The following is a 144,179-nucleotide window of genomic DNA, read 5'->3' as shown; positions in this document are numbered from 1 at the left end:
AAATAGTATGGCATGAAGATAAAATGATTAAATTTGTAAGCAGCTTGGGGGTTTACAAGGGTGCGAAATCAGTCGAAACAACTGCTCCACCTGGCAGCTAAAAACGGCCCTTATCCAGTTAGGCACTGAGTAGAATTTCACTTGAATGACAGAAATCGGCATCTCATTCCATTCTGCTTCAAGTCCATGCCACACTTCATCAACCGTATTAGATGGAGAGGGTTGCTAGGCCAGTCCTCAGCAAACCACGAGCAGGTATTTTCAATGGGTGACAGATCTGGAGACCGTACAGGCCAGGGCAGCAATCAAATGTACTGCATACTGAGGAAGGTCAGAACACAATGTGCAACATGTGGTCTTGAATTATCCTGTTGGAAGATTGCATTTGGCAGGCCTCAAAGATAGAGCACAATCCCTGGATGTAAGATGTCACAAATGTACCGATCTGGCATTCAAATTACCATCGATCCGAACTAAAGATGTGTGTGCCATGTGCTCAGTGGCTGCCTATACCATCACATTAGGGTTCCTATGCTGATACTGAATGCAACCAGGCAATGTGCGGTCTCCTTGGAGCCTCTAGACACTTATACGAGCATCAGAATAATGCACACAGAAACGGGACTCGTCTGAAAAGACGACATTGTACCCCTCCTATATCCAGCTTTGTTGTTGGACACACCACAGTAGCCATCTTTCTCTGTGCTGCATTGTTAAGGAAAGCTAAAGTAATGGACACTGTGCTGATAGTCCATGCTGATGCAAACGTTGACACACCGTACGAGGAGATACTGGGCATGCTGCAAATATGCCCGTTTTCTGACTAATGGTCTGTGATGTGGTTGTAAATTTGGAGGACTGACCTCACAATATGCCTGTCCTTTCGGGTATTAATCATGGGACGGCAATGAGATCCTGCATGCCGTTCAGTATAATCCTCAGCATTCCATACATGCCATATTCGCTTAACAGTGGTTGGATGTCGACTAGTGGAACGGGCGATATCACAGAACGATAATCCACACACTCTATAGGCAACAATCCTGGCTCTAATGAATTCTGACCCTTGCTGGTAAGCATTTTTTCTTATTATTCAAGGCATACCATGATATTCTGAGCACATTCCAACCTTGCAAAGTGCTTTCCGAATGACAAATGCACTACAAAACATTTTGAAATTATTAATTCACCATGCCAAACTTTGCCTAGAAATACCATAATGACTGTTTCCAAGTTTTTGAATGCTTATTTTTTTCCTGTGATTCACATAAATTAGTATGCAACTGAATACCCACATCCAAAACTGAAACAATGTTTTTTGATACATTACTTGTGACAAAGTAATGTTCTAGTTTGCCTTTTTGTACCTTTTTAAAAGACAGACGTCAACAGAAGTTGCTCTATATTTTTAAATAATCGAAAACAATATTCTTTTTCAGAATATCGATTATTACTGCAAATATTAACAGTCCTCCATTTTTTAATTTTAGTTCCAGAAAATATTAAAATATTAAACTGTTCTTCTGTCAAAAATTTTCAAAAATACAAAACCAATCTTGTTTTATTAAAAAATAAATAAAAAATCCCTTCATGCCAAGCTCCAACTCCCTCAAAATTGAATCTCTAATGTTAAATCAAAATTCTCTTACATTATATCACAACCTCTGATATTTGAAAATATAAAGTACAATAATAAATACTTTTATGCTCCGGTAACGAAATTTCTTTTGCATAATTATATATTTTGCTTGCCGAAATTTGTCTTCCTAGTAAACATATCTTATGCCGTCCAAATAAAATACTTCAAGCGTTATGTCTGAAAAGGTTTGTGTTCTATATTCTTTACCAGCTGTATCTTTTAGCGGTTTATTATTAATTCAGAATTGGATATGCATACAAAATTTATTACGTCTTATACAGCAAACTACAAATTACACTTTCACAACAGTTCAGAATCCATGCAATCGGCTTGTCACGTGACCAAACAAGTGACGTTTTTTACGTAGCAAGTCGGTCAGCCAATAGTGATTCAGCATTGTCACAGCAGGGGGTACGGCGAGTACGTTTTAGGAACATACATCCCGGGCTAACAATGTTGACGATTTTCGATCTGGTAATGTGTCCGAGCATAGAATGAAGAAGTCGTAGGGAAAAGCAATTATAGAGTTTCCGAAGTAGACATCACATCGATCAGGAACGGTGTAGAAAGTGGAAAAAGGCGTCGATAAAATGTTTCAGGGCTACATCAGTGGCGACGCTCAAATTAGGCTAGCAAATGCAAGTAAGATGAGGAGCAGATTTTAAATAGGAGGAAGCAAAAATTAAGGAGTGCAAAAATACCTAGCAGTCTGAACCAAGGCAAAAGATGGTACCAAAAGTTAAACAGTTGAATATAAACATTTAAATAAAGAAAATTACATACCTTTTTTTTTTTTTTTTTAATATAAATGTATTATGGAATTAATTTTCGAGAGATCTACTAAGCATTAGCACAAAATAAGTGACATAACAAGTTAAGTTAATTTAAAGCGTTTACTTTCTCCATAACAGAGTAAGGGATGTTAGATTTGAAACCTAAGTCGTTTGAAGCCTGCATCGCAAGCAGTTTACTTTAAAAATTTGTATGACATTGTGCAAATTAGTTCCAAATGCTTTTTGAAATTCAGATAGAATTTCCATTAGTTCCAATAATTCCATAAGATTACTGCTGTTTCGCAAACTACTGGAGTTCATACCATTTCTACCGCTGGTGAGATTTGTGGGAAAATTTAAATCCCACTGAAATAGCAGCAGGTTCCGAAGAGGAATGGCATTTTGTTCTTCACTACCTAATTTTAAAGCCTGAGCATAACTCACACCATTACGGCGATTAGAAGAAGGCTCTTTAGGTCTAAGGTTAGGAAATTTTTCTCAACCCCTATACGAGGCTGAGTGACCATCTTTTCCGCAGTTGCGGCACTTAACGACGTTGTCCAGCGCATTTCACGCGTCGTGGAGAAACATGACAATTGTACCAGGATTGGGGCAATTTCTGGTTGTTAAAGCACTGCGGAACTTGCAGTTTCGAAACATATTTTTTCACCGTAATGGAAAATAGACATAGGTCAATCAGTTTATGCATTTGATCGATTACTTCATTTTTGAATAACTGTACTTGAAATAAGGGCATGGAGGCTCGAGTTTTATTTTTATCAGCTGCACTAATTTGTGAATGTTGAATCCTTGCTTAACTAACTCAGCTTTGATTTCGGAGACCTCCATACCAGAGGGCAGACCTCTCAGTAGCAGTTTAACAGGATTTTCGTGTCTAAAATTGACTACAAAATTATCGATTCCGTTTTCAAGAAAGTATTCACTCAGAGTCCTATGATCGTTATCATTGCAAGGTAGAAAGTTTAGAAATTCACCACTCAGACGGAATAAAAACTTGACATCAGGTAGTTTAGCTGCTAAGTCCTTAGCAAAATCCTTAAACTTAAGTTTGCCTTTGACCTAACTATTATGGGGGAATTACACCTACACCTTAAACAATAGTAGGGGGCCTGCTGTTGAAAACTACTAGCATTTACATTTATATTACTAATATTATTAGATGAAATATTTGCAGATACATTTGAGTCTGAATTAGCTACATGATTATTTTCAGGCTGAGAATTGCTATCATAGTCTGGAGTTACACTGTTATACCATTTCTACCGCTGACAATGTTTGCATGATTTAATACTGTTTGCATGATTTAATACTTCAAATTTATTAGATCAACAATGTTTGCATGATTTAATATTTCAAATTTATTAGAAGTAGTTGGACATAATTTAGTCTTAGTGTTAGGAGCTCTACAATTTTACTAGATTTCTTAAACATATTATCATTTTCAGAAAGTTTAGAGTCACTCACATTACTTTTTCTCTTAGATGTGTTGGCGGGTGCAACAGAATTATACTTAACACGTACGGTACCATCATTTCAGTTACCAGAGGTTATTTTGGAACGACATGCTAGGTATAAATTTAGCTTACCTTCTAATTCGGAGATTTGTCTCTTGTACAGCTTTATTCCATCAAGAAATTCCAGCATGAAATTATCTGGTTCAATACAGTCCCTTTTAGCTCACCTTTCGTGCAGAGTACTTTTCGCAATATCGCGTTCATGTTTTAGTTTAGCAATTTTAGCTTGTGCAACATCATAGTCAAAGTTCTCTAAATCACAAGTAAAATCCCAGTCTGAAATTACACATTCATAATTTGAACTAGATCCACTGGTATTAGCAGTCGGAGAACCCGTAATAAAGTTCATATCCAAATTCGCCCGACAGAGGTAGCGAGATCCACACAGTAACGAGGGGAAGTCATCCCCGTCCCCCACGTCTGAATCAGCATCCATCACACAGGCGGAAGCTCAGAAAACGTGTACTTCACACTAGGCCGAATAAGACGTGAATCCCTTTTTTTTAGTCATGTACTTTATCTACATATGATATTAATATACGAATATATACTGAGCCCATACCATTCTAGTTTTTAATTACAACACTATTTAAGTTTATGCTCAATAATTACAAAACATATTAAATATATCATTATAATCGGGATTTTTTTTTGGCTGTAATGTAGAAAAAAGTGCCCTTTGATTTAATTCTAAATACCGATATTTTTAACGTCTTTCTGGTAACCCAGAATTGACTCTGCTTCCCCAACGTTATGACAGCCATTTTATTGTTACGCGCCAATGTTTTTCTCAAGTTTAATATTATTGGAACTTCTTAGTTAGTTTGAATTATTGAAATTTGAATGGCTGTTAATTTATCTTAGGTTTTCGTAAGCTGGCTGGTTCTAATTAATTGTTGTCTTGTGACTTCCACGAAGAAGTATGTCTGGCAAGACAAATACTCTTTTTTATGATGAGCTGAAGTGTAAGAAAGGTTATAACTGATTGATGTATGAATGAATGTTTAATTAGTTCTCGCTATGAATGTCAAACTTGCACAAAAGATATGCGTTCTGATCGAGCTTAAGGATCAACTGAATGACTATGAGTTTTTTCTTGAGAAAGGTGCTCAATACTTATGCTCAGACCAACATCATCGAGGACAGGCGGAGCCACATTAAGCACGAGTTTCGTAAGCGAAATCTTTGTCAGTCGTCGCAGGATATTTTGTATTCCTATTTGCGGAGTTTATGTGGCGCCACTAATGACGGGAACAGCAGAAGGACGATCACTTCCTGGACTACACAATTTACAATGTTGCGTGGTATCTACTGATCTAGTTGTCCACTTCACATTGAATATTCTTACTCTAAACATAATCTCTACATATAATAAAACAAAGAGTCTGTGTGTGTGTGTCTTTCGTTCGCGCTGCGCGTAAGGTAATAGACCCACGGCTACGAAATTTGGTACATAGGTGCATCTAGACAAGAGCCAGTGCACCTCGAAGCGATTTTTCGAAATTCGAATTAGAAATTTTTTTATTTTATGTTTTGTGATGAAATCGCCTTATTTTGAGACATAATGGGCTACAGGAAAGCGAGATTTTACTCTGCACACTTCATTTTCACATCGCATGAAACGAACGCACTTAGCTATTTTACGAACTTAAAATAAATTTCGTGTTTCAATAAATCGATTAAATACGAATTTATTTAACAAAGGGAGCTTAACCAACACCGACTCTACTAGTTAGTCGGTGTTGGCTTAACACCTTTTCAACGGGATTTTTTCTAACAAAGTTTATGTTTAAAAATGTACATTTTATTTTTCTTTGATTTTTTGGACACGTTAAACTTTCATCCTTGCCACTGTTTTTACAAAAAGAATTTTGGAAAAATGATAATATTTTGCATTTTAAATTTTTTTTTTAATGAAGCTTCCGAGTACACTTCTCACATTTCACATCCTTAAAAATGTGATTTTGGCAACAATTTTCTTGTCTTATTGTTGTTGATAGATTTTTGATGAAATCGCATCATTTTGAATAGTTTCATTCTTTTAGAAATACGGGTTTGGCAACAATTTTTCATCGTATTTCTTATGTCACTGTTTTTAAGAGATTGGCATATTTCATTGTCTTTTTTTTATATATAATACATTTTTATTGATTTTTTTTTTGGTAAAGTCAAATTCAGAGTAAAATTCTGCGCGGAATTTTTTGTTTTTTGAGTTTTTTTCATGTTATCTTTTGCTTATTTCACTATTTGTAAGATATTGAAAAGTTTTGCATGATTTTTTTTTATTCAACGGAAAGTTGGTTAATTTTTTTATTAGGGTAATTAATATTTATATTAAGGGATATAGCTTATTTCATTGTAATTTTTTTCTCTTGAAAATATAAGATAAAATATCATTAATTATACTTTGCTTTTCAGAATTTTTGGTTTTTTGTATTCTTTTATGTTATTTATTACTCATTTCACTGTCTTTAAGATATTGAAAAGTTTTGAGTGATTTGTTTAGGAAACAAAGTGCCTAACCTCCTTTATACCATTTGAGTTCTTAAGATTTTGCAAAGGGAAGTTGGTTAAATTATTTGTTAGGATAATTAATATTTGTATTAAGGGATATTGTTTATTTCATTGTAATTTTGTTTTATGTAATAACTTTTTTTATGAAGTTGTTCTGCAGAGTAAAATTCTACGCAGTTTTTAAATTTAACATTTGGTGTTCCCTTCAGCCATTTTTCCGGTACATTTAAAAGCCAGATGAAAGGTGGCAGCGAAGCTGCTAGTAGAGAATAAAAATTAATCGGCTCTACTCTTATATGCGCCCTAATTTCACCAAATGTGGCGATATGTGTTGTGCGCTGGTTTTTGGCGCGATTGCGGTATGTATGGTAACCCAGTTGACGTTGAAAAATCTTTTCCTGGAATGGTTTAATTGCTCGTTGGTTCGTGTCGCGCGTGTTTTGAAATGGCCTATGTTGCAGTGATAGACGTGGTGGGAAGATTTCAGTCGCGTATTTTAGATTGTGTGAAAAGTAAATTTAGTATTAAAAGGTACGATGTTGGAGTTGTTAACGAGACTTTTGTTCACGGGTGTGTTTATAAGGATGGAAGTGTATTTTTCGAATTTTTGTGTGAATTTTAAAACGGAGTCCGAAATGCGGAGAACTCGGACGAAGAAGGGTATTTCTGATAGTTCTTGTGTGGATTTGCAGTTAAATGGTTGCTGGTAAAGTTTGTGGCTGTCAGCGGAGTTTAAGATTTGAATTGTGGTTTTGGTGTAGTAAGTTAACTTTGGAGGAAGTTTTTATTGTTATTTTCAAAAAATTTGAATCTCAGAAAGACGTGATGTAGCAAAATCGTGGCGCTTTTGTTCAGAGACATTGTGCGACTGGCGAAATTTTATTCAGGAATGTATTATGGTAAATGCATTTTATTTTACTGTTTTTATTTTGTAGAATGTTATGTTCATTGTTTTTTTACTATGAATTGTTTTGTTACCTGTTGTTTTTTATTTGTTTGTAATTTAGTTTAGTTTATTTGGTTGATTTGTGCGCAATACATAAATTGTGCAATTCGTAGATGTTTTTTTAAGTTTAAACAGGATGCTGTGCACATGATATTCTTTGAAGTCTATCGTTGTTACATCGATTTATTAAAGCGGGATGTGCGTAGTTCGTAGATTCCTTCGCTGCCTAGAATGTGCAATTCGTAGATATTTTTTGATGTTAAAACGTATCGCTGTGTACATGGATTCTTACAAATATTTTTGGTTAGAAACTACGTTTTTGCTATCTAAATTTTTTGTTTTTGTTTCTAATTTTTAGCTTAAATTGCGTGTTCAAAACGTGGTTTTTGCATTTGCGAAAACCGCGTTTTTGGAGACATTTTAGGCTTAAAGTTCGAAATGTAGACAACAAATTTAGATAGTAATATGGCACAGTGGAGTTTCTAGCCAAAGATGTTTGGCGAGAAATTTGGCCACCCCAGGGAGCATATAAGAGTAGTTCCAATTAATATTTATTTCAGAACCAGATATGTGTGTTACTCCTTGACAGCCGTTCGCTATTCTCCCTCTGTACTTCTGCAAATCACAAGCGCCTAGATATTGGGTTCTCATCTATCCCAGAGTTCCACACTCTCTTCGCTCGCAGTATGTCATTTCCGGTTTTGGGGAGGGATCTCAAATGATAGAATAGCTAGTGAACGGAAATCCTCGTATTGCAATTTTCGTAGTCGAGCGTTTACAAGCTAATTTGATCAAACATCTCTGATCACTTTAAAACAAAACGGTCCTTTTCAGGACCAAATGATGACTTTAATAAAGGGCCCTTTTCAGAGCCAAGTGTTCAATCTGATGAAAAAAAATCAAACTAATTCGGATATGATTACATCAAACAAGTTTCCATGCGGACGTGGGAAATTCTTTTTTTACAAATTTAATTTGAAGAGGCGTGTAATAAAATGCCATTCAACGGATGAACACATATTGCAGCCTCTAAATTTAAAAGTATGTGGAATATCCAAACTCAAAATATGTGACTCTAGTGTAATGGTGATCACATTACAGTATAAATGTCCTTTGTGTAAAGGAGATTTTGAAAATGAGTTGATAAATGAACACTTTTTACAAGTTCATGATGTAAAACTTGAAACATCAGAATTAAAATTTGAATCCTATGAAAGTTTTCTTGAATGGAAAGATTATTTAGAAAATAAAACAAAGTCGAAATTTATAATACATGTATCTGAAAACCAAATGCCACTGGTACAGTTACATATTTTACATGTCACCGTTCAGGGCGTTTTCATTCACAGAATTCTGGAAGGCGACACATAAAGCTACTGGGCAGTAAAAAAATTAATGCTTATTGTCCTGCGAAAATAAAATTGGTCAAATCAAAACGAGAGGAATACTATGCATATTTCCAGGGAACACATGTAGGCCATGAAAATGATATGGGGCATCTTTTTCTTTCAAGTAAAGATAGAACCTTTATTGCATTAAAAATAGCAGCTAAAGTACCATTTGATGCAATTTTGGATGAAATTCACAATTCCATATCTGGATCTGGCCTCGAACAATTGCATCTAATAACAAAAAAAGATCTGCAAAACATTGAACGAAGTTTTGATTTAGCTTCCAGTGCAGTAAAGCATAGTAATGGTGTTGGTGTACTTAATTATGGCAAAGCACACGAGGGCTATATGCCTGAGGGGAGGGATGCCTTTGTGGAGGACTTTCTAAGGGAAACTGGCTCGTATACACGTTACACATGGGGAAAACCACGAAAACGCCCATGCAGCCAGCCCGTTCGCGGGATTCAAATTTCGGACCGAACTACCAGTGTTCAGCGACTTTACTGCTCGGCCGCTGGTTGGCTAAAGCATAGTAATGACTATGTGAGGGTTGACATGTGGGTGAATGAAATGCTTAGTTCACAGAATTCATGCGTGTTATATTATAAGGCACAGAGTGTAGTATCCCCAACACATACATTCCTTAACGATGAAGATTTTATTCTCATCATAATGACAAATATGATGACAATAATCACAAAGTGAAATGCTAAAAAAATTTAGTTCAGACTGCATACAGTTAGCTACAAAAGTCTGTGTACAGACTAAATTTTAATTTAAAAAAAATACTTAAAGCATAGAAAAATGTATTTTAATCATTGCATTTTTTTCTTCTATTAGCTAAAATTGTAAGCTTAAATAAAAAGTAAATAATATCAGTGTAATACATTTTACATTTTTTCAAAAAAACTCAGAAATTCCATCCAATAAGTCTGCGTACACTTAAAAAAAAAAAAAAAAAAAAAAAAAAAAAAAAAAGCAAAATATAAGTTTTTTACATTACTTCAATACTTTGTAGGCTATCCTTTATTTTTCAAAACAGCTTGCAGACGTCTGGGCATTGACTGAACTAGTTTTTCAGTGTCATCCGACATAAATTTCGCCCATTCTTTCTGAAATTTACTAATTAGCTCATTTCGTGATGTAATATTGTGTTTTCGAATTCGTTTCTCCAATTTTACCCACAAATGTTCGATTGGATTGAGGTCTGGTGACTGTGGAGGAGTACGCAATTGTCTTGGAGTGTGATAGAGGAGATATTCCTTCACAATTTTAGCTGTATGTTTCGGGTCGTTGTCTTGTTGGAAAATAAAGGTATTAGAAAGGTTTAAATTTCGGGCACTGTCTCGTAGATTTTTCTTCAGAATATCCAGATAAACATACTTATCCATGACTTTATCAATAATGTGAAAATTTCCATCTCCTTTCGACGACATACACCCCCATACCATTACACCGCTAGCTCCATGTTTGACAGTTGGATTTAAATTTCTCAGATTTATTTCTGTTCCTGGTTTTCTCCATACAATAGGGTGGCCATTAACTTTAAATATTGTAAATTTACTTTTATCTGACCAAATTACATTGTTCCAGAAGTCCTGCAAAGAGTTTAAATATGTTTTGGCAAAAGCAATTCTTTTCTTTCTATTTGTCTCGGAAATGTATGGTTTAGACCTAGGTTTGTGTCTCTGATAATCGGCCTTTCGCAGCCCTTTTCGTACAGTTTCAGGAGAAATTTCCTTTTTGCTAGTTAAAAAAATGTCTTTTGCAATGCTTTTGCAGTAACTAAAATGGAGAAAATTTATAAATCTGCAATAAATACGAGCATACCACACTTTAAACCTCCAACTGTAAACATACCAGCTCATAAAAAAATTGCACAGCAAAGAACCTTTAAACAAACAAAAAGAAGAAAAATAATGAAAAATTTGATTCAGACATCAGTACAAAATTTTCCTCTCACAGTTATGATAAATAACAAGACAAATATTCAGGGGCAACATTCTTCTTAAAATTTTCGTTGTTTGAAAATTACATTATATTGAAAATTCATTTGATGACCTAAGTCTTAGTAATATTAACTTATATTAATTTTACTATTACTTTACATGTACAGGAAGGACTCTGGTATTTTTTTCTCTTTGTAAAACTCATATTCAGTAAATTTCCAGCTATATACATTTTAAACAATTTTAGAGATTTTAAATGTTCTCACTCTGCGGGTAACTGTTTACACGATATGAATGAATTAACTACACAAACATCAAGGAAATGAAAAAATTCTGTGCCACCATTTGACACTTTTTCTCTCAGTCTGATATAGACTTTTTTAAGTGGTCAAATTAATCAACATATCTCATATGATTATTATAGTTTGTGATATCTTAGAAATAACCATAAAGTAAACCTACAAAAAAAATCAGAAAATTAAACTGAAAGTATTAAAATCACAATGGAACAAATGTTCGGAAAACATTTTCAATATTCCTGTCCCCTAGTAGCAGTATTTCCTACATGCGTGGTGGGACAAATTTGTCCCACTTTTTCATTTCAACCATTTTTAATTAATATATATATGAATTCAAATAATACTTTTTATCTGCAAGATAAAAAATATTCATTCTAATACCAAAAGTTGTCCAAATGATTTAAATTGCATAGGAAATTAAAACAAAAAATACTTCAAAATTAGACCTGCAAAGAATTTTTTCCTACATGATGTCTATGAATTACTACTGCCACCATTTGTTATATATTTCGGAAACTGAAAGTATTATTGTATGTATTTTAAACAGAATTTTGCAGCTGTCATCTTGGAGATAAAAACTGATAAAAAAAAAGCCGTCCCGCCGCCCATCAAAGGGTTGAAGGCTTTATGGACCCCTTTTTTTTATCTTCTTATTTTAAAATTTTGATTCCAATGCTGTGTCCACGAAATCAAACAGTAGCACAAAAAAAAAAAAAAAAAAAAAAAAAAAAAAAAAAAAAAAAGGCAAGGATCATTAAAATAGACACAAAAGTACTCAAATAAACATCTCTCTCCAAAGTTGGCAACTAATTTATAATTTTTGATGGTGGTGGGGTGTGATAATTAGAAATTACCTAAAAAAGTAAAGGGATGAAATGCTCCTTTTCAGGAAGGTTATTGTTGACAAACTTAGTAGCATGAATGCCAGAGTGATGACTAGGCTCTGTCAAAATTTCTTCTGTTAGTTTCATTTGTTTCTTTGCTTTGCCTTATGTGCTATACTGCCAAGCTTAAGAAAGAGCTTTCAGTAATAGGGAAAATGAACAATTTTGCAAACGAATTTGGAATGGACACTTTTATTGATACATAAGCACCAGAAAAACCACTTAGTGCTCAAAAATTTTATTTTGTAGCATAGCACAAACATACAATTAAGAGTAAGTGTAATGCCAATGAAACAACAAAACATTTACTAGTGTTTACAGCTGCATGTCATGTCATAAGTAGTTCATAAATGATTTGAATTGAATGACATTTTAAAAGTTAAAAGTCCATCTGCAAAAAGATATTTTGAAAGTGATAAATTCCCTATAAATCTATTTTAAGGACATATTGACATACTGCTTACATTGGTGCAGTTTAGGATATCCAAAGTGTGATTTTGGACAGCAATTCATTTTCATGAATGAATGCTGTGGTAAAATTCATATGTAACATTGCAACTAAAACCTTACAGCCTAGAATATCGGATATATTCCTCCTGATAGCAGATGTAGAAAGAAACGAACAGTTTCAGTATATCTCAAGTTTCATCAATAGAATTTATTTCGTCTTAATAAAAGTAAACATGACTATGCCATTCTTTTCCTGAATGATGAGATGTATAAAAAAGGTGAGACATTTACAGGGTTGTTTCTCAAAATACTGTATCTAAAATGCACACCCTGCCGAAAAGTTTCATGAATTGTTCACAGACAATTGCAAACTTATTTCTAATGTAAAAAGGATGTTTTTAGAATTACCTGCTAGAGCGAAAGTCTTTAGAGAGATTGCAGTTGATATAGTGTTGCCTTTAAATCCAGTTTTGAAAAAGTGAGGAATATTTTAGAGTGAGCTTGCTATTTTGCCGAGCAGAGCGAGCAGTAGCGGAAGAGGTGGAGGTAGGGTGATTGCACAGAATGCCAAATATTGAAGTTTTTTTTTTTTTTTTTTTAGATTTCTTTGTAAAATGTTCTATATTTATTCAGTTATTTCTGGTTTCAGTGAAGGGTGATTGACAGATTTTTTACTTTCTGTATGCTTTCGTGAGCAGAAAATACAGTAAGGTTGGCCCTAATGACTAGCATTTTGTCAAAACCACAGATGCTGTCAATATTTTTTATGTTCTTCGATTAAAATGCTTACGCGTTATTTAAAAAGGCATCTCTAAATAAGTCTCACATTTATAGCTTCATATTTCTCTCAAATACAAACTTCCCTGGAGAAACAGAATCTAAATTTAGTGGCCTCTTTGTATGCATTTGATGTGTCTCAATATTTACGTTGAAAAAGGTCTAGGTTCAAGCATTGTGAAAACATGTTTGATATTGTTAAGAATCCTGTGAATCTCTATGTTTTAAATATGCACCTGTCCCATCAGCAGATGATTGTTTTCCTGCCTCAGGGGCATTTTAACAGATACAACTTGTCAGTGGAGAATCTGAAGAAAATGCCGGTGATATTGACACAAGTGAACAATGTGTTACATGGCAATATTCCTTTCTTACGTGTCAAGGTAAGGAATCCTTTTTTTTCCTGTTTGTTTAGGTAGTTCTTGACCATGGTATCTATTATTCATTAGCATATTTTCTCTGGAATTCATGGAAAATACTAATATTTTAATGATATGTAGGAATATGTTTTTATGTACTTTGTTTATCGATATTAAGAAAGTTTATCGTTATCAGTGCTAGTTATAGTACATGAAGTGGGTTAATGAATTTACAACTTAACGCAGTAAACATATTCATTTTCCCCAAACTATATTTTAAAGACATTTTCCTTTATATATTTACCTACCGCTTTCAGCATTTTAGTTTGACACAACTGCCTGTCCTTATTCATAACATACTTAACAATACCACAGATTTTAAATAGCATTTAAATTCCTTAGAACATCATTATAAATAAAATAGAAAAATTATACATTTTGTTATATGCAGTTTGAAGTCATTTGAATTTGGATTACACCACACCAGTTTGTTAATTTTGGTGACTATGGGAGTGCATAAAACTTCTCAGTCATCTCACAAAGCCAATAAAATGATAATAATCTTTATTTTACTGAAATCATTTGTAGGGTTTATATTTATTTTAACTAACATTTATTTTAAGTTTAAACTATCTTTCCTGTCAAGCCTTACTTTCCCCTGGAATTGCCAATGCCAGAGTATGTAAATTTTAGTAGAACGCGCAAGGATTCAAATTATTAGCGGAAGTATTCTGAGTTAAATAGAAAGGAAACGACTTCGAAGGTGTGCTGTTCTTACTTCACGAGCGCGGAGGTAGTTAGCCAGAAATTGAAGAACCACGCTTTTCGGCCTGTGTGCTTGTCCCGGCCACTTGTTAATCGTTCAACGTGATATTCAAAGTTTGCTGAATTAGCAGCGGTATTGTAAAACGCGGTGAGGTTAGTTACGTTTAGAGAGCCTCGTAGTTAGTCTCTTGTTATTATTTCTTTTCAGGTTCTTATTTTTTATTTTAACCGCCGGGTCGGCGTAGTTTGTGAGCGTCAAGAGCACGCATTTGTAATTTCTAAAGTTGAATAAAAAGGGACTTAAACCCTTCGCAGGACTCTGTCTAATTTCCAGTTTCAGCTGTCACCACTTGGTTGCGTGCAGGTTGGAGGCGCGCAACTGTACATTGGCGCCCGAACACTTGTCGAACTGAAATGGCCGAAAATCGGATGGAAGCCGCGGGACAACAACAAGAAATGGCAAGCCAATTGGAAGGATTTGGATACCTGGTCCAGACGTTGAAAGCGTCAATCAAGCCAAACGTCAATTTCGACGGAAAAAATTCGGTGGCGATATTTCTAGAAAACCTTGACAATCACTTTCAACTCTAACCTGTGCCTGAAAGACAAAAAGTTGCCATCGCCACATCTGCACTAAGAGGACAGGCCGCGCTATGGTGAAAGAATATAGGCAAATTTTTATTAGGGGAATTTGGAGGCCAGACATATACATTTGAAAATTTCAAAAAATCGTTAGTAAAGGCCTTCCCCATAGTGAAAGATCGAGCAAAGCTAGAAGCCGAACTATATAGTTTCTATCAAAGGGATATAGAAGAGTTGACGGACTTTATTCTGCGAAAAATTAAGCTGACGGATATGCTGTATGGGAAGAAACCCGACGCGGAGATTATTGAAATAATCTTACCAAGATTGTTACCTGCTGTTCAAGACTACTTCGAAATTAGAAAACCAAGCACATTGCAGGAGCTCTTCGAATTGGCGGGAAGTTTCAAAATCGCAGAATAGCGGAAAAAGCTAGAGGGGTATCGTATTCTCAAAGTACCCGAAGGCAATCTTCAAATGAGCAAACCAGAAATGCAAACCGCTCTTATGGGGGAAAGGTGTGGTGTATTTAATTATGGCAAAGCACACTAGGGCTATCTTCCTAAGGGGAGGGATGCCTTTCGTGGAGGACTTTCTAAGGGAAACTGGCTCGTATACACTTTATGGGGGAAAGAGCTATCAAGCTAACTCATCGAACCTCGAAGGTCAAGGCCCAAAAAGGAAATTTGAAAACAAACGTCCGCGTAACCAGAAGGCAGAAGTTGAAAGGAAAGCTTTAAACGAGTAGAGGGGCCTGTGAAAGCGAGGGTCCAGACCCCGGAAGTTTTAAAAAAACCCTCAAAAAGACATTTAAATACGTTCATCGTAAAAAACTCACATCTACCAATTATACAAGTCCTGGTTGGCGATGTACCAGTAGAAGCCCTCATCGATACAGGAGCAGAAGGTAATTTTATGACTGAGACATTCTTCAAAAAGAATTTTTATAGGTTACGATTATTTAAAAACAAAAACACAGAAATTATAGCGGCGCAAGGAAAAACCTGTCACTGCATCGGGAAAGTATCATTAAACATACAGGTAAAAGAGGAAAGCCTCAAGGTATTAATTTTTGTGCTAAAACATCTGCAAAATCCTCTTATTTTATGTATGGAGTTTTTAAGGGCCGCGAGGGCCAAATTGAATTTTCAGGACAGTTCTATTGTGCTGGAGATGGACCAGAGGGTGGTGGAACCTGTGGAACAACCGCAAGTTGACCTTAGCCATTTGAATGACCATGAAAGTCAAGCCATCCAGCAAGTGGTGAGTAATTTTTCTAACTTGTTTTCAGAAAAGCCTGGTAGCTGTCAAATAGTTACGCATCAGATACAGTTAACTGCGGAAAAACCTTGTAGGACTAAACCGTATCTTTATGATAAACAAAAAGACCTAATCATCGAAGAACATATTCAGGAAATGTTAAAGAACAAAATAATAACGCCCATAAATAGTGAGTACGCGAGTCCAGTCGTACTATGTAGGAAAAAGAACGAGTTTCCTCCTTCGAATAAAAGCGCTTGGAGGTTTGCTATCGATTACAGAAAACTGAATAGTATTACTAAATTCCCAGTTTAGCCTTTGCCGGTTATAGAGGAAATTATTAGAAACATTAAATCTACTAGATACATGACTACTTTGGACTTAACGTCTGGCTACTATCAAATAGCTATGAAACACGAAGACATACATAAAACCGCGTTCATAACAAAATCGGGCACTTATGCATTTTTACGCATGCCCTTTGGGTTGTGTGGGGCCCCATCAACATTTCAGAGAGCTATGGACATTGTTCTAAAGCCTGTCCTAAGAAAATCGACTTTAATCTATCTAGATGATATAATTATAACGAGTAGTACGTTGGAACAACATATTAAAGATCGAGAAGAAGTGATTAAATTATTAAAAGAGGCCGGTCTTACAATTAACGCCTCAAAATGTAATTTCGCAACTAAAGAACTTAAATATCTGGGTTATAAAATTTCGCAAAAGGGTACAGAAACTCAAGATTCAAAAATAAAAGCAATCAAGAATTTCCCACCGCCAAGAAACTTTCTTCTTTCCTTGGGTTATGTTCTTACTATCGGTCATTCATAAAAGATTTCGCTAATATTATTGAATCACTGTTAGTAATTAAAAGAAAGAAAACTAAATTCACGTGGACAGCGGAAGCAAATACAGCATTTGAAAGATTAAAAGAAGCGCTCGTCAATGCCCCTGTTTTGAAATTCCCGGAGGGGGACGAAAACCTGGAAATTGCAGCAGATGCGTCGGACTATGCGGTGGGTGCGGTTCTTATGCAAAATAGCCATCCTCTGGCATTTTTTAGTAAAACGTTGAATCACACACAAAGGAATTATACAGCTACAGAGAGAGAAACATTAGCCGTATTAATGGCTGTACACAAATTTCGAGTTTATTTCGGCAAAGCGCCAGTAACAGTCTTTTCGGATCATGCGGCTGTTGGTAGACTTTACTCGGGGAAAAGCCTAACGCCCAGGTTAATAAGATGGGCTTTAAAACTCCAAGAATATAATCTAATAATAAAATATAAACCGGGTAAGGAAAACAATGTAGCTGACGCACTTTCTCGTATAAAACTGGACGATGAAGGTAATGAACTTAAATGTGCTGTGTTGACTTCAAAAATTTTATATTCTAGAGATACAATTATCGCTGAACTGAAAGCTGATCCTGAATTTGGAAGTATCTATGCATATTTGAAAGACCCCGAAAGCTTTGAACATACAGATATCGATGCGATAAGAAATAGAGCAGAAAACTATGAAATAATAGATAATTTATTATTTTATACGAAAACAACAAACGGAAATCTCGAGTACAAACCAGTCATCCCAGCCTCGCTTCGATTAAGCATTTTGAAGGAATTACACGACGCGAAAACAGCGGGCCATTTAGGGGTCAGAAAGACTTTAAAAAGGGTACGCGAGACGGTATATTTCGCGCAATTATACAAAATAGTAACTGCGTATGTCAGGTCCTGCAATCAATGTCAGTTAATAAATTATATTAATTACAGCCCGGCCGGGTACTTAAATAGCATTCGCGCTACATTTCCGAATGAAATTTTAGGCATAGATCTGCTTGGTCCCTTCCCCTAGAGTGAGTTAAATAAAAATCGTTTTCTTTTAGTAATTGTAGATCATTTTTCAAAATGGACAGAATTTGTTCCACTTAAACGCGCGTCAGCCAAAACAGTCGCAGATGCATTCTTACACAGATACATTTTAAAATACGGTGCACCGATAAAAGTCATTAGCGATAACGGAAAACAATTCATTAGTCAAATATTTGAAAACATATGCACTGGACTTGGCATAAGTCATATCAAAATGGTTCCGTATAAACCACAGGCAAACATAGCAGAAAGAGTGAATAAAAACATTGTAAAAATAATTCGCAGTTACGTTAGCACACATCACAAGCGCTGGGATGGCTACATAAAGGAGTTAGCTTATGCTTTAAGAACGGCAAATCACGATACTACGGGAAAAACCCCAGCAGAATTATTTTTAGGCCGAAAGTTAACTACGCCTTTAGATAAATTATTCTTTGTGCAACAAAGAGAGCAAGAGTTTAAACAGAAAGATGTACAAAAACTTATTGACCAGGCGCTTAAAAGCTCGGATACGGCAAGAAATAAGCAAAAAATATATTACGATAGAAAACGCCGAGAAGCAGATTTTAAAGTTGGGGATAAAGTATTGAAGCGGGAATTTTCTTTATCAAGTGCCCCAGACAATTTTACTGCAAAGTTAGCTCCAAAATTTGACGGCCCCTATGTAATTCAGGAAATCAAAGGAGTCGTATTGTACCTTAAGAACGAGAGAGGGGAAATCTGTAAAGCAAGTCCCGACCAGGTGAAAGAATACTATAATCAAAATGATTTTGAAATCCTTAAAAGTTTCTTGCAGGACTCAAGCGTAAAAGAAGTAGAAGGTCCCGAAATAACGTCACCCGTTCCACCACCCAAGAAGCAGAGAACTGAAGAGAGACCTAGCCCTCCTACAACGACGGTACCGAAAAGAAAAAACGAAAACTTTCAGACTCCAGCATTTAAGAAAAACAAGAATGCAAAGCCACTGCGTAAAGAAACCTTGGTAAAGAGGAAAACACCACCTACAACGTATCGCAGTAGAAATTATACATCAAGGAGAATGCTCCCAGGGCCAGAGAGTCAGGTGCAAACAAGGCCGCCGTTCCGGAAACTAAAAAGACAGCAGGAGGAACGAAAAGACCAGCAACAACAGAAGAAATTCAAGAAGGACTCCAGACCGGAGGACGTCAAGACCAGCCGTCCAAGGGAAAAAAAGAAAAAGACAGCAACTCGACGATTACTCCGCCAAGAGGCCAGCATGCAGAGGACGCAAAAGAAAAACTACTGTGGACGACACTCGGAGGTCAGTAAGGAGAAGACTGACGTCCATGAAACCTATCACATGGGAACAGTTCTGCCAGAAAAGAATGACGGAGTTTCAATCATCGAAAAATCAAAGATAAGTTAAAATCTATAAATTTTTTTTTTCTTTTGTTCCGAAATGTTATGCGTAAGTACGAAGTTCTATGTTTTGACGAAAGTCAATATGTCTCGGTTGAGACTTAGTTTTGTTTTACTTTATTTAGCTAAGGCAAAAGTATTATTTTCTTTAAGTATAAAATCTAAGAACAAGCAGTTTCTGTTGTCGAAAGACTAATTCTGTTATGTTAAAGCCAAAATTTGGCCGAAGATAAAAATAACTTCGTATTTTTGTATTAATAAAAACTTTAGTTTCAGTGCCGCCAGCTTGGCGAAGAATGAGTAAAGTAAAAATTTATTTTCTCTTATTCATTTTATGGTAAATTGTAAAAATCATACGTCTTAGAATTTTGTAAATATACGTAAATACTTGAATGTTATGTAAAAGTAGAATTTAGTCTAGAAGCATAAAATTTTAGATGCTAAAAGTAAATGCTCAAAAGCAATGAATTCAAAATTTAAGTATTAAACTGTAGATAAAATCATGCTTTAGAGCGAAAGCCTGCATGTCTAAAGATAAATGAGTGGGAAGTTAGAATGAATGTGTTTTGTAGGGTTCTTCACCTACACTTAAATTTTAAGAAAGTTAAAGTAGCTCATCGAATTGTAGAATGTCGAGTAAGGTGTGTCTATTTGGTCGTTGAATTCTAACAAATCATGGTGGTTAGGGGAAGTGTTGTAATACTAAAACACGAATATTCCCGTTTGACACAACACATGGTGGAGAGCCAGGGTAAAGCTAAATTAATGTTTGAATACTTGAATGAATGTGAAGTAAGCAGTAACTAAGGAAAATAAATCGTTTAAAAACAAAAATGTATTCAGTGTCAAGAAAGTGTAAATTATAATGTATTTAGAAAGATACTGATACTTATTCCTTCCAGATGCTGGAAGGAAAAGAACAAGATTGATTGCTGAAGTCCAGGAAAAGTTGCTGTAAGAAGAGAGATTTAAATAAGTATCTACAGAAATTTAGTATACCTTTTGTTACATAAGATTTTTTTGTGTAAACGAGGCTCTTAAAAGTTAGTTCAGAATTGTAGAAACTTTACAACAGGTTGTTGTAGGACCTGCTTCCAAGTTTTCCAAATTCTGACAGCGGCAAATGTAGGGTTTATGTTTATTTTAACTAACATTTATTTTAACTTTAAACTATCTTTCCTGTCAAGCCTTACTTTCCCCTGGAACTGCCAATGCCAGAGTATGTAAATGTTAGTAGAACGCGCAAGGATTCAAATTATCAGCGGAAGTATTCTGAGTTAAATAAAAAGGAAACGAGTTCGAGGTGTGTTGTTCTTACTACACGAGCGCGGAGGTAGTTAGCCAGAAATTGAAGAACCACGCGTTTCGGCCTGTGTGCTTGCCTCGGAGAATTGTAATTTCTTAAGTTGAATAAAAAGGGATTTAAACCCTTTGCAAGACTCTGTCTAATTTCCAGTTTCAGCAGTCACCACTTTGTTGCGTGCAGGTTGGAGGCGCACAACTGTACAATGTTTTGCACAAATTTTGATATTTGACTGCCAAATTGCACACTTTCTTAGTGTTAATTTTCTTTAGTAGCCTTAACCTAAATTGATCGATTACTATTAGGATTTTTTGCACCTATAAAACTATTCTGATTGCAATTTTTTAAATTTTGCAAAAACATATTTGGTATTGACATCACAATCATTCAAAATACTAAAATTAAAATCATTATAAGGCATTAACAGAACAGATTACTTCATAGTAGATGCAGACAGATGTCACTCGAGCTAATTTTTTTTTTTTTTTTTTTACTTGCCAACAGCATAAAATTTACTGTTCATGGAAGTATACTCTTTTGCAAAAAAATCGAAGCACCATGAAGGAAGGGGTTGTTTTTGATGAAACTAAATATGTGTGTAGCTTATACATAGATAATAAATTAAAAATTCAAGGTCATAGTACCTGTTCACGTCTCACAATCACCCATTGAGTGTTCAAATTAGTAGTGGACCGAACCGCCCCTGGCGGCAATGCATGCTTGAATTCGTCGAGGCAAGGAGTGGTACAGGTTCCTAATGTCATCCTGCTACACATTCTGCCAGGCATTCATCAGTTGTCGCTCCAGCTGCGATATTCATCAGTTGCGATATTTTGTGATGCCCGAATATAAAGGCAGGCCCGCGCCGGCAATAGGTGCAAGGCCGAGTCAAAAAGGCGCCGGGCAATCGTTAATCCGGCAATCTCGCTGCCTGTCTCGCCGGGCAATCTCGCTGCCTGTCTGAACAGGAAAAAAAAATTCATGCCTTATTTGAACGCCCCTCCAAGGATCGACTCAGGTAAAATCTGGGAAGTTACTGATTAGGATCTGTACCTAGGCAGTCTCGGCCACGGGTGTTTAAAATCAGCCTCCACAGGACTAGAGTCATCACTGGCGATGACTGTTTCAGGCTTGGCTGGGACCGTATGGTACTGACTTGTCCGTTCCGTTGGTTGTAGCGGATCTGTGTACAAGTAGTTAGATATTCATGTTTGTCCGGGGTGAAACAACCCCGTCGATGGAGTGGGCGAATTCAGCGAGCCTTTAAACTGCTTGAGGTTTCCATTGGCCGCCTGGAGCCTCAAAACTCCATATTCATTCTTTCTTTGGTTTTCCACTGGAATCGTCCAAAGCCGATATCTGTATACCATGACGTTGTCTTAGTAGGCCGAGTTGGTGACCCGGTCTGTCTGAGTGTTTACATGACTTCGTTCTGCTGTCCGGGGTTGGAGCCCTTGTTGATGGCAGATGTTTTTACCATCTCTCCAGAACGGGGGTGTAGAATGTGAACGGGGGCGTGAATGCTGACTATTCCTGTCGACTCAGCTTAAGCCCATCTTGTCGGCTCGACCGATAGGTTAGCGTCTTCTTAGATCGCCTCTAGGGATTGGGGCGTTTAACTGTATTAAGGCAGCCATGAGCTTGCCAGGTCTGAGCGCCTAGCACACTATCTTATTTGACCGAAAGTTATAACCAGGGCTTATGTTCGTCTCTGGTGTTCTCTTCTGTCTTATTTTTAATTTATATTTATTATTATATTTGTCTTGCATTATTATATTTGTCTTGCATTATTACATTTGTCTTGCATTATATATCTGTCTTATTTTTAATTTATATTTATTACTACATTTGTCTAGTTGTATTATATTTGTCTGCCTTTTATGTTACACTTAGGTCTTTTTTTCGACCAGCTGCATTGAAGTTAAAGGCAATTCCAGGGGGAAAACCCTTTCTGATTATTACGTTCTTTTGGAAATTTCAATGGTAGCTGAGACGTTGATGGAACTGTCAGCTTGGGTATTTTTTGGGGTTTGGAAAAACTGAGTAATTTTAGAGTTCTGGTTTATTAAATATTCCTCTCACTCTCTTTTTCTTCATTACATTTTGATAGCTTTTTTACTGTTTTTCTTCCGACATCTAGAGAAAATTAAAAACTGAAAAAGTAGAAGTAAAAATAAAATAACTATTATAAGAACTATTGCGTAAAACACTTCTTCTTTAAAACACTCGGAAAGTCCCTGTTTAAAATACATTACCTTACTTCTGAAAAAATGAGTATACCATAAACCATTACTTTGAAAATATATAAACTATTAGATCAATACCAAATAATTCAAGGAGGTGTTGGTACTCTTTTGCTTATTAAAGTAAATAAATCAAATTTAATGTATGTATTTAAGAATTAATGAAATAATCAAACATTTTCCTTCGGTTTTACGCATAGCTAAAAATCGGAAAAGGGACAGTTTTTGATTTTAGAATACCTTGTATATTTTTACTTCACTTCAAGTTTCAAAGAAGTATATTTTAAATTCAGTGGTACTCCGTAAATATGTCAATCATTTCTTCTCGAAAGATAATAATTTTTAGTTTAATAAACAAATGGTTCATGAAAAAAAAAATTTTTCTTTTTTGAGTAATCATGTTCAAATTGTCTCTTTTTTGAATTAAAAGCTAACCTAAGTTTAACATAATATGTAACTGTACTTACCTTTTTGTATGTAGAATAACAATAACGGCAAGCAATCCCCCCCCCCAAAAAAAAAAATCACAAAAAAGATAAATGTTGCACAAAGGACTAAGAAATTTGTCGAACGCGTCTAAGGCGCCCCCTGTACCTTTACATACGCATCGGCATCACGTATTTTCATTCACATATATTTACAAGATCAGCTCACCTTATGCCAAAAAACTGCAAAAAGCAATAATTGATAAAAAAAATCAAAGCAATATAAATAGTACAAATCTTATGCGCGAACTGCAGTTTTTGCAAACGTTTGGAGGAAATGTAACATCGCCGGTTGAAACTCTAAACATAGCGGTGTGCAGAAAATAATTTTGGATATATCCCTAGATATCAACCCTAGAGCATTTTTCTTCCCTGCTGTAATCACAGTTTGAACCTTGTCGTAAACTATGTTGCGAACAACAATTTATTCAGTGCAAACTTATTAAATATGTATATCAATTTGTTTTTAATTTTAAGATAATAAATAGTGTTCAGCGATATATTTGGTGTCTAATGCGTTTAGTATATTATTTCGCTTCGTTTCAAGTGTTACTAACATGTTGTTGACTAATGCTCACTTATCTGACTTATAGTCAGCCCAAGCCCACGAAATTAATAGTGGCAAAGAACGCAAGATATGCCTGTCATTGGCAACAGCCTTGAGCATCTTACAGGTTACAGGTGAAAGTACGATTTAGCTCAGTTTCGCCCCCAATTTTGATGGAAAGCACCCTGGGGGACGGGTCCGGGCGTCTCCCATCCCTCTTTCCCTACCACCAACCTTTCGAGAGGACTTTCGCCTCGCATATTTAGAGTTTCCCTATGCCGCATAGACACTATACATTTGCAAACATCCATGTCTTCTCTGGGATTCGAAACCGCTTTCTTCGGCACGGCAATCAGCAACGCTAACCACTATACTGGTTGGATGGCTTTTTATAACATAAATGTATGTAAAATTCATTCTTCAATAAATGTTTTGAGTGTGGGTTTTTAACAAAGCACAGAATGTTTGCAAATTTAGACAAAAGATAAAATGAATTATTTTTTATTATTATGTTAATAATGCTTCATTTTAAATATTAATCATAAGCAATGTCCCTTTAATGTCGTCACTACATAAAGGCGCTCGCTAGACATTTGCACGACGGCGCCGATTAGGCTCGGCACGGGCCTGTCTGACGACCTACCATATCCCAAACATGCTCGATTGGTGAAAGGTCTGGTGACCTTGCTGGCCAAGGAAGAGTATCAACCGCACGGAGACAGTCCAGAGATATGCGAGCGGTATGTGACCTGGCATTATCTTGTTGCAAAATGGCCCCAGGATGACGTGCCATGAAGTTTAATGCAACCGCCCGCAGGATGATATCAACATATCGTTGAGCTGTTAAAGATGTACGGAGGATGACTAAAGATGACCCGCTGTCATAAGAAATAGCGCCCCTCACCATCACACCAGGGTTTATGGCTGTATGCGTTTGTAAAACAAAGGCTGATTGGGATCGCTGGCTCCATCCTCTCCAGACACGAACACGGTAGTTATCTGCTTCATGAATGAAGCGGGATTAATCGCTGAACACTATGCGATGCCAGTCTGATGGCAGCCATGATGATCGGCTGTGACACCACTCCAGACGACTCCGCTGATGCTGTGGGGGTCAAAGGGAAACGTGTTAAAGGCCTCTGTGAGTGTAACCCCACCTCAGACAAGCACCGTGAGATGGTGAACGGTACCACGGGAGGTATAGACGTGGCTGTAGTACTTTGAACAGTCGACAATGATACCGTTGGGGCGGTTCGCTCAGGGCCGGATAAAGGCCGATTGGGACCCGCATTTGAAAGGGCTCCGCGTTACCATCAAAATGAACCCCCCCCAAAAAATCGAAATTTAAAGCAAATTGCTTTTGACGATAATGGATAAATTATGAATTATTCAAATCATTAAAAATATATTTATTTTAAGTTCGCATTGCTGGATGAGATTTATTAATGTGTTTGTTATTATATAATATATACTTTATAATATAGAAAACCGATACCCGTAAAAGTTCATGTCAAATGTATTGAATTTAATCGGGACAGTCCTATATTAGAGAGATTTTGCACTACGTACGTGAACTAGTTTACGTACGTAAACTACTTTGCATGTACTTTACGCGCAACTAGTTGCGCAATCGTACCAGGCATTGGTGGATGTATAGCTAGTATCAAATGTCAATTGTTTCTTGCATTTGTAGTAGTTCTCTATTCTAATCGTTATAATTATGAGAGTCGTATTTTGTGACTACAGTTACTATTTGTTGAATAAGGTAAGTACTAATTATATAACATAATCTTTATTAACAAAAAATTATTTTTAAAATTAAAAATTTAAGTATATTATGTGATTAAAAATGGATACCTAACCTATAATTTTATCATTAGATGTCGAATCCACTGAAACGAGAAAGAGAACACATGAAAAATCAAAAAATCATTTGGTAGCTATGTTAAAATGTACAGAACTTCAAAAAAGACTGTCTGCTGAGCAAACAATAGATAATGTTCAAAAGAAGTTCCTGAACGAAGAAAAAATTCGTTTGTATAAGATATTTGAAAGGGCTCCGCAAAGAGGAGAGAGTGCCCCGCAAAAAAAAATCCAATTGGGCCTCGGACATATTCGATACGGGCCTGTCGAACAATCATCCTATCTTGCCTCACATTTCTGCTCTTTGGCCTTCCAGAGTCATCATTTCGTCGGCAATTTCCTTGTAACAACCACTGCTGCCAACATTTTTGTACAACAGTGCCTGTACGCTGCAGGTGACCACCCAGCGTCACGTAACCCTACAATGCGACAACATTCGAAGTCGTTTATTTGTCTGTAAGGTCTTCGATATCGTCGTAATGGCATCTTTAGTTGCTTCTTTACGGAATTACAATGGCAGCAACAAAAAAAGATAAATTTTCCACCTCTGTTAATGGCTTCATACTTTGCGAATTGCGCACTAGAAATGCGCGCTATGATCGCAATTCCTGTTTATTTTACAAACTACAATTTTGCATAAAATTTCACTAAAATTATTTACATATGTACAAATTTGTAACATTATATTAATTTCGATTTATTATTTACAGCACCTGAAAATAAAACTTCAATCAGTTATATCCATTGGATAAGTAATGCTACATAAGTTACAACATACTGTATAAGTTACAACATAAAGTAACGAGTTTGTCATTTTGTAAAAATTAACACATTCTTGAAACTTTGATTATTTGCATGCTCGATCAAGATGTTTTTGCATACCAAATTTCGTCATGATCGCAGAAGTCCTTCTTGGTGCTTCGATTTGTTTTTTGCAAAAGAGTGTATGAAGTTACAATATTCATTTGATACAACATACTCAAAAATGCTACCAGTAGCACAAAGAGTACCAATACAAAATCAATGGTAGTAAAAAAAACCTTAGTAAAACTTCAAATGTACCTTATTTTCTCTTTGCATAGTCCTTCCATAACCTGGCATGGTTAACCACAACCACATTTGGGATATGTCTATAATGTTGCCAATTTTAAAATGAAGTTAATTTTAATCAATAAAATATTTTTGTTTAGACCTCGTGATCTTTGAACAATTTGTCTTACAGCTGCTGCGTCCCCCTCCACCCCATTTGTATTCTTTCGGCTTTAGGCAAAATTTATGAGAAGCTCGCAATCCTCAAGATCAAGCACCATCTAACTTTGACTGGCCACATCTCAGAGGCACAATCTGGCTTTACGAAGAACCATTCCACTTTTGATGCTCTTGGCACTATCAAAGATGAAGTTCAAAAGGTCAAAGAAGATAACCAACAAGCGACCGTCCTCAGCCTTGACTTATAGTGCGTTTATAACTATCTGTGGTAGTGCACCATCATTGAAGCTCTACATGCAGCAAAAGCGTCTAATAATCTACTACAAGTAATTAAAAGCTATCTCAGTGACCGCATATTTATAATGCCGGCATAGTAAAGAAAAGGCAAAAATGAGGCTTTCCACAGGGGATCATGCGCTGAACCAGATTTCGGGAATGTCATGTTTAATTCCATACTGAATGCATATTGGCAGCCGCATGCAAAGAACAATAGTTTTTGCAGATGATGCTGACATTCAGCGCTCGAGGCCACAGCAGGGACTAATTGTAGAAAAACTGCAACAAGGTTTGACAACCTCTGCACTGAAAAAACAACTAAAAATATTGCTGGATAAATCTAAATATATAAGCTCAAACAAATTATCATAAGAAACCCGTGCATCAAGCTAATTAAAAATGACGATCAAATGGTCAAGGAGTTAAAATTCCTGTACCTCGTCTTGGATGAAAACTTCACTTCGATTCCTCGTTTCAAAGCCCAAAGGGTCAAGGCCACAAGCATAATGAATAGAATTAAAACTATGCAGGGCAAAGATTGGGGATTATGACCAAACACACTCAAGACTATCTATAAGAAATCAGCAGAAAAAATAGTTTTATATGGGGCAGCTATTTGGTCCCTACCCATGACTGCGAGGAAATTTACTTAATAGCAGCAAAAAACCTTTCATGATTGGTATAATGAAAACATATAGGACAACGGCCACACCAGTAGCAGCGGTTCTAGCTGGACTTCCTCCCTTGCCAACAGCGGCATTACAAGAGGCAACTCACTCAACTATAGTCTCATCAGACTTTGAGAACAAAAATTATCAACTCAAAGTTCATCCTGCTAGTTATGGACTGATCATTATTGCCTATACCTCTATGTCTCAGGAAATACTGGGAAGAGAAGCAAGGGGTGCAAACAACATCAGCATATTCACTAATAGCTTAAAAATCTGAATTTTTACTCAGTATCATCATGATAAAGTCTTAGAAAAATGGAAAGGATACCCTGGAATTAACATATCTGTATTCCAGGCAGATTCAGATAGTCAGTAAGCTAATCTTTGCACTTTGTGATCCATTTCATCCATCGTCGAACGGCTACTCAAAGAAAATGCGCATAACTGCAACATCCAGATTTTATGGATTAAAATGCACATGGGCCACAGGACAATGAGGATGCAGACACTTACGTAGAGGAAGCTGCAAAGAATATTAGTGCCGTAGGATGTCCAGATACGACTTCCTAAATCTTATCTGAAGCGAGTCTGCCAGATTAAAGCTCAGCACAACTGGCAAGAGAAATGAGTCTCTATATTAATTACTATATTGCAAGGTGGTAGAATCCATAACTTAGTCCACAAAGTTTCCCAAGATGACTCATCTCAACTCCTTTCCTTTCCCGCTTCGTCACAGGCCATGGACCATTTCTGCAATATTTCTAGAAAAGGGGAATAGCAACAAGTGATTGTTGTGTCTGTAATGAAGTAGGTACTCCTCACCATTATGTGACGTCTCGCCCTCTCACAGAGGCATAGTACATAAGAAAAATAGCATTATAAACAAACTTGAAGCACTGGGACTGGATTTACACAATTATAATGTATTAACTTCAATTAGCAGAGATTTAGATCATCAATGAACACTGGTTTCCAGTATTTTCTGCAAGGCGTCATCTTGAGTCAGTGTGCAAAGCAACATTAGGCTGGGAACATGCAAAACAAATGTAAATATGATATAATAATATCTAAATGTATAATGTTTTAATTATGTATATTTGTAATGGGTACATTAATGCATGGGTGTATTAATGTAAGTATATGCATATTACAGTACAAAGTCTGTAATCTGGACGTCCATTATCCGGAATAATCTATAATCCGGCCCTCAAAGCAACAAACGTTTTTTGGTAGAAGCAACTTAAACAACTTGCATTGAAAGAAATGTTTAATAAAGTAAACAAATAAATATTAAGCTTTTTGTAAATTTTGATACCCTTTAGATCATAATTGCTCTTTATTTCATAAATTACAGTTTCATATTTTTAATGTATAATTTCTGCATGCCATCTTACCAGATTTAAATTGATGATCTATAATCCGGAATCGCCGAAGTCTGGACTTTGTACTGTATAAATAGAATATTCTACAACATATTGGGAATAGTGTATTGCATATCACATTTTGTATAGTACCTCGTAAAATGTGTAAATAACCATAGCATTTAGAGCTATGCTTTGAGCTGCATGAAGCATAGTTACTATAAATGTAGTTTTACAACTTAAAAATACTCAAGAGCAATAGAGTGTAAATACGTGTATGGCATCAATAGTATATAATGTATCTACTGTATGTAGAGCAACATGATGAAAGGTACTGTTCAAAGCAACAATAAGTATTGCTCTGTATGGAATGTATTGTCCTTCACGCATACAATGCTGTGATTAAAAACAAAGTTGATTTCCATACAAGGCACCTACCCTTTGTATGTTATAATAACAGCAATAAGTAAACACTGTATGTTTTTGCATTCTGTAATTTTTTTCAATGTGTATTTTTAATAGTTTATATTAAAGTTCTTTGTATTATAAGTTATGTTGCATATAATCAAGAGTTATTAACAAGTACCTATCGTTTGTATAATCAAGAGTAATGTTGTTCATTGTAATATGCAGCTAATACTCGAAGTGTATTAAGTGTAGAAATGAATTTTGTAAAGTGTAGTGTTCAATGTAATATGTACAGTCAAAAGTCGTTAATCCGGACTCGTCGGGACTTTGGCGATTCCAGATTATCGATTTTTCCGAATTATAGATAATCAGTTTAAATCTGGTAAGATGGCATACAGAAATTATAAAATTAAAAATATGAAACCGTAATTTATGAAATAAAGAACAATTATGATCTAAAGGGTATCAAAATTTACAAAAAGAAAAAGCTTAATATTTATTTGTTTACTTTATTAAACATTTCTTCCAATGTAAGTTGTTCAAGTTGCTTCGTTTCATGTGATAATACTTTCCCTTTAATTCTATTAAACAAACATAATTTCTTGTTTAGTTACAAAGTTCCGCTGTTCAAGTCCTATAATTGCAGTGTTGAGAATACCGACTAATTTGTCAATCGGAATTTTTTCCTTTTCAATAACCTCTGCATCACTTTCTTCACTATCAGAAGCGAATTATAATGACGAGGAACTTGATTTAAATCATATCAAAGACGGAGTACTTCGAGATGAAATACTACATTTAGTAAGGAATTATAAGCCAAATAAAATAAAAACATCTGCCCTGAAGATAAGGATAGTGGTGACAGATCAACTTCCAATTCATTGCGCGCTGCGTCGTCCCCCCCCGCAGAGCAGCGTGAAATTGATAAACATATTTTGGAATGATTAGATAATCAAAGGATATGCCTTTATCCATTTTTTGCAGCAATTCCACTTTCTGTTTAACGGACTTCGAAACATACTTTCGCTTTGAAGATCCTTTACATATTAGTAAATATACATCGGAAATTCTATTTGACATAATCGAAAGTTCAAGCTTACTTTTATAAAATTGCTCTAACAGTCTGCAAAAAATAATAAGCCGGATCCAATTCGAAGATTAAGGAACAACGCAATCTGCAACATTAACTGAATTACATAATTGTAATTTAGCTTATACCGTCCGTTATACATTAAATGTGCATGCATAAATGTATTATGCGCATGCTCACATGCATATTCGCAGCCTAAACGCCTATGCGCAGAAAGTTTGTAGCTTTGAGGTCCGGATTATAGATCATTCCGGATTATGGGTGTCCAAATTAACGACTTTTGACTATATTACAAAAATTTGTATTGAGTGTTTTATATATAGCAATGTAACCAGGAGAATGTTTAAAGTTATTTTTGATATGTTTCCACAGTACAGCCAAATTTATGCAACAGTAAGCTTTTACCACACTGTTATTCAACCAAAAGTTGTTTTGGACGTACTGTACCCTCAGATACGTTACCTGCATTTTGTATGTTATAAGTACAACATAAAGTAATGAACATATATTTCTGCACTGTGTAATTATTGCTCATTATTTAAGCCTGTTGTATCAATTGTAACCAAGTTACCTACCATATAATATAGTTATGTCTTATATAACCAATTATATTTGGATTCTGTGTTAAATTGTCAACTTATATATAACCAAGTTATGTATCACATAATCAAGTTATGTCTTATATAATCAATTACATTATTTGTATTTTATGTTAAATTGTCAAGAGTAATGTTCAGCACAATATGTAGCATAGAATATATACTGTATTAAATGTAGCAATGAGTTTTGTAAATGTACCTTAAGTACAGTGCAATGATAAATGCAATGCATATTATGAAATGTATAGTGTAATGAGTACACGCAGTAATGTGTTAACATGTGATGTAGCCAGGAGAATGCTTAATTACAAAGTTATTTTTGGCATGTTTTCAGAGTATAGCAAAATTTTTGTAACAATGTGCTTTTAGAATAATAATAGTTCATCAAAGGTAGTATGAAATGCATTGCGTCTTCAGATCTGTTACCTATATTTTGTATATTCTACTTTATGTAATGCATGTAGAATAATCTGATATTTTGGCCTTGTACGACCATATAATGTCTTGATTTCAGACGGTATGTTTAGATAGTTGTGGGATCCAAACAATACTCAATAAGTCTACGCAAGCCATTCGTACCTGCCCTGGTGAAAGGCCATCTTTTGAAAACGACAACTATCTAGATGACCTAAGATTTGGGACAGACTTTTACCACGTTAAGAGTGAGAACAAATTAAAAATTTGTCAAGTTTTGCAAACATCCTTCACTACTTTTTTCTTTATTAATTATGTTATCCCACATCTTTATATTATGGTATAATGATACATTAAAATCATGGAGAAATTACAAGTAACAATGTAGATGGCGTGCTCTATAACTAACAAGATATACATGTAGAATTATTCAATAAATTTATAAATAAAAAATATGCAAATAAACATTAGAACTGTACATTTTTTTTTTATTTTTTAACAAAATATTTTACATTATCACAAAATATTTACCATACATATATATGATACAATTTACAATCTAATATAATTTATTTTCAAACAGATATAAAGTGCAATTAACACAGAGTTAATTGAGAAAGGTTTTTATGACAAATTTTCATTGTAACATCAAGTTTGAAACATCAAATTCAATGACAAGCACTATATTGGAGATAAATCATTTTACAAACATGAAACTGGAAGTATTTATTCATTCTCATAAATCCAAGCTGTTTTCTGTAATACATTCTTAGGAAAAAACTGCACCAAATCTGACATGGATTTTGTATGGTCAAGGAAGAACTTGATAACATTTACACTACCGGGTGTAAATTATTTTGCAAAATAAAATAAATCAGTATAATAAAAATGAATTTAAATCTCCAACTTAAGACTCATAAGAGATACATTATTTTGATGCATAAAATTAATAAGTGTTGAAACTTGTTTTCCAAGTGGAAAATAAGCATGACATATGCAAATGATAATTATTGTGGATACACATTTTGTAAAACGAAATGAAATACCTCACAGAATGACTAACTTCATGATATATTATGCATGATATTTTAGAAACAGCAACTATGGTAAAGTACATAAAGGCAAACCATTTTGGATATAATCTATCATTTAATAACTTCAAATAGAATATAAAAAATACATACGAGAATTTAAATTTGTTAAAGGAAACTAAACAAGGAGAAATATTTCTACACACTGATGATTCAAAATAACATTTAACACAAATTAACTTTGCAAACTGATAATTAATTCAGCCACAATAAAAAAATGAATGTTTTATTAGATGCTATTTCATTAAATAAATAGCAAAATGAATTGTATGATATATATATTAAATCTTCAATCATTTATAAATACAGACAGCTTCATTTTTAATATTTTTAATGCAACACTGTTAAAAGTATCCTGTAAAAGTGGACAAAGTATTTCCTAGAAGAAAATATAAATTATTCATTATTGTTTCTAAGCATAATTTAAAAAAATCATTGATAACATTCTACGCTGTAGAATCAGTCTGCTTAACAAACTGTCACAAGAAACTTCACACGCCAAAAATATAAGAGTCGGTATGACTCTTTGAATAATAATAATGCTAATTTATATTGTAAAATGAGAACGTAGAATACACGGACTAAAACTGTTTCAAGGTAATATTACAGAAAAATGAGATTACAGTTAATTTATTGAATCAAAAATGAAAAATCATTTCAAGAACATTCAAAATTTTTCAGCAAAAATAATATTTTAATTTGTCATTTCTCATTACAAAGGCTGTCACTCACTTCAGAGTATTCAATAATACTGTAATAAAAAAAACCCCACTATACATAAAATAATACAGTTTATCATCATGGCTGGAAAGCATTTGCACATTTAATTATAATAATTAAAAAACATTGGCAATTTTTGGGGGGATAAGCCTAATGTAGAGAAATATTTTTAGTTGAATAACAAATACAGTACAAAGTCCGAAATCTGGACATCCATTATCCTGAATGATCTAAAATCCGGATGTCAAAACCACCAACAAAATTTTTCTCATAGACTTTACACATGCACATTTGATTTCCCACTCCACACATAATAAAACATCTGGAGAGTCCCGATTCTTAATTTCACTTAGACATAATAAAATACCTTGTTACTGAAGAAACAATCATCTTAGCATAAATTTGTACGATCACTAATTTGACTCTGTTGCTGTGTATTTGCTTGGCACACATCCTCAAACCGAATCATTCTACATAGATATATCACTGATCTGATGCCAACCTGGCAAATCATTATTTATTATACTTTTCCTTTCATTACCGCATGTTTATCAAAACATGACAACTTGAGTAATGACTCATGTAGCGATGCCTAAACAATTTTTTTATGTTAGCATTTGAATAATAAAGGAATATGGTAACCTTTTATGTTGACAGTATGCTTGGCGATGATTACAGATTTCAGTTAAATGTGCTAAAAAATGTTGACGAGAAAAACTTTACCAAAAATTTCTTTCCATATGCTAAAAATAGATTTTGTTGATGATACTCATAGATCCAAAGATTACATTTAGGGCTATTTAAATTAAGAATAACTGATTTGCTATTCGCATAAACCCAGAATCAGTACCAGAGCTCGTATGGCCGTGCCGAGTCGCAGAATTTAGGACCCACAGAGACTGCATGAAGCGATAAGATATCTAGCGCCGGCCCTCAATAAAGCTTAAGTCTATGTGGGTATTTCTTTATTCAGAACTCAAGCCTTAAGCATGTGCAAGAAATAGACATAAGTATAATAAATAACTAAAATAATACAATTCAGGCTTAATTGTCTCAGTGTGCGATAGAAGCAAGATAAAATTTAACGGAACAACTTGTTAGTCACGAAGCTCATGATGCATAGCCAAATATGTATAGTGAAGAATAGCTAAATTTGATGATGACAGCCGCTAATTTTAAAAGTTTTCTAATATCGCATAAAAAGGTGAAATTTTCCAGTTAACGGATTTTGTAAAGAAATGTGGAGAAGCTGTACTAATTGAAGATGATATAAAAGAAATTTTTCATTGTGATGACAATGCTTATCAATCATCAATCAATTAATGAATGGAGAAATCTGTAGTATGGTTCTAGATCCAGAAAATGTCGCTATCGATAGTGACGAAGGTGACAGAGAAGTTACTGAAAACGAGCAAATTTCAATTGACAAGTTAGTTGGAATCTTCAAAACAGCAGTTACAGGACTTTAACAATGTAACTAAACAAAAGATTAACTCTGTCTACAGAACTAAAAAGAAAATATTAGCACAAAAAACGAAGTAACTTAAAACAACTTACATGGAAAGAAATGTTTAATAAAGTAAACAAATAAATATTAAGCTCTTTTTTTGTTTGTTTGTAAATTTTGATACCCTTTAGATCATAAACACCTCATTATTTCATAAATCATGATTTCCTATTTTTAATTTCATAATTTTTACATGCCATCTTACTAGATTTAAATTGATGATCTATTATCCGGAAAAATCCCAAATTCGGAATCGCCGAAGTCCTGACGAGTCCGGATTTTGGACTTTGTACTGTAATACAAAAATGTCTTCTAACATATTAGAGCAAGTAATAATAATAATTTACTTGAGATTTTTAAAAATGAATACAAATGAGAACTCAGAAATTAATTTAACACCTTTATATAAAGCATAATTGGACATAAAAAAACTTAGTGATTTAAATTTAAATCCCAAAACGTATTTTCATCTGGGAGAAATAAATAAAAAGGTGTATATTTGAGGTATATAAATAAAGTAACGAGACTGAAAACACAGCATTTCTGGCAACACTGTAAACTTCTTATTAGGAGGGTACGATGAGAGAACATTAGATGCACAACCAGTAAAAATAATGTAGCTTGAACTGCATAGAACTACACAGATATCATGCATAGCTGTCCACAGAACTTGTTTACATAAATTCTTTTTAGGAGGTGGGCATTCTGAAAAATGAATGAATCAATTTTGAGAAATTCCCCCAGGACATTCTGAAAATGAATCAGTTTTGAGCAACAATACCCTATTTTGCTCGAGATCTGAATACAGCTCAAAAGGAGGTTTTGCAAAGCTTTTGCAAGCCTGTAGAGACAATGCTTTATTGATGAACCAGGTTTTCAGATGGTTGAAGACATTTTCAGAAGGAACAAAATTGAATGAAGATAAAACTTGCAAGGAAAACATGCAACTGCAAGGAATGATGGAAAATTTGTCAGAATCCTGGATCTTGTACATTTTGATCATCCCTTGATAGTCAGAATAATTGAAAAATTGTTAGAGTTGAATCACACCACCATTCATCAAATTATGACAAATAAATTGGAGATGAAGAAAATTTGTCTAAAAACCTTTTACAGGAGGGGGGGGGAACATTAGGAGAGAGGAGTGCTTTGATTTTTTTTGGGCATGGATTGAAAATTATCATTTTCTGAAATATGGCATTACTGGTGATAACACTTGAGTGTTCGAGTACAGCCCAGAATTGAATATCTAAAATCATGAACAGCATGCTTAACCCATGCTGCTTTATAAACAGCTACATTAACAGCATGCTTTGACTATGAGTTTAAAAAAAATACCAAATTTTCTATCCAAGTGAGCAAAATACATCATAAATAAAGTAAATTTTGCATCCCCAGCTGTAGTTAATGATAATATACATGTGCCCCACAAGTAGTGATCAATTTTCTATAAGCACACCTATTATTCTGGAAGACTATTTATTATATGAAAAAAAAATTCATATCGTATGGTACAAGGTACATCACATATACAGGTTATATCGTATGATACATTCTTTGCATAATCCAATGTTATACACTGGGCAAGTCACATTTCTTCTTTTCTCTATGTTCATCTGTGTACAGCGAGCACAGTGGCATCTTGATTCAGAAGATTCTTAACAATCTTTGATTCAGCAGTAATTTTTAAACTTTTAGTGGGGCATATATGTCCCATTAGTAGTCAAAGGGTTAAAACTCACCATTATCGCAAACTGAAGATCAAAAACATGCTATTTTGCTTTTCTGATGGCCCAGGAGAAGAAAGAGTCTGTGCTTCCAGGTTAAATGGTGAACCAAGAAGTTCTTGAAAGACTTCAAAACAGGGACATGCATGCGAGAGAAAAAATAAAGCCTACCTGGGTGCTGCATCATCACATTCTGGTTAGTAAAAAAATCATCTCCAACAATACATAGCTTTCTAAAGTTAAAATTTTGAAGGAGACGTATGAGACTGCCAGTCTCAAAAAATCAGTCTCATTAATTTATTTACATATCTTGCATTTGCGCGCGCACGCACACACACAGGGTGCTCAGAAAGTATTTGGCAAAATTTTTAAGAATGGTAAAGTTAACCAAAATGGGCATTTGGAAATGGTGCGCTCAAGTACCAGTAGATGGCACATGTTATAACAATTCAAAGCAGAACCTGATTCTAGCATGATGGTACTCCCAAACATTTTAGCGCTGATGTCAAAAATTACCTGGATGTCTTGGCATGCAAATTGCTGGATAGGCCAGGATGGACTTATTTGTTGGCCACCACAATGACAATATTTGTCATATTTGGATTTCTTCTTGTGGGGGCATTTAAAAAATACAATATATGATACCACCATTGCCTCAGCAAAAATCTCGTTTGCAGACTGTTTGTTGCTGATGGAGATATTAGGGATAAGCCTGGTATCATTAAAAATGCATGAACTACATGCAGTAACAGTACAAAGCATGTGTTCATGTTTGTAATCACTCATTGGAACATATGCTGTAAAACAGTGCTCATTAAATAGCTTGTTAAATTTCCTCTAGCCTGTTTTTCTTCCAGATTTTTCATCATCATCATCACTTAACTGCATCATTTTCAGACACATTCTATTAAAAAAATGCTTATTTTGGTTCTCTCTACCTACCAGCTTTAAAATTTCCCCAGATATTTTCAAAACACCTTGTATATACGTATACATACACACATATATATTATACACACACACACACATACACACTACATCCACAAAAACCCTTACTCAGCCTTTATTTTTGCTACTGTAGGTCATACACATATACATCCAACTGCAAAACGGTTTTAAATAATGCAAATATTCATTTTTTTTGGCATTTTTAAATTTAAGGAAATCAGGTTTCTAAAAATTACGAAAGGTCTCCCATTTTATACTTCCTCTGGTCCCTATACTTAGATTTAGGAAAATTTTGTACTCTTTATGAAAAATACAATGCAAAAAGATGCTCCTGTATGATAAAAATTGAATGAGATATTTGGTATTAAGTTCAAGGATCATATTTGGGGGCATACACAAATTGAAGAGTGAAATGTTTGCAGGTGTACATAACTAAAAATAAAACACCTGTTAAGAAAAAGCCTTATGATATTAAGAGATGAGCATTTCTACGAAGGTTACAGTAGACTCCCGATTATCCGTGCCTGCCGCACAAAGTTTTTTTTTTTTTTTTTTTTTTTCACAAGCGTAAAGCAAAGAAAATAAAAATGTTCACAAAACTGAGCGAAACCTTAAATTTGCTAACATTATGCTTATTTATGGCAAAAATATCACAGGCCTTCTCGGAACCTTCCCCTCTGATGAGTAAGTGATTTCTTACTCATCCTTGCAGTGCCCGCTCCACCGCCCTCTCTCGTCTTAATTTTACTGACACGTCCACTTCCTCCCACTCCCCATTGTTAGTTTAAGCCTGATAGTGTTTGCGAACCAGTCGGAGTTAATTTCTTATCTTTTATTGTCTTCCGTTGTGCTTTTTGGTTTTGTGTTTTTAGGCCTGAAAGGAAATTTTATGCATCTTCTGGCTGGTTGACTCGTTTTAAGCAGCGACATGGAATTTGAGAAATTGAACTTCATGGGGAGAAACTTAGTGGTGACCAACAAGCAGCTGATGATTTCCACCATGAGTTTGAAGAATTTGTTTTAAAAGAAGAGCTATCCTTTGAACAAATTGACAATGCCGACAAATTGGGACTTTTGTGAAAATGTCTTCCCACTCGCACTTTAGCATTTGAAAGTGAAAGTAAAGCGGCGGGTCATAAAAGTAGCAAGGAAAGGATTACTATAATGTCTTGCAAGTAACACTACCGGTGGGCATAAACTTAGACTTGTCATTGGAAAGTTAAAAAAAAAAAAAAAAAAAAAAAAAAAAAAAAAAAAAAAAAAAAAAAACGAGATCTTTCAAAGGCACGAGGATAGAAAATTTGCCTGTTGATTACTTTAACCAAAAAAAAAAAAAAAAAGGATGCATGAACTGAAACATTTTTTAAGAGTGGTTCAAAAAATGGTTGTTGGTTCTTTGTTCTTCAAGTGCATAAACATCTTAAATCGAAATACCTGCCTGAAAAAGCTGTGCTATTGGTCAACAATGCACCTTCTCACCCAGCATCAAGCGTGCTAGTCTTCTGATGGACACATATTTGCAAAGTTTCTCCCCCAAACGTCACTGCGCTAATCCAACCCATGGACCAAGGAGTCATTGCAACAATGAAGAGAACATACCGAACCAAGCTGCTAATGACCAAAATTCAAGAAGGTTATGATCTGAAAGAGGTTTGTGAACACTACACAATATTGGACAGCATCTACGATATTGCATCTGCATGGGACTCAGTGAAACCGTCAACCCTCATGCCTAATGTTGAAGGCAACAACAACTTAACCCTTTTGAGTTGTGAAGAAGTCAATGAAGACGTAGACACGCCCACAGCAACTCTTGCCGATATGGTGAAAACAGTTCAGGGTGGATGCTGAAAACATTAATGAGTGGTTGGAGTGTGACGTCAACGAATGTGGCTTCAAACGCTTGACAAATGACAAAATTGTGAAGAAAGCAAGGGTAGAGACCAAGAATGAAGGACAGCAAAGTGAACGTGAAGAAGTGCCCACTGTGCAGATGCGGAAGACTCACAAAGCGGCTTTGCAACAAGTTGATGGACTGCTGTGCTATTTGGAAGAACAAGATGACGTGGAGTTGGCTGAGAAACTTATGCTACAAAAAATGCAATCTCGGATCAAGAGAAAATGCTTCCAAAGCAAGAAGCAAAACACAAATGACTGATTTCTTCAAAAAGGTGTAGTTTTACAGTTATGCTTTTGTAATTACATAATACATTACAGTATTAAAACAGTACATATGTATTAATTTTTCTGTGTATCCTTGATGCCTCTCATAAGTATACAAAGCACTTTTCTGTTTTCATTAACAAAATGCATTTTAGGTTAGTTTTGAGTGATATACTAAAATATTAAGCGTTAGCTAAACATTTCCTGCTGTTTATTTTACGTTTTATTGTACATAAAATGATTTTTCAAAGTTGGAATCACTGTTTTCTCTTTTGCTATACCCGTTTTTAGCTTTTATCGGATTATCCTCGATTTTTGCTATCCGTGGCGACCGCGCTACCCAATTCCGCAGATAATCGGGAGTATACTGTACTGTAAAATATATTGATCAATGTAATTTTTTTCAAAATTGATATAAGGTTCAGGGAATCGCATAGTTTGTGTTCTAGAAAAGACTGACAAACTTCTCTATTGGCATGCAGGCAACTTGAAACATTATTTGCATTAATTAAAAATGAAAACTGCTTGTTAATAATGTTTTCACAATTACCAGATAATAATTTTAAAGTAATAAAACTTCATGATAACATTAATAACATATTTTTAGACTTTAAACCTATAAATTACTTGTCTCTCAGCAAAATTGTAAAGTAAAGACACAAGTAAATTGCAAAACAATATCACTGAACAGCGTTTAAAGGGGAGAAAAATCAAACTCAAATTATTCAAATTTATTAACTGATTCCTCAATGAACTGAATATGATGTCAAAAACTGAAATTTCTGCAATAAAATATTTCGACCAAGTTTTGTCATATCAACCTTTTTGTACTTTATTTTTTATTATGCATTTAAAATCTCCTAAATATAAGGAAGAATGTAAAAAAGTTAAAATTTCATAATGTTTATAAAATTGTTTTCTTTATATTTAAAAATGTCAAAACATGAAAATTTGCATCATTTAAAATATTTTTGTAACTGGAAGTATATGTCTACTACCAACAGTTGTGAAACTGCAGGTCAGGTATGGAATTTGAGGACACACTGTGTGTATATACATACGTGAGCTTACAGAAAGGCAGTACCATATAAATTCCATAGAAAGAACTGTTAGAAAAGAATGGACATAAAAACAGCTGTTTATATATCCCATATAATAGCAAGAAGGAATAAATGAAGTATACAAATAGGGTTGGACATGAAAGCATGACTGTCAAAATATAAAAAAACTACTAACATTCTGTAAAAAGAAAAACATTTATACAAAAACTTTTTTTTTTCTATGTAAAGAAAGAGATTTAAAATTATTTTGGTCAACAAATAAAATGCCCTAACTTTTAATTCAAATTGTCATACGGATTACAGTAATTCCCACCAGAACATTTCCAATGGTGTTAAATTTTGAATTTGAGAGAATTAAAATATACAAATATTTCAACATTACATACACATAACAAACAGTGCTGCAATACTAAATCATGTCAAATTTGTAAAGATAAAATTTTAAATGAAATAGTGAACATTAGTAAACTTTGCATTTTAAAACATTCCACATCTGTTAGGATGGGAAAACAGTTCATCATAAGCTGCAACGCAGAGTAACAGCTTCTGCATGCCACTAACATGACACAAACAAAAGAAAAGGCCTCAGGCTACCCTGTTTTTACCATATATGTCCATAATCGAAGAATCATCACTCAGTTCCAAAAATTGAGTGTAAATATCTCGACTACATTCTCCTTTTGCATTAAATAAAAATTTGTAATAACTTCCATCAGCACATATTGCTAAAGTAAAAGGAAAGAACATATTTTTTTTCATATTAATGTTAATACTTATAGAAGAATAAAACAACATTTTAAATTCATTTAGTAAAGAATTATCAGAAATTCAACAATATATGTAGAGACAAACACTACTAAAATAAACTTCTTGGATCAGAAGTTTGTGTGCTATACGTGGTAGTTCATTATATTTGATCCAATAAGAAAAATAGATTATCTTACAAAGATGTGCAAAAATTGAATGGAAATATAAAGGGAAAAAAAAACTGAATGAAATTGCCACATCTATCAAAAGAAGAGAATAATAAATTTAATCAAAAATAATATGAAGGCTTAAATGCAATTATGAGTGCAGTTATTAAATTTGTTGTTCATTCTTTGCCAGTCTCTCCAAAGTGTCTGGCAAATTATTGGCCTTTGTCCAAAGCATTTATCCAGATACTGGCAGATTAAAATTTCTCTGAATGGCAAACTGTTTCAGCAATGCTTCTGCAACATACCTATGCTCCATTTTTTTTTTTTTCAACTTGTAAATACTGTATGCAAATTTTTGTATCGAAATCATCAATCGATATTTTTTCTTTGAGCAGATATTTTAGAATCATTTTTTTAATACAGTACCAATTAGTTTTAGAGAAACTGCATTTCTAGTAGATTTTAATTTGGCTGTATCCAAACTATATTTTTTGAATAACGTACACCTTATCTTCAGTGTAGAAGTTTTAACTTTATAGCTCGCAAAGTGGATAAATTTTTGAGACAAAAACAAAAAGATAATTTTGTTACCCATGTATCTTCCTTACGTCCATTGAAAACACAGTTATTTCTCCCAAGATTTTATTTATGTACACATGGCAGAAATATAAATGTTCATTAACATTTATAATGGATATTTCACAGCTTGCAAAAGAACTAAAGAATGCAAAATCCTTTTCTGGAAGAGAGAACTTTGAGGGCATTTATACAGAAACAAATTAACCAACAACAATCAAAACTTTTTAAGTCCCTAAAAGAAGAATCAACTGTAAGCTCATAAGAATTACTATTTCCTCTTTTCCAGAAGAGTCGAAATTTCACAACTTTCACCATAGCATCAGAGCATATCTAGCAGAGTTCAGCCAAAGAATCTGAATGGAAACAGAAAACCCATTCAATTTTTTGGTTCAATGGTCATGTACATCCTGTGATGTCCTAAGGTACATTTGTTATATCTTTGTTTTCCTACAGTTAGCTGTCCCTCACATCTCGCATAGCCTCTGTTTCAAACACGGAGAAAAGTGGGAGAGGTGAAGATAAAAGAAAAATAACATAGTGTTTTGCTTTACATATGAAAGGTTGATCTAAAATGCAGATGATTTTTAGAAAGGATCCAATATCCCAAATGCAGATAATTTTAAGAGATGGTAATTTTTTCCTTAAACTTACAACAATACTGGAAAAATATGAAAAATACAAAACATATTTCAATGCAAAATATCCATACATTTTGTTATATCTGACACTCTTGGAGGTCTATAATAGAGTAAAATAATATCTGGTTGTAAAGAAAGTTTTCCACCAAAAAAACATCCTTAATAAAGTTAGGGGAAAAAAAAAAAATGAAAGCAGTACCTTTAGTGCAAGCAGTAATCACCACCAAAATTTATGATTTTCTGCCAACGTTTTGGTAGTTTTTTAAAGCCTTCAGCCCAGAAACTTGGTCTGAGTTCAAAAACAGATCAGCCTTATTTCGGACATCCTGGGCATGATTGAAGATGGCACCAACAAGATGTAGCTGCAGATGTGATAAAAGGTAAGTGTCCGAAGGAATGATGTCAGGGCTATCTGGTGGGTGTGGGAAAAGATCCCATTCAAGTCCATACAGAGTCCAGCTGGTGAACGCAAACACATGTGGTATTGCATTATCTTGCTGGAACATAATATTTTTGTGCTGGAAATCAGTTCGGCATTTTTCCTTGATAACAGCATCAACACAGACTAGCATCTTGCTGTAGACCTTACTGTTGAGGGTTTTACATCTTTCCAGATACTTTTTGTGGATCCCACCAGATGAAAAACATGATATTTTTCTAATTCAAATCGAGGTTTGTGACACTACCGACGTGCTCACCAAGCACAAAATCACCCCCTTTTGGCCTGTGTTTTTGAAGTAAATCCACTTTTCACTACAAATGATGATTCGGTCAAGATTTTTGTCTTTGTCTTGATATTTGAGCAGATTAGTGAGGGCTTGAACATCTGTCCTTATCTGCTTGAGTCAGCTCATGCGCACCCAGTGATTGAACTTGTGCTTAAAGTTTATGTGATGCACAGCATGATTAATGCACATGACTCTAACGTTTAACTCCTTAGCAAACTCTCGATGGTTTCACATTGACCTCCTTCAACAAGTTCTTGTAGATGAGCCCATCAACATCAGTAGGCCAGAGCATTCTGCTACTTGAATGTCATAGTCTGAACTTTTGGTACCAAACCTTCCCACTGTCATATCATACAGCATTAGTACCTAAAGCTGCACACATGATTTGATGACATTCTGTAGCTGACTTTTTTTTACAGAACCGGAGGTAAATGACGGTTCTAATCTGGTAGCGCAATATTTCCATTTCAGACACCTTGTACTTAATGATAAAGATATTTTTTTACAAACTTCACAACACAGTATTTTAAAGCAAGTCTCTCTCTTTCAAATGCCAAAAATTGTTTAACAAAATATGATTAAACACGCCAATGTGAACTGTCTGTGCAGATGATATTTGCGGTGGCAGGAAACATTAGTTAAAACTCGATATTACATGTAGAGAAAACTGGATACGCCTGAAAGGTTCATTATAGCAGGGTTCTACTGTATATACATATAACTGGATAATATGTTTTCATTGATGATTTTAAGCAAAAATACATCAAACTAAACAATTGCATTTTAAAATATTGTTAATAATTTAGCAGGAAAAGAATGTGAATTTTGCCATGAATACTTAACTAAAATGAAAGCAATTAGGTGGACAACCACACATTAATTACAGACAGATTTATTTGTGAAATATTAATTAATTTGGTCCAATTAGTCATGGCAATAGCAATTTAAAGCTTATCAAATATGATTCTTTTATATTTACAAAATATGTGAAAAAGAATAAGTTTAATACCTATAACAGAGTTAGGCTCAGTTCCAAACGCACAAATACAGTGTGACCCTCCAGGCACTTGGAAACGTGAAAAACTCCAAACAGAGCTAAAATATTTGGGCAAAAATGATGCAGATGCTAAGCTGAAACAAATAAATAAATATATGCAAGGTATTAAAATATCAAAGAAAGTATTTAACAAATCACTAACTTAATTGGTAACAGTCCTTTAAATTCCTAATTTTAATTTAAATACACCCTCCTTTAAGGCATTACATGTTCAAATTCCAAAACAATACATTAGTAATTTTATATTTCCCAAACACTTTTAGTGTCAATATGAAAAAAATAAAACAACTGCTGGATAATAAGTCAACGCATAGAAGAGTATTTCGTAAGCACACACAACTACTACACTGAAAGTTTTTTTTTTTAGCACACATTTAAATAGTGTTTCTTTTATTCAGTTAAACAATTTGAAGCCACAAATAATTTGGCACATTAATCGTCTGTTCCAGAACATTTACACTTTTGATATTATTCTTAATAAGAAGCACACAGCACAGCAGGAGTCTAGATAGGTCAAAGAGGAGAAGCAAACTAGATAGCAGTCTAGATAGATAAACTAGAAGCTGTTTAGATAGGTCGAAGAGAAGAATAAAGTGCCCTCTGCTCAGAATGAAATCTTAATTTAGTGTGGGATAATTTCAGTTTCAATTCATATGGCTAAATAATTAATAAAGCTCTAAAATTATTGGCTGAAAATTTGTGCAAGTTGTTTCCATTAGAGTGTTACGTAAAATTCATATAATATAATATGGATTAATCTAGATATGATTCAGTCCCAGGGCTAGATTTACATGTAAGCTGCACAAGCTATAGCTTAGAGCCCACACTTTCTCAAGGCCACCCACAAAAATTGCACCATATCTCATAAAAAAAAAAAAAAAAAAAAAAGAAAAAGAATCCTAACACTTTTAAAGGGCCCCATATCTAAAATAGCCTAGTATCTTGTCAAATCTAAATCCGGTCCTGTTCAGTCCAGAAAAAGCAATTATAAACGATTGCTTTTAGACTAGAAAGGAAAAATACCCAATTAAAATGAAGAATTAAAAGGCTTTTGCTAATTTAGGTCATTTTGATTTATACTTTTTTCATCTTACACACACACACACACACACATATAAATATGTTTATATATACAGGGTGTCCCATAAGTCCGTAAATATTTTTAAAATTCTTAAAAATTGGAGGAATTAGTACAATTGAACGTGGTTTGCGAAAAAGTCCTCATGAAGGGAGGAATTTTTTTTAGCTAAAAAAAAAAAGTTATATTTCTTGTCGATAGAGGGAGCTATACGAGAGCAAATCACACATTTCAAGGAAAACTATATTTATTTGGATACAGGCAGATGTTTACAAGCACATCACTCTTATTCTGTGTGCCCGCCATCACCACAAATTACAGTTTGCAAGCGAGTTACAACACTGTTAACTGCGGCATGTAGCATATGAAAATGGATGCATAAGATTTTGTGATGAATGGCATCCTTTAATTAAGTCTATCAGTCTTTTAATCCAAAGAAGATGGGCTATTGTTATATACGCTGGACTTGACATAATTCCATAAGCCAAAAATCAAGTGGTATTAAGTCCGGCGAGCGAGGAGGGCCAATCATTTCGACAGTGATGGCTAATTAATCATTCTTTGGTTCTTCTTAGAAACGTCTTCACTTTGTGATGAGGTGTGCCATTTTGCATAAACGTCACTGTGTCAAGGACATTATGAAATCACGACACACAGTCAAATGTGGCAAATGCATGGGCTTCTCAGTAAAGGCATCAAGACTGATTAGACCTGAACTTTTCTTCCACCCCTTCTGGGTTTGAAGCCTTCATAAAACTTCAGTCGGCAAATCTTGGCTTAGGTAAAACAGCTTTACTAATAAGGCTTTATCAACTAATGACAGCATCATAATTAAAACTTTATGCAGGGTAAACAGACAGAAAAATCAGAAATAAGCTCTTAGTTGTAAAACCCACAATTTATATGACTCTGATTTACATATTTCTTGTTACTGCATCTATGTGGTGCATTCTATCAAGAAAAAATTTTAATAATATTTTTCGTTACCTAAAAAAAAATCTTAATGAGAGTAACTTTCTCACAAATCGTGTTCAATTTTACTAATTCCTTCAGTTTTTATGAATTTTTAAAATATTTACACTTATACCACGGGTGATTCTAAATTGTTTTGCAAATTTTATAGGGATGATAGTAACCATTCAGGCAAGCAATAATTACCATATAATTACCATACCATATAAGGTTGCATTTCATTCTGAGAGGCAGAAAAGAGGAATATTAGAATTCCAACCTGAACTTACAACAGTGCTGGGAAAGCGAATGAATTTGACCAAAAGCTGTGCAATCAGATTTAATGTTTATTAAAAAATTTGCAGAAAATGCTCAAAATGCCAACCACATTGTGTCGTTGCACGGTTGACATCGGGAAAGAAACAATTGGCGCACCCTCTCGAAGATTCCTGGTGTCAGTTAATTTTGTCCGTGGCAACACTGATTCTTGCCATGAGATCTTCAGCTGAGTCTATAGGCATCTTATACACTAAAGATTTCATGTGCCCTCTAGAAAAATTAGAGTGGGTTAAGGTCTGGTGAGCGAGGAGACCAAGCCACAGGCTCACCACATCCGATCCATCGTGCAGGATATACAGCATTCAAAAGGTTATAAACCGTGACGGAAAAATGTGCTGGAGGTCAATCATGCATAAATAAATCATGTCTCTCTGGATGGTGTGCGGAACAGCCTGCAATAAATTGGGAAGCACTTGTTCCAAAAACATATGGTATGTTACGCCAGTCAAACGGTCTGGCATGACGTAAGGGCCTACCAGGTAATCACCTAGTATACTTATCCAGATGTTTATGGAAATTTTCTGCTGGAATTTATGATGGGTAGTGCAGTCGGTATTGCTGTCGGACTAAACGTGTTAATTGTGCATACTGAAAATGTCTTCTCTGCTGAATGTTGCCTCATCAATAAATAATATTAACGCAGGAAATCGTGGATCATTATTCCTCATTCCAAGCATCCATTGAGCAAAGTCTCCCTGGCAGGGATAATCATCTGTATCCAAAGACTGCACGTGCTGATCGTGGTAGGGGTGCTAGTGTTCCTCGTGCAAAATACGCCACACCACTGGCTGAGAAATACCCATTTCGTATGCCACTGCTTGCGTACTTGTGGAAGGAGCTGCTTCAAATCTAGTAAAAACTCGCCCTTCCATTTCTTGCAATTGTGATTTCATGAACATCCTACATTGCTTGATGGCAAAAGAGACGAAAAAAGAAAAGGTTTTTCGTAGTCTTCTATTAACACCAGAAACGTTTGCATGACTTGGAACTGACGAGTTGGAAATCGCTGTTTGTACAATCTTCGTGCTTCACGTCCATTCCCTTTTGCTTCACCATATGTGAAGATCCACCAATTCCTCGTACGTGTACTCCGTCACAGCATTCATGAAAAGTTTCAGACGATATTATTATGGTAATACAGTAAAAGTCCAGAAATCCGCAAAGCTTGAGACCAGAGGTTGTGTGCATTTTAGGATTTTGCAGATTTCAGGACAGAAAAGATAAATCATAACTTTCAGACTAAAAGTGCAAAATAAATAAGGCGTATTAAATACATTTAATTAAATTATTATATACATTATTGCAATAACTTATTATATGCATTAAATTATTATTATTACATATATAAATTGATTATATTATTCACTGTATTATATATACACAGAATCGAGGTTTGCCGATTTCGCCTCATGCAAAGATTTCTGATTCCATGCTAGAATCACTGTTGCTGTAAAATTTCAACAGCTTTTCTTTATTTTTCCGTATATCATACACAAACGTGTCACAATTCCATACGATTCTGCTACAAACTGAGGAGTAGCACCTGTCTCCATTTTTTGCAGAATTTGCACTTTTTGCATTACCGTCAATGCAACATGTTTCATTTTTCAACGTTGCAAGCAGTAAAATAATGAGTGTGTTTCTTATCTATAATTGTATTAAAAAGGGCTGAAATTGAAAATATTCTTAATTTATCCACAAAATATCCAGATTAAAAAAAAGGCAGCACTAAATAATCTTGTGAAATAACAAAGCTCAGAAAATACAACAATGTGAATCATGAACTTGAAAGAAGAGTGTCTGCTTTTTTACCTCAATGCAGATTAGAAGGGAAAAAACTTTTATCATAATGTCAATAATTTAGTATTTCCATTATGACTTATTATTATTCGGTAGATATTTTTTCTTCGATATTCCATACTCAATGTTTCGGTTTCCAAAACCAATAAACAGAATGTTTATATTTTGAGAGGCAACACGGATTTCAGGAGTTGGCGGATTTTCGGTATTTGACTGTACTTGAAGCAATGATGTTGTGCCATTTTCAAGGACACCATTTGCTCTGCTTGGCTTTCTTTGGTACCAACCAAGAGCAAAATGCTGCTTCTTCACAGTGAAAATTTGCATACGGTTTATTCTTGATAGTCTTAGAAGATAGTCTCCTTGTTCTTCCTTGATGCATTTCTACTTTCCTCTTTTCTGCCTCTCGGAGTGGAATACGACCCTTTGTTCTATGGTAATTATTGATCATCTGGATGCGTACTATCACCTCTCTTGTAAAAACAATTTAGAATCACCCTGTATATAAAACATGTTAATAACACAAAAACATGTTTATACATATAAAAAACATGTTAATAACAAAAAATATGTTCACCTATAGATATAAATATTTTTTAGTCCAAAGGGATTTGAATCCCGAAGGACTATTAGTTTCGTTTTGGCATTTTGCGTCGGACTCATAAATGTCGGTTCACTTTTCAAACTGTTGCCACAAAATGTTAGAGTCCTGCATTATATTTGAAGAAATTAAATAATGAAAAATCTGCATAAATGTATGTATATTTCTCGTATTGTGATAAAACAATGGTACATAGAGTCATCAAATTTTGAATAACGTAATCCTCCAATGAATATGAGCATGCGGAAGACCAAATTTGAAATTTGAAATTTGTTTTATGATCGATTTCCTATTTTTTAAAATTTTGATGAATTTTTGATTAACAAACTCAAGGATTTCAAAGCGAGCAATGGCAACGTTGTGCAGAAAAAACATTTTTATCTCCAGCGCATGAGTCTCTGTATCGGAAATTCTAAAGATATGCTCGTTTTAAAACTATTTTGCGATATTGCTGTTGCACTGGATCTTATGGTTTAAGTGCGAGGAACATGATATTTAATAAAGAAAAGTAACACACAAAATGTTAAAAAACGCCCCTTTGGACGTAATTTAAAATCTGAAACATTTCAATTTTTTTTTGTATATATAAATTAAATATAGAAATTTAAGATATTGACTTGAAAACTATTGAACTAAATTACTGAAATAATACAATTACCTTGACTGTTTGTTCCTCTTACTATCTTCTACAGCAAAAATATGAACTGTTCCATGATCACTTGATACACAGATGAGAGAAGAATCAAAGTTGAAATTTATGCTAAAAAATTTAGGACTGAAATAAGAATTTTCAACACTACATTTGCTAGCATTTTTTCAAAATATTACCACTTGAAAACTGATGGGGAAACTATATGGTGTATACCACTTGGGGAAGGGAGAATTAGAAAAGAACTTGGATTGTCAAATGGTTTTAGAAACCTATATGAATAGACATGCTGTTGTAGTAAAGCATTTCAAAGTTAATTACAGTTATTATCTTCAATACTATATTTTTTTTTTATTTCAGTACTGTGCATTCACAATAAAAACATCCAAAGTACATTTTTCCCCCCTCAGTATTAAGGGAAGAAAGCCAACAGAGAAGAATTTTTACATTAAAAAAAAAAAAAAAAAAAAAAAAAAAAAAAAAAAATTCTGCTTATTAGCCTAAAAAGAAGAAATCAGCAATATTTTACCTAAACAATGCCACCTGAGATATGTGAAGACTGAACATAAATTAAAAGCTTCAGTTTATGTATGCAGTAATAGATATTAAAATGCACAAAAATCAGCCAATTTTTAAAGTGTTAATTAATAATGAATGTTTTTTAATTAAATATAAGGTTCGTTCAAGGTTGATCGGAACTCTTATTTCTTCAAAGGAAACAGATAGCACAAGAAGCACCAAACTATATCAGCTTTCCAAGTATTCTCCGTGTGTGTTGAGACACCATTGCCATCATTGCGGCAGCTCCCTGATTCCTTTGGTGTAGAAGACTTAGTTGTTGTCCTAGCCACTGGAGGACATCGTTCCGCAGCGCTTCATCTGCAGTGAATTTCTTCCTTTCCAGATTGTCTTTAAGGAGTGCAAAGAAATGATAATCACTGGGGAATAAATCTGGACTGTAGGGGGGTTGGGGCACAATTACCCAACACATTTCAGCCAGAGTTGTTGTCACATTGGCTGTGTGAGAGCGAGCATTGTCATGGAGAGAAGAATGACATTTCCAGACATCTCAGATCTTTTCTTGCGAATGGACTTTCATACAGCCCTATTCAACAATGTGGAGTAATACTGGGCAGTAGTTGTGCTACCTTTGTCCAGAAAATACACATGGAAAACACCCTTCATATTTCAGACGACACTTGCCATGACCTTTTGAGCGGTCAGCTGCATATTTCTTGGGCGGCAGGGAACCTTTATGCTGCCACTCCATGCTGCTTCTTTAGGTCTCTGAGGTTGAATTGTGCAACCATCTTTCATCACACGTGTTGATGGATTGCAATAATTCATCACCTTCGGCTCAAAATCGATTCAGAATCTGTTCACAGACCTTCATGCGTGACCACTTCTGATCACGTGTCAGCTGGCAGGGAACCCATCTTGCACAAGTTTTGCAGAAGCGCAAGTGGTTGTGAGTGATTATCTCAACACTCCCAACACTGATATTCACCTTGGCAGCAATATCCTGCCCTGTTACTTGGGAGTTCTCAAGAATCATTTGCTCAACACATGCAATATTCACTGGTGTGACTGCAGTCGTGCAAATGTGTCCATGCGCTTCATTTGTCATCAGTTCCCATCCTTTGTGCATCTATTCATACCATTTGTACACTCTTCTCTGTGGCAATGTTTGTTCAACATACTGTGTTTACAATCTTCTGAAAATCTCAGCTGGTTTAACTTTCTCCTTCACAAGAAATTTGATTACACACCACTGCTCCACAACCACGACACACTGCTTGCCACTATGTTCGCTGCAACAGTTGTGCATGTGCCAAATACGTCATGCCGGGCACTAGTTACTCGAGAAGAAATACATTACGTCACCCGCAAGTTTCATCATGATTCGGCGATTCATCGATTATTTACGTACCTAAATCCTGGTCAACCTTAAACGACCTATGTGTAAGTAAACATAAAATGAAAACTAATCAAAATATTATTTAAATTTATAATCACTTTATGACAACATTCAAACATTTCATATATTTTTTAGCAATTCTATAATTAAAAAATGTGGTTATGATTCATCTGCACCTAGAATTTGTTTTAATGCAATTCACGCATTTATTCACAAGCATAAATTCTTGGAAACATAATCAAATTCTTGGTACAAATCTTAAAAGAGGAAATAAGTATAACTAAATTTTCATGGGAAACTACTTAAACCTTTAAATCTTATGAAGAGTTAATTGAAGAGTTCCACTGACATTTTCTAACTTTACATTTAAAAAATTTAGAATACTTACATGTATAAATCAATTTAAATTCTATTTAACCAAAAATATTACCAACGTATTATAGCAAATGTAATTTTAAAAAGTCTAATTTCTTTTTAATGAAGCCTAAAAATATTACTGAAAATCCATATTAATGAAATACTTTCAATAAATATATCTTTTGCAGAATGTTCTCCTTTTCAAATATCATCTTAACACTTTAACAGCTACAAGATTAAACAATTCTTTCTTTCCAAATACATACAATATCTAACGGTCGTGGTGGGAACAGATGGCTTTTGATTTCTTACTTGGTTAACACGAACAAAATTTTGGTCCTAGCAGCAACGTACTTGACCTTATACAAAGTTTTATTAGTTAACATGAATTATGAATCGTTTTTAGCCCACTGAATCATTACATTTCTTTATTAATACAAATTTTTAAAGTTTTCTGTACTTTTCCCCCTGTTGTTTCTCTGCTAGAACTTTGTTCAAAAATAATCAACCCCATTTAATTGAAAAACTCACAAAATACAATGCATTCTTTAAAACATAACCAGCACAGGTTACATTACTTGAAAATCAGGATCATTGCGATAACAAATAGAATATTCTTGAAAAAAAGAAAAAAAAAAAAAAAAGAAAAGAAAAAAAACTGGTTTTAGTTTTGAGGAGTTTCTTAGTGCAAATGATGGTATTGCCATGTGTGCTCCAGTAGAATCTGGTGTCTTTAGTGTGTCCAATATGCATGATATGTCATTAGAAGAATGTAAGAAGGACAATATCATGCCACCCATCCACTAGGAAGCAATAGACTCCTTGGACACTTTAGAAGTTTTGCTGCAATGTTGGAATTGACTGCTAGCTTTACAGAAACCATGGGTACAATAGGCTGTGAAGTTACCAAACACTTTTGTTCCCTTCTCAAAAAGACTCTCCCCCTTTTTAGATATTTTCTTTGTTATGGCATTTGATATCTGCATGATACTGCTCTCATAATTAATTCTGAAGTATTTCAAATTTAATTTCAATTGTGTTAAGTTCTTGCATATTTATAAACATATCTTCACCAAAAATTTTGTAAGTTATAATTAACAAATTAAACAATAAAATCAATTCTTTCAGTTAAATCAACTTATGTATAAAATTTAAGCAATCTCAGCTTAAAGAATGAAAAATGTCTGTAATTTACTATATAAAATATAACTTATTTAGTAATTTATGAAAAAAGGTTTAACTGCAAAGAAATGATTAAAATGCATTAATTACAAAATTGAACTCAAACGATAAGAGCTCTCTTCCAAAAGAGTACACAACACTACGTATGAAAAGTACTTAAGAATTTTAATGCCACTATTGCACTATGTTTTATTATATCAAAATCTAACATCATATAACAACTTCACCATCCCCATAGTTACAGTGACTTAATATAACAATTAATAAGATTACAATGGGAATATGCTCCATAAAATAGGTTACCAGTATATATTTGCTTGGTTAGCTCCTCTTCTTAATTCATTCAACAAATTCCCAGAAGATGTATCAAAGATTCTTATCAGTGTACCCTTTAAGAAGAAATTAAGCATTTTAAAAAGTAATTAATTAAATTCAAATTACTTGCACAAATTTTAACTCTTAGAAGTAAAGAGAGGGAGGGAAAAAAACGTGATGAAATGAAAATTGCACATCCGAATGACTGATTGCAATCAATATCCAGATGTTTTTTATTAATTTTTTCGTAATGATGTAGTATGCAATCTACCGTTTTCAGTCTGTGATTTATTTCTTAGGTGATGCTACTGAAACACTATTTCTAACTGTGAAAATAAATATAAATAATTAAGAATACATAAATGAAAATAACTGCATTCATTAATTTAACAATCTATTAAATTTTCTATTCTATTTAAGTTAAATTCCTTTCATTTCATCAAAACAAAAGCAGCAATGACATTTAAGGCCATTTTTATGAGTTTGTAAGTCATATACATTATGCATGTCAAGCAGCATGGCTAAAAATATTTATCGCTTTTACTAATGAATATCCATTACGTTTCCATGAGATAATGCGAAAGCAGTAATATAGCTACAAATGTCAGATCATATACTACATCATTACCACTTTTTTTTTCCAACTAGAATACACTTATATGTGAGAAGAGGCTATAAAATAACAATAAACAGTTTTTGTTATAAATGTTGGGCTTGCTTAATATTCAAGGTTAAATTCATTTTCAGATTTTGAAACATTTAATATTTCCCTCACCTTAATCCTGAGGGTTTAATATATCTTCAGATTTTAAAGAAGGGGTTTATGCTTTGAGTATACAGTTTTAAGATTATGTGACAAATTAGCATATTCAGTAGATTTTGAAGAATAATTTTAAACAGAAAATAATGCAACTGTAGTAATCTCAAAACATTTGTGAATATATTGTGATTAAAACAAGAATGCACATATGGCATAAATGAACAATTTATGATAGAGAAACTAGTAAGGTACTAATAGTAACATGTAAGTACTTGTTTATGAAAAAATAATTTAGTTTTCAACATTTCGTAACATTGGTATTATTTAGTAATAAAAAAGATTAACAGAGTACATGGATATGGCATGCTTTGGCTTTGAGACATTCTGGCTGTGGTAGTTATTCTTTAAGAAAAATTTTTATGCATATCTTTTTAATGTTTATTTCAGAAATAAAAAACTTTTAAAATGTCTAGCATATGATTTCAGAGTGCGGCTGTTGTCTTTGGCAATGAATTTTCAAGAGCTAGAGTGTTAATCATTTAATAATTTAACAACAACAACAAAAAATTTTTTTACAGGTTATGGCATTTTTGGTACTAAAACCATCGACAAAGTCTTTCAAATTTTTGGCCAACTTAACATGTAAAAAATAATAGCCATTTTAAAAAATGGTGCCGCAATGAAAATTACATAAAACAGCAATGAATTAATGAAAACAAAAGCATAAGAAGTATATATTTTGAAACAGTAAACATTACATAAAATAAACATCCATACCCGAAATTTCAAAAAACAGTCCCAAATTAACTAAACTAAAAAGACAACAAACAGTAAATTTTTTCCTCTGTCTTCTGTCTGTGTGAACAGCAATCTGTTTCAAGTTTAAAAAAAAAAGAGAGAGAGAGAGAACTGGAGAATTCTTAGCACTGCAGAGCAAACTGGCATTGAAAAAAAAAAAAAAAAAATCACAGAACAGCAGAGCAAACTAGCACTGCTCTAAAAGCAATATGCTGTTTTAACTTGAGAAAACTTGTTTGACCTGTTTTAACTTAAGAAGAAGAAAGATCAAAGAACTGCCCTTATTCGGAGATTATAACAATTGCCTAAGAACAGTTCATGAACTACTTTTGAGCTGCAAGATTTCTATTATAATGTAACATCAATCATAAATAGCCATATGCATCATTCTATATGCATTTTACTATTAACAATTATAACAAAAATCAATCTGGACAACATTATATTTTTATAGCCAGTGGATACTGTTCACCTATCTAGCTTAAAATCTTTCTAAAACAGTCTTTTTGCTTTCCTTCAAGACATTTTCCACAAAAGAATTCCCCAAAATGTTTAATTAAAATTGTAATTTAGCCAAAATTCATTCAGAAACTCCCCAGAAAGTGTTTTTTACTGATAAGGGAAATACTAGAAATTAGTCTTTCTGATGTAATAATAAATTATAATGGCATGAACCCAAGTAAAAGAGGAAATAGCATAGAAAACATTAGATTCATTTTCCGAAATATTTTTAAGTAAAATTTAAAAGAATTGAATGAATCAAGTTTGGAATTTTTCATGAGGAAGCAAAAATATGAATATTATATTGAGAGATCACAAATTACAGAGACCCTGAAATTAATGTTTCACATTAAATACCATAATTTCCAGAAGAAATTCTGCAGATGAATCTTCCAGGTGAATCTTCCAGATGAATCTTCCAGGACCCATCCTCTCCCCACCCCTGCCTTTTCTGCAATTTTTTTCAAAGGCAGACACGACTCCACCTGCCTCGCAATAACGAACTCTGACGAATTTTCTCTTCAGCATGAATCGATTTTTCTTGGCATTCTGCCAGATACAGATCCCATCAGTTTGGGTATTTGTTGGATAGTTTTTAAGTAAGAAGTGAGTGGAAAATTTTTGAAAATGGCACCTAAACGGCACAGAAGCTATACTGCTGGTTTTAAGCTTAATGTAATTTCATGTGCTGAACAAATTGGAAATAGAGCAGCAGCTCGAGATTTTGAAGTGGACGAGAGATGTATTCGAGGTTGGAGAACTGAAAACGAACTTCTTAAAAATATGCCACAACAGAAACGAGCCAAAAGAAGTGGTACTGTAAAGTGGCCGAATCTAGAGGACGACCTTGCAAACTGGATGAAGGAGCAACGAGGAAAGGCAATGGCAATTTCGACTGTAAAAATTCGCTTACAAGCAAAATTTATAGCAAAACAAATGAACATAAATGATTTCAAAGGAGGGCTTTGCTGGTGTAGCAGATTTATGAAAAGAAAAATATTTCTGTGCATACTAGAACAACAGTCGGGCAACAATTACCAATGGACCGGGGGGATAAAAAGGAATCTTTTCTAAAATGTATGACAGATATTATTGACAAAAAAAAAAAAAAAAAAACTTCTTCGGTCACAGATAATAAATATGGTTGAAATGCCGTTAGCTTTCGACTCTCCTGCAAACAGAACTGTTCATGAAACTGGTGCAAAAACTGTATCTGTGCTTACAACAGGGCATGAAAGAACGTCATTTACATGTGTGTTAGCTTGTGCTGCAAACGGTGACAAGCTAAAGCCGATCATCATTTTTAAACGAAAAACTATTCCAAAGGGAGATTTTCCTAATGACGTAATTATTTGTGCAAACGAGAATGGCTGGATGTGCGAAACAATCATACATGAGTGGCTACAAAAAAGTTTGGCAGCGTCATAAGGGATCTTTTTTCAAACCAAAAGGGTTATTGATAATGGATTCCCTGCGTGCTCATTTACTTGATTCAGTGAAAACCAGATGTCAAAAATTGTCGATCGTAGCAATAATTCCTGGTGGTTTGACAAAAATCTTACAACCATTAGATTTGTCATGTAATAAATCCTTCAAAGCTGAAGTCCAAAAGTGGTGGGAGTGTTGGATGAGTGAAGGATTGCATACGTATACCAAAAGCGGTAAAATGCGTAGAGCATCTTATGAAGAAGATGCAAAGTGGGTAGGAAGTGCGTGGAAATCGGTAAAAACATCGTCAATAATAGCAGGGTTCAAAGAAGCTGAAATTATATCCTTAGATAAAGAGGTTGTAAACCAAGAGGATGAATGTTACGATCTGGAAGACTTGAACTTAGATCAGGATTTACAATTTTTTTTTTAATTCACAGAGTGAGGAATCGGATTTTGATGGCTTCATATGATGTATAGGTTGCTGTAATTCCTTTTGTAAGTAAAATTTAAAATTTCCTTTTGTCATCCAAATTTAATATTTCGTTGCTGCAACATTTTTTATAATATAGTCTGAGTATTACAAATATGGACTTCTTTAGTGGGTAAATATAAGTATACTTGAGAACGTAAATATATTTTCAACATTTCTTACCTTTTATTTTTGAGTTATGGTTTCATTTCATGCATTTTTCTTAACTGATATGTCATATATCAGGACACATGTTGAGATTTTGCATCTATACGGCCCACGACGATGTCGTGCGCAATTTAATCTATTGCGGCGTTTCTGTGTAATTTTAATTTTTTTCCCACCATTTTTCTTGAGTGTGGCATTTACGCTGATGCGGCCTTTCTTCCGGAAATTACAGTAGATGATATCTGAAGTGCACATCTCAACAAACAATAGTGCGTTTGCTGTCCCGGCAGCTGTGATGAGTTGCCCCAGCGATCCAAATGATTCTTCCTTCCCTCTCACAGATCTTGAGGCCTTAAGGAGCGAAATTGCTACTCTAAGTAAACACGTGGAGTGATTCTCCCATGAAAAACCGATAAATAAATTCCCCCAGAATCCACATAATAGACCACGTAGTTTTTCACATGATCATTCTCATGAGTGTGTTAACAATTGTTGTTAGGTTCATTTGCGATTTGGTAATAATGCACCAAAATGCCGAGCACTTTGTTCTTTTTCTCGGAATACTACAGACCAGGAAAACTTATAGTAGTGGCTGTCAATTGAAACTCATCGACAGTCATGCATTCATGTTGTTTACAATAACAGATTAAATTTAAAACTTTTGATCGATTTGGGCTCAGATGTCTCATGCGTCCCTCCCAAACTTCTAAATTTAAGAAAATTCATCCTGATTCACTACAATTATTTACCGTGAATAATTCCAGGAATTCTACATATGGAACAAAATTATTAAATGCGAATTTAGGACTTGAATGATACTTTTCTTGGAAGTTTTTAATTGCCGATATACCGGTGCCTATAATAGAAGTGAATTTTTTAAGGTATTTTGATCTTTCAATGGATTTAAAACAAGGCAGGCTCATTGATAATACATCGAAATTAACTCAAATTGGGTTCTCTTTCCAATTTTGAAAATTATTTTTCGATAAAGCTGATTACCATATCAGGTGATTTACCATATCACAGAATCTTGAAAGATTTTCTAGACTTATTGAAATTAAAATCTGATTTGGGCAGAAAATAGCATAGCATGTCCATTACATCAAAACAAATGGTCCACATATGCATAGTAAACTGCATAGGCTACTTAGTTATATGAAGCAGTAAAAAAGGAATTTCAATTTATGATGGACCAAGGTATGAAGACACACAAAATCGGCATGGTCATCATCATTTCTTGATGCCGTTTCTAAAAGCTTGGGCGATATACGGCCAGTAAAAGACTTCCGAAAGTTAAATGCATGTGCCGAACCCAACAGATATCCTGCATTTACAAGACCTTAATAATAAGTTTAGTAGAAAGAAAATTTTTTCACAAATTGATATCGTTCAGGCATATCATCGTATGCCGATCCATCCAGACCATATGCCGAAAACTGCAGTTTGCAATCCATTTGGTCTTTTTCAATTTCCGTTTTTAAATTTCAGACTGCGCGGAGCAGCTTAAACCTTTCAAAGGTTTATGAACGAAATTCTTGGGAACCTAAAATTTTTCTATGTCTACATTAGTGATATTTTGATATTTAGTGATATAGAAGATGATCATAAATCCCACTTGTTTTTGAAAAATTAACTTCATATGGATTGACAATTAACAATGCGAAATGTGTTTCTGGCGTTCCCGAAATATCTTTCTTTGGACATTTAATCGTTAAAAATGGAACCAAGCCTTTGCTGAACAAAGTTGAACTGATACTTAACTACCCACTTCCTAAAACAGTAAAAGATTTGCAGAGATTTTTAAGATTTTTAAAGATTTACTGTTGATTTTTACCCAACGTAGAACAGAATTGAATACATTTAACTTCCTATTTAAAAAGGGATAAGAAAAATCATAAAACAACACTGAATTTGTCTAAGGAAGCGCGGAACAAATTTGAAAATTGTTAATCATGAATGCGATTCTTTTAGCGTACCTGAAAAAAGATGCCCAGTTGGTTTCACAGATCAATGCGTCAGACTTTGCGATAAGTGAAACGCTATCACAATTAGTTGATGAAAATTTACAACCTCTCATATTTTCTCATGAAATCTTTTGCAAGCAGAAAGAGACTATAGCACTTGAGATCGGAAGCTACTGGCAGCTTATGCTGCTATTAGGCATTTTAAACATATGTTGGAAGCACGGAACTTTTCTTCAATCACCGATCACAAGCTGCTTACGTATACATTTTGACAGCATTTGGATAAATGTTCACCTCGTCAAGCTGGGCTATTAGACTTTATCTTTCCATTCACCATATAAAAGGATTGGAGAATATAGCTGCTGATGCACTTTTGAACATAGAAGCAAAAGAATGCCTAATCCTATTGACTATCAGGAAACTGCTAAAATGCAACAAATCAATCCAGAATTACAAACCTTACTTAAAGATTCTAAAGTTTTACAACTCAAAAAAAGTACCTTGCTTAATTGTATCTTACCGATATATTGCGATTTGTCAACAGGTGTGGCCCATCTGTATATCCCCACAGCAGTGCGAACGTTTTTGCAACATTGCACAATTTGTCTCACATTCCTGTGTCAACAAAGTTAACAAGTTCTCGGCTTGTTTGGTCTTCCATCCGTAAAGATTGTGCAAACTGGGTGTGACAGTGCATTCCGTGCCAGAAAGCAAAAGTATGCAGACATGCTAAAACCCTGTTAATTAAGTTTCTAGACCAATCACAGAGATTTTATCACGTCCATCTTGACCTCGCTGGTCTGCTACTTTCTTCCATAATAATTATTACTGTTTAACTGTGATAGATAGGTTTACTAAATAGCCCAAAGCCGTACCCATACCAGACATAACTGCATGCACAGTAGCACAGGCTTTCTACCACCACTGGATTACTTGATTTGGTTGTCCGGCTGCTATTACTATTGACCAAGGATTTTTATTCTTAATGGCAATTGATTATCTACATCTTTCGTGATATTTATCTTTTATCATATTTCAAACATTCCGTATTATAAAAAATATTTTAATAACTTGGTAAATGGAAAAAAAAAAAAAAACTCAAAATCTGTTACGAATGTTAGTTACAGTTACCAAATATTTCAAAACATTTCAGCAATTATCTCATGACATAACAGAAAACTTACTCTTAAATCCTTGAAAATGGATAACGTGTTTTTTTAGTTCATAGCAACAGAAAAATGCGTGGGATCATTTAAAATTTTTTAGACTCATCCTCTTACTCAGAATCAAATGACACTTTAGAACTCATTTTTTTAAAAATTGTTTCTTTTTTTCAAACAATCTCCATAGTTTGAAAGTGGATTATTTCGAGCGCTTTCACAATTGTTGGAATCAAGAGGATCAGGACATCTCCATACCATCTACAGACGCATGGACTTATTGAGGAGTTTCACCTTCCTTTGAAAGCTGCCTTAATCCATTAGCCGCTGGTGTTGTGTTGACGCAACAGTCAAAATAAATGCGTATGTAAATATAACTACCTAAGATATTTTATACCAGCAGATGATTTTGTGTAGGGAATATTATGAAGATTATTTCTGTAAAAAAATATTTGCCTTCAACAATCATTTTGTTTATAATAATTAATCTGATACTTTAAGAAAAATTTAAGCAAAATTTTCGACCGGGTATTTTTGCTGAAAATATTTAATGAAAGAATTTCCGTCTTTATGAGTGATCTATTTTTAGTCAAGGTCACCGTTTATCAGAACATTACATCAGTCAGATGTTTATATTTGTGTTGAGAAGGGAGGGGAAGCAGGTGTTGCGTTCACGCAATGTCAGCAGGAAACGGGTAGTCAATCTCCTTTTTCACTCATTCCTTTCGATGTTCTGGTTCATGTTCTAGTTGTTTAAAAATGCTTAGAATGAAGTTTCTTACATTAGAAGAAGCCCTTCAAAGGTTTTTTGATGAAGAAACAGATGATGATAATGTTAATAATGACCAGAATGAAACTGATGTTGTTGTTACGCCAGAAATTGCAGAGGCTAATATCGAAGAAGAAAGGAATGGCAATGTTTCAAATAATGATAATGATATTTTACCAAATGATACTGCTGGGGAAGTTGAAATTCACGTAAGAAGTAAGTTTTAGCCTTCTAAAAGTAGTTATAGTCATACTAAAAGGTTTAAATAGCAGAAGACTGAAATCTTGAAGTGGATATAAAAAAGGAACTGTTAGTTATGTCTCAGGAAGAACATGAAGAAAGAGATAGAAGAGAAATTATAAAAGAAAAAACACAAGGTAAAACTAATGCACAGATTTTCGATTTTCTTTTTGGTTTAGACATTTACTCTTTTCTCATTGAACAAATATATACACTTCGGGGAAAAAAAAAAAAAAAAAAAAAAAACCAGAATTTATTGCATTTGAAGCCTATATGAGAAGATTTATTGGAATATTATTGCTTACAGGATATCATTCCTTACCTCAAGAAAAAATGTATTGGTCTTTTGATAAGGACATTTCTGTTCCTGTTGTACGAGAATTGATATCACATTTGCAGTAAAGGAAAATGAAGCAGAATTTGCATTTGACAATAGTCAAATAGACAATACTGATAAATTAGATGAGGTGAGACCGTATCTAAACTTACTAAATATCACCACTATTTACTACTGGAAATATAGTCTCTTTTAGATTTCAGACGCGAGAATGCATTATTCCTTTTGCAAACTCTTATTGAGAGTGTAGAATTAGCCAGAAATAGATCAGCAGCAGGAAGACCTAGTAAATTCAGCATTCGAAAACCATTGCATGGAGATGGTAGACATTTTATCATAAAGTTCGTTGATAACAAAAGAATTTGTTGTAAAGAGTACCACAGCCAGACTGTTTATAGATGCAAAGTATGTAATGTAGCTTTACATCATGATTGTAATCAAGCTTTTCATGTTTGAATCTTTCAAATGAAATAATCTGTATTTGTAAAAGAAATACAATGTATATTTTAATATTAAATTAATTACAAGTAAAGTGATTTGTACATTTATAAAACGTTATACAGCTAAAAAGTAATCCTGCACTCCACTCAAAAGAAACATCACATGAGTATAATCCTACTCACTAAACATCCGTAGTCTTTTTCCGCTGACGTTGCGCGAACGCAACACTCACCTTTTTCCACAGGTAAGAGCATTTTTTTTTTCAATGTAAATTTATGTTATAAATGCTTAATTTAATATTTGTTATTATTTTCATGAGAAAAGAAACATTCCTTGTAGTTTTGACGGTTAATGGGTTAAAAGCATATGATACCTGTCACTGGGTGGCGACCCTTCCAATGCTCCTGGTGCGTTTTCAGTCAGCTCTCAAGGAGAACATAGGGGCAACCACTTCTGAACTTGTGTACAGAAAGACTATTCGTCTCCCAGGAGAATTTTTTTTATCTGACACCTACGGACACGTTCCCCAAACAATTCATGGAGGATTTAAAATCCCAATTTCCTTTGTCTGCTTGATCAAAACTTCCAGCCATCCAGCCATGGCCAGCGAAACTGTTTCATTAATCCTCGAATTAACGAATCCAAGCACGTGTTTGTTCAACACAACAGAGTTATAAAGTAACTCCAAGCGCTTCTTATGATGGACCATTTAAAGTGCTAGGAAGACAAGATAAAACATTTGATCTCGAAATAAAAGGGATTAAACAAATAATCTTCATAGATAGACTGAAACCCACTTTTATAACCATGGATTCTTTTCAAGTTGTTTCCCAGTGTGTAGAAAAACATTCAGAAATTTGTACCATCCATTCTCAATGCTTGATCCGACCCCCCGCACAGTATGTTACATTTCGCTGCCACTGTGGAGGCAGAATGCAGTGGCATCACCAAACAGGTGATACGAACTCAAAACTGTACAGAAAACTGCTAACTGGCAAAAGGCGGTCTAAACCTGTATGGCAACCTTACAGGCTGATGGAGAGGGATATCTTTTTCTTCTGCAGTCTGGGCTTCACCAGGACATGTGAATCCCAGTATCCATGTCTGTGTTGGACTGTTCTGTCCTTTTCAGGCCGTTATAGTGTCGCCAACTATGGCAACTATATTTTTTCTCATTAAATTTGAGCAGTAATTGCTAAATGTCTCTCTTAATTAAGATTGCTATTTGTCTATTTAATTCTATCAATCCTCTCTTAGGGATGTGGTACCCACATATACCTCAAAACCTCCACAACTAGGGAAAAGTAAAATAATAAAGTTGAATTTATATATTAAAAATATCATAGTTGAAGACTGCACAAATTTAGAAAAATTAAGCTGTCTCGAACTTTAATGGTGTGATTAAACATTGCTTAGCAAATGGCTAATGTCAGAATGTTAACTGGTACAGATGGGTAATAGAAAGTAAAGCTGCAAGCACTTCCTAAAGCTCTACCTAAAACTTCCAAAACCTTTGATTTAAATACTCTTATTTTCCCTCTGGAAAGCAGACAGTAAAGATCCAAATCATAAAAATTGTTCAATTAACATAAAATAACTTTTTGTTAAATCTTATTTATGCAATAACCTGTGAATATCAATAAAAACATATGTCATATACACTAATGTTTGTGAAAAATGCAACATCTTGAAGGAACTGTCAGAAATGAATGAAATTTATTCCACATATTACTGATAGCAGTACAAATAAACAGTAAATTTACAAGACAAGAAACAAAACAAACGTCAAAAGTCAGTACTTTGTGTGTTCGCCACACTCAGTGATAGGAGCTTGTAAATGTCATAGCATTAAATCATACAGGTTCCGAATGTAATCTTGGGGAATGGCATTTTATATGGCTACGTGTTGGCACCAAAGTTCAGTCTTAGTGTGTGCCCTACCAGCTGTATGAACGAGTTGCCAACCGATCAAATCGCAGACATGCTCAATGGGTGACATAATAAAAAAGGTTTGTGCAGTCTGAGAAACATGTGCACAGGCATTATCCTGCTGAAATTCAATGCCTGGAATGCATTGAAGAATGGGAAGAACCTCTAGTTCTACAACTTCCCATATGCAGTGATCATTGCTGAGGTTCCTCACAGTTTGCACTAGATGGGATCAATTATACCCAATACCTTCCCCCCACCATGACCCCAGGCATTTTTTGCAGCATGATGCTGGATAACATGCTGTGGGAACAGACATTCCCCTCTGTAACATCAGATGCATACTCTTCCATCTTTGTACTCCAGATTGTAGCGAGAAAACAAATTGTTGCCACCGGGCATGCCATGCACTCTGTTCTCGTGTCCATTGAAGTGAAAGACTTATGTGATTCAGTGACAGAGAATCCTACATAGAAGAACTTTTGCACACAGCTCATGCTGCAGCTGACGACGAGAACCATAGAGCTTGACGACACAATGCCAATAACCATGCTCCAAAACTGTGCAAACACATGACAGGACGTTGTATGATCCGTCAGAGGCATGCAGATGTGGTGTTTGTTGTTCCACATTGTTGTGCTATAGCATGCCCCACTGCCAGGATTTCACCCTGTTTTATTCTTCTCTGTCCAATTCTTCCAAAAATGCATTACACTGCATGCAGGCTGGAATCGCTCAATACAAAAGGCTTCCCTCTCGCATACCATTGATGCGGCTTCATATGAACTCTGATAGTTGTTGGTATGACACCCTCCACTGTTGACAAGGCATATTGACCACTCATTAAATATTCACTGCAGACAGAGGATAATTTCAATGCAACCTCTATATACATGGAACAAACAGCTGGTCACACTCCATACATGTGCAATCACTTTGTAATTCTAATTATTTGCATGTCCTACCTTACTTTACATTTTCCTTCACTGTAAGTTTTGTTCACTTTGAATAATTCCTTCATGGTGTTGCAATTTTCACAAACATTAGTGTTATAACTTTGACTCACATAGAAAAATAAACTGATAATGATTGGCTTACATGGGCAAGTAAAACCAAAAGTGAAATACAGAGTCTTAAAATACACAGAAACAGATGAGGTACAGAAACCATATAAAAAAGATGATGATAATTACGAAAATGAAATGAAAATTTGGGAGATCAGAGATGATTATAATGCAATAAATAGCACGAAATGTAATGACTCAAACTATGACAACTCCACAAGTGTTAAATATGGCACTGAAAGGAATGAAAAGAAAATATGGAGGGAAAAAATGATATGGTGACAAAAACAGGAGACATTGAAATCAAGTGCATAACAGAATTAGCTTAGATGAAAATAAGGCAAGATGAATCCGTAGATGATTAATTGAATATAAGTATAATTTTTAAAGTAAAACTATTTGAGTTTGGTACAGAAAAAAGTTATGTAAAAGTATTTAATCTTAATTAAATAAAATTACACATTTTTACACGGCATTACAATAAATCTGGACTATTTGCACATATATAAGCTAAAGCACACTCATATATTAATATTAATCAAGATTTATTGAATTTAAAACTATTAATTTTTTATATGTAATTACATACAAAGAAAGCAATGTCAAAATTAGGTGAAGTGTAATATTTTTTGATTATTACACTTCACCTAATTTGGTGGTGAATATTTTTTTATAATGGCATGTGGACCAGCCTGCTGTTTTCATGTGATGATCAGGCCCCTTTCAAACTCACTTTAATTGTGAGAAATGTCTTCTCATGTATCTATCTGGCATAGCTCACTAAAGTCCTCCTAGAATCAGAACGTGATCATCACATTTATGAACCTTCATCTATGCACCAGTTTATATAAGGCCCACTTCCTGATTGCAGCATTACTGCAGGGTGTGTGATAATGTACATTGGCACTAAACTTGGATCATTTGCATATCAAATCTTATTGCATTTATTTGCAAAGCTTCATGATTGCACCTTTCTACATTCTTGGTGCACTATTTTTAGTGTTCTTGAGTTTATGTTTGGTTCTGCCAACTGCAATAAAAAAAGAGAGGTGCACAGCTAGATGTTATAACTATTTTATACAAAATTTCAATATCCTACAGCTAATCATTTTTGAGTTATGCGAGGTATATACATAAGTACATACAGACATCATGAAAAAATCCCTTTTGAATTCATTTCAAATTCTTTTAAAATCAGTTTTGGAAAAAACTGTCCTTTATTCCATCCATACATAAAGACCTCCTGCAAAAAGAATCATCCAAATGGATTTGAAAATGGCTACGATGGATATTTCTGTTGAAATATGATACCCAAAATTTTTTTTAGGTTACAATTTTTACTTCCTTTTCTTCACACATGGAAGTAAAAACTTTCAGCTGTTCACAAATAGTAGACGGCTGTAGTTTTCTGTCTTTGTATTCTTGGAGTCATAAAGAACCATAACCATGCTTACTTGCTTTGTTTTTCACTCTTGTCTAAACATACTCAAGACAACACTTTTAAATAGTAAGTTTTTAGGTTTTCCGAACATTTCTTGTTCATGCCGAATGAATCATTTTTTATACCAAGTCAATAAATGATTTGGAAATTTTGGTGCATCTAGGAATGAATTTCCTGAATTCCCAAGTTACGCCTAAAAATCTTTGCACATGTTTAACAATTTTGGGGATAGGAAGCTTTCTAACTGCTAGAGTTTTAGCATGAGATGGACAAATAGTGTTCTTTTCTATAACATGTACCCAAAATTCCACCTTTCTTTTCAGGGACTGGCATTTATTCAATTTTAGCGCAAATGCATATTTGGATGCAGCTTGGAGAACAGATTTTAACTTTTCCATACCTTCCTTCAATGGAAGGAATGGTTATGTTATCATGTTCATGAGATCTCAGAAAACACTGTAGCAGAGTTTGTACACATTTCTGCAGATGGAAATTAAGTACTTTTAAGGGCCATTAATTGAAAAAATTAAGGACCCATCAACAAATGGGAACTGAATAAATTCAATTAAAGATATTAGCTATGCCTGAATTTCACTTTTGTGATATTGTCCTAAGAATAAAATAGATCCACAAGTAGAATGCATTATTATTAAACATCATTTAATAAACATAATTATAAAACAAATTTAAGAATAAAATATACTTTATAAAATTTATCAGGGAGCATTAAATATTTTACCCTTATAATAATACATCATATTTTAAAGAAGATTAGTGACATTTTATATACATTTTACAAAGCTGACTTTTTCTTTTATGTCTCATTCTGTCACGTACTTGCTCTGTTTAGAGGTTTGGTAAATAGCAGGTAGATTTTATGTCAATGGCATGTCATAGGTTAAAATGAGAAGTAAAATCATAATCAGCATGATTCATTACAGAAGACTGGCCACTGCCACCACTGCTGCTTGGCTAGAGAGAGGCTTGCTGATCAGAACAAACCTGAAAGCCTGATGTAGCCATAGTTAACAGGTTTTGAAAGTTAGATGTGCTCTGCCTGTCTGATGCAGTTAGTGTCATAACTTTGTGTAGAGTTCCTGGGGTTGCAACCCAGTTACTATATTTTAAGATTCCAATAAGCCACTCATGCATCAGAGGCGATAAGTTGTTTGTATTATTTTAAGTCGCACTGGATGCAAAAAATTAAATTTTACATTAATTTTTATATTTTTGTGCTGTATCTGGTGACCACAGAAAAGATTAATAAAAGGCAATAACTCACTTTAATATGCAGAAATAATTTTTAAGGGTGACCAGTTAGTTACAAATAATTAAATTAGCTAGTTCGCTAATTTAATCTTTATCCCTTTATCTCCTAACCTGTCAAACATCAGCAAAGATAATGCAAAGATGAGTAATTACAAATTACCAGAGCTACTAGGAACTAATGCACTGTGCAAGGTGGAGGCCAGAAACAAATTCTGCCTTACTAACCCAAAACCTTAGTTTAAAAACTATTTAAGTGATTTTCACTCTGGTGAGGAAACAGAAAGGGTAAATTATAGCAAAAGCTGAAATTATATACAATTGCTTAATTTACATAATAATAATTGTACATATTATCTTTGAAGAATAATTTTCTTTTTCTTTATGCATTTGGTTTCTTTCTTCAATATGTTTCCTCTTTATTTTAGAATTTTTGTATTTAATTAAAGATTTCTGTTATTTTAAAAAACTAAATGTATAGGAAAAGGTGCTAATTTTATTTCTTTAGAAACATGAATGTTCAGAATAAATATGAAATGACATATGGTAAGGGCCTGAGTTACAGAGCCGGTGTAGCAGAATTTTTAGAATTTAGTGACACATCGAGCAACAAAATCTAGAAATGGCAAAATTTTAGAATTTAGAAAGGCACTAGGCAGCAGAATTTAGGATCCACACAGATTGCATCAGGTGGAAAATGTGCAGCACCAGCCCTGTGTGTGATGCACAGAGCCGTAGCAAGAGTTTCCAGCGCCCGGGGACAACTGAAGATTTTACACCCCCTTCCTGTGTGCCAAGAATGAAAAACATTTCATTCTAAAATTTTGTAACATCAATTTGGCACTTCATGGATGCTGCACCCAGGGACAGATGTTCCCTCTTGCTCCAACCTAGCTATGCCACAGATGATGCATTGAGACATAATTGTCAGTATTTTAAATTGTCAGTTTCCAATTTCTTTATTAATAGAAAAATTCCTTTCTATAAATGCCTGTCCATGTGATAAGATTAAAAGCAGTTTTGATATCTTTCTATGCTTGTGTTTAGTGAAAAGTGGGAAAAAAGGAAAGATAAACATGTTAAGAAAAAGGACTTCTAGTATCAGAAGTAAAACATTCAAATACAGCCAAAAGTCATTAATTCGGACACCCATAATCCGGAATGATCTATAATCCGGACCTCAAAGCTAAAATCTTTCTGCGCACGCGCCACGTTGACACATGCACATAGGCATGACTGTACAAACTCTGTATAGACATACTTCTGAAAAAAACACTCAGAGTAATGCTTAACCTGAATTGGACTTTTTAACTCAAATTGTCTGTATAAAATAGCAGAGGAAGTAAACTTATGATTGTTCTCATTGACAATTACATGAAAAATATCATTTTTTAAATCTTTCAGCCTATTTCAAATCTATCTGCACATTTTGGCATTTGTAATTTGTCCAAAACATCTTCTATCAAAGGGAAATACATCTGAAAAGTTTTCTATTTAATTTTCTATAATTAACAAATAATTGATTGTATTATCTTTTCCCTGCAACAATACCACTGGATTGGCAAAGATAAGAGAGGCATAATAATTCTTTGCTCCAACCACTCTTGGATCTGTCTCTTAACTTTTTTTTTTAGGCAATGACAGACAACATGCTTTCTGGTAAATTGATGAATCACTAGTCAGAACTGTCTTCATGAAAACAAAAACTGTTCGTGGATTTTCTACTTTTTCAATCAAGCAAATAACCTTCTCAACTTTGTCCCCACTTGCTAGTCATGAATGTGACTCAACTCAATTTTATGTTCATTGCTTAGTTCAGATACCTGCATAAACAACATATTTGTCTCTTTTACAAAACTCAATAACATTTTATTAAAATTTAACTGGGCTTGATTAAGAATATCTATCAAAATCATCGCTTGATAGCTCAGTTGGGTAATTGGTACTACATTCCATGCCAGAGCAAACACAGATCTATTTATTTCCATTTTACGTATAAATGACTTCATATTAAAATTTCTAATGATCTGATTCTGGATAAAAACATTAGATTCTTTGGCAGCTAATGCCAATTGTTTGTTTTTCTGCATCTTAATGCCGGAGACAACGAGACCTGCCCCTTTGTCAAACAGTGCAACAACAGTCTAATAGTTTAAAGTCACTTGATTTGAACTCCTTTATCTACAACATTACATGTTCCTGCAGTATGAGCATCTATGGCCCTCATTTCACAGGCCTTTATTATGGGATTACTTCTTTTCCTCATCACTGAAGGAGAATGAAACTCGAAATGCATATTGTCTCCTACCCATAATATTTCAATAAATTTTATCTCACTTTTCAGTTTGTCAATTTTTGGATGTTCCATAGAAAACACCTCTATTGCTTGTTTCCCCATTTCTACTAAACTTACTGCTCCTGAAAATTTCAAAAAGGAAACCTTGACAGTTTTGATAGATCACATTCCATATTAGATGGTGCTATGGGAAAGTTTAAACCCTGGAGTTATTCTTCAGCACAAAATGAGCACAAGGTTTTATTTGCAAAAAAATATATGCTGGAAATAATATAGACAGAATTTTTCATTTTGAATAGTTGAATTCCGATTAAATTTGCATATCTGTTAGCAGACACTTTATAATTCAAGAAAGCAACTGCAGAAAATAACAATTGTTAGTTAACAAAAGAATTCTATTTACTAAGAAAATATATGACCACATATGCCTACTGGAAAGGAGAAACTGATGTTGGCTGGGAAATAATGAATCAGTCACCATATTTAGATGAAAGAACTCCTCCACTTATCACCTGTTAAAGGCCAGAGAATAACTTCATAAAATGCAAATAAATATTGTAAAAGATGTTCACAGAAAAATCCCAGCAGTAAGCCTGACTACCTAGTATTCAACTAACCGAAAAGCTCAAGTAACTGGAATATATTTGAATTTTCACTTTTTTAAAAATATTTTTAATGTAAAATTAAGCAAATAAGATATTCGTAACTCTGCTATAATATACAAATGGAATTACTATTCAAATCAAGCAATAACTATCACCAAATGATGCAGTTTAGAGCCAAAAATGGATTAGCACGATGTAACACTTATGTAAACCTAATTCATTTCTGATAAGTTGGTTTAATTTTTTTCTAAAAAACAATATAAATTAAATGATATTTATCTGTTTTTTACTCAAATTTTGAAAAGAAATTATTACTGAAGTCTGTGATTTGTCTAACAGCATGCAATAGAGTCACATTTAAAAAAAAATGAATAAAGTCTGGGATTTGTCTTCAACACAAACCAACATGCAATAGAATTACAGAAGCCTGACATCAAGAAAATGGATAAACATTGGCTGTGCAATATAAAAAAATTATGATAAGCAGTTTAAGGTTTAATATGTTATGTCTGTAACTTGTATATGCTGATTATCTAATTAAATAAAGAATGATCTGTTCCTTCAAACTTCTGCTTGACTGGCACAAATTTAGTCAGATCTCGGCAAATTTTATGGTCAGTTTCACCTGTCAGTAGTTTTCCTATAACATCCTAAAGCAATGGCTCCATCATGGCTGAAATTACCAAAATAATAATAATAGCAATAATTTTCTCTGAAGCAGTTAATACACAACAACAATGCATTAGAAAGTAGACACTAATCTGAAGTAGGCTGTAGAATAGTCCTTAAAATGGAGTAGCACCTCAACCCCTAGAGGTGCACAAACCCCCATTGTAGAATTTAGTTCATTTTGAAACACCTAAAAATCTACAGGAAAAACAGATCAAGGAAAAATCCACATTTTTATCATTCATTACAATGTCTGAAGCACCACACTGGAATATTTTTACATTTTCCTGCACCATTTAACATACGCATTCTTTTAAGTTTTGAAATGCCCAATCATGCCTTAATTTGTAAATAACACAATAATGTAAAAAAATCATTTTTTAAACAATATCAACATTTTTTCATGTTACTTCACATTTAGTCAACTTTTCAAATGAGTTGCAAGCTGTAGTTTTGGGTGGCATTTTATCACTAAAAGCCAAATTTATTTGATCAATATAGATATACATGACAAAACACAGCTTACATAGAGCTATACACAGAGAAAATTTAGTCACAATAATAAAAATTTTAAAGCCACCCATATTACACATTAGTAAATGGATGAGTTACTAGTGCCCAAGTCTAATTTCTTTATAAAAGCTAAAGTGTTAAAATTTATTGATATTGTCTTTTCCACTATTGACAACACTATTATCTTTTCTGCCCCCCTTCAAGGTAATTATGATGCACTAAAATATACAAGAGGTTTCTAGTAAAAATGCTTACCTTTTCAGATGCAGTAGCAATTTTTGTTCCAACTAAATTCAAAGCAATACAACTAAGTGCAGCTTCATGAGCAGCTATATCTAAAGGAGCTTTCTCTGTATTTGCTAAATCCACTATGTGAACATGACCACTTTTACAACCTGGAAATGCTAGTAGAGAATTGTTGCTGTTTGGGCATAAAACACATAAACCTGCAAATATTAAGAACATTTAAAAAACTGAAAATTTATCAGAAATGAAAATTATTCATCATGATACATTAATTACATTTATCACTGATTTAAAACTGCAATAAACAGTGATGTTAAATTTAAATTCTGAATTGAGGGAACAATGGCTGAATCTGCAAAATCTGACATGCAACACAAAAAGTATAGCGAAAATTATAAAAATCTACCTAAAATGAAAAAGGTTTGCTTTCTTTCTTTCTCTCTTTTATTTATTTATTTTTAAAAATTTTGGAGTGTTATGATTTAATAGATACTTTCGCTTACCTTTGGAGTTTGAGCATGTTTCAAATATGTGAAGTAACTGTGCATTCTGAGTAAATGTATATACTTTAATCATGGTTTCCAATACCACAACAATTCTATAATACAAAATCAACCAAAATTAATAATATATAAGTAAGATTTACCAATTATTGATATCATAAAGAGGAAATTTCAATATATTGAAATAATAAATTTTAGCAGGTACTTTACAAAAAATAAAATGCCATGGCTAACATTTAAGCACGTAAATTTCGCTTCCAAGGCTCATTTTTACTTCCTTGAATGAAATAAAGGAAGTATTGCGTTGTGAAAAATTTCAGGTATCATATTTCAATGGAAATATTCATTTTGACCATTCCCAAATCTATAGGATGGCTTTTTGCGTGATAGATGTACATACACACAGAATAAAGGACTTTTTCCCACTAAACATTTTGCAAAATGGATTTAAAATGACTTCAAAAAGGATTTTTTTCATGATGTCTGTATGAACCTATGCTGCATATCTTAAATACGATTAGCTGTAGAACACCGAAATTTTGTACAAGTGACTGCTATACCACCTAGGGTTGCATTTCTCTTTTTTTTATTTCAATCAACACAATCAAACATTTATACATACAGATATATCCACTCCTATACCTGGCTTAAAAGTTTTTATTCCGCCTTTATTTTTAGAGTGTTTATCATAGTCATATACACTTCCAATTACAGAAGCATTTTAAGTGATGAAAATATTCATGTTTTGGCAATGTCAGATTTTTTTTAAAAGAATTTAATTTTCATGAAACAAAATCTAACGTTTGATGCGATTTCCCAATTCCTGTACTTATATTTTGGAAAGTTTTATATTCGTTATGAAAAAATAAAATTATAAGAAGTTTGACTTCTGCATGACAAAACTTGACTAGGATATTTAATTTTAAAATCTGCAGTTTTTGATTTCATTTTCAAGTTGCCTTGAGGGATCGGTTGATTAAGTTAGAATAATTTGAGGAAATAAGTTTAAATAAAGTGCAGGAAAATGTGTGAGCATAATTTAATAGATTGTATAAGAAAGAAAGTCATGTTGCGTCAAAATCAAATTTTCCAGGTTACAATTTAAAGAGGTTCTACTTTTAAGGCATATAAAAACAATTTATGATAAGTAACAAATGACTTCAGTTCACACATGTAAATATAAACTGAACCATTTTAGCAAAGACAATGCACTTGATACTCATGGTTAAGCAAAACTACAAATGAAATTAATAATTCAGTTTCATTCAAGACTACTTCATATTATGAATTAAAAAAGCAGCATATATGGCATTAGTTTTGGGTTTTCTTGACACTAGTGATAGTAAAACAGCATCTGGCATTATTGCTTGTTACTTTTATGTTCAGTTTCTTCTACTACATTTTACTTTGTAAAGAACTATTCTCAAGCCTTAGCTAATGTTATTGAATATGATTATAATATAATAATATGCAGTCATTTTTAAAAATATAATCCACCAGAAGTAAGTCCTAAATAATTATTGTACAACTGCACTAAAGTTTTGAAATACGACACACCAATTAAAAAAAAAAAAGCATTCTGAATCATAATTATAAACATGCTCTTCTATCTTTCATTATATGACAACAACATGCTTACATTTCAATTTGATGCCAATCTCTTTTGTTTTAATAAATTGCATGTTTCATTATGAGATATACATAATGGAAACCCCAGAAGGTGATATACAGGGTGCTTCAGAATTCATCATGAATATTTGGTGGGGAGGTAGGGAATAGGAAAAGAAGGAGATTTCACATAGGAATGCATGGGTGCATATGCCATGTAGTAGGGCAAAATGATCCCAGTTCAATGATGGAAAGAACACATAAAAAGGAAATAGTAAGGAAAAAACATTTATTATCTTATATATAACATTTCTTTGCATCAGTTTTACAGACTTACAAGAGGTGCTCGAACTGCTGACCATGTGCTAGAATGCATGACTCACAATGGCATTGCATGGACAACCGGATCTTCTGGAACATGCCTGGCGTTTACATGCATATCTGGAAGTTCATTCCACGTGTACCGGTTCATGTTACTTCTGCAAAGTCACCTAGTCGAACGACGACTGGCTGCACACATCAAACAGCTGTGCTTATGTACGGAAGTTGTGTACACACAATGCCCTCTACACCACGATGCGTTCATCTGCGCCCATACTTTCCCTACACCACTATACGTTCATCTGCACCCATACTTTCCTATGTAAAATCTCCCTACCTCCCCACCAAATATTGATGATGAATTCTGAATCACCCTATATACACATTAATCTCATAACACTAACAAGTTACAACACGAAAGATGAAATTTAATGTTCAGTATTAAATGACTTAAATTCATAACTCTATTTTATAGCATTAAATTACAGTACTTGAAAGAAATATATTTAATTAAATTGCATTATTTGCATAACAAGTTTTTGATATGTCAGCTTCTTTCAATGCATTGATTTTCATATTAGTTGTTGCTTTGAATTACACAAATGTATTAAATGAGGACCAAAAATTGCTTTAAACATTTTTCTCCAGTAAAAATTTTTATAAATAAAGTTGCTTTTCTGAATTTTCATTTTCATTCACGTATTACTTCTTTATGTGCTTGTCTAGTTGTATGTGAATCTTAGAATAACTTCATTCCATTCGCACTTGCTTCAGAAATACTTCCAATAAAGATTATCCTTTCTTTTATTTCGAATTTAACATTTCCTCCAATTTTTTTAACTGAACTTTTTTGCAGTTTACAAATGACCATTTAAAATTAAATACTTTTCCACTGCAATTTATCTGAAATTCAATAATGTTTTAGCTGCAAAGTAATTTTCATGAAATTCCACAGACTTTTCCCTTACATTTCAAACAATGAAAATATATATATAAACTTAAAGCATCTAAATTAATTAGCAAATTGGAATAAAAGCAAGGCAATTCTTCTATAATATAATAATTGCAACCATGTATAAGAGGTTTAACACAAATCCAATTAAAGAGAGAATTCACAGTAGTACAATCTCGAAAAATCAAAATGCAAAAAAGAAAAATACACAAAATTATACAAATAAAAATTAAATCTTCTTTTATTGAAACTCCAATTCAGAACACATCACGGGATAATGAATTAAAACTTCATAAAAGTTGATAAATATTTTAAATTTTTATCTGTATAATTTTGCATATTTTCCCCGATTCATTTTCCCGATGAGTTCTGAATTGGAGTTTCAATAAAAGAAGATTAATTTTAAATTTTTATTTGTATAATTTTGTATATTTTTCCTTTTTGCATTTTTATTTTTCAAGATTGTTCTACTACGAGTTCTCTCTTTAATTGGATTAGTTTTGATATTGTGTTAAACCTCTTATACATGGTTGCAATTATTATATTATAGAGGAATTGCCTTGCTTTTATTCCAATTTACTAATTAATTTAAATGCTTTAAGTTTATTCTACTTCAATCCTGCAGTTACAGCGCAGGACGAGTTTAAAAAAAATTCCTATTCTAATTTTTTAATTTGAATTTTTAGCCTACTTATATATTTCTTGATATATATAATAAAACCATGTAAGTTAAAATGGTACTTATACATTAAAAAGTTACTAATAACTTTGACTAGAACTGAGGTAATATTGGTAATGATCTGGGTACTAAAGATTTTGGTTTTCCCTCTATTTTAATAATATAAATTTTTTAAAGATTATTAATCCAATATATGATAACTTTATCTATCATACTGAGTTCTTGGCAAAATATGAATTACTTTAATTCCTCGCACAAACAATAAAAATATTATATGGCAAATGCAATGTTTTTTCTTTGACCCAATAATTTATGGACATCATTCAGTGGAGAGGTGCATTCGTTTCCTCTCTGTCTAGGCCTACAAATGGCATGCAGCTAGCCATTCCTTTGCAATGCTAGGTCTGTGGACAGGGATCAGATACTGGAAAACAGTAGAGATATGGCTACTGCTGCTGGCTAGGGCTCATCTTTGTTTGGTTTCAAGCACACTCTCATGAAGTTCTTTCATGATGGAGGAAGGTATTACTCTTCTGCAGAACATGAATGTTAGCTTGCTTGTTCCTAGGCCCCTGTCATACCACAAAAGAGTTTTAACTGGTAAAAGAGTTTAAAATTTTAAAATTATATATTTTTTCTATGTATTATTATTATTAAATATAACTTATGATGATTTAAAACTGCATAATTTATAACTTTTTTATTATATATATTACCAACATGATTTTAAATTGATTTTTCTCTTGGTATTTACTACATGTGAATTTATGTAATATGTAAACATAATGTACATAATACAATTATGTAAATATATGTATCAGATAACAAAAAAAAAAAAAAAAAAAATGCCCTTCGTTTGTTTGAAAATTTCTAATTTAAATACAAAAATATTTTCTGATTTTTCACATTTTGAAAAGAATTTTATTCAAACAGGCGAGAGAGACATAATGCAAACTCAAACAGGCAAGAGAGGCATAATGCAAACACCTTAACTATAGCAGATTTTATGGAAAAAGACCAATACCCCTAGATAAGACAGCCTTCTTTTATGAGATCAGCAACAGTTAAATTTCTTTTGATATGCATTTATTGAGGGTTTTTTTTAAATATAAATTACAATTTAAAACTTCTAGTATTTTTTCCATGTTTTATCAGAATTTTTTAAAGAATGAACTTTTATAAGATTCATTTTACAATAGTTCTGCTTTTTATTGCCTAAGTAAATAAGTGAAAATAAATAATTAATAATTGAATTTAACTTTACAATCTTAGCAGCGATAGAAATAGATTTATACCATTAAAAGCCCATTAGCGTATTTTTGCTCATTTACTTTACTACACATATATGAAATATTAGCAAGAAAAAGACAAAGCAGTGTTGATGCATACATAAATCCATATTGGTGAGGAAGATTTTTGATTGTGTAGTATGTTAATATGTTGAGTTTGTAATATCTAAGAAACTTGGCAATGGAGGCAGTTTTAATTCCATTTTCAATTCCAGTTGACATATATGGCTACAATCACTCTGCGCTCTAGACATGCCTATTCACAAAACATTTACATTTTTGATACTTTTGCGTTAGGAAGAAAGCACACAGAAACTACATCCTAGCAGTATAGAAAGAGAATCTGAAGCAGGTAGTTATGCAATTTGGAAGCACATGAAAAGAAAAGCTTTGGTTTGAGTTAAAAGTTTCAGTTCCCAATTATCAAGTCATCAACACTGTGCAGGCCATGTGAAATGGATTAATCTAGAAATGACACAATCCAGAGAAGTTATTGCTATTTTTAAAACAGAGATGAAGAATTAAAGAGTTTACCATTAGTTTAAATTCTAATTTTGATTCACATATTTTTTATCTTAAATTTAACACCTTTCAAAGAGAAAAAGGCTTTTAGATGTAAAAAATATGATGGCTTTGCTCTACGTGAACAGGCAATCTCTAATTAACTTTCCACAATTTATGGATCTTTATCCTAGATCAGTACTTTCAAGAACATTCTGGCATGTTATGTAACCAGTAGTATAAATACCGAGAACATGCCATTTTTTAGTCAGACTGCTTCCTACAATCACTGCTACAAGACTCTGCGCTGCTCTGTCCATCTTTCTTCCCTTTGTTAGAATAATTATGAGATCAAAAGCCTAGATTTCATCTTATTTAGTTTAAAACACTATTTGATACATAATTTGGAGAATTTCATCTAAAAGAAAAATGATCCCCCATTTGAACAATAAAGATATGCAATTAAAAGCAAAATCCTTCTGTGTCATCATTCTGCTGTATTCCACTCAGCCCAAACAACGCCTGGACTCTGATGCCAAGCTTCGTCATTCCTGCGCCTATCCGCAGAATCATCATATATAAGGAAATGAGTAAGCAGAATAAAGTAAGCATTTAAAAACTTTTTTTTTTTTTAAATTAAAGTGTGCCCTCTTTCAATTTAAGCATTAAATTTTAATTTTCCAATTTAAGAAATAATATATTTCAACTCCCTTTTTGATATGAATATTTGTCATGAACTTTTTCAGTACATTTGCTACATATAAAATACTTTGTTATATACATCAGCATCGTCATTCAGTCGTAGAAGAAAGTTTTAGCAGAAACTTGCTTATATTTGATTACAAATGAATAAAATCTAAGAAAGGCATTAAATTGCCATCATTGCCTTCCTGCAAACACAGCCATAACTGAGAACACATTTCATGGCATTCTATTAAAATGTTCTATTAAGTTTAAACATTTAATGAACACTTTCTTTATTATTATTACCTTTCTTTTCAATGAGAACTACAAGAAATTTGGTTAGGCAAGAAGTTAAAGAAAAATGGTAAAAAAGAATGGATCATGGAAATGCAGCAAGGAAATAGAATATGTTCACATTCTTTTTCAGAAGTAAATTCAAGCTATATCAAGATATCGTAAGTTTCAACAATATTGCATCACTTCTTCAGAGAATAAGTACGATGTAGAAATATTCTCTTCAAATAAAATAAGATTCTTTTCTAGCAATAATACATTATTATTTATTACTTTAAAATATCATACTGGTACAGAAAGATTAAGTTAATTATTAAGACAAAAATATTAACATATATGGCTAATGTAGAAAGTTATTTAACTTTTTTTGCTCTATACACATTCTTCTATAGAACATGTTGTCTTTCATATGTTAATACAGGGGTTGTAAATTAAATACTAACAATTTAACCTTGAAACTCGCAGAAGGGCAGGCATGCACAAATAGGATATGGAAGCGGTGAGGTGGCGCTGTTGTTGATGTGCAGAGTGCAAAAAACAGTCGATCTGCTTAGAAGGGTAGTTGTTGTGTGGCGTTAAAGTGAGGAGCTTTGTTTCCATTGCTCTAAGGCATGTTTCCAAAAGGTGATCAACGGTCGTGGCTTAAAATTGAGGTTGACTGTGGCAAAAATGCAACAGAATGCTATCAAGGATTAGTGGAAGTCTGTGGCACAAATGCCTTACCGTATAGGACAGTAGCACGATGGATTCAAGCATTTCGTTCGGGTCGGAATGAGACTGCAGATTTGCAACGCACAGGTTGGCCCTCCATTCCTCAAGAGCCGATCAACATCCTGAGTTGTCTCCTTACTATAGACTGCCAATTTGCTTCCCGCTGGGTTCCCCATCGACTAACCGAAGTACAAAAATGGCACCAGTACGCACTGGCTGGCACCCAATTGGAGAGATACCACAATGAAGGAGAAGCACTTTTGCAGCGTATTGTCACCATTGATGAGACATGGGCATGAGCCTATGAGCCTGAATTAAAGCGTCAATCAAATGAATGGCGTCACCAAGGTTCGCCACGTCCACAGAAATTTTGACAGGAACCCAGTCGGGTGAAGGTTATGCTAATCATGGCATACGACTGGGACAGTGTGATTCTTACACATGCTGTACCTGAAGGACAAACTGTCAAAGCAGATTACTATTGCCGATTTCTACAGCAGCATCTGCATCTGGCTATGCGGCGCAAACGTCCCTGTTTATTGCACAGCAATCTACTAATCGTATTGCATGACATCGCTCGTTGCTATGTCACAAACAATGTCACTCTCCTTTTGTGATGGTGGCAGTTGGAAATCCTTGAACACCCTCCCTACTCACCTGACATGAGTCCTTGTGACTTCGAGCTGTTTCCAAAGTTGAAAGAACCCTTCCGAGGTCACCGATTTCATGACGTTTTATCTGTACTCCACACAGTAGGGCCCTCGATTGCTCACATCAACAATCAACACCTTGCAACTGGTCTACAATGGCTTCCTGACATTTGGCAAAAGGTTATAAGCTTTGCTGGTGATTACATAGAAAGAATGTAATGCAATTGCACTTGTAAGTTCATTAAAAATTGATTTATACCTATTTTACCATTACTTAATTTACAGCCCTCATATTTTGCATTTTTATTGTAAATTCTATTGCGTTTTTGGTTTCTTGATCCTATGTATTTTTATGATGGCAAAATTTTGTAAACACTGTTATATTCTACATTGTAAAAGTCAATTTAGCATTTTTGTGATGCCAATGCATTTTCTTTTTCTTTCTTTCTTTTTTTAAACACAGACAGATCTCCCAGGCAATTAATTAGGTATTACGATGTCTGGTAAAACTGCCGTCCAGATGGGATACTGGTTAGTGATGCTGACTATTGTACCAAAGGGCCTATGGCTCGAGTCTTGAGGAAGGCATGGATGTCTGTAAGTGAATGATGTTAGTGTAGCACTCAAAATACACAGATAACTGAATGTCCTCTTGAGAGACTGGTGAAAGCGAAAGAGGGGTGGTGTTCTTCAAAACTGGGACAGGAGCTAACAGTTAGCGAGGTTAATAATTATCTCAATCACCTATGGTATTAAAGAGGTGCTGGCCTAGCTTTTACTTGTACCTAGTATGCTACACTTTAGTGGGGCAGGTCATACTTTTTTCTAGCTAATTAGTTATTTCATTCTTTGCTCTGGCATTTTTAAAGAATATTTACAGCAATTCCATTATTGCACAATGAATTGGAAGTTGATCTGTCAGCACTATCCTTATCTTCAGGGCAGATGTTTTTATTTTATTTGGCTTATAATTCCTTACTAAATGTAGTATTTCATCTCGATGTACTCCGTCTTTGATATTATTTAAATCAAATTCCTCCTCATTATAATTCGCTTCCGATAGTGAAGAAAGTGACACAGAGGTTATTGAAAACGAAAAAATTTCGATTGACAAATTACTCAGTATTCTTGACACAGCAATTATAGGACTTGAACAGCAGAACTTTGTAACTGAAGAAGAAATTATGTCTGTTTATAGAATTAAAGAGAATGTATTATCACATAAAACAAAGCAACTTAAACAACTTACATTGAAAGAAATGTTTAATAAAGTAAGCAAATAAATATTAAGCCTTTTTTTTTTCTTTTTTTTTTTTCTAAATTTTGATATCCTTTAGATCATAATTGTTCTTTATTTCATAAATTACGGTTTCATATTTTTAATTTTATAATTTCTGCATGCCATCTTACCAGATTTAAACTGATGATCTATAATCCGGAAAAATCGATAATCCGGAATCGCCGAAGTCCTGACGAGTCCGGATTAACGACTTTTGACAGTATATATATTTAGCTAATAAAGGCTCTTTAAATACAAATCTCCATGATAGATCCAAAAACCCGGGCCGCTCAGAGGATTAAGAGTAGCATTCGATGAGAAAACACACTGAAATATTTTAAGATTGATATTCCATCAGGTTAAAGATACAGACTTAGCATTGGAAATGGATGTTTTTCAGTCACCTAAAATAGAAAGGACGGTACGCATTATTAGAAAGATAATTTAGAATCTTCTTATTATCTACATTCCTACTGAAAATTCATGAATAAATTTTAATGAAGCAAAGCAGTATGTTGCCAAATAGTTGTGTGATGACCCATAGTGTTTCCCAAAAGTACCTATGTAGCAAACCAGATAGGTATGTGCATAGCATGTCAGTTTTGGTCATTGTACAACATTGACATTGGATGCATGTTGAGTTTGTGCAAGTCTTTCATTTTGTTTATGCAAAAACAGATCGCTATGTATATGGAGAGAAAAAAACAAGTAAAAAAATTACAGATGAATTTCTCAAAAAGGTTTAAGTGTTTTATTACCAATGTTTATTGCTTTTCAAATTTTATTGATTGACCGCTCTTTTATGGAATTCTTAGTGTACTGCTATTTTGAAAAATGACTCTTGCCTTCAGTGAAAAATTAGTCGCTAATGAAATTCCTTAAATGCTCTTCAAAGTTAACAATGAATTCGCAACTTTTTGGTGGGGTGCAGGTAATCAGAAAACATTTAAACTTCTTTAACTGTGTGATACTAACCAGTCTACTTCATAAATCCAGTCATAATTATTTGAAAAGTTATTTAGGCATTTTTTAAACTATAACATGGATTGGCATATCTTGATTGAATGTATTAGGGATCCATTCCAACACGGCAGAATAAAGCATACATTTTCAATCAGCATTAGGAATATCTAAATAAAATTTCGAAAGTGATTCCAATATTTTCCTTAATGCCTATTCTTATTCACATAAAACATAAACATTTTTTTTTTCTTTATAAACACTTTTAAATACAATGACATACTATATTCAAGAGGAGTTTTAGATTGCAAGATCACTTGTGGAGAATTGTTTAGAAAAGTGTCACGTTCATAAAAACAACTCTTTCTTAAATAATGCTGACAAAGTAAAAATATCAGACATTCTGGACTATAGGCAAAGTTATGTTGTTCCGAGTTGAGGCAATGGTAAAATTGAAGTTACTGGAAATGATATTTTTAACAAAGCAGCAATTTCATGCACCAATTGCAATTTTTAAACTTTTTAACATTCCATTAATTGTAAAAATTATTAGTTTTGCAGTAAATCATATAGTAGACATTTTTTATTTTGTGATTTAAAAACAACAACAAGAAAATTTAAAATAAATTTTAAGTTTTGGTTAACATAAACATTACAGTTAACTATTTTGCCTTTAAATTTTATAATTCTTCAAAATAATAAAAAAATTCTCAGACAGATGTTTTCCTGGTCTGGAAATATCTCAATTAAATGGTGTGATGTTCCATGTCCCAAAATTAATAAAGAAATGTCCATTTATTTTTTATGAGGATTTCATCTTTTAGAAATGTTTCAAATAAATGCCTGCCTCAGTAACTGGCGGCTCAGTTAATGAGACTGGAATTGTGTATTTTCTTATTTGCAACATTTCTCTTAAATAAAATATACAAAAATATATTGCAGTACCTTACCTATCTCTTCTCAGCTTCACAGCTTTTACATCAGAAGTGAAATCAAGCTCAATTACATGCTTTTCTTGTGAATCATCCCAAACCATAACTAAAAAAAATAACACAAGAAACTGTTATGCAACATAATAAAGTGAACATTTTAATTCAGATTCATAATACTGTTATTTTGTATAAAGTAAAATCAATATGACATACCTCACAAAAAATTATTTAGCAAAATCAACATACTGTATTAAAACCCTACGTACATTCAATCAAGAAAAAAAAAAAAAAAAAAAAAAAAAAAAAAAAAAAAAAAAAAGAGGGGACGGTTCTATATCTCCCATTTTGCTCAGCCAGTTAATGATACTCAAATTGCGTTTTTATTGTCTCGAAAGCATGACTTGAGACATATATTGGATTTTTATATAGAACTGTTCTAATATACATATTCTGACAAAATTGGACTTTCTGATATGACACGCCAGTTTTTTTTTTTCCATATTTTGATTCTACGACTCTACTTATCCCTCTGGTTGCTTATTCCATGATTTCCACAGGCAACTCAAACGTAGCAAAATTTGCTCTTCCCATGATTTTTGCAAGCATGTGTTTTTCTTCCTTTGTTGAGAAGCGCATCCCACATCTTTTCACTGTTTAACCAGTCAAATAAATTTTATACAGTATTCAACATTTAATTTAGGTTTTGACCAACATATATTGTTAGTCATCCACTAAATTGTGGCATTTGCAGGTACTTGGTACTTACCGCTCTCATTTCACTATGTTTGCCACATTTTTCAAATCTGAAATGGCTGCTTAAAAAGCATTAAGTGATTGACAAAAGTATGACGGAAATGGAGTAAAAGAAAGATGCAAATGGAAAAAATTCACAAAGAAACTCGAATCTGGTGCAAAGACTGTGAAGTTGGACTTTGCCTTGAACCCTGAACTCTTTGATACTAAACTACATTTATAAGGCATTTTACCCCTCAGTGCATTATATTTTCTTAAGTTTTATACATTTCTCTTTTTCATATTATGTAATAAATACATATTAACCGTAATTCAATTTTTTTTTTTGGGGGGGATAACATTTGAAGTTGGTTTTTCTGACAACTTAGTTTTTCATGATAAAAATCTATGTAAAAAATCTTTTCTAGGGGGAAAAATTCAATTCTCCAATATATATAGATTTAAAATATGCAAAAAAAAAAAAAAAAAAAAAAACATAATAATTTCTGAAGTGAGCAGTCAGTGGATTAAGCCTAAAAGCCACATTTTGTTAAATTGTGTGGACTATTTAATCAGTAATTCAGAAATTTACCTGAGTGCACTTTTTTTACTTTCAGCCAAGAATGATCCACTTCACGAACTTCTCATTTCATGGCAATCTATTTCCCTTTGCCTTTCATTCTTTGTATGAGTGGGAACATAGAATCGTTTTTTATTTTTCTCGCATATATTTTTACTTCACATTATATTTTTTAATTACAATTGCTATTTTTTTAGATTTTTTAAAGAATTTTATTCTAATTAGAGCTGGGTGGCTGAATTACAATTCATATGGTTATTTTTAAAATTTCTGTTTATTCGTTTGTGTTGTGTACTTCAAGTATGTTTATTCATACAACTTTTTTTTCAATTTTACTTTATTTATTTGATTAGCATTTCTTTCGAAAGAATACTTTGCCATCCAATATTCGTCAAGATACCTTTGAAAACTGCATTCTGCATAAAAGAGAAAATACCATAAAGTGTAGTTAATACGTCTTTCAATAGACCACTCAGAAGAGATATATAAATGAAAGTTGAATCTACATTTTAATTAAGAATGATATGCATATAAACAATTTTCCACAGTTTTTATCACTGGGCCATTGTTTACACAATTTTATCATCTTACATTTAGTTTGTTAAAATTATTCATATTTCTGAATAAGTTCAAATTTTTCATTTTTTAAACTGCAAAAATCAAATAGCATAATATAAAAAGACTAATTTTTGTGCAAATAAATAAATAAAAATAATTAACTAAAAATAAAGAAAAATAAGTATTTTATTTTCTTAATACGTTAAATATTTCTTTTTAATTGCTTATTGCCTTAAGAAAGCCTTAATGATCCTCTTGAGGCATTCTGCAATCTTCCTCCTTTTTTTTATTCACTGTATACCATACTCAGTTTTGAAACAGTTTACTTTCTGATGACTAAAGGCGTCACCTGCTGTTTCATCAGTAACTGGTCAGAGTAAAATGGTGATTTCATCCACGATACTGAATGCCTTTAGAAGTTTAGACATTTCAAAAGCATAACATGAAAGAAAAGACTAGTTTCATCAAAATTGAAAACAATTTTAACTGATATTGATATACTTTTTTTTTATAAATTCATGAATCTTCAATAAATTCAGCTAAGACATCTTTGAATTCTTCATTTATGATATGCATTCAATGGCATAATTTAAATTTATATAGCTCTTCTGTGAAAAACAGGGAAAAAAAAAAAAAAAAAAAAAAAAAAAAAGAGAGAGAGAGAGGTCACCCTTTGCGACGTTATTTCTTTTGCCTTTTTCACTAATATAGGTCCACTCACTGGAATATGTGGCACAACGAATGGAGTAAAAACCTCAACAAAATATCATTTGAACCTCCAGCAATTTCTTCTCAAACACAAAATTTCGTTCAAGTGGTTTTCAGAAAACTGATGTATTGATGATTTCTATTTGCTTTCAATGTTAACATAAGAATGTTAAGTTTTTTTTTATAATTTATTTGCATAAAATTTGTGTTCTTATCACATTCTTTTAACATTTCAGTTTAAAGTCAGTTTTATTATTCAGGGAGCTTGCATTTCATTTTCTAGATATTTTAATTGCAAATTAAGATTAAAGTAAAACTCCAAGGACATTAGTTGATTAAAAATATGCATACCAGATCATAAAGGAATAAAGCATCTCCCAAACTTTTATTCAAAGTTTATTGTGTCTCACCTAGTTATTCAATATTGACATTGGATATGAATATTTTAAATCATATAATTTAACAATTAAGACCAGTAAATGACACATTAAAGAGGATATTTTTCAAATATTTGCAATAATATGAAGGAAAAACTAGCTATTTTAAACACCTTTTTGTAACAGGGTTAAGTTAAAATTTATATTTCATATATTTTTACTAAAAGACAAGATATGATTAAAACCATCAGACTCTTAAACTTAATTTATATTGTTAAGTACTTAGTTTGAAAATATGCACTATGATATAACTTTCGCTTTTATGGAAAAAAGGTAATAACAATCTAAACATAGTCCAATTTAATAAGGTCAAGTTTCAATAAACCAAAACTTTCTAGTTGTGACGATCATTCTAACTAACTGACGTTCAAGTAATCAAAGTTTTAGAGTATATTCACAGTATAGAAATTAAGTAATCAGAGTGTATTAAAAAATAGAAATACTGCAAAGTTTATATTGATGCAAATTTTTGTCTTAATACATATATGAAAGGTATTTAAACAGAAGGCTTGTAGAGGTCTGTTTTGGGCAGAGTTATAAATGTTGCATTCTTTTATCTCTTCCGTGACAGGAAAAACTTTTCTATGAAAGGACATTTGAGCTTTGCAAAGTGAAGATAATCACAAGAGACAAATCTAGAGAAACGTAGGATGACCACGTATATATACTTATTTTCAGGATAGAGCAATACTATGAAGAGGTTATTGACCCAGTGAAAAGATGTATTATCATGTAATACGGTTTCTGAATGGCAACATGGTTTTCAAACAGTTTCCTAATGAATAACATAAGGTTGACAACTGTCTGCTTAATTTTCAGCTATTTACATCAGCTACTCAATAAAACATTTAAAACTTTAGCATTGTTTTGATAATCCAGCTTATAAGATAATCCTTATGTCACTTAATCTAAATACTTCATAATAAATAATTCTTCATTCTAAATAATTTAATATTCTCATGATGAATAATGTAAGGAGATAACTGTCACATCTTTAGCTTAGATTCAGAAAACATCAATTAAATACAATACTAGAAAATGTTTCCCTCAATGGCAGTCACTTGCCTGTAATGGCATTGGCCACTCTTAAGGCCAGAAGTGGTGGCCATTTTATTGTGGAGGCACCTAATAGGCGGCCACCATTACCTCCTATAAAGGGACAAACAATTTTACATCCATACCTTCTCTGGGATTCAAACCCGGCCCTTTGGTATCACAGTCAGGCTCCCATAACCACTATACCATCTGGGTGGCATACTAGCAAATGTAACTGAACATTCATTCATATTACAGCTTCATAGTTTCAAAACTAAAGCATTAATAAAACTCTGTTGTTTGCGCTGAGAATATATTACTTTAAATATTTGCAAATCAAATAATAAATTGGAATCTGTAGGGTTGCTACTGGAACTGGAAACTAGAGTTAAAATCCTACAGACCTTACTACGCAGATAGTGAGTTATTGCTACATTTTGAACAATTCAAATACAGAAGATTTAAATAAACTTTCTATTTTACTCACAGTTCGAACACAGAGGCATAACTTGTGCTATAGACAAAATTTCTATAACTTGTGGATATTTCAAATTCACAGAACTGACAATTAAATTTGAACATCAATAATGCAGTCCAAGGCTACACATTAAATAGAATAAGCAGGTTCATATATTTTACTGCCATACATTTAAAGCATCAACTAACAAGAATGCTAAAGCAGGAATAAAATTTTTAAACAAAGCAGGCCAAAAATATTAACTGCAAGAGATGACCAGAAGCTCTCTTAATTACAGATTCAAGATGCTCAACTTTAATCACACAAACATAATTTGCATTCTGGTAAGGAATATGAAAAGAGAAATTATAGTAATGATTTAAATCATAATACCTGGTCAATTAGCATAAGGTACTTTACAAATCTAATAAAGTGGCTCTTAATTTAAGTATTCCCCACTGGTGGCCAAGCGGTTAAAGGCTGCTGATAGTTTGTCCTGGAAACCAATCTAGGTGAATGAGTTGGTTGCATGTTTTTTCATGTTTTCTCTATGTGGAATATGAATACCAACCACTTTTCCTTAGAAAATCCTCCATGAAGGCATTTATTCTCTTAGGCAGACAGCCAGGCAAAACTAAATGCATGGAGAGCCTTCTGTACAGACAGTACAGCCCCATACGGTATCCACCCCAAGCTGGCCACCGGAAAAAGGTTCATGCCAACCAACTTCCATCTTTTACCAGCAACAGGAAATTACGACGACAGTCCCACAGTGCACACTTTAAATGACATCCTGGATGCGATCTTCCCGCCAGATAATGAGGATGAGGACACAACAGAACATCACTCCTTGCAGAACACAGCTCTGGATACCCATCACCCAAATGATCAGCAATTCACCTCTCATGAGATTCAGCAAGTGCTGCGTCAGCTACATCGCCAAAAAGCACCGGGTCCGGACGGTGTCAACAATAAGATCATTAAGGTGGTGATTCACACCAATATTGAATTCTTCAGGACCTCTTCAATAGCCTGTATGACACAGGCACATTTCTAAGATGCTTTAAAGTAGGCCAAGCAGCTTTCTTTTTAAAGAAGAATAAAGACCCCACCAACCCGGACTTGTACAGGCCAATTTGCCTGTTGTGCGCGTTGGGAAAGGTGTATGAAAAGCTCTTAAAGAACAGGCTGGAGCATCACCTCCATTATACGGACTACCTAAGCCCCAACCAGTTTGGGTTCAGAACAGGAAAATCAGCAGTCATTGCGCTAGCAGAGGTGAAGAATACAATACTTGCAAACAAGGGAGGCGGCCACCACATGGCATTCATCAGTCTAGACCTGAAAAGTGCCTTCGACACGTTGTGGTGGCCCGCCATCCTAAACGCATTAGCGGAAGCCAGATGCCCCTTCAACCTTAACCCCCATATACATGAGATCCTGTATCAGACTGTAACAGAAAAAATGGTAACATATGGTGCGGCCGTGTGGGAGCAGCCGATGCAGGGCCGAAAGGTCCGGCACCTGCTCAGCATTCAACGACAGTTCGCTCTTAATATAACGAGGGCATTTCGCACAACGGCCACAAATGCGCTGAACGTTCTAGCAGGAGTGGTTCCCTTACACATCAGCACGGAACGGGAAGCAGTTCTACAGCAAATCAAACAGCTCAATGTGCCAGCATCTTTTGAGGATATGATGTACTGGCCAAGTGACTATGAAGTACCTGCAGTGATCCTAGACAAGCACCCAGCCGAACAATGCATAGGAATAAACGTCAGCATCAAAGAACAGTCTCTCGAGACCCATAGGCACAATACCTATGCTTACACCGACGGCTCAAAGATGGACGGACAGCCAGAAGATATACAAATGTTCAACACCCTCATCTTCACTGATGGTTCCAAACTGGACCACAATGTGGGATGCGCGTTTGTTACGTTTCAAGGTAGGAGCAAGTCATGCAATGGAAGGGCCATCTTCACGGGAACAACAGCGTCTTTCAATGGGAGGCAGTTGCTATCCAGAAAGCAGTACAATATATTTCCAGCAACAACATCAAAAAAGCTGTTATAGTATCCGATAGTATGTCAGCTCTGCGAGCCTTGCAAAATCCGGCACACTCCTCCTCAATAGTCCAGGAAATTCAAAGCCTCTTACGACAGTTTAAACATCTGGAAGCCTGCCTGACATGGACGAAAGCCCATGCAGGCAATATGCAGGAAATGAGGCAGCAGACCACCTTGCGAAAGACGCTGCCCTCAATAAGGAAGCCGAGGAGCTAGCATTACCGTGGCCACACTCTACCTTAAAAAGAATGCTCCATCTGCAAGCACTCTCAAAGTGGCAGGCTGAGTGGGACATTGCTGCGACCGGCAGACGTACTCATTATCATCTTTTGTATGTTAATCCAGCCAGGCTCTACTGGCACCTGGTCCGTTATGTTACAGGCCATGGACCCTTCCCGGAGTACTTTGCCAGGCACGGCACGACTGACACAGACCAGTGCAGCTGCGGTCACCTTGGTAATCCGGAGCATTTCGTCAGACCAACGGGATGCACATACGTATTCCCACTACAAACACACAAGCATTCTGTAAGCTCATGTTCAAACAGAAGCACCTCTGCTGACAGCTCATCAAAATTATGGACAAGATAGCCAGTCTCGGCACGGACCTCTACGCAACAGAATAAATGACCCTGGAGTGACCATTACAGCAGGAAGTATCCTCTTTTAATGGCAACAACTGGAATACTAATCGTTAGCACTTTACAGACTATAACTACATCTTTGTCTTTATCGTAACTTGTTATTTACACAAATGCAACAATTTTACTGCCAAGGTATACCACATTTGTTTGTAATCAATCATTCATTTTCAATAATGTACTCACGTATTTGAATTAGTGTTGTCTTAAGGGTTCTCTAGATCATGGTGGACGTGGTGCTATACTAATTAACCGTATGGTAGAGGCATAGTGCCCACGTCCCCTGTTCCTTATCCTTATCCTTAGGCAGACAGCCTCGATGTGCTTTGCTATATTTAAATAACCAACCAACCTAATTTATAGGCAATTTCTACACGTAGATTTCTAAACTAAGAAAACCAGATACTTGCCAAAGTCTAGTGTAGTTATCCAATACGGAAGAATATGACAGATATGATGTTGATGGTTGTTTTGCCAATGTCATTCACTTAATTTGTACATTGTGGTAGAGTGGATGGAATGAGCAGAAGTTCAGGTATTAAAATTTTGATTGATACAAAATTAGCAATATATCCACAGAGATGGAAAACTTCTTAATTTTTTGAAATTATTTTACGAGAAGAATCTTAATAAATTCTAATATAATAGAAAATGTAAGAGAAATAATAATTTGAAAATAAATATAACAATAATCATCCTTTATTATATTACTAATGATTAGAATTCAAGTCTTGATAAATTACAATTTGACTTTTAAAAAGTGTTATTCTGAAACCTACGCTTACATAAAAGCATATTTTGCTATGAGAAAAAAAGGGTCTTGGATGATAATTAGAGGCTCCTTCAAGCACAAGCAACAGTTTGTTTAAGAAATTTATTATATGCAGTGACAACCACAAAATACCTCTGGCCATAAAAAAATCTTCAAAATAATTTTTATTTTATTGCCTTTGCTACACAGAAAAAAGAAGATAAAAATCTAATATTCTAATAAATTTTGCCACTGTTAATCTTTCTGTAGTAGAAGACAGCATGTTTTAATTAAATTTTTGTTTGATGTGTAATACTTATAATGCTTGATGTTTGTAATGATTTTGTAATGTTTGATGTACTCAGAAGTCAGCAAAATAAATTTCATTGAATATAAAATGAAGTTAAGCAAAATAGCAAACAATAAAGGTAAAATTTTACTTTTCTGAAAGAAAACCAATGGTAAACTTTAATTAATTGATTAATTAACTGATTCTTTATAAATTTAAAAAAAATAGCTTTTCATGTATTATTAATAAAAATAAAAGGTATTACTAATAAAAATGAAAATAAAGAAATCCCTCATGAATGATCCTCAGTAAAATTTATTTGGAAATTTGAGGTTCAAAATAACTGTTGCAATTCATTGAAGATTGTAGGAAAGTGTGTAACCCAAGTTTGGTGTTATTATTGCTTACAACAAAAATACCAAATTCCAAAACATGCCAATATACAAATTTATGTATATATTGGGAACTTTTCAATAAAAAACTTTCATTTTTATTCTGATATGTTAAGAAAATATATCTACTTTAAGATGATGGCAAAAATTTTATAGCTTATAATTCAAAAATTTTTTCAAAAATTATTTTAAAAGTAATCATAAAAAATGTGCAAATTTTAATTGGATTGAACCTAAATTCCGATTTCTAAAAGAAGGAATCAAGTAAGTTTAATAAAAAAAAATAGATTAATAAATATATACCAAATTCAATTAGCAATGGGGAGGTAAAATTTTGAAAGCTGATTTTTTAAAAACAACTTGAACAATTTTTAAGAAACTTATTAGTTAGGAGACATATTAGTTCTGAGAAGAATCCTGCAGATTTGGTTGCTTGTGAAGTCAAGGTCTAACAAACTTTCATCTTTATACTTGTGTTGCTGTTGTGACTTATCTCATATACCTGATAATAACATCATAACAAGCCCAAGAAATTCATCATAGCAAGGACTGCAAGATTGCACCTGTCATTGGCAAGAGCCTTGAGCACCAAACAGGTGAACAACTTTGCTCTGTTCCGTCCCCAATTTTGATGGACAGCACCCCCAGAAGGATGGGTTCAAAGTTCTCCCATCCCTCTTCCCTTACCACCAACCTCTCGAGAGGACTTTTGACTTGTCGTATATTTACAAAGCCCCCAATGCTGAACAGATACTATACATTTACAAACATCCATGCTGATTGGTGTACCGAAGGACCCAGGTTTGAATCCCGGGCCCTTCGGTACAGCAGTCAGCATCGCTAACCACTATTCCAGTTGGGCGGCTTTATATTTGAGGTTCAATAGACCTGTTAATCTTGACATCAGTGTTACATTGCAATAGGTACAAACTTAAAGGTTAACATTATATGTGGATTCGACCATAGCACTGGCATGGATCAAATCTCTCCCCACATCAACTCCAGGCTTTTGTTGGAAATCACATGGCAAAAATTCAGGCATTATCAGAGAATTTCAAGTAGCGACATTTGTTCTTAGAAGAATCCTGCAGATTTGGTTCCTTATCAAGTAATTAGTAAACTTTTATCTTTATATTAGTCTAACAAATTTTCATCTTTACATTTGGGGTTGAATGGACCTGTTAGTCTTGCCATCAAAGTTATAGAATAGAACAATATCGACAATAAGGACTTTATGAGTGTGAACTGAAAGGGTCTCCTGAAATTTCCCTAAATATCACTTCTGAAATTAGTATTATCACTTCTAGTACTGATTTCACTAACCATTTTAAGTTATAATTTTGTTAAACTTATTCATATTTGTAGTTTCATTCACAGGTCTATTTCCAATTATTGCCAAAGGAAGAGATCATTTGAATAATATTTAAAGATTACTATAATATTTAAAGAAGGAATCTAAGCTCTTATATGCAGTAAAAGTCTAAAAGATAGCCATGTAAGTAATTTAAATCCCTTCCTTGACAAAGACAAAATAATTACAGTTGGTGGCAGATTAAGTAGTCATCTTTGTCCTATGACCAAAAGCATACAAACTTGCTGCCCAATAAACTTAAACTGCCCAGCAACTTATGGCACCAAAAGAAAGAATATCAGTAAGTCTCCTGTTTGTTGTGACTGGCATCAACTTATGCAGACCCTTTTATATAAAATACAAAAAATCAATGAAGTGCCTTAAATAAGGTATACATTGTTACTTTTGGGTGCTTAACTACATCTTGATTTTGCTACAGATCTAATATCACAAGCTGTAATTACAACATTTAAAAGGGTTTTTGCATGACACGGTCTTTGCTCAACTGTATAATCAGACAATGTTACCAAATTTATGGGACCCAACTCCTGCATGAAAAAGTTGCTGAACCTCATCAAAATTTCTCTCAGTCTATCATTACAATTAGCTTCTGAATTATTATTTGGAAATTTAATCTACTGCAGTCTCTCAACTTCAATAGTATTTTTGAGTTTAGAGTGAAGTCTCTTAAATCTCATCTCAAACAAACTACGAGAAATGCAAAATAAACCCTTGAGGAATTTTTGCCTGTCATAAATCAAACTGCAGGTATATTAAATAATAGATCTTTGTTATCTTTATCTTCAGATCCTCAGATTATCAGACTTCAAAATTTTGACCCTTGGTCATTTTTTTAATTGGACAACTCCTTTATAATCAGCCTGAACTTTGCATTTCAGATATTCCCAACAACAGACTTTCCCGCTGGAAGAAAATTGTTAAAATTAACCAAATAATATAGATTGATCAAGAGATTACCTAAATAATCTCTAGAAGAGAAGTAAATGGTCCCTTAAGGGGAATATAAAAATAGGTACTCTTTTATTACTTGTGGAGGATTAACTACCTCTATGCACTTAGACAGCAGGCTGTATCCATGATATATCCCTGGAAGTTATGGTAATATCTACCATATGTATTTTGTTCACGAACAACTGAAGAAGTGAAATTGTATTACAGTTTATTGTACTAATATTTACATATTTCTTCTAGTGTTAAATTCAATTTTTTGTTTGTTGACTGATATGTTGCATTTAATTGTTTAAAATTGATATGTACTTAACTTGTACTTAATGTCATGAATAATGTACAGCAGTTTTGAAATTAATATTTCAGCATCGGGCAGGATGTTGGTGCTAGACTGTTGCATGAGTGTGCATCTTTGTCCTTCACCAATGTTGCTTAGCAACAAAACCTGTAATGTAGTTGTACAACCTAGCTTTTTCTTGTTCTTTGCAGCTTTCTAATCTTTTTACTCGCTTCATTTTGAATGACTGCTAATTGAGCAGTTAAATTATAAATAAATAAAAGATTACATTTCTTAATTAATTTCGCTATTTTGTAGTTAAAGTGCAAAAACAAATGCGATGCATTTGACATAACAGAATAAAAATTATTTACATACAATTGTACTATAAGCAGTGGTGAGCTCTGGAAATTTTACGAAAGAGCATGCACTTCAATAAGCAAAAACAAAATATTAAATTCTAGCAAAATGTTTTAATTTCATAAAAACAGAAAATGTAATTAATAGTGTGTTAACACAAAACATTTCAAAGAAAAAAAATTATACACACAAAATATCAAACTTGATAATTTGCGCATAACATTTCTATCATCACTGCCAGGCTTTTAAAAACTCCAAATTTAGGGAACTGGTTCAAAAACTTATAAATTATTTTCAACAGCAATTCATTGTTTTCATTATAGAAATATAAATTCACAATATGATTTAACCATCAAAGAATTTAATACATTAAATTTCGCTTGATATAGTTTATTGTCAGCATGGATATTTTATATTTATAGCCCGAGATTTTTTCACAGATAATGAAAAGCAATTTTTTATAATTGTTGTTTTAGTGATTTAGATGGGAAGTAACTAACAGGACGACGAAGATTTCAAAATTATTTGCAATACCAAAAGTTTCACATATCTTTCAAAGTCTATCTAGTAAATTTTGACTGAATTGAATTATTTCTTTATAAGTAAACACTCATAACTTAATTTTAATTTGCCTGCATTTTGTACACACATCCCACATAGTACTGAATATAAACTATAAATGTTTTAATCAAACTGCATGTTATTATAAGATAAAAAATTACCTTTATTTGGTGGATACCTAGGTCGTTTGCCACCACCAACCAGAGCTAAATAATTACACCTAAATAGCATTTCAACATATCCAATTCCACCATCAGAAAAATCTAAATACAAAATATTTTAATCAGAAATTTTAATATTTTATAGCACAGAAAAATTTTATAGTTGTGTTTAAACAGTAACTACATAATCAATAATACAGTCAAATCCATGACTTTGTTACACAACAGAACCAAAATATCACACTTGATCAATAGTTAATTTCTGGATCTATAAAACTGTACTTATGAATGATTTTGAAAGGTTCAAATAAAGCTGGTTTCAAATTTGTTGGGTGAATTTCCAAGAAACTGAATATATCAAGCATGCTTTTTTTTAACAAACATATCTCAGGGCAAAATGCAGTCACTGTTCAGTACTTGGTTAGAGTAAATTTAAGGGTGCCTCTTGGATTATCGATAAGTTGTTGTTTCATTTATGGTAATCTAAGTAGTTAAATGCAATGGAAAAGCTATTATGACATAATTAGTTGTGTGATTGTGGTGAATTTGAATGATGGGAAAAAATTTGGAAAGCCTTGTTTGTGTGTTGTATTTTAGATAAGAAGTACATTGTTATTTTTTGGTTTACACAGTAAAATGGCTGAATATGGTAAGATTAATTTGAACTTTCCGTACAATTTGGAAAGAAAGGGAAAAAAGGATTAATTGACTGGTGTATAAGTGGTTTACTTAGGCATTATAAGAGTCCTGTTAGTAGGCAGGAAATGCGTATGGTTGAACTGTCAGAAGATACCGGTACTACAGAGGATAATTTTTACTCTTATTTTCGTGAATTTATGTGGTTTTTGGATGCTGTTAAGGAATTTTCTTTGACTGATGACATGGAAATTTGTAAATAAAGTGAGTGGATATTTCCTTTATGTAGTGTTAAGATGAATTTCCTTTTTTATATTACTTCATTGTTTGATTTAAAATTTAGTTTATTTTATTTTTGACATTGTAGTTTATTGAGTTTATACATTTTTTGTTGGCTGCTCCTTTGACTTTTTAAGTGAATACAGATCAATGTGTACAAAGTCAAGGGAGTGTGCAATTCCTAGTCTGTACAATTCTCTGATGTTTTTTTAAGTGAAAATAGTTCGATGTGTATACGAATATCGAGTTTGTGCAATTTTTTTACTTGTTTCTTTGGATTTGCGTAGTGGCAATTTTTGGTGCAAAAATCACCATTACACAAAGCCAAATAACAAGTCAAAGAATTGCACAAACTCGGTGTCCATGTACCGACAAAAATCGCTAATTATCACCAAGGGGCACCTGTAAGTATATTTTTACCCAGTATTTCTTAGAACTGAGTCTCAACATTAGAAATTGATAGGAATTTTAATTCACTTATGTGTTCCCTAAGAAAAAAGAATGGGAAAAAAATTTAAATATATTTTTAAACTAGATTACATTTTTTAAAATCTGCTTTCTAACACAATATCGGTTGCCCATCATCTCAAGACAAAGAAACAGTCACATAATTATGAATAAAATAAAAAATAGATATATAACTATACATCTTTTTAATAAGGAATTTTGGTAATCCATGAAAACTTCCATAAGGAATATTTGACTTCCAGTGGGGGAACGGTATTGAATTAAACAATTAATTTTTATACAGCAAATTTATAAAATTTCCTGTTTCTTTAAACATGTGAATGAGGTTTTACCTGAAAAAATCAATAGCTTACCACATAGTGAGGTTCTGGGATATAATACTCTTGACTCTACATTACAATTATAGTGTAAGATTGTTTATAGTCACAGAGACTTTACAGAACATGTTAGGTAAAAATTTCAATTTAAGTTTTTAAGTTGGCCTCTGTTGTTAAACATGCAGAGAAGAAACAATCAATATTTAAAAAATTTTTGTATTAATGCATAAAACACAAATACCAGACGCTGCACAGAAGACATTTAAAAAATAAAAGTACATCAAAATTAACATCAAAATATGCTTCCAGATACTTACATTGGATATTGATAAAACAAACTGTATATGAAATTCTTTACAATTTAACAGAGATTTCACAAAACTTTTACGAATCGTGGGAAAACACTTAAATGCGTATTCTTTCAGCACTGCAAGATTTATGCTACATACTTTGGAGATCAATTATTAACGATTAGTTTCCACTATTAAAAATAGCTTTTAAATATATAAAGTAAATTTTAAACAAGAAAAGAAAATACGTACCTCTTTTTTCTTTTTCTTTTAAAGGGTCACAATTATAGACACGAAAACCATTCTCCATCCCACAAGCAAAGCATCCTACATAAAAATTTATTGTAAAATTTTTATAGAATACAAAGATTTAATGCATAATCCGCTAACCCTTGTAAAATGCATTATCACATTGAATAAATATCATTCGACAGAAAAACAATACAGCAAAATTTATTGCAATAGTTATATATATTTGTTAGATTATACGCACCTTGATCTTGATTGAAGCCGGCAAAAAGCAAAGAATTGCCATATGGATTAGTAGGACCTAAATTCATTCTTTGACAGACTTCAAATGTAAATTGTTGTTTTTATTTCTTACTGTGACAAGCAACACGTCCACCATCACAGCCCCCTTTTAGTCTCGCTCTCATACCGCTTTGATAAAATGTAAACAAAACGCACTACGTTATTACGACATGATTTTTGCTGCATTCTTTGAGAAATTTCTCGAGTAAGAACTTTAAATAAACTTCACACTGCAAATCTAATTCTTTTTAGTTTATTTTATGTTCATAATATATAACTTCTAATGATGCACTGTATTTTAAACATATGAGCAGAAATGAACTTGAAATTTCTTAACGTGTTTCCTGTTTCCATTTAAACATAAATATGAAATTGTAGGTTATGCATAAATATTTAAAAGTATCATTTGAAAAAAAATGAACGATAAATAAACGCGCATTATACATATATCTAGTTGTTTAAGAACAACTCAACGAGTGTTCTAGCAACAGTTATCACCATGACAACGAAGGACGCCTTCAAGGAGGCTTTTGAACTCTGATATTAAAAGGATACGTGCTACTTTACGCGTAGTTCTGTTTACCTTCAGCTGAAGTGCAAAACACCGTGAATTTTTACATTTCTCCTCAAATTCATATTCGATAACCATAAACTAACGAAAAATCATTTGATGGGGAGTAGCTTTTTTGATTTATTAAACCTAATTTTTAATAACGGATTGAAAACATTCCTTGAACTGCCTAAGAAAAGGTTTGGTATTTTATTTACGAGTCCCTAAATATAAAAATTTTCAAATAAATATAAAATTTGCTGATGTTAATGGTTTCTTTGAATAATTCTAATTCATAATCACATTAGAATTACTTATATTAGAGTTTTAGAGATTTAAGCAACGAAAGAAAGGTAATAAACGTATCGAACACAAAATGTATATGATTTTCAAGGCTTAATTTCTGAAATTAAAAATGCCGATACCCTAAGCAAGGCTGGTCAGGGATGGTGAATAAAAATAAATAAATAAAAAATAACAAGAAGAAAATTGCAATCTGAAGATTTCATGTAGCAGTCTAATACCTCAAAGAGAAACCTATTATTAAAAATTTCAAAAAATTATAAAACATTAATAAAATGCAAAAGTATGTAAATATTAAAAACACAAGTTGCTCTACACCAATTACGCTCAGGAGCGTATGCCCAGGTGCACATAGAAGATAAATAACATTTCTCACAGTGGCATTTACCAAATTGCTTTCTAGAAGATTCCTCCTCTGTTAGTTTTTGAAGCAGGAGCAGTTGGAGCTGTCGGAATTCTGGAAATTTCCCTAGGCGCCGGTGGCCTAATTATTCCATCGGGTGTACTCCAACTGCGCGAATGAAAATCCCCCCCCTCGCCCTGGTATAGTTCAACTACGAGAATCAAAATTTCTCCCCACCCCCCGTTGCCTATAGGGTTACAATTTTACTTTTCGAAGCAGATTTTTTTTTATTTTATCTTTTCGATTTTATCGCATCATTTTGAATAGTTTCATTCTTTTAGAAGTGTGGTTTTGGCAACAGTTTTTCATTCAATTGTATACTGGACAGAGACTGCTGACTGCTGAAAATCAGGGTTGATCTTTACATTATGGTAACTTGGCGACTTTTTGGCGAAAATTTGGCAACCAACTCTCCTACAGCAACCCTCTATTTTTTTTTTTGCCGCCGCCATTTTGTCTTCACTAAGTAAAGACATGTTTCTTTTCTTTTTATCTACTGAACACTTCTTCCAACAATCTAGTAGCCGAATTACACTTATGCTAGAAATTTTATCAAACAAAACTGCTTAATCATGACAAATATTCACTGCAAAATTCGGAAAAAGTGCACAATACCATACTCCTTACGCGTTTTTCAAAATAACACATACACATAAACCATGTACACGGCGACTTATTTTTACTTAAAAAAAACATCCCAGAATTTCACAAAAATGGCATTGCGCACACTCTTCACTATATCCATGTACACTGCTTTTTTTCTCATAAATTAGAAAAATTTCACAAAAATACATGACAATTTTCTCAATCTTTAAACCCGGTAAAAAGAACATATATGAAATTACCTGATCGCGAAAAAGTATTTACCCTTTACAAATATGAACATTTCCACATATAAAATAAATAAAATATCCAAAAACTTTTACCTCTAAATCATCTATTACATTATACACGTCACCAACAAATTCATACCGCAAGCATTACAAATACTTAGTATCAAATATTTAAATTATTTCCATGCATGTTTATTTCAACTTAAACGTATACCAAATTCCTACAAACATAAAATTCACAAAATAACTATCATTTAATTAAAATATCACTAAACCATGTACACGTCGACTTATTTTTACTTAAAAAAACATCCCAGAATTGCACAAAAATGGCATTGCGCACACTCTTCACTATATCCATGTACACTGCTTTTTTTCTCATAAATTAGAAAAATTTCACAAAAATACATGACAATTTTCTCAATCTTTAAACCCGGTAAAAAGAACATATATGAAATTACCTGATCGCGAAAAAGTATTTACCCTTTACAAATATGAACATTTCCACATATAAAATAAATAAAATATCCAAAAACTTTTACCTCTAAATCATCTATTACATTATACACGTCACCAACAAATTCATACCGCAAGCATTACAAATACTTAGTATCAAATATTTAAATTATTTCCATGCATGTTTATTTCAACTTAAACGTATACCAAATTCCTACAAACATAAAATTCACAAAATAACTATCATTTCATTAAAATATAATTAAATTCAAAAACACTACTTAAAATACAAATGAGCACATACATTAAATTAATAAAAATTACCTTACAATCCTAATTACTTTAAACTAAATCATTGCTAATAACAATATTCCCAATAATATCAAATTCCTTTCCACCTTACATTTAGAACAATGCATAAAAATAATATCCTCAAGTAATTAACAATACTAACTTACCTAATCTTCTTCAGAATCTTGATTACGTGGCGGATACACTTTTATAATTCATTCAATAAAATTATTGAAAGATTGTTTCTGCGAATTTTTCCTCCATACTTCCTCCGCTAAATAAAAAGCAAACTTCTCTTTATCACAATGCCTAAATACCCATTTAGAATTCACTTTAGTTAGGGCCATGGGATCCAAAAATTAAACAACACTGTTTCACACAACACAGAATAAAGCTAAATACAAAATTTCCACATTTTTTCCCCGATTTCCCCCCTTTTCCGATTAAAGAACCGTAATTCGTCCATTAATATCACATGACATATCCCATGATCTCTCATTTCCCTCACGCAAAATAATGCGTAATCGGAACTGAGTACTGCTCACATTATTACCAAAGTCCCAGGTAGTAACCTTTATCGCCTCCAAAATGTCGCCAAACTACCAGTTACCATATTGTAAAGATCAACCAAAATCAGCACTGTTGCCACTTGAAAAAATCTGATGTGTACACCACATGACTTCCTTGTACCGAATATTGAATTATAAGCATTTTTTTCTGCATTTCATTTAAACTTATTGGATTGAATTAATCTACTTCGTCGATAGCGCATAAACCACAATAGAATAAATGCACTCTTTAAAATTCACTATATTTGTTTACCGTAGCGACACTCTGGCACTATGTTCACTTAACAGCTTTACATTTGGTTCATATTATAACTCAGAATGTACATAATTTATGTCATTTGAAGAATTATCTAATCGTTGCCACATGTTCTATTCAAATACTATAATAAATCTAAAATGGTGTACTTCAAATGCGCGATTGAAAATCCCCCCCGGTCCTGCTATAGCCCAACTGCGTGAATCAAAATTTCTTCCCTCCCCCCCCCCCGTTGCCTACAGGATTACAGTTTAACTTCTCGAAGCCAGTTGTAGCCAAGAGGAAAATAAAAATAAAGAAATAGATTACATATCACAATCACAAGAACAAGTAAAGAATATTTAACAAGCAGGCTAATTACTTGAATAACAGTAATAAATGTCAGAGCTAACAAAGAAAATAAAAGGTATTGGGAAACATACATATTAGCATTACAAACAGCTTTCATTAATTACAATATTACAGCAATGAATATTATAATAATATCATAAATTAAATAATTATAAAGCATACCAATTGTATTTTTTATAAATGACATCAGTAATAGTCATGGTGTCTGAACTAGACTGGAAAATTTAGTATAGCTCAGTGGCGTGCAAAAGATTTTTCCTTATCAAAGTGTGCTATAAATATTTTTTGTTAATTAAGGTAATAATGTAAATGTTTGCAGAAATTAATAGTTAAATTTTAAAAAAGCTTAGCATGAAATCTATTATAACAACATTAGTATGCATTTGAAACTCTGGCGTATAAATTGTAAGAAATTTTAATTATTATGATAATATACATATGAAACTTGAATACAGTGCAACAATATGTGAAAAAGGAATGGATTATAAGGGAACTGAAAATTCCAAGATATGATTATAAGGGAGTTCGTTTTTTTTTTTTTTTTTTTTTTTTTTTTTTTTTTTTTGTTGTTGTTAATTATGAAAATTCTGCAGACGCTCATAATTATCAATATATTAATTAAATGTGCATTAGAAATTAAATGTATGCCAAAGTACGTCAGGTAGAGTAACTGGTAAACAGAATAAATATTTAAACGTTTCTAGTATTAAATGATGGAATTTGTAAGAAAGTTAAATAAACTTAAAATAACCATAAATAGTTAAATAATTTCAATGACTGAAAATGGAAAGCTTAATACGCCAATATATTGCAATAATATTAGTGTGAATTTAGATCAACTTAAGAAAACCAATTTTAGATTTAATAAAGAGAATTGTTTAAATTAAATTAGAACTATTTACCTAAAATGGCAAATTTTATAGTCAAAATCATTCTGTTATCTAAGATAATTTGTTAATATTTATTTAGACAAGAAACTTATTTAAGGTCCTGTATTTGATGGGTTATTATATATCAGTTTTGTGTATGTCATTAATCTATCAATTTTATTATTAAAAATTGATATATATATATATATATATATCAGCGACTAAAATCTACAACTTGGAAAGTTTTTAGTTCTTACAGAGAATAAAAACGATCTGGCTGATAAATCTTTTAATCATCATAAAACTTTAAAATGAGTGTAAAAGAAATTCATTTTTAATTTAGCACACGCCAGACTTTAAATTAATATTTGAATAGTATGTTCAAATTTTACAATATTGATAAACGAAAATAGAGACTTGCAGTCTTAATAAAATGTCCCATTAATGGCGATAAATGACTTTTTGTAGCACCCAATCTTCTTGGTAAAGAAAGAGGGGACAGTAAACGTCGCGCAGTTCGTGGATTAGTTAAGAGGGGGGATCTCCGATTAAATTTCGCGCAGTTCGTATCCTACCATTCCATCTTGTCAACAGTTAAAAAAAAAAAAAAAAAAAAAAAAAAATCAAAACAGGTAGAACATTAATAATAATTCTAGGATTCAGGCAACAAAAAACAATAAATTCATTTGGAAAAAAAAGATTTATGAAACTTAAAAGTAAAATCAAATAAAATCTTAAAAGTAAATTAAAAAATCGATGAATAAACGAATGATAATCATAGTAAACTTATCGTCTTAACCCCACCGTTGCTAGCTTGTCGCAAATTCATAACTTATAGATAATTTTTATTATTATTATTATTTCATGCAATAAAAGAGAAGGGTTTTCATGTTCTGCCACGCCTGCGATTTTGTAACGATGCCGGCACCTTTACGCAAGTTGGTGACTATTCGCGATTATAGTGAAATGCTCTTCCTCTAGTGGAAAAGTGATTAAAACAAAAATATCCCTGACAGAACCAGCGTTTTTTGCTTACTGTTGCTGAACACGTCCTGCAAAACTATTGACACAGATTCTAACAACCTGTTCTCGTGTAACATAAAAGTGAAAAAGGAATGGATTATAAGGGAACTGAAAATCCCAAGATATGAGTATAAGGGAGTTCGATTTTTTTTTTTTTTTTTTTTTTTTTGTTGTTGTTGTTAATTATGAAAATTCTGCAGACGCTCATAATTATCAATATATTAATTAAATGTGCATTAGAAATTAAATGTATGCCAAAGTACGTCAGGTAGAGTAACTGGTAAACAGAATAAATATTTAAACGTTTCTAGTATTAAATGATGGAATTTGTAAGAAAGTTAAATAAACTTAAAATAACCATAAATAGTTAAATAATTTCAATGACTGAAAATGGAAAGCTTAATACGCCAATATATTGCAATAATATTAGTGTGAATTTAGATCCACTTAAGAAAACCAATTTTAGATTTAATAAAGAGAATTGTTTAAATTAAATTAGAACTATTTACCTAAAATGGCAAATTTTATAGTCAAAATCATTCTGTTATCTAAGATAATTTGTTAATATTTATTTAGACAAGAAACTTATTTAAGGTCCGGTATTTGATAGGTTATTATATATCAGTTTTGTGTATGTCATTAATCTATCAATTTTATTATTAAAAATTGATATATATATATATATATATATCAGCGACTAAAATCTACAACTTGGAAAGTTTTTAGTTCTTACAGAGAATAAAAACGATCTGGCTCATAAATCTTTTAATCATCATAAAACTTTAAAATGAGTGTAAAAGAAATTCATTTTTAATTTAGCACACGCCAGACTTTAAATTAATATTTGAATAGTATGTTCAAATTTTACAATATTGATAAACGAAAATAGAGACTTGCAGTCTTAATAAAATGTCCCATTAATGGCGATAAATGACTTTTTGTAGCACCCAATCTTTATCGCCTCCAAAATGTCGCCAAACTACCAGTTACCATATTGTAAAGATCAACCAAAATCAGCACTGTTGGCACTTGAAAAAATCTGATGTGTACACCACATGACTTCCTTGTACCGAATATTGAATTATAAGCATTTTTTTCTGCATTTCATTTAAACTTATTGGATTGAATTAATCTACTTCGTCGATAGCGCATAAACCACAATAGAATAAATGCACTCTTTAAAATTCACTATATTTGTTTACCGTAGCGACACTCTGGCACTATGTTCACTTAACAGCTTTACATTTGGTTCATATTATAACTCAGAATGTACATAATTTATGTCATTTGAAGAATTATCTAATCGTTGCCACATGTTCTATTCAAATACTATAATAAATCTAAAATGGTGTACTTCAAATGCGCGATTGAAAATCCCCCCCGGTCCTGCTATAGCCCAACTGCGTGAATCAAAATTTCTTCCCTCCCCCCCCCCCGTTGCCTACAGGATTACAGTTTAACTTCTCGAAGCCAGTTGTAGCCAAGAGGAAAATAAAAATAAAGAAATAGATTACATATCACAATCACAAGAACAAGTAAAGAATATTTAACAAGCAGGCTAATTACTTGAATAACAGTAATAAATGTCAGAGCTAACAAAGAAAATAAAAGGTATTGGGAAACATACATATTAGCATTACAAACAGCTTTCATTAATTACAATATTACAGCAATGAATATTATAATAATATCATAAATTAAATAATTATAAAGCATACCAATTGTATTTTTTATAAATGACATCAGTAATAGTCATGGTGTCTGAACTAGACTGGAAAATTTAGTATAGCTCAGTGGCGTGCAAAAGATTTTTCCTTATCAAAGTGTGCTATAAATATTTTTTGTTAATTAAGGTAATAATGTAAATGTTTGCAGAAATTAATAGTTAAATTTTAAAAAAGCTTAGCATGAAATCTATTATAACAACATTAGTATGCATTTGAAACTCTGGCGTATAAATTGTAAGAAATTTTAATTATTATGATAATATACATATGAAACTTGAATACAGTGCAACAATATGTGAAAAAGGAATGGATTATAAGGGAACTGAAAATCCCAAGATATGATTATAAGGGAGTTCGTTTTTTTTTTTTTTTTTTTTTTGTTGTTGTTAATTATGAAAATTCTGCAGACGCTCATAATTATCAATATATTAATTAAATGTGCATTAGAAATTAAATGTATGCCAAAGTACGTCAGGTAGAGTAACTGGTAAACAGAATAAATATTTAAACGTTTCTAGTATTAAATGATGGAATTTGTAAGAAAGTTAAATAAACTTAAAATAACCATAAATAGTTAAATAATTTCAATGACTGAAAATGGAAAGCTTAATACGCCAATATATTGCAATAATATTAGTGTGAATTTAGATCCACTTAAGAAAACCAATTTTAGATTTAATAAAGAGAATTGTTTAAATTAAATTAGAACTATTTACCTAAAATGGCAAATTTTATAGTCAAAATCATTCTGTTATCTAAGATAATTTGTTAATATTTATTTAGACAAGAAACTTATTTAAGGTCCGGTATTTGATAGGTTATTATATATCAGTTTTGTGTATGTCATTAATCTATCAATTTTATTATTAAAAATTGATATATATATATATATATATATCAGCGACTAAAATCTACAACTTGGAAAGTTTTTAGTTCTTACAGAGAATAAAAACGATCTGGCTCATAAATCTTTTAATCATCATAAAACTTTAAAATGAGTGTAAAAGAAATTCATTTTTAATTTAGCACACGCCAGACTTTAAATTAATATTTGAATAGTATGTTCAAATTTTACAATATTGATAAACGAAAATAGAGACTTGCAGTCTTAATAAAATGTCCCATTAATGGCGATAAATGACTTTTTGTAGCACCCAATCTTCTTGGTAAAGAAAGAGGGGACAGTAAACGTCGCGAATTTCGTGGATTAGTTAAGAGGGGGGATCTTCGATTAAATTTCGCGCAGTTCGTATCCTACCATTCCATCTTGTCAACAGTTAAAAAAAAAAAAAAAAAAAAAAAAAAAAAAAAAAAAAAAAAAAACAGGTAGAACATTAATAATAATTCTAGGATTCAGGCAACAAAAAACAATAAATTCATTTGGAAAAAAAAGATTTATGAAACTTAAAAGTAAAATCAAATAAAATCTTAAAAGTAAATTAAAAAATCGATGAATAAACGAATGATAATCATAGTAAACTTATCGTCTTAACCCCACCGTTGCTAGCTTGTCGCAAATTCATAACTTATAGATAATTTTTATTATTATTATTATTTCATGCAATAAAAGAGAAGGGTTTTCATGTTCTGCCACGCCTGCGATTTTGTAACGATGCCGGCACCTTTACGCAAGTTGGTGACTATTCGCGATTATAGTGAAATACTCTTCCTCTAGTGGAAAAGTGATTAAAACAAAAATATCCCTGACAGAACCAGCGTTTTTTGCTTACTGTTGCTGAACACGTCCTGCAAAACTATTGACACAGATTCTAACAACCTGTTCTCGTGTAACATAAAAGTGAAAAAGGAATGGATTATAAGGGAACTGAAAATCCCAAGATATGATTATAAGGGAGTTCTTTTTTTTTTTTTTTGTTGTTAATTATGAAAATTCAGCAGACGCTCATAATTATCAATATATTAATTAAATGTGCATTAGAAATTAAATGTATGCCAAAGTACGTCAGGTAGAGTAACTGGTAAACAGAATAAATATTTAAACGTTTCTAGTATTAAATGATGGAATTTGTAAGAAAGTTAAATAAACTTAAAATAACCATAAATAGTTAAATAATTCAATGACTGAAAATGGAAAGCTTAATACGCCAATATATTGCAATAATATTAGTGTGAATTTAGATCCACTTAAGAAAACCAATTTTAGATTTAATAAAGAGAATTGTTTAAATTAAATTAGAACTATTTACCTAAAATGGCAAATTTTATAGTCAAAATCATTCTGTTATCTAAGATAATTTGTTAATATTTATTTAGACAAGAAACTTATTTAAGGTCCGGTATTTGACAGGTTATTATATATCAGTTTTGTGTATGTCATTAATCTATCAATTTTATTATTAAAAATTGATATATATATATATATATATATATCAGCGACTAAAATCTACAACTTGGAAAGTTTTTAGTTCTTACAGAGAATAAAAACGATCTGGCTCATAAATCTTTTAATCATCATAAAACTTTAAAATGAGTGTAAAAGAAATTCATTTTTAATTTAGCACACGCCAGACTTTAAATTAATATTTGAATAGTATGTTCAAATTTTACAATATTGATAAACGAAAATAGAGACTTGCAGTCTTAATAAAATGTCCCATTAATGGCGATAAATGACTTTTTGTAGCACCCAATCTTCTTGGTAAAGAAAGAGGGGACAGTAAACGTCGCGAATTTCGTGGATTAGTTAAGAGGGGGGATCTTCGATTAAATTTCGCGCAGTTCGTATCCTACCATTCCATCTTGTCAACAGTTAAAAAAAAAAAAAAAAAAAAAAAAAAAAAAAAAAAAAAACAGGTAGAACATTAATAATAATTCTAGGATTCAGGCAACAAAAAACAATAAATTCATTTGGAAAAAAAAGATTTATGAAACTTAAAAGTAAAATCAAATAAAATCTTAAAAGTAAATTAAAAAATCGATGAATAAACGAATGATAATCATAGTAAACTTATCGTCTTAACCCCACCGTTGCTAGCTTGTCGCAAATTCATAACTTATAGATAATTTTTATTATTATTATTATTTCATGCAATAAAAGAGAAGGGTTTTCATGTTCTGCCACGCCTGCGATTTTGTAACGATGCCGGCACCTTTACGCAAGTTGGTGACTATTCGCGATTATAGTGAAATACTCTTCCTCTAGTGGAAAAGTGATTAAAACAAAAATATCCCTGACAGAACCAGCGTTTTTTGCTTACTGTTGCTGAACACGTCCTGCAAAACTATTGACACAGATTCTAACAACCTATTCTCGTGTAACATAAAAGTGAAAAAGGAATGGATTATAAGGGAACTGAAAATCCCAAGATATGATTATAAGGGAGTTCTTTTTTTTTTTTTTTTTTTTTTTTTGTTGTTAATTATGAAAATTCAGCAGACGCTCATAATTATCAATATATTAATTAAATGTGCATTAGAAATTAAATGTATGCCAAAGTACGTCAGGTAGAGTAACTGGTAAACAGAATAAATATTTAAACGTTTCTAGTATTAAATGATGGAATTTGTAAGAAAGTTAAATAAACTTAAAATAACCATAAATAGTTAAATAATTCAATGACTGAAAATGGAAAGCTTAATACGCCAATATATTGCAATAATATTAGTGTGAATTTAGATCCACTTAAGAAAACCAATTTTAGATTTAATAAAGAGAATTGTTTAAATTAAATTAGAACTATTTACCTAAAATGGCAAATTTTATAGTCAAAATCATTCTGTTATCTAAGATAATTTGTTAATATTTATTTAGACAAGAAACTTATTTAAGGTCCGGTATTTGATAGGTTATTATATATCAGTTTTGTGTATGTCATTAATCTATCAATTTTATTATTAAAAATTGATATATATATATATATATATATATCAGCGACTAAAATCTACAACTTGGAAAGATTTTAGTTCTTACAGAGAATAAAAACGATCTGGCTCATAAATCTTTTAATCATCATAAAACTTTAAAATGAGTGTAAAAGAAATTCATTTTTAATTTAGCACACGCCAGACTTTAAATTAATATTTGAATAGTATGTTCAAATTTTACAATATTGATAAACGAAAATAGAGACTTGCAGTCTTAATAAAATGTCCCATTAATGGCGATAAATGACTTTTTGTAGCACCCAATCTTCTTGGTAAAGAAAGAGGGGACAGTAAACGTCGCGAATTTCGTGGATTAGTTAAGAGGGGGGATCTTCGATTAAATTTCGCGCAGTTCGTATCCTACCATTCCATCTTGTCAACAGTTAAAAAAAAAAAAAAAAAAAAAAAAACAGGTAGAACATTAATAATAATTCTAGGATTCAGGCAACAAAAAACAATAAATTCATTTGGAAAAAAAAGATTTATGAAACTTAAAAGTAAAATCAAATAAAATCTTAAAAGTAAATTAAAAAATCGATGAATAAACGAATGATAATCATAGTAAACTTATCGTCTTAACCCCACCGTTGCTAGCTTGTCGCAAATTCATAACTTATAGATAATTTTTATTATTATTATTATTTCATGCAATAAAAGAGAAGGGTTTTCATGTTCTGCCACGCCTGCGATTTTGTAACGATGCCGGCACCTTTACGCAAGTTGGTGACTATTCGCGATTAAAGTGAAATACTCTTCCTCTAGTGGAAAAGTGATTAAAACAAAAATATCCCTGACAGAACCAGCGTTTTTTGCTTACTGTTGCTGAACACGTCCTGCAAAACTATTGACACAGATTCTAACAACCTATTCTCGTGTAACATAAAAGTGAAAAAGGAATGGATTATAAGGGAACTGAAAATCCCAAGATATGATTATAAGGGAGTTCTTTTTTTTTTTTTTTTTTTTTTTTTTTTGTTGTTAATTATGAAAATTCAGCAGACGCTCATAATTATCAATATATTAATTAAATGTGCATTAGAAATTAAATGTATGCCAAAGTACGTCAGGTAGAGTAACTGGTAAACAGAATAAATATTTAAACGTTTCTAGTATTAAATGATGGAATTTGTAAGAAAGTTAAATAAACTTAAAATAACCATAAATAGTTAAATAATTTCAATGACTGAAAATGGAAAGCTTAATACGCCAATATATTGCAATAATATTAGTGTGAATTTAGATCCACTTAAGAAAACCAATTTTAGATTTAATAAAGAGAATTGTTTAAATTAAATTAGAACTATTTACCTAAAATGGCAAATTTTATAGTCAAAATCATTCTGTTATCTAAGATAATTTGTTAATATTTATTTAGACAAGAAACTTATTTAAGGTCCGGTATTTGACAGGTTATTATATATCAGTTTTGTGTATGTCATTAATCTATCAATTTTATTATTAAAAATTGATATATATATATATATATATATATCAGCGACTAAAATCTACAACTTGGAAAGTTTTTAGTTCTTACAGAGAATAAAAACGATCTGGCTCATAAATCTTTTAATCATCATAAAACTTTAAAATGAGTGTAAAAGAAATTCATTTTTAATTTAGCACACGCCAGACTTTAATTTAATATTTGAATAGTATGTTCAAATTTTACAATATTGATAAACGAAAATAGAGACTTGCAGTCTTAATAAAATGTCCCATTAATGGCGATAAATGACTTTTTGTAGCACCCAATCTTTATCGCCTCCAAAATGTCGCCAAACTACCAGTTACCATATTGTAAAGATCAACCAAAATCAGCACTGTTGCCACTTGAAAAAATCTGATGTGTACACCACATGACTTCCTTGTACCGAATATTGAATTATAAGCATTTTTTTCTGCATTTCATTTAAACTTATTGGATTGAATTAATCTACTTCGTCGATAGCGCATAAACCACAATAGAATAAATGCACTCTTTAAAATTCACTATATTTGTTTACCGTAGCGACACTCTGGCACTATGTTCACTTAACAGCTTTACATTTGGTTCATATTATAACTCAGAATGCACATAATTTATGTCATTTGAAGAATTATCTAATCTTTGCCACATGTTCTATTCAAATACTATAATAAATCTAAAATGGTGTACTTCAAATGCGCGATTGAAAATCCCCCCCGGTCCTGCTATAGCCCAACTGCGTGAATCAAAATTTCTTCCCTCCCCCCCCGTTGCCTACAGGATTACAGTTTAACTTCTCGAAGCCAGTTGTAGCCAAGAGGAAAATAAAAATAAAGAAATAGATTACATATCACAATCACAAGAACAAGTAAAGAATATTTAACAAGCAGGCTAATTACTTGAATAACAGTAATAAATGTCAGAGCTAACAAAGAAAATAAAAGGTATTGGGAAACATACATATTAGCATTACAAACAGCTTTCATTAATTACAATATTACAGCAATGAATATTATAATAATATCATAAATTAAATAATTATAAAGCATACCAATTGTATTTTTTATAAATGACATCAGTAATAGTCATGGTGTCTGAACTAGACTGGAAAATTTAGTATAGCTCAGTGGCGTGCAAAAGATTTTTCCTTATCAAAGTGTGCTATAAATATTTTTTGTTAATTAAGGTAATAATGTAAATGTTTGCAGAAATTAATAGTTAAATTTTAAAAAAGCTTAGCATGAAATCTATTATAACAACATTAGTATGCATTTGAAACTCTGGCGTATAAATTGTAAGAAATTTTAATTATTATGATAATATACATATGAAACTTGAATACAGTGCAACAATATGTGAAAAAGGAATGGATTATAAGGGAACTGAAAATCCCAAGATATGATTATAAGGGAGTTCGTTTTTTTTTTTTTTTTTTTTTTTTTTTTGTTGTTGTTAATTATGAAAATTCTGCAGACGCTCATAATTATCAATATATTAATTAAATGTGCATTAGAAATTAAATGTATGCCAAAGTACGTCAGGTAGAGTAACTGGTAAACAGAATAAATATTTAAACGTTTCTAGTATTAAATGATGGAATTTGTAAGAAAGTTAAATAAACTTAAAATAACCATAAATAGTTAAATAATTTCAATGACTGAAAATGGAAAGCTTAATACGCCAATATATTGCAATAATATTAGTGTGAATTTAGATCCACTTAAGAAAACCAATTTTAGATTTAATAAAGAGAATTGTTTAAATTAAATTAGAACTATTTACCTAAAATGGCAAATTTTATAGTCAAAATCATTCTGTTATCTAAGATAATTTGTTAATATTTATTTAGACAAGAAACTTATTTAAGGTCCGGTATTTGATAGGTTATTATATATCAGTTTTGTGTATGTCATTAATCTATCAATTTTATTATTAAAAATTGATATATATATATATATATATATATCAGCGACTAAAATCTACAACTTGGAAAGTTTTTAGTTCTTACAGAGAATAAAAACGATCTGGCTCATAAATCTTTTAATCATCATAAAACTTTAAAATGAGTGTAAAAGAAATTCATTTTTAATTTAGCACACGCCAGACTTTAAATTAATATTTGAATAGTATGTTCAAATTTTACAATATTGATAAACGAAAATAGAGACTTGCAGTCTTAATAAAATGTCCCATTAATGGCGATAAATGACTTTTTGTAGCACCCAATCTTCTTGGTAAAGAAAGAGGGGACAGTAAACGTCGCGAATTTCGTGGATTAGTTAAGAGGGGGGATCTTCGATTAAATTTCGCGCAGTTCGTATCCTACCATTCCATCTTGTCAACAGTTAAAAAAAAAAAAAAAAAAAAAAAAAAAAAAAAAAAAAAAAAACAGGTAGAACATTAATAATAATTCTAGGATTCAGGCAACAAAAAACAATAAATTCATTTGGAAAAAAAAGATTTATGAAACTTAAAAGTAAAATCAAATAAAATCTTAAAAGTAAATTAAAAAATCGATGAATAAACGAATGATAATCATAGTAAACTTATCGTCTTAACCCCACCGTTGCTAGCTTGTCGCAAATTCATAACTTATAGATAATTTTTATTATTATTATTATTTCATGCAATAAAAGAGAAGGGTTTTCATGTTCTGCCACGCCTGCGATTTTGTAACGATGCCGGCACCTTTACGCAAGTTGGTGACTATTCGCGATTATAGTGAAATACTCTTCCTCTAGTGGAAAAGTGATTAAAACAAAAATATCCCTGACAGAACCAGCGTTTTTTGCTTACTGTTGCTGAACACGTCCTGCAAAACTATTGACACAGATTCTAACAACCTGTTCTCGTGTAACATAAAAGTGAAAAAGGAATGGATTATAAGGGAACTGAAAATCCCAAGATATGATTATAAGGGAGTTCTTTTTTTTTTTTTTTTTTTTTGTTGTTAATTATGAAAATTCAGCAGACGCTCATAATTATCAATATATTAATTAAATGTGCATTAGAAATTAAATGTATGCCAAAGTACGTCAGGTAGAGTAACTGGTAAACAGAATAAATATTTAAACGTTTCTAGTATTAAATGATGGAATTTGTAAGAAAGTTAAATAAACTTAAAATAACCATAAATAGTTAAATAATTTCAATGACTGAAAATGGAAAGCTTAATACGCCAATATATTGCAATAATATTAGTGTGAATTTAGATCCACTTAAGAAAACCAATTTTAGATTTAATAAAGAGAATTGTTTAAATTAAATTAGAACTATTTACCTAAAATGGCAAATTTTATAGTCAAAATCATTCTGTTATCTAAGATAATTTGTTAATATTTATTTAGACAAGAAACTTATTTAAGGTCCGGTATTTGATAGGTTATTATATATCAGTTTTGTGTATGTCATTAATCTATCAATTTTATTATTAAAAATTGATATATATATATATATATATATATCAGCGACTAAAATCTACAACTTGGAAAGTTTTTAGTTCTTACAGAGAATAAAAACGATCTGGCTCATAAATCTTTTAATCATCATAAAACTTTAAAATGAGTGTAAAAGAAATTCATTTTTAATTTAGCACACGCCAGACTTTAAATTAATATTTGAATAGTATGTTCAAATTTTACAATATTGATAAACGAAAATAGAGACTTGCAGTCTTAATAAAATGTCCCATTAATGGCGATAAATGACTTTTTGTAGCACCCAATCTTTATCGCCTCCAAAATGTCGCCAAACTACCAGTTACCATATTGTAAAGATCAACCAAAATCAGCACTGTTGCCACTTGAAAAAATCTGATGTGTACACCACATGACTTCCTTGTACCGAATATTGAATTATAAGCATTTTTTCTGCATTTCATTTAAACTTATTGGATTGAATTAATCTACTTCGTCGATAGCGCATAAACCACAATAGAATAAATGCACTCTTTAAAATTCACTATATTTGTTTACCGTAGCGACACTCTGGCACTATGTTCACTTAACAGCTTTACATTTGGTTCATATTATAACTCAGAATGCACATAATTTATGTCATTTGAAGAATTATCTAATCGTTGCCACATGTTCTATTCAAATACTATAATAAATCTAAAATGGTGTACTTCAAATGCGCGATTGAAAATCCCCCCCGGTCCTGCTATAGCCCAACTGCGTGAATCAAAATTTCTTCCCTCCCCCCCCCCGTTGCCTACAGGATTACAGTTTAACTTCTCGAAGCCAGTTGTAGCCAAGAGGAAAATAAAAATAAAGAAATAGATTACATATCACAATCACAAGAACAAGTAAAGAATATTTAACAAGCAGGCTAATTACTTGAATAACAGTAATAAATGTCAGAGCTAACAAAGAAAATAAAAGGTATTGGGAAACATACATATTAGCATTACAAACAGCTTTCATTAATTACAATATTACAGCAATGAATATTATAATAATATCATAAATTAAATAATTATAAAGCATACCAATTGTATTTTTTATAAATGACATCAGTAATAGTCATGGTGTCTGAACTAGACTGGAAAATTTAGTATAGCTCAGTGGCGTGCAAAAGATTTTTCCTTATCAAAGTGTGCTATAAATATTTTTTGTTAATTAAGGTAATAATGTAAATGTTTGCAGAAATTAATAGTTAAATTTTAAAAAAGCTTAGCATGAAATCTATTATAACAACATTAGTATGCATTTGAAACTCTGGCGTATAAATTGTAAGAAATTTAATTATTATGATAATATACATATGAAACTTGAATACAGTGCAACAATATGTGAAAAAGGAATGGATTATAAGGGAACTGAAAATTCCAAGATATGATTATAAGGGAGTTCGTTTTTTTTTTTTTTTTTTTTTTTTTTTTTTTGTTGTTGTTGTTAATTATGAAAATTCTGCAGACGCTCATAATTATCAATATATTAATTAAATGTGCATTAGAAATTAAATGTATGCCAAAGTACGTCAGGTAGAGTAACTGGTAAACAGAATAAATATTTAAACGTTTCTAGTATTAAATGATGGAATTTGTAAGAAAGTTAAATAAACTTAAAATAACCATAAATAGTTAAATAATTTCAATGACTGAAAATGGAAAGCTTAATACGCCAATATATTGCAATAATATTAGTGTGAATTTAGATCCACTTAAGAAAACCAATTTTAGATTTAATAAAGAGAATTGTTTAAATTAAATTAGAACTATTTACCTAAAATGGCAAATTTTATAGTCAAAATCATTCTGTTATCTAAGATAATTTGTTAATATTTATTTAGACAAGAAACTTATTTAAGGTCCGGTATTTGATAGGTTATTATATATCAGTTTTGTGTATGTCATTAATCTATCAATTTTATTATTAAAAATTGATATATATATATATATATATCAGCGACTAAAATCTACAACTTGGAAAGTTTTTAGTTCTTACAGAGAATAAAAACGATCTGGCTCATAAATCTTTTAATCATCATAAAACTTTAAAATGAGTGTAAAAGAAATTCATTTTTAATTTAGCACACGCCAGACTTTAAATTAATATTTGAATAGTATGTTCAAATTTTACAATATTGATAAACGAAAATAGAGACTTGCAGTCTTAATAAAATGTCCCATTAATGGCGATAAATGACTTTTTGTAGCACCCAATCTTCTTGGTAAAGAAAGAGGGGACAGTAAACGTCGCGAATTTCGTGGATTAGTTAAGAGGGGGGATCTTCGATTAAATTTCGCGGAGTTCGTATCCTACCATTCCATCTTGTCAACAGTTAAAAAAAAAAAAAAAAAAAAAAAAAAAAAAAAAACAGGTAGAACATTAATAATAATTCTAGGATTCAGGCAACAAAAAACAATAAATTCATTTGGAAAAAAAAGATTTATGAAACTTAAAAGTAAAATCAAATAAAATCTTAAAAGTAAATTAAAAAATCGATGAATAAACGAATGATAATCATAGTAAACTTATCGTCTTAACCCCACCGTTGCTAGCTTGTCGCAAATTCATAACTTATAGATAATTTTTATTATTATTATTATTTCATGCAATAAAAGAGAAGGGTTTTCATGTTCTGCCACGCCTGCGATTTTGTAACGATGCCGGCACCTTTACGCAAGTTGGTGACTATTCGCGATTATAGTGAAATACTCTTCCTCTAGTGGAAAAGTGATTAAAACAAAAATATCCCTGACAGAACCAGCGTTTTTTGCTTACTGTTGCTGAACACGTCCTGCAAAACTATTGACACAGATTCTAACAACCTATTCTCGTGTAACATAAAAGTGAAAAAGGAATGGATTATAAGGGAACTGAAAATCCCAAGATATGATTATAAGGGAGTTCTTTTTTTTTTTTTTTTTGTTGTTAATTATGAAAATTCAGCAGACGCTCATAATTATCAATATATTAATTAAATGTGCATTAGAAATTAAATGTATGCCAAAGTACGTCAGGTAGAGTAACTGGTAAACAGAATAAATATTTAAACGTTTCTAGTATTAAATGATGGAATTTGTAAGAAAGTTAAATAAACTTAAAATAACCATAAATAGTTAAATAATTTCAATGACTGAAAATGGAAAGCTTAATACGCCAATATATTGCAATAATATTAGTGTGAATTTAGATCCACTTAAGAAAACCAATTTTAGATTTAATAAAGAGAATTGTTTAAATTAAATTAGAACTATTTACCTAAAATGGCAAATTTTATAGTCAAAATCATTCTGTTATCTAAGATAATTTGTTAATATTTATTTAGACAAGAAACTTATTTAAGGTCCGGTATTTGATAGGTTATTATATATCAGTTTTGTGTATGTCATTAATCTATCAATTTTATTATTAAAAATTGATATATATATATATATATATATCAGCGACTAAAATCTACAACTTGGAAAGTTTTTAGTTCTTACAGAGAATAAAAACGATCTGGCTCATAAATCTTTTAATCATCATAAAACTTTAAAATGAGTGTAAAAGAAATTCATTTTTAATTTAGCACACGCCAGACTTTAAATTAATATTTGAATAGTATGTTCAAATTTTACAATATTGATAAACGAAAATAGAGACTTGCAGTCTTAATAAAATGTCCCATTAATGGCGATAAATGACTTTTTGTAGCACCCAATCTTTATCGCCTCCAAAATGTCGCCAAACTACCAGTTACCATATTGTAAAGATCAACCAAAATCAGCACTGTTGCCACTTGAAAAAATCTGATGTGTACACCACATGACTTCCTTGTACCGAATATTGAATTATAAGCATTTTTTCTGCATTTCATTTAAACTTATTGGATTGAATTAATCTACTTCGTCGATAGCGCATAAACCACAATAGAATAAATGCACTCTTTAAAATTCACTATATTTGTTTACCGTAGCGACACTCTGGCACTATGTTCACTTAACAGCTTTACATTTGGTTCATATTATAACTCAGAATGCACATAATTTATGTCATTTGAAGAATTATCTAATCGTTGCCACATGTTCTATTCAAATACTATAATAAATCTAAAATGGTGTACTTCAAATGCGCGATTGAAAATCCCCCCCGGTCCTGCTATAGCCCAACTGCGTGAATCAAAATTTCTTCCCTCCCCCCCCCCGTTGCCTACAGGATTACAGTTTAACTTCTCGAAGCCAGTTGTAGCCAAGAGGAAAATAAAAATAAAGAAATAGATTACATATCACAATCACAAGAACAAGTAAAGAATATTTAACAAGCAGGCTAATTACTTGAATAACAGTAATAAATGTCAGAGCTAACAAAGAAAATAAAAGGTATTGGGAAACATACATATTAGCATTACAAACAGCTTTCATTAATTACAATATTACAGCAATGAATATTATAATAATATCATAAATTAAATAATTATAAAGCATACCAATTGTATTTTTTATAAATGACATCAGTAATAGTCATGGTGTCTGAACTAGACTGGAAAATTTAGTATAGCTCAGTGGCGTGCAAAAGATTTTTCCTTATCAAAGTGTGCTATAAATATTTTTTGTTAATTAAGGTAATAATGTAAATGTTTGCAGAAATTAATAGTTAAATTTTAAAAAAGCTTAGCATGAAATCTATTATAACAACATTAGTATGCATTTGAAACTCTGGCGTATAAATTGTAAGAAATTTTAATTATTATGATAATATACATATGAAACTTGAATACAGTGCAACAATATGTGAAAAAGGAATGGATTATAAGGGAACTGAAAATTCCAAGATATGATTATAAGGAAGTTCGTTTTTTTTTTTTTTTTTTTTTGTTGTTGTTAATTATGAAAATTCTGCAGACGCTCATAATTATCAATATATTAATTAAATGTGCATTAGAAATTAAATGTATGCCAAAGTACGTCAGGTAGAGTAACTGGTAAACAGAATAAATATTTAAACGTTTCTAGTATTAAATGATGGAATTTGTAAGAAAGTTAAATAAACTTAAAATAACCATAAATAGTTAAATAATTTCAATGACTGAAAATGGAAAGCTTAATACGCCAATATATTGCAATAATATTAGTGTGAATTTAGATCCACTTAAGAAAACCAATTTTAGATTTAATAAAGAGAATTGTTTAAATTAAATTAGAACTATTTACCTAAAATGGCAAATTTTATAGTCAAAATCATTCTGTTATCTAAGATAATTTGTTAATATTTATTTAGACAAGAAACTTATTTAAGGTCCGGTATTTGATAGGTTATTATATATCAGTTTTGTGTATGTCATTAATCTATCAATTTTATTATTAAAAATTGATATATATATATATATATATATATATATATATATATCAGCGACTAAAATCTACAACTTGGAAAGTTTTTAGTTCTTACAGAGAATAAAAACGATCTGGCTCATAAATCTTTTAATCATCATAAAACTTTAAAATGAGTGTAAAAGAAATTCATTTTTAATTTAGCACACGCCAGACTTTAAATTAATATTTGAATAGTATGTTCAAATTTTACAATATTGATAAACGAAAATAGAGACTTGCAGTCTTAATAAAATGTCCCATTAATGGCGATAAATGACTTTTTGTAGCACCCAATCTTTATCGCCTCCAAAATGTCGCCAAACTACCAGTTACCATATTGTAAAGATCAACCAAAATCAGCACTGTTGCCACTTGAAAAAATCTGATGTGTACACCACATGACTTCCTTGTACCGAATATTGAATTATAAGCATTTTTTTCTGCATTTCATTTAAACTTATTGGATTGAATTAATCTACTTCGTCGATAGCGCATAAACCACAATAGAATAAATGCACTCTTTAAAATTCACTATATTTGTTTACCGTAGCGACACTCTGGCACTATGTTCACTTAACAGCTTTACATTTGGTTCATATTATAACTCAGAATGCACATAATTTATGTCATTTGAAGAATTATCTAATCGTTGCCACATGTTCTATTCAAATACTATAATAAATCTAAAATGGTGTACTTCAAATGCGCGATTGAAAATCCCCCCCGGTCCTGCTATAGCCCAACTGCGTGAATCAAAATTTCTTCCCTCCCCCCCGTTGCCTACAGGATTACAGTTTAACTTCTCGAAGCCAGTTGTAGCCAAGAGGAAAATAAAAATAAAGAAATAGATTACATATCACAATCACAAGAACAAGTAAAGAATATTTAACAAGCAGGCTAATTACTTGAATAACAGTAATAAATGTCAGAGCTAACAAAGAAAATAAAAGGTATTGGGAAACATACATATTAGCATTACAAACAGCTTTCATTAATTACAATATTACAGCAATGAATATTATAATAATATCATAAATTAAATAATTATAAAGCATACCAATTGTATTTTTTATAAATGACATCAGTAATAGTCATGGTGTCTGAACTAGACTGGAAAATTTAGTATAGCTCAGTGGCGTACAAAAGATTTTTCCTTATCAAAGTGTGCTATAAATATTTTTTGTTAATTAAGGTAATAATGTAAATGTTTGCAGAAATTAATAGTTAAATTTTAAAAAAGCTTAGCATGAAATCTATTATAACAACATTAGTATGCATTTGAAACTCTGGCGTATAAATTGTAAGAAATTTTAATTATTATGATAATATACATATGAAACTTGAATACAGTGCAACAATATGTGAAAAAGGAATGGATTATAAGGGAACTGAAAATTCCAAGATATGATTATAAGGGAGTTCGTTTTTTTTTTTTTTTTTTTGTTGTTGTTAATTATGAAAATTCTGCAGACGCTCATAATTATCAATATATTAATTAAATGTGCATTAGAAATTAAATGTATGCCAAAGTACGTCAGGTAGAGTAACTGGTAAACAGAATAAATATTTAAACGTTTCTAGTATTAAATGATGGAATTTGTAAGAAAGTTAAATAAACTTAAAATAACCATAAATAGTTAAATAATTTCAATGACTGAAAATGGAAAGCTTAATACGCCAATATATTGCAATAATATTAGTGTGAATTTAGATCCACTTAAGAAAACCAATTTTAGATTTAATAAAGAGAATTGTTTAAATTAAATTAGAACTATTTACCTAAAATGGCAAATTTTATAGTCAAAATCATTCTGTTATCTAAGATAATTTGTTAATATTTATTTAGACAAGAAACTTATTTAAGGTCCGGTATTTGATAGGTTATTATATATCAGTTTTGTGTATGTCATTAATCTATCAATTTTATTATTAAAAATTGATATATATATATATATATATATATATATATATCAGCGACTAAAATCTACAACTTGGAAAGTTTTTAGTTCTTACAGAGAATAAAAACGATCTGGCTCATAAATCTTTTAATCATCATAAAACTTTAAAATGAGTGTAAAAGAAATTCATTTTTAATTTAGCACACGCCAGACTTTAAATTAATATTTGAATAGTATGTTCAAATTTTACAATATTGATAAACGAAAATAGAGACTTGTAGTCTTAATAAAATGTCCCATTAATGGCGATAAATGACTTTTTGTAGCACCCAATCTTTATCGCCTCCAAAATGTCGCCAAACTACCAGTTACCATATTGTAAAGATCAACCAAAATCAGCACTGTTGCCACTTGAAAAAATCTGATGTGTACACCACATGACTTCCTTGTACCGAATATTGAATTATAAGCATTTTTTTCTGCATTTCATTTAAACTTATTGGATTGAATTAATCTACTTCGTCGATAGCGCATAAACCACAATAGAATAAATGCACTCTTTAAAATTCACTATATTTGTTTACCGTAGCGACACTCTGGCACTATGTTCACTTAACAGCTTTACATTTGGTTCATATTATAACTCAGAATGCACATAATTTATGTCATTTGAAGAATTATCTAATCGTTGCCACATGTTCTATTCAAATACTATAATAAATCTAAAATGGTGTACTTCAAATGCGCGATTGAAAATCCCCCCCGGTCCTGCTATAGCCCAACTGCGTGAATCAAAATTTCTTCCCTCCCCCCCGTTGCCTACAGGATTACAGTTTAACTTCTCGAAGCCAGTTGTAGCCAAGAGGAAAATAAAAATAAAGAAATAGATTACATATCACAATCACAAGAACAAGTAAAGAATATTTAACAAGCAGGCTAATTACTTGAATAACAGTAATAAATGTCAGAGCTAACAAAGAAAATAAAAGGTATTGGGAAACATACATATTAGCATTACAAACAGCTTTCATTAATTACAATATTACAGCAATGAATATTATAATAATATCATAAATTAAATAATTATAAAGCATACCAATTGTATTTTTTATAAATGACATCAGTAATAGTCATGGTGTCTGAACTAGACTGGAAAATTTAGTATAGCTCAGTGGCGTACAAAAGATTTTTCCTTATCAAAGTGTGCTATAAATATTTTTTGTTAATTAAGGTAATAATGTAAATGTTTGCAGAAATTAATAGTTAAATTTTAAAAAAGCTTAGCATGAAATCTATTATAACAACATTAGTATGCATTTGAAACTCTGGCGTATAAATTGTAAGAAATTTTAATTATTATGATAATATACATATGAAACTTGAATACAGTGCAACAATATGTGAAAAAGGAATGGATTATAAGGGAACTGAAAATCCCAAGATATGATTATAAGGGAGTTCGTTTTTTTTTTTTTTTTTTTTTTTTTTTTTTTTGTTAATTATGAAAATTCTGCAGACGCTCATAATTATCAATATATTAATTAAATGTGCATTAGAAATTAAATGTATGCCAAAGTACGTCAGGTAGAGTAACTGGTAAACAGAATAAATATTTAAACGTTTCTAGTATTAAATGATGGAATTTGTAAGAAAGTTAAATAAACTTAAAATAACCATAAATAGTTAAATAATTTCAATGACTGAAAATGGAAAGCTTAATACGCCAATATATTGCAATAATATTAGTGTGAATTTAGATCCACTTAAGAAAACCAATTTTAGATTTAATAAAGAGAATTGTTTAAATTAAATTAGAACAATTTACCTAAAATGGCAAATTTTATAGTCAAAATCATTCTGTTATCTAAGATAATTTGTTAATATTTATTTAGACAAGAAACTTATTTAAGGTCCGGTATTTGATAGGTTATTATATATCAGTTTTGTGTATGTCATTAATCTATCAATTTTATTATTAAAAATTGATATATATATATATATATATATATATATCAGCGACTAAAATCTACAACTTGGAAAGTTTTTAGTTCTTACAGAGAATAAAAACGATCTGGCTCATAAATCTTTTAATCATCATAAAACTTTAAAATGAGTGTAAAAGAAATTCATTTTTAATTTAGCACACGCCAGACTTTAAATTAATATTTGAATAGTATGTTCAAATTTTACAATATTGATAAACGAAAATAGAGACTTGCAGTCTTAATAAAATGTCCCATTAATGGCGATAAATGACTTTTTGTAGCACCCAATCTTCTTGGTAAAGAAAGAGGGGACAGTAAACGTCGCGCAGTTCGTGGATTAGTTAAGAGGGGGGATCTTCGATTAAATTTCGCGCAGTTCGTATCCTACCATTCCACCTTGTCAACAGTTAAAAAAAAAAAAAAAAAAAAAAAAAAAAAAAAAAAAAAAAAAACAGGTAGAACATTAATAATAATTCTAGGATTCAGGCAACAAAAAACAATAAATTCATTTGGAAAAAAAAGATTTATGAAACTTAAAAGTAAAATCAAATAAAATCTTAAAAGTAAATTAAAAAATCGATGAATAAACGAATGATAATCATAGTAAACTTATCGTCTTAACTCCACCGTTGCTAGCTTGTCGCAAATTCATAACTTATAGATAATTTTTTTTATTATTATTATTTCATGCAATAAAAGAGAAGGGTTTTTATGTTTTGCCACGCCTGCGATTTTGTAACGATGCCGGCACCTTTACGCAAGTTGGTGACTATTCGCGATTATAGTGAAATGCTCTTCCTCTAGTGGAAAAGTGATTAAAACAAAAATATCGCTGACAGAACCAGCGTTTTTTGCTTACTGTTGCTGAACACGTCCTGCAAAACTATTGACACAGATTCTAACAACCTGTTCTCGTGTAACATAAAAGTGAAAAAGGAATGGATTATAAGGGAACTGAAAATCCCAAGATATGAGTATAAGGGAGTTCGATTTTTTTTTTTTTTTTTTTTTTTGTTGTTGTTGTTAATTATGAAAATTCTGCAGACGCTCATAATTATCAATATATTAATTAAATGTGCATTAGAAATTGAATGTATGCCAAAGTACGTCAGGTAGAGTAACTGGTAAACAGAATAAATATTTAAACGTTTCTAGTATTAAATGATGGAATTTGTAAGAAAGTTAAATAAACTTAAAATAACCATAAATAGTTAAATAATTTCAATGACTGAAAATGGAAAGCTTAATACGCCAATATATTGCAATAATATTAGTGTGAATTTAGATCCACTTAAGAAAACCAATTTTAGATTTAATAAAGAGAATTGTTTAAATTAAATTAGAACTATTTACCTAAAATGGCAAATTTTATAGTCAAAATCATTCTGTTATCTAAGATAATTTGTTAATATTTATTTAGACAAGAAACTTATTTAAGTTCCGGTATTTGATAGGTTATTATATATCAGTTTTGTGTATGTCATTAATCTATCAATTTTATTATTAAAAATTGATATATATATATATATATATATATCAGCGACTAAAATCTACAACTTGGAAAGTTTTTAGTTCTTACAGAGAATAAAAACGATCTGGCTCATAAATCTTTTAATCATCATAAAACTTTAAAATGAGTGTAAAAGAAATTCATTTTTAATTTAGCACACGCCAGACTTTAAATTAATATTTGAATAGTGTGTTCAAATTTTACAATATTGATAAACGAAAATAGAGACTTGCAGCCTTAATAAAATGTCCCATTAATGGCGATAAATGACTTTTTGTAGCACCCAATCTTTATCGCCTCCAAAATGTCGCCAAACTACCAGTTACCATATTGTAAAGATCAACCAAAATCAGCACTGTTGCCACTTGAAAAAATCTGATGTGTACACCACATGACTTCCTTGTACCGAATATTGAATTATAAGCATTTTTTTCTGCATTTCATTTAAACTTATTGGATTGAATTAATCTACTTCGTCGATAGCGCATAAACCACAATAGAATAAATGCACTCTTTAAAATTCACTATATTTGTTTACCGTAGCGACACTCTGGCACTATGTTCACTTAACAGCTTTACATTTGGTTCATATTATAACTCAGAATGCACATAATTTATGTCATTTGAAGAATTATCTAATCGTTGCCACATGTTCTATTCAAATACTATAATAAATCTAAAATGGTGTACTTCAAATGCGCGATTGAAAATCCCCCCCGGTCCTGCTATAGCCCAACTGCGTGAATCAAAATTTCTTCCCTCCCCCCCCGTTGCCTACAGGATTACAGTTTAACTTCTCGAAGCCAGTTGTAGCCAAGAGGAAAATAAAAATAAAGAAATAGATTACGTATCACAATCACAAGAACAAGTAAAGAATATTTAACAAGCAGGCTAATTACTTGAATAACAGTAATAAATGTCAGAGCTAACAAAGAAAATAAAAGGTATTGGGAAACATACATATTAGCATTACAAACAGCTTTCATTAATTACAATATTACAGCAATGAATATTATAATAATATCATAAATTAAATAATTATAAAGCATACCAATTGTATTTTTTATAAATGACATCAGTAATAGTCATGGTGTCTGAACTAGACTGGAAAATTTAGTATAGCTCAGTGGCGTGCAAAAGATTTTTCCTTATCAAAGTGTGCTATAAATATTTTTTGTTAATTAAGGTAATAATGTAAATGTTTGCAGAAATTAATAGTTAAATTTTAAAAAAGCTTAGCATGAAATCTATTATAACAACATTAGTATGCATTTGAAACTCTGGCGTATAAATTGTAAGAAATTTTAATTATTATGATAATATACATATGAAACTTGAATACAGTGCAACAATATGTGAAAAAGGAATGGATTATAAGGGAACTGAAAATCCCAAGATATGAGTATAAGGGAGTTCGATTTTTTTTTTTTTTTTTTTTTTTTGTTGTTGTTGTTAATTATGAAAATTCTGCAGACGCTCATAATTATCAATATATTAATTAAATGTGCATTAGAAATTAAATGTATGCCAAAGTACGTCAGGTAGAGTAACTGGTAAACAGAATAAATATTTAAACGTTTCTAGTATTAAATGATGGAATTTGTAAGAAAGTTAAATAAACTTAAAATAACCAAAAATAGTTAAATAATTTCAATGACTGAAAATGGAAAGCTTAATACGCCAATATATTGCAATAATATTAGTGTGAATTTAGATCCACTTAAGAAAACCAATTTTAGATTTAATAAAGAGAATTGTTTAAATTAAATTAGAACAATTTACCTAAAATGGCAAATTTTATAGTCAAAATCATTCTGTTATCTAAGATAATTTGTTAATATTTATTTAGACAAGAAACTTATTTAAGGTCCGGTATTTGATAGGTTATTATATATCAGTTTTGTGTATGTCATTAATCTATCAATTTTATTATTAAAAATTGATATATATATATATATATATATATATATATCAGCGACTAAAATCTACAACTTGGAAAGTTTTTAGTTCTTACAGAGAATAAAAACGATCTGGCTCATAAATCTTTTAATCATCATAAAACTTTAAAATGAGTGTAAAAGAAATTCATTTTTAATTTAGCACACGCCAGACTTTAAATTAATATTTGAATAGTATGTTCAAATTTTACAATATTGATAAACGAAAATAGAGACTTGCAGTCTTAATAAAATGTCCCATTAATGGCGATAAATGACTTTTTGTAGCACCCAATCTTCTTGGTAAAGAAAGAGGGGACAGTAAACGTCGCGCAGTTCGTGGATTAGTTAAGAGGGGGGATCTTCGATTAAATTTCGCGCAGTTCGTATCCTACTATTCCACCTTGTCAACAGTTAAAAAAAAAAAAAAAATTAGGTAGAACATTAATAATAATTCTAGGATTCAGGCAACAAAAAACAATAAATTCATTTGGAAAAAAAAGATTTATGAAACTTAAAAGTAAAATCAAATAAAATCTTAAAAGTAAATTAAAAAATCGATGAATAAACGAATGATAATCATAGTAAACTTATCGTCTTAACTCCACCGTTGCTAGCTTGTCGCAAATTCATAACTTATAGATAATTTTTTTTATTATTATTATTTCATGCAATAAAAGAGAAGGGTTTTCATGTTCTGCCACGCCTGCGATTTTGTAACGATGCCGGCACCTTTACGCAAGTTGGTGACTATTCGCGATTATAGTGAAATGCTCTTCCTCTAGTGGAAAAGTGATTAAAACAAAAATATCGCTGACAGAACCAGCGTTTTTTGCTTACTGTTGCTGAACACGTCCTGCAAAACTATTGACACAGATTCTAACAACCTGTTCTCGTGTAACATAAAAGTGAAAAAGGAACGGATTATAAGGGAACTGAAAATCCCAAGATATGAGTATAAGGGAGTTCGATTTTTTTTTTTTTTGTTTTTTTGTTTTTTTTGTTGTTGTTGTTAATTATGAAAATTCTGCAGACGCTCATAATTATCAATATATTAATTAAATGTGCATTAGAAATTGAATGTATGCCAAAGTACGTCAGGTAGAGTAACTGGTAAACAGAATAAATATTTAAACGTTTCTAGTATTAAATGATGGAATTTGTAAGAAAGTTAAATAAACTTAAAATAACCATAAATAGTTAAATAATTTCAATGACTGAAAATGGAAAGCTTAATACGCCAATATATTGCAATAATATTAGTGTGAATTTAGATCCACTTAAGAAAACCAATTTTAGATTTAATAAAGAGAATTGTTTAAATTAAATTAGAACTATTTACCTAAAATGGCAAATTTTATAGTCAAAATCATTCTGTTATCTAAGATAATTTGTTAATATTTATTTAGACAAGAAACTTATTTAAGGTCCGGTATTTGATAGGTTATTATATATCAGTTTTGTGTATGTCATTAATCTATCAATTTTATTATTAAAAATTGATATATATATATATATATATATATATATATATATATATATATATCAGCGACTAAAATCTACAACTTGGAAAGTTTTTAGTTCTTACAGAGAATAAAAACGATCTGGCTCATAAATCTTTTAATCATCATAAAACTTTAAAATGAGTGTAAAAGAAATTCATTTTTAATTTAGCACACGCCAGACTTTAAATTAATATTTGAATAGTATGTTCAAATTTTACAATATTGATAAATGAAAATAGAGACTTGCAGTCTTAATAAAATGTCCCATTAATGGCGATAAATGACTTTTTGTAGCACCCAATCTTCTTGGTAAAGAAAGAGGGGACAGTAAACGTCGCGCAGTTCGTGGATTAGTTAAGAGGGGGGATCTTCGATTAAATTTCGCGCAGTTTGTATCCTACCATTCCACCTTGTCAACAGTTAAAAAAAAAAAAAAAAAAAAAAAAAAAAAACAGGTAGAACATTAATAATAATTCTAGGATTCAGGCAACAAAAAACAATAAATTCATTTGGAAAAAAAAGATTTATGAAACTTAAAAGTAAAATCAAATAAAATCTTAAAAGTAAATTAAAAAATCGATGAATAAACGAATGATAATCATAGTAAACTTATCGTCTTAACTCCCCCGGTACTAGCTTGTCGCAAATTCATAACTTATAGATAATTTTTTTTATTATTATTATTTCATGCAATAAAAGAGAAGGGTTTTCATGTTCTGCCACGCCTGCGATTTTGTAACGATGCCGGCACCTTTACGCAAGTTGGTGACTATTCGCGATTAGAGTGAAATGCTCTTCCTCTAGTGGAAAAGTGATTAAAACAAAAATATCGCTGACAGAACCAGCGTTTTTTGCTTACTGTTGCTGAACACGTCCTGCAAAACTATTGACACAGATTCTAATAACCTGTTCTCGTGTAACATAAAAGTGAAAAAGGAATGGATTATAAGGGAACTGAAAATCCCAAGATATTAGTATAAGGGAGTTCGATTTTTTTTTTTTTTTGTTTTTTTTGTTGTTGTTGTTAATTATGAAAATTCTGCAGACGCTCATAATTATCAATATATTAATTAAATGTGCATTAGAAATTGAATGTATGCCAAAGTACGTCAGGTAGAGTAACTGGTAAACAGAATAAATATTTAAACGTTTCTAGTATTAAATGATGGAATTTGTAAGAAAGTTAAATAAACTTAAAATAACCATAAATAGTTAAATAATTTCAATGACTGAAAATGGAAAGCTTAATACGCCAATATATTGCAATAATATTAGTGTGAATTTAGATCCACTTAAGAAAACCAATTTTAGATTTAATAAAGAGAATTGTTTAAATTAAATTAGAACTATTTACCTAAAATGGCAAATTTTATAGTCAAAATCATTCTGTTATCTAAGATAATTTGTTAATATTTATTTAGACAAGAAACTTATTTAAGGTCCGGTATTTGATAGGTTATTATATATCAGTTTTGTGTATGTCATTAATCTATCAATTTTATTATTAAAAATTGATATATATATATATATATCAGCGACTAAAATCTACAACTTGGAAAGTTTTTAGTTCTTACAGAGAATAAAAACGATCTGGCTCATAAATCTTTTAATCATCATAAAACTTTAAAATGAGTGTAAAAGAAATTCATTTTTAATTTAGCACACGCCAGACTTTAAATTAATATTTGAATAGTATGTTCAAATTTTACAATATTGATAAACGAAAATAGAGACTTGCAGTCTTAATAAAATGTCCCATTAATGGCGATAAATGACTTTTTGTAGCACCCAATCTTCTTGGTAAAGAAAGAGGGGACAGTAAACGTCGCGCAGTTCGTGGACTAGTTAAGAGGGGGGATCTTCGATTAAATTTCGCGCAGTTCGTATCCTACCATTCCACCTTGTCAACAGTTAAAAAAAAAAAAAAAAAAAAAAAAAAAAAAAAAAAAAAAAAAAAAAAAAAAAAAACAGGTAGAACATTAATAATAATTCTAGGATTCAGGCAACAAAAAACAATAAATTCATTTGGAAAACAAAGATTTATGAAACTTAAAAGTAAAATCAAATAAAATCTTAAAAGTAAATTAAAAAATCGATGAATAAACGAATGATAATCATAGTAAACTTATCGTCTTAACTCCACCGTTGCTAGCTTGTCGCAAATTCATAACTTATAGATAATTTTTTTTATTATTATTATTTCATGCAATAAAAGAGAAGGGTTTTCATGTTCTGCCACGCCTGCGATTTTGTAACGATGCCGGCACCTTTACGCAAGTTGGTGACTATTCGCGATTAGAGTGAAATGCTCTTCCTCTAGTGGAAAAGTGATTAAAACAAAAATATCGCTGACAGAACCAGCGTTTTTTGCTTACTGTTGCTGAACACGTCCTGCAAAACTATTGACACAGATTCTAACAACCTGTTCTCGTGTAACATAAAAGTGAAAAAGGAATGGATTATAAGGGAACTGAAAATCCCAAGATATGAGTATAAGGGAGTTCGATTTTTTTTTTTGTTTTTTTTGTTGTTGTTGTTAATTATGAAAATTCTGCAGACGCTCATAATTATCAATATATTAATTAAATGTGCATTAGAAATTGAATGTATGCCAAAGTACGTCAGGTAGAGTAACTGGTAAACAGAATAAATATTTAAACGTTTCTAGTATTAAATGATGGAATTTGTAAGAAAGTTAAATAAACTTAAAATAACCATAAATAGTTAAATAATTTCAATGACTGAAAATGGAAAGCTTAATACGCCAATATATTGCAATAATATTAGTGTGAATTTAGATCCACTTAAGAAAACCAATTTTAGATTTAATAAAGAGAATTGTTTAAATTAAATTAGAACTATTTACCTAAAATGGCAAATTTTATAGTCAAAATCATTCTGTTATCTAAGATAATTTGTTAATATTTATTTAGACAAAAAACTTATTTAAGGTCCGGTATTTGATAGGTTATTATATATCAGTTTTGTGTATGTCATTAATCTATCAATTTTATTATTAAAAATTGATATATATATATATATATCAGCGACTAAAATCTACAACTTGGAAAGTTTTTAGTTCTTACAGAGAATAAAAACGATCTGGCTCATAAATCTTTTAATCATCATAAAACTTTAAAATGAGTGTAAAAGAAATTCATTTTTAATTTAGCACACGCCAGACTTTAAATTAATATTTGAATAGTATGTTCAAATTTTACAATATTGATAAATGAAAATAGAGACTTGCAGTCTTAATAAAATGTCCCATTAATGGCGATAAATGACTTTTTGTAGCACCCAATCTTCTTGGTAAAGAAAGAGGGGACAGTAAACGTCGCGCAGTTCGTGGATTAGTTAAGAGGGGGGATCTTCGATTAAATTTCGCGCAGTTCGTATCCTACCATTCCACCTTGTCAACAGTTAAAAAAAAAAAAAAAAAAAAAAAAAAAAAAAAAAAAAAACAGGTAGAACATTAATAATAATTCTAGGATTCAGGCAACAAAAAACAATAAATTCATTTGGAAAAAAAAGATTTATGAAACTTAAAAGTAAAATCAAATAAAATCTTAAAAGTAAATTAAAAAATCGATGAATAAACGAATGATAATCATAGTAAACTTATCGTCTTAACTCCACCGTTGCTAGCTTGTCGCAAATTCATAACTTATAAATAATTTTTTTTATTATTATTATTTCATGCAATAAAAGAGAAGGGTTTTCATGTTCTGCCACGCCTGCGATTTTGTAACGATGCCGGCACCTTTACGCAAGTTGGTGACTATTCGCGATTAGAGTGAAATGCTCTTCCTCTAGTGGAAAAGTGATTAAAACAAAAATATCGCTGACAGAACCAGCGTTTTTTGCTTACTGTTGCTGAACACGTCCTGCAAAACTATTGACACAGATTCTAACAACCTGTTCTCGTGTAACATAAAAGTGAAAAAGGAATGGATTATAAGGGAACTGAAAATCCCAAGATATGAGTATAAGGGAGTTCGATTTTTTTTTTTTTGTTTTTTTTGTTGTTGTTGTTAATTATGAAAATTCTGCAGACGCTCATAATTATCAATATATTAATTAAATGTGCATTAGAAATTGAATGTATGCCAAAGTACGTCAGGTAGAGTAACTGGTAAACAGAATAAATATTTAAACGTTTCTAGTATTAAATGATGGAATTTGTAAGAAAGTTAAATAAACTTAAAATAACCATAAATAGTTAAATAATTTCAATGACTGAAAATGGAAAGCTTAATACGCCAATATATTGCAATAATATTAGTGTGAATTTAGATCCACTTAAGAAAACCAATTTTAGATTTAATAAAGAGAATTGTTTAAATTAAATTAGAACTATTTACCTAAAATGGCAAATTTTATAGTCAAAATCATTCTGTTATCTAAGATAATTTGTTAATATTTATTTAGACAAGAAACTTATTTAAGGTCCGGTATTTGATAGGTTATTATATATCAGTTTTGTGTATGTCATTAATCTATCAATTTTATTATTAAAAATTGATATATATATATATATATCAGCGACTAAAATCTACAACTTGGAAAGTTTTTAGTTCTTACAGAGAATAAAAACGATCTGGCTCATAAATCTTTTAATCATCATAAAACTTTAAAATGAGTGTAAAAGAAATTCATTTTTAATTTAGCACACGCCAGACTTTAAATTAATATTTGAATAGTATGTTCAAATTTTACAATATTGATAAACGAAAATAGAGACTTGCAGTCTTAATAAAATGTCCCATTAATGGCGATAAATGACTTTTTGTAGCACCCAATCTTCTTGGTAAAGAAAGAGGGGACAGTAAACGTCGCGCAGTTCGTGGATTAGTTAAGAGGGGGGATCTTCGATTAAATTTCGCGCAGTTCGTATCCTACCATTCCACCTTGTCAACAGTTAAAAAAAAAAAAAAAAAAAAAAAAAAAAAAACAGGTAGAACATTAATAATAATTCTAGGATTCAGGCAACAAAAAACAATAAATTTATTTGGAAAAAAAAGATTTATGAAACTTAAAAGTAAAATCAAATAAAATCTTAAAAGTAAATTAAAAAATCGATGAATAAACGAATGATAATCATAGTAAACTTATCGTCTTAACTCCACCGTTGCTAGCTTGTCGCAAATTCATAACTTATAGATAATTTTTTTTATTATTATTATTTCATGCAATAAAAGAGAAGGGTTTTCATGTTCTGCCACGCCTGCGATTTTGTAACGATGCCGGCACCTTTACGCAAGTTGGTGACTATTCGCGATTAGAGTGAAATGCTCTTCCTCTAGTGGAAAAGTGATTAAAACAAAAATATCGCTGACAGAACCAGCGTTTTTTGCTTACTGTTGCTGAACACGTCCTGCAAAACTATTGACACAGATTCTAACAACCTGTTCTCGTGTAACATAAAAGTGAAAAAGGAATGGATTATAAGGGAACTGAAAATCCCAAGATATGAGTATAAGGGAGTTCGATTTTTTTTTTTTGTTTGTTTTTTTTGTTGTTGTTGTTAATTATGAAAATTCTGCAGACGCTCATAATTATCAATATATTAATTAAATGTGCATTAGAAATTGAATGTATGCCAAAGTACGTCAGGTAGAGTAACTGGTAAACAGAATAAATATTTAAACGTTTCTAGTATTAAATGATGGAATTTGTAAGAAAGTTAAATAAACTTAAAATAACCATAAATAGTTAAATAATTTCAATGACTGAAAATGGAAAGCTTAATACGCCAATATATTGCAATAATATTAGTGTGAATTTAGATCCACTTAAGAAAACCAATTTTAGATTTAATAAAGAGAATTGTTTAAATTAAATTAGAACTATTTACCTAAAATGGCAAATTTTATAGTCAAAATCATTCTGTTATCTAAGATAATTTGTTAATATTTATTTAGACAAGAAACTTATTTAAGGTCCGGTATTTGATAGGTTATTATATATCAGTTTTGTGTATGTCATTAATCTATCAATTTTATTATTAAAAATTGATATATATATATATATATCAGCGACTAAAATCTACAACTTGGAAAGTTTTTAGTTCTTACAGAGAATAAAAACGATCTGGCTCATAAATCTTTTAATCATCATAAAACTTTAAAATGAGTGTAAAAGAAATTCATTTTTAATTTAGCACACGCCAGACTTTAAATTAATATTTGAATAGTATGTTCAAATTTTACAATATTGATAAACGAAAATAGAGACTTGCAGTCTTAATAAAATGTCCCATTAATGGCGATAAATGACTTTTTGTAGCACCCAATCTTCTTGGTAAAGAAAGAGGGGACAGTAAACGTCGCGCAGTTCGTGGATTAGTTAAGAGGGGGGATCTTCGATTAAATTTCGCGCAGTTCGTATCCTACCATTCCACCTTGTCAACAGTTAAAAAAAAAAAAAAAAAAAAAAAAAAAAAAAAAACAGGTAGAACATTAATAATAATTCTAGGATTCAGGCAACAAAAAACAATAAATTCATTTGGAAAAAAAAGATTTATGAAACTTAAAAGTAAAATCAAATAAAATCTTAAAAGTAAATTAAAAAATCGATGAATAAACGAATGATAATCATAGTAAACTTATCGTCTTAACTCCACCGTTGCTAGCTTGTCGCAAATTCATAACTTATAGATAATTTTTTTTATTATTATTATTTCATGCAATAAAAGAGAAGGGTTTTCATGTTCTGCCACGCCTGCGATTTTGTAACGATGCCGGCACCTTTACGCAAGTTGGTGACTATTCGCGATTATAGTGAAATGCTCTTCCTCTAGTGGAAAAGTGATTAAAACAAAAATATCGCTGACAGAACCAGCGTTTTTTGCTTACTGTTGCTGAACACGTCCTGCAAAACTATTGACACAGATTCTAACAACCTGTTCTCGTGTAACATAAAAGTGAAAAAGGAACGGATTATAAGGGAACTGAAAATCCCAAGATATGAGTATAAGGGAGTTCGATTTTTTTTTTTTTTTTTTTTTTGTTGTTGTTGTTAATTATGAAAATTCTGCAGACGCTCATAATTATCAATATATTAATTAAATGTGCATTAGAAATTGAATGTATGCCAAAGTACGTCAGGTAGAGTAACTGGTAAACAGAATAAATATTTAAACGTTTCTAGTATTAAATGATGGAATTTGTAAGAAAGTTAAATAAACTTAAAATAACCATAAATAGTTAAATAATTTCAATGACTGAAAATGGAAAGCTTAATACGCCAATATATTGCAATAATATTAGTGTGAATTTAGATCCACTTAAGAAAACCAATTTTAGATTTAATAAAGAGAATTGTTTAAATTAAATTAGAACTATTTACGTAAAATGGCAAATTTTATAGTCAAAATCATTCTGTTATCTAAGATAATTTGTTAATATTTATTTAGACAAGAAACTTATTTAAGGTCCGGTATTTGATAGGTTATTATATATCAGTTTTGTGTATGTCATTAATCTATCAATTTTATTATTAAAAATTGATATATATATATATATATATATATATATATATATCAGCGACTAAAATCTACAACTTGGAAAGTTTTTAGTTCTTACAGAGAATAAAAACGATCTGGCTCATAAATCTTTTAATCATCATAAAACTTTAAAATGAGTGTAAAAGAAATTCATTTTTAATTTAGCACACGCCAGACTTTAAATTAATATTTGAATAGTATGTTCAAATTTTACAATATTGATAAATGAAAATAGAGACTTGCAGTCTTAATAAAATGTCCCATTAATGGCGATAAATGACTTTTTGTAGCACCCAATCTTCTTGGTAAAGAAAGAGGGGAGAGTAAACGTCGCGCAGTTCGTGGATTAGTTAAGAGGGGGATCTTCGATTAAATTTCGCGCAGTTCGTATCCTACCATTCCACCTTGTCAACAGTTAAAAAAAAAAAAAAAAAAAAAAAAAAAAAAAAAAAAAAACAGGTAGAACATTAATAATAATTCTAGGATTCAGGCAACAAAAAACAATAAATTCATTTGGAAAAAAAAGATTTATGAAACTTAAAAGTAAAATCAAATAAAATCTTAAAAGTAAATTAAAAAATCGATGAATAAACGAATGATAATCATAGTAAACTTATCGTCTTAACTCCACCGTTGCTAGCTTGTCGCAAATTCATAACTTATAGATAATTTTTTTTATTATTATTATTTCATGCAATAAAAGAGAAGGGTTTTCATGTTCTGCCACGCCTGCGATTTTGTAACGATGCCGGCACCTTTACGCAAGTTGGTGACTATTCGCGATTAGAGTGAAATGCTCTTCCTCTAGTGGAAAAGTGATTAAAACAAAAATATCGCTGACAGAACCAGCGTTTTTTGCTTACTGTTGCTGAACACGTCCTGCAAAACTATTGACACAGATTCTAACAACCTGTTCTCGTGTAACATAAAAGTGAAAAAGGAATGGATTATAAGGGAACTGAAAATCCCAAGATATGAGTATAAGGAAGTTCGATTTTTTTTTTTTGTTTTTTTTGTTGTTGTTGTTAATTATGAAAATTCTGCAGACGCTCATAATTATCAATATATTAATTAAATGTGCATTAGAAATTGAATGTATGCCAAAGTACGTCAGGTAGAGTAACTGGTAAACAGAATAAATATTTAAACGTTTCTAGTATTAAATGATGGAATTTGTAAGAAAGTTAAATAAACTTAAAATAACCATAAATAGTTAAATAATTTCAATGACTGAAAATGGAAAGCTTAATACGCCAATATATTGCAATAATATTAGTGTGAATTTAGATCCACTTAAGAAAACCAATTTTAGATTTAATAAAGAGAATTGTTTAAATTAAATTAGAACTATTTACCTAAAATGGCAAATTTTATAGTCAAAATCATTCTGTTATCTAAGATAATTTGTTAATATTTATTTAGACAAGAAACTTATTTAAGGTCCGGTATTTGATAGGTTATTATATATCAGTTTTGTGTATGTCATTAATCTATCAATTTTATTATTAAAAATTGATATATATATATATATATCAGCGACTAAAATCTACAACTTGGAAAGTTTTTAGTTCTTACAGAGAATAAAAACGATCTGGCTCATAAATCTTTTAATCATCATAAAACTTTAAAATGAGTGTAAAAGAAATTCATTTTTAATTTAGCACACGCCAGACTTTAAATTAATATTTGAATAGTATGTTCAAATTTTACAATATTGATAAACGAAAATAGAGACTTGCAGTCTTAATAAAATGTCCCATTAATGGCGATAAATGACTTTTTGTAGCACCCAATCTTCTTGGTAAAGAAAGAGGGGACAGTAAACGTCGCGCAGTTCGTGGATTAGTTAAGAGGGGGGATCTTCGATTAAATTTCGCGCAGTTCGTATCCTACCATTCCACCTTGTCAACAGTTAAAAAAAAAAAAAAAAAAAAAAAAAAAAACAGGTAGAACATTAATAATAATTCTAGGATTCAGGCAACAAAAAACAATAAATTTATTTGGAAAAAAAAGATTTATGAAACTTAAAAGTAAAATCAAATAAAATCTTAAAAGTAAATTAAAAAATCGATGAATAAACGAATGATAATCATAGTAAACTTATCGTCTTAACTCCACCGTTGCTAGCTTGTCGCAAATTCATAACTTATAGATAATTTTTTTTATTATTATTATTTCATGCAATAAAAGAGAAGGGTTTTCATGTTCTGCCACGCCTGCGATTTTGTAACGATGCCGGCACCTTTACGCAAGTTGGTGACTATTCGCGATTAGAGTGAAATGCTCTTCCTCTAGTGGAAAAGTGATTAAAACAAAAATATCGCTGACAGAACCAGCGTTTTTTGCTTACTGTTGCTGAACACGTCCTGCAAAACTATTGACACAGATTCTAACAACCTGTTCTCGTGTAACATAAAAGTGAAAAAGGAATGGATTATAAGGGAACTGAAAATCCCAAGATATGAGTATAAGGGAGTTCGATTTTTTTTTTTTGTTTGTTTTTTTTGTTGTTGTTGTTAATTATGAAAATTCTGCAGACGCTCATAATTATCAATATATTAATTAAATGTGCATTAGAAATTGAATGTATGCCAAAGTACGTCAGGTAGAGTAACTGGTAAACAGAATAAATATTTAAACGTTTCTAGTATTAAATGATGGAATTTGTAAGAAAGTTAAATAAACTTAAAATAACCATAAATAGTTAAATAATTTCAATGACTGAAAATGGAAAGCTTAATACGCCAATATATTGCAATAATATTAGTGTGAATTTAGATCCACTTAAGAAAACCAATTTTAGATTTAATAAAGAGAATTGTTTAAATTAAATTAGAACTATTTACCTAAAATGGCAAATTTTATAGTCAAAATCATTCTGTTATCTAAGATAATTTGTTAATATTTATTTAGACAAGAAACTTATTTAAGGTCCGGTATTTGATAGGTTATTATATATCAGTTTTGTGTATGTCATTAATCTATCAATTTTATTATTAAAAATTGATATATATATATATATATCAGCGACTAAAATCTACAACTTGGAAAGTTTTTAGTTCTTACAGAGAATAAAAACGATCTGGCTCATAAATCTTTTAATCATCATAAAACTTTAAAATGAGTGTAAAAGAAATTCATTTTTAATTTAGCACACGCCAGACTTTAAATTAATATTTGAATAGTATGTTCAAATTTTACAATATTGATAAACGAAAATAGAGACTTGCAGTCTTAATAAAATGTCCCATTAATGGCGATAAATGACTTTTTGTAGCACCCAATCTTCTTGGTAAAGAAAGAGGGGACAGTAAACGTCGCGCAGTTCGTGGATTAGTTAAGAGGGGGGATCTTCGATTAAATTTCGCGCAGTTCGTATCCTACCATTCCACCTTGTCAACAGTTAAAAAAAAAAAAAAAAAAAAAAAAAAAAAAAAACAGGTAGAACATTAATAATAATTCTAGGATTCAGGCAACAAAAAACAATAAATTCATTTGGAAAAAAAAGATTTATGAAACTTAAAAGTAAAATCAAATAAAATCTTAAAAGTAAATTAAAAAATCGATGAATAAACGAATGATAATCATAGTAAACTTATCGTCTTAACTCCACCGTTGCTAGCTTGTCGCAAATTCATAACTTATAGATAATTTTTTTTATTATTATTATTTCATGCAATAAAAGAGAAGGGTTTTCATGTTCTGCCACGCCTGCGATTTTGTAACGATGCCGGCACCTTTACGCAAGTTGGTGACTATTCGCGATTATAGTGAAATGCTCTTCCTCTAGTGGAAAAGTGATTAAAACAAAAATATCGCTGACAGAACCAGCGTTTTTTGCTTACTGTTGCTGAACACGTCCTGCAAAACTATTGACACAGATTCTAACAACCTGTTCTCGTGTAACATAAAAGTGAAAAAGGAACGGATTATAAGGGAACTGAAAATCCCAAGATATGAGTATAAGGGAGTTCGATTTTTTTTTTTTTTTTTTTTTTTTTTTGTTGTTGTTGTTAATTATGAAAATTCTGCAGACGCTCATAATTATCAATATATTAATTAAATGTGCATTAGAAATTGAATGTATGCCAAAGTACGTCAGGTAGAGTAACTGGTAAACAGAATAAATATTTAAACGTTTCTAGTATTAAATGATGGAATTTGTAAGAAAGTTAAATAAACTTAAAATAACCATAAATAGTTAAATAATTTCAATGACTGAAAATGGAAAGCTTAATACGCCAATATATTGCAATAATATTAGTGTGAATTTAGATCCACTTAAGAAAACCAATTTTAGATTTAATAAAGAGAATTGTTTAAATTAAATTAGAACTATTTACGTAAAATGGCAAATTTTATAGTCAAAATCATTCTGTTATCTAAGATAATTTGTTAATATTTATTTAGACAAGAAACTTATTTAAGGTCCGGTATTTGATAGGTTATTATATATCAGTTTTGTGTATGTCATTAATCTATCAATTTTATTATTAAAAATTGATATATATATATATATATATATATATATATATATCAGCGACTAAAATCTACAACTTGGAAAGTTTTTAGTTCTTACAGAGAATAAAAACGATCTGGCTCATAAATCTTTTAATCATCATAAAACTTTAAAATGAGTGTAAAAGAAATTCATTTTTAATTTAGCACACGCCAGACTTTAAATTAATATTTGAATAGTATGTTCAAATTTTACAATATTGATAAATGAAAATAGAGACTTGCAGTCTTAATAAAATGTCCCATTAATGGCGATAAATGACTTTTTGTAGCACCCAATCTTCTTGGTAAAGAAAGAGGGGAGAGTAAACGTCGCGCAGTTCGTGGATTAGTTAAGAGGGGGATCTTCGATTAAATTTCGCGCAGTTCGTATCCTACCATTCCACCTTGTCAACAGTTAAAAAAAAAAAAAAAAAAAAAAAAAAAAAAAAAAACAGGTAGAACATTAATAATAATTCTAGGATTCAGGCAACAAAAAACAATAAATTCATTTGGAAAAAAAAGATTTATGAAACTTAAAAGTAAAATCAAATAAAATCTTAAAAGTAAATTAAAAAATCGATGAATAAACGAATGATAATCATAGTAAACTTATCGTCTTAACTCCACCGTTGCTAGCTTGTCGCAAATTCATAACTTATAGATAATTTTTTTTATTATTATTATTTCATGCAATAAAAGAGAAGGGTTTTCATGTTCTGCCACGCCTGCGATTTTGTAACGATGCCGGCACCTTTACGCAAGTTGGTGACTATTCGCGATTAGAGTGAAATGCTCTTCCTCTAGTGGAAAAGTGATTAAAACAAAAATATCGCTGACAGAACCAGCGTTTTTTGCTTACTGTTGCTGAACACGTCCTGCAAAACTATTGACACAGATTCTAACAACCTGTTCTCGTGTAACATAAAAGTGAAAAAGGAATGGATTATAAGGGAACTGAAAATCCCAAGATATGAGTATAAGGAAGTTCGATTTTTTTTTTTTTGTTTTTTTTGTTGTTGTTGTTAATTATGAAAATTCTGCAGACGCTCATAATTATCAATATATTAATTAAATGTGCATTAGAAATTGAATGTATGCCAAAGTACGTCAGGTAGAGTAACTGGTAAACAGAATAAATATTTAAACGTTTCTAGTATTAAATGATGGAATTTGTAAGAAAGTTAAATAAACTTAAAATAACCATAAATAGTTAAATAATTTCAATGACTGAAAATGGAAAGCTTAATACGCCAATATATTGCAATAATATTAGTGTGAATTTAGATCCACTTAAGAAAACCAATTTTAGATTTAATAAAGAGAATTGTTTAAATTAAATTAGAACTATTTACCTAAAATGGCAAATTTTATAGTCAAAATCATTCTGTTATCTAAGATAATTTGTTAATATTTATTTAGACAAGAAACTTATTTAAGGTCCGGTATTTGATAGGTTATTATATATCAGTTTTGTGTATGTCATTAATCTATCAATTTTATTATTAAAAATTGATATATATATATATATATCAGCGACTAAAATCTACAACTTGGAAAGTTTTTAGTTCTTACAGAGAATAAAAACGATCTGGCTCATAAATCTTTTAATCATCATAAAACTTTAAAATGAGTGTAAAAGAAATTCATTTTTAATTTAGCACACGCCAGACTTTAAATTAATATTTGAATAGTATGTTCAAATTTTACAATATTGATAAACGAAAATAGAGACTTGCAGTCTTAATAAAATGTCCCATTAATGGCGATAAATGACTTTTTGTAGCACCCAATCTTCTTGGTAAAGAAAGAGGGGACAGTAAACGTCGCGCAGTTCGTGGATTAGTTAAGAGAGGGGATCTTCGATTAAATTTCGCGCAGTTCGTATCCTACCATTCCACCTTGTCAACAGTTAAAAAAAAAAAAAAAAAAAAAAAAAAAAAAAAAACAGGTAGAACATTAATAATAATTCTAGGATTCAGGCAACAAAAAACAATAAATTCATTTGGAAAAAAAAGATTTATGAAACTTAAAAGTAAAATCAAATAAAATCTTAAAAGTAAATTAAAAAATCGATGAATAAACGAATGATAATCATAGTAAACTT

The 144,179-nt window shown here is 31.8% G+C and overlaps 1 protein-coding gene across 2 annotated transcripts; it reads right to left on the bottom strand.

Moving 5' to 3' along the window:
* Positions 1 to 32,319: 32,319 nt before the first annotated feature.
* On the bottom strand, positions 32,320 to 99,584 carry LOC118205097 (WD repeat domain phosphoinositide-interacting protein 3). Of its 2 annotated transcripts, none has more exons than XM_085817098.1 (10): positions 99,415 to 99,584; positions 99,174 to 99,248; positions 96,932 to 97,033; positions 84,623 to 84,710; positions 73,745 to 73,839; positions 73,251 to 73,441; positions 54,163 to 54,248; positions 50,412 to 50,513; positions 44,937 to 45,058; positions 32,320 to 41,790 (listed from the first exon to the last, which is right to left on the bottom strand). In XM_085817098.1, exons 1-10 carry the CDS (start codon positions 99,479 to 99,481, stop codon positions 41,651 to 41,653), a joined length of 1,068 nt encoding a protein of 355 aa, XP_085673224.1. In that variant the 5' UTR covers positions 99,482 to 99,584; the 3' UTR covers positions 32,320 to 41,650. The 2 variants fall into 2 exon arrangements, with proteins under 2 accessions (XP_085673224.1, XP_085673225.1); XM_085817099.1 differs by having other exon boundaries at positions 32,320 to 33,318; positions 99,415 to 99,583.
* Positions 99,585 to 144,179: the final 44,595 nt, after the last annotated feature.

This window comes from Stegodyphus dumicola, chromosome 5 (assembly GCF_044657685.1).
Source record: "Stegodyphus dumicola isolate Sdum_Otavi_A_Nest chromosome 5, ASM4465768v1".
NCBI classification, from domain to species: domain Eukaryota; kingdom Metazoa; phylum Arthropoda; class Arachnida; order Araneae; family Eresidae; genus Stegodyphus; species Stegodyphus dumicola.
The sequence above is the reverse complement of the archived record's forward strand: the minus strand, read 5'-3'. Positions and strand labels throughout refer to the sequence as shown.

What these genes read in the sequence shown, in the direction of transcription:
- LOC118205097 (XM_085817098.1), bottom strand. Translation starts at nt 99,481, where the DNA reads ATGAATTTAGGTCCTACTAATCCATATGGCAATTCTTTGCTTTTTGCC. An exon ending in TAGGTATCCACCAAATAAAG is followed by an intron (nt 84,711 to 96,931) that starts GTAATTTTTTAT and finishes TATTTTTTTTAG; the next exon opens with TTATGGTTTGGGATGATTCA. An exon ending in TGAGCCTAACTCTGTTATAG is followed by an intron (nt 41,791 to 44,936) that starts GTATTAAACTTA and finishes CTTTTACTTTAG; the next exon opens with CAATATGTGCTGATGGAAGT.